The sequence below is a fragment of the Ictalurus furcatus genome, chromosome 2 (assembly GCF_023375685.1).
Source record: "Ictalurus furcatus strain D&B chromosome 2, Billie_1.0, whole genome shotgun sequence".
Classification (NCBI taxonomy): Eukaryota; Metazoa; Chordata; class Actinopteri; order Siluriformes; family Ictaluridae; genus Ictalurus; species Ictalurus furcatus.
In genome coordinates, this window is record NC_071256.1 from 758,057 (window position 1) to 902,235 (window position 144,179).

A 144,179-nucleotide genomic window follows, 5' to 3' on the forward strand; every position below is an offset into this window, starting at 1 on the left:
AGAGTTCAGTCTCGGTATGGTGTTCCTTACTACCTTGGCATGATGTCTTCTCCATCTTCCTGCTGCATCCATGTTTGGGTGTAGTATTCTGTGACGTATTCCACACTGTAGGTGGAATGTAGGTTGGCTTTTTAAGGGCACATGTCATTTAAGCCAACCTCAAAGCATTTGGGCCCATCGTAGAATCTAGCTATAGTTATAGATTAACTCTCACCATCACATTTTGAACCCTTGGAGGTTTTAACCCTCTGTCGTTAAAATAAATCTGTTCTGATACTCATCCTGACATCTATTAAGCAAGTGAGCAATCTTCATGTGTTATCTATGTACCCCTATTGTACATACTTTATCTTGGGTCACACCAAAATTACAATGCTGCCTAACCACACTTTCCTTCATCAAGCCAGAGACTCGTCTTACACATGCAATTGTAAATAATTCCATTATTCACTATAGAATTAAAATTGAAAAAAATCTATTCAGAAGCTATTTAAATCTTTTGTAATGGACTGTATCTAAATGAGTCCATACTGATGTTGAGTCTTTGGCTTTTTTTCTGCTTTTTTTCCTAATTCATAAATTTTTATCATTTTTTAAGTAATGATTTAAAAACATTTTTTTATAAGTAATATTTATTATTTAAATTAAGTCACAGGGGTTTTTCCCCCATTCATATGTCTCATGTCACATGCACAGTGTAATCATAATATGAAAGTTTTAAGGCTTAATAAAATGTAAACTGTATTTGTAATGCAGTGTCAGAAAATACGAGAATTCGCTCAGCACTCATCTGACTTTAAAATGGCTTAATATGCCTAAATATCTGTAGAACACTGTAGATTTGATTTACAAAGATCAGATGTCTTCACATGTGAATGGAGCAAATAAAATTATTCATTACCAATTAAAGAAAATGACAGGACACACAGTCCTCCAAGAGATTGTATTTATGTAGAGAAACGGGATTGAGAGTGTGAAATACTGACCCACAGCAATCAGAGTGTTTTTATAGATGGATAATATTGTGAAACAGTAAGCAACCGGAAAACCACAGAACTACCTCTCCCCAAATTTCCAGATCAACAATATATTAAATTATATATATATATATATATATATATATATATATATATATATATATATATATATATATACACATACACATATATAGCGATATTATAGATGGAGAGGCTCGGTAGAATATAAGAAATCATAAAAAAACTGATGCAGTACCGCTTATCAAAAATCCAACATGACTCAACGGCCCAGATTAACGTTGGCGGCATCGCTAAAGCACCAACAAGGAAATCCGACACTGCCAGAGAGAGCATGAGCATGTTTGTCGGTGTGTGAAGCTGCTTGAAGTGAAGAACAGAGATGATAATGAGAAGATTTCCACACACTGTTAGAAGAACCACAGCAGCTGAACACACGTACAGTAAGATATAAACTGCAGGAGATCCAGATCTCTCTGGACAGGAGAAATGCTCACAGAGATCAGACTGGTTAAACTCCGTCAGGTTCATGAGGTCATGCATTTTAAAAAAAAGTCTGTTACATTATGGTGAAATGAATTATAGTTCAGGCAACTCAGATGTTTTTATAAGTTAGAAATTAAGCGCGCCCCCCAAGTTTGATTGACAGCTCAATGAATATGATGTCATGCCTTGGGGAAACAAAAGGCCACAGAAGGCATTAAGCACAGAAAAAAACACCTAGTATTACGTGATTCTTCAGTTTACAAGGAAGAAAACATTAACGGAAACCAAGGAATAAAAAACACATGAAGACCACAAAAACTGCTTGAGCTTAGAAATGTTGCAGTGTGGATAAAGAGAAAATGTGATGAATGTTGTAAATGCCGTTTTGTAATAAATAATAACGTGCTGATGAATGTCTGATCTCAAACTGCATCAGAAACAGTATTTAATACACTATTGTTCTCATGATAATCATGATAATTTTATTCTACATATACAGTCATGTGAAAAAATAAGTACACCCCATGGAAATTGTTGGCTTTTTGTACATATTTGGACGAGCAAACATTTGATCCTCTTTGAAACAGTGCCTATTAATAAAGGTGATACGCTCTGCCAATATGACACATAAAATTTATATTTTGTAGTAATTTTCACAATTTAAATATTTAAATACCCCTCTCATATCTAGTGTCTTGTGTTCCCTTTGTTATTTCTGTAAGGCCTTCAGAAAAAAAGGTTGTGGCTGCCTATGAGTCTGGCAAGATCTCATAGGCAGCCACAAGATCTCCATCTGGCAAAAGATCTCCAAATTATTTGAAATATATCATTCCACTGTAAGGAACATCATCTACAAATGGTGCAGATTTCAGACGACTGTCAATAAGTCCAGGACTGACCGTCCCAGCAAATTCAGCCCAAGAGCAGACCGTCTGATGCAAGAAGAAGTCTCCAAGAACCCCAAAATATCATCACAGGATCTACTAGTAAGTCTTGCAACTGTTGGGGTTAAAGTGCATGCTTCTACAATCAGAAAGAGATTGCACAGATTTGACCTGCATGGGAGGCGTGTCAGGAAAAAACCTTTTGCAAGACTACAGTTTGTTAATAAGCATAGAGGCAAAGACCAGGCCTTTTGGAATAATGTGCTCTGGACAGACGAATCAAAGATAGAGTTGTTCGGCCACAGTAACAGCAGACATGTTTACTGCGACCAAAGACAGTTTTTCAGGAGAAGCACCTCATACCAACTGTGAAGCACGGTGGTGGAAATGTTATGGTTTAGGGTTGCTTCTCTGCCTCAGGGACTGGACAGCGTGCATTCATTGATTCAACTATAAATTCTGCATCATATCAAAGAGTGCCTGAAGATAATGTGAGGCCATCTGTCTGAAAGTTGAACCGAAAGTGGACCTTTCAACAGGATAATGATCCTAAACACATGAATAAATCCACCAAGGAACGGCTCAATAAGAAGAAATGGAGGGTTATGGAATGGCCTAGTTAAAGGCCGGATTTGAATCCCATTAAAATGTGAAAGGATGTGAAATGGGCAGAACATGCAAGAACACATTTAAACATCTTGCAACTGAAAGAATATTGCATGGAAGAGTGGTCAAAAATTCCAGCAAGCCTGGTGGACAATTATACAAAATGCCTACAAGACGTTATTTCTGCTAAAGGGGGCAATACTAGCTTCTGAGACTTACTTTTTCCATAGAATAATATCGCATCTATTGATATTTCTGTTAAATAAATGATTGATAAAGCTAATTTTCCTTTTGTTTTTGTTCAAGTATATCAACTTCATGAGTAGGCGCCGTTTAAAGATGATCAAATGTTTGCTTGTCCAAATGCATCAAAAAAGCCAACAATTTCCATGGGGTGTACTTATTTTTTCACATGACTGTAATTGTGCCAAGGCATCTGTGGTTACAGCCAGGCATCTATTGTTATGTCCAGGCATACAGAGTTATTCTAAAGGGTTGTGTCAAGGTATCTCTTGTTACACCAATGAATCTAGTGTTATGCCTTGTTTCTCTCATTTTCTTGTTTCAAAGGTTATTTGGAAATGCACCTGAAGGACAAAATGAACAAATGTAAATTACAGGGACAATAAAGAAAACAAAAAATGTAAAAATCATGGGATTTTGTTGGTAAAAATAAGCGACATCTCAAATTGATTGGAAAATTTGTCCTGTTTGTCAAAGTTTGCATACCTGCAATTGTATATTCCAAGTTTTCTGCTCTCCAAAGTTTTACATAGAACCATTTTTTGGGAAAAAATTCAATGTTAAGTGAATATTATGTGTGAGGGGGTTGGGGATGATACAACAGGATGTGCAGCCAATGTATATAAACCTATAGATGTGTATAAATATACAGATATAAACATTTCATGTTTACATAGTGTTTAATGTTGTAATGTGTATTAAAATGCCTAAACAATTTGTTTGTAAACAGCTTTTTAATTTTTTTTAAAATGAGGACCTATAATTTTGTACTCACAAGTACAAAACACATTCATGAAAGAATATTGATTAAAGCAGAGTCTGTCTGGAATATTCGCAGAGTTATAATTAATTTAATGCACCTCCTAAACCACGGGTAAAACAGAGCATAAATAACAGGATTAATGGTGGAATTAAGATAAAGCACTATCGCAAGTTTCTGAAATGTTTCTGTCTGTAGTTCAATAACGTCGCCTAATACACTGTAAATAAAATACGGAAGTAAACACATCAGAAACACAGACACTAAAATGCCCAGGACTTTAGCTGCTTTTCTCTCAGATTTCATCGAGTGTGAGGTGATTTTCTGTGTTTTAGGCCGTGTGTGATTATTAAGCTCTCTGATAGCAGTGGCATGTTTCTTAGCAATCACAAACACTAGAGTATACAATATGATTATGATGGAACATGGAAATATAAACGCAATTACAAGGTCAACTGCGAATAAAACTTCATTCAGAAAAAGATAACACTCTCCAGGACACATTACAAAACTCGTGAAGCTTCCATTGAAATAATAAAATGCTGTGTTATACACCAGACACACACACCAATTAGAAGAAACCACAATGCACATAGTCCTACTAGAGATTGTGTTTGTGTAGAGAAACGGGTTTGAGAGAGCCAGATACCGATCCACAGCGATCAGACCAACATTATAGATGGACAGGCTTGTTAGAAAATAAGAGGTCATCAAAAAACTGATACAGTAACCTCTAGCAAAAATCCAGCATGACTCAATCTTCCAGATTAACATTGGAAGCATTGCTAAAGCTCCAACAAGGAAATCCGACACAGCCAGAGAGAGCACGAGCATGTTTGTCGGTGTGTGAAGCTGCTTGAAGTGAAGAACAGAGATGATGATGAGAAGATTTCCACACACTGTTAGAAGAACCACAGCAGCTGAACACACATACAGTAAGATATAAACTGCAGGAGATCCAGATCTCTCTGGACAGGAGAAATGCTCACAGAGATCAGACTGGTTAAACTCCGTCAGGTTCATGAGGTCATGCATTTTAAAAAAAAGTCTCTGTTACATTATGGTGAAATGAATTATAGTTCAGGCAACTCAGATATTTTTATAGTTTAGAAATTAAGCACGCCCCCCCAAGTTTGATTGACAGCTTAATGAATATGATGTCATGCCTTGGGGAAACAAAAGACCACAGAAGGCATTAAGCACAGAAAAAACCTCACTGTTCAGTTCACTGCAACTCAACCTGTTCTATCTCCCAATGCAGCAATTAGTAAAGCATTGACAGAAGACTTTATTGTCACTGCATACACATTAACAGCACCTTTGGCTTCACTCTACTGACACACTCAGTAATCCTGGGGTTATCAATGAAAGCCCATTACCTTCTGCTGTCCAGTGCAAAAGGCAAACACAATTAATGGCTTTGTTGATGAAGCTGGTGCTTGTGATGTACAATGGATATAAAAAGTCTACACACCCCTATTAAAGCAGCAGGTTTTTTTTTTTTTAAACAGAGATAAATCATATCAGAACTTTTCCACCTTTAAGGTAAAAACTACAACCAGTACAATGCCACTGAACACCAAACTGACACATTTCAGAGAAAAAATATTTAAAAAATAAAATAAATTAGAGTAACCTAATTGTATAAGTTCACACGCCCCTGAACTAATAATTAGTTGAAGCACTCTTTGATTTTATCACACCACTCAGTCTGTTTGGATAAGAGTCTATCAGCTTGGCACGTCTTGACTTGGGAATGTTTTCCTATCAAATTGTGAGGGCATCTTGTGTGCCCAGCCCACTTCAGGTCACCAAACAGATTAGTTTAGTTGGATTCAGGTCTGGGCTCTGGCTAGATCATTCAAAATCACTCATCTTCTTTTGGTTAAACCGTTCCGTTGTTCATTCAGATGTGTGCTTTGGGTCGTTGTCGTGCTGAAAGGTGACACCTGAAGATTTTGCACTAAAATCAGCTGGTATAAGGAGCTATTCATGATTCCCTCCACCTTGATAAAACCTGCAGTTCTGGCTGAATAAAAGCAGCCCTAAAGCACGATACTGACACCACCATGCTTCACTACGAGTATGGTTCGTTTGTTGATGTGCTTTTTTGCACCAAACATAACTTTTGGAATTATGGAATTATTATACCTTTTGGAATTGATCTCATCAGATCTTAACACATTTTGCCACAAGTTTTGAGGTTAATTAGTTGGGGTTGGATGTTTTTTTTGTGAGAAAGGGCTCTCATCTAGCCATCCTACCCCACAGCCCATTCTTTTCTCAATTTTAGAGGACCATCCTGTTCTTGGTAAAGTCACTGTGGTGCTCCATTTTCCACACTTGCTGATGATGGCGTTCACTGTATTCCATGGTACATCTAATGTTTTGGAAATGTTTTCATACCCCTCTCCTGATCGATTCCATCTGACAGTGAGACCTTGTACAGGCTCCGTGAGCTCTTTGCAGACCAGGGCTTCAGTAGTCAGATGAAACCAAGATGTGAAGAAAAGCCTACAGAAACAGCTGGTCTTTATTTGGGGTTAATCAGAATAATTTTCCTTGATGACAGCTGTGTCACAATTACTTTTGAATATGAGATTGAATGTGATTGGTTCATTCTGAACACAACCACACCCCCAATTAGAAAAGGACGTGCAAACTTATGCAACAAGGTTAATTTACATTTTTATTTTTTCCTATTTTTCATTAAAATGTTTCTGATTGTTTTACACTTAATTTTTACACGTTGTATTTTCACACTGAGGGTGGAATAAATTCTGACATGATTGATCTTGGTTTAAAAAATAAAAGTAAAACTTGCCATTTTATCAGGGGTGTGTAGACTTATATATTTCATATATCAGTTATATCCACTGTAAAAACCAATCAGTTCATAATAAAGGATTTTTTTTTGTTCTTCTGGTACTTTAGTGCTAGATCTGCATAGAGTTATGGTATTTTAACTTTGATATTTATAAGTAGGTAATGGCTGATTACTTGACCTTTGACATCTCCTCAAGTCATTTATTTGTTTTAGTGCTTGATCATGTTGGCTGATCAAAACACTTCCCCAAGTTATGTGTCTCCTATAGCTAAGTTAAATTCTGTGACTGTCCTATATTTTCAAGCGATTGTACAAGAAACCATGCATATTAGCTCACTGTCTGTACAGGCAATATCTCAGGAAACCTATATAGAGAGATCCAGTCAGAGCTGATCAAGAGAAAGTAGGCCAATCAGATTACTTGCTGGATAGGCCAAGCCCATAGCATAAACATACACTTGTACACATATAATCAATCAATTAATGTGTTAATTAATTAATTAACTAATGAATGAATTAATCATGTGATTAATTAATTATATGTGTACACATGTATGTTTATGCTGTGGGTTTTTGTTGATGTGTATGTTTATGCTGTGCCTATTTAGATGACATTATTATTTATAGTAATGATTGGCAGCAGCATATTCAGCACCTGAGGGCTTGTCCTGAGATGGCTGAGATGGACAGGACTCAAAGCAAACCCAAAGCAAAAAGTGTGCGATTGGGCTGGTGGAAGCACTGTACGGTATCTGGGCTTTCACTTGGGCCATGGGCAGGTGTGTCCCCAAATTAATAAGACAGCAGTGATTGCGGCCTGCCTGGGACCAAGACCAAAAAGGAGGTGAGACAGTTCCTGGGTCTGACTGGCTATTATCATAGGTTTGTGTCTAATTATTTGAATGTCACCATCCCACTGACTGATCTTACTAAAAAGGGATGGAGCCATGCCAATAGGCACAGACTGGCATTGCACCTGATCACCACCCTTTGTTTTGCAGGTGGGAAGTCTACAAGATGTGTCTACCGCACTATTTTGGGTTGAACCCGACCAGGTTATACGAGTGGCCCAATTATCCATTGTTGCGTGTAGATACAGCTTGTGTAACTGTGTACCCAGCAGGAAAAACTTAGCCTTCTTGTACCTTTTGCAGGTTGTTTAGGATCACACTTTGTCTCACCTTAGATCTGTTCACTAAGGGTGTCCTTACTGGGATGATTAAGCTCCAGGTGACATGGCCTGAGGTTCATGAAAGTAATCCAGCCCATTTTCCATGACATGGTCTCTGTCATCAAAAAGCATGAGGGATGTCTGTAGAATGCACACATGAATTTAGTTTAGCTGTTAGAAGTTAGGATTAGAACTTAGATATTGTTAGAAGTTAGGTTAGCTAACCTTAGAGGTTATCACTTTTTGCTATTTCTAATAAACATATTATTGTTTCATCACAGAGGAATAAATTCCCTTCAGTTTGAACATGAGTGTTAACTCATGACGTGACCTACATCACATAAGACAGTCTGAATGGCTGTTGTGTCACTTCTTATTCACTTATCATTTTCATAAAGGTTATAATTCTTGACCCATGACAGATTAAATCTCAATACAATGGATTTCCCACCCAGTGATGTGTGATTGTTTTCATCCTGACTTCTACCACTTCAGGAAGCTTTGAGCATTACCAGTGTACCCCTTCTGTACACACTTTATCTTGGTTAATATCAAGGTTATATTGCTGCCTAGCCATGCTTTCATTGCTTAAGTTAGTGATTTATCTTACACTTTCACTGTTTTGGAGTTGAGAGCTTTTCCTCACCCTTCTTTCCCTGAGATACTGTTCATGCAAACCTGTGTGTTTTGAGTGTTTACACAAATGGAATGAAATCTTTCAAGAACAGCAGTTCGCTTTTGGAGTCGTAGGCTGTTTCTCACATGAAGATAATATAGTTTAAAATCAAATGCTTGTTACAGTTTTTATAAGTTGCTCTAACACACTCCCTGGTGAAAAATTCCCTAATAAAATGTTTACTATAGCAATAGTGAACACTTTATCAATAATATACTTCATGTAAAAAGTACCCAAGGTTATCTGTGATTATGCTACTTAGAAGCCTGTATATGAATTTAATCTGTACACAACTGTAGAGTTTCCTGTGAAGATCTCATGGCAGTTTACAATGCTGAGTACTGCTGATGATGTATGTTTTTGTACAGTGCATGACCTAAAAATATTACTATATACCTAGCCTGGCCTAGCACCCTCATTTTATCAGTGTGCCGGACTAGCTTACCTTTTCCAAAACATTCTGATGGTGATGCAATGGCTAGTTTTACCCCATTCATACCTCCTCATTGTATTGTAAGGTCATGCTCATATTACAGCCATTGTATGAAAGTCTTAATACCATGCAAACTGCATTAACTGTTGAGTCATTCACTCAACATCCTCATCTGCACTTTAAAATGCCTCGATATACCTCGAAATCTGGACAAGACTGTACAGTAGATGTGCCAATTTACAGAGATTAGATGTGTCTGTGTATCTGAATGCATGTTGTACAATAAATATATATTCGTATTGAAAATAAATATATTTCTACTATCACTTCTTTATTATCTTATGAAGGTGTCATACAGCAGAAGATACATGTTAAGGGAGGAAAAAAAGTAAATTACAAAACTGTAATTTAGAATAGAGGTGCACATTTTTAACAACAAATGTTTAAAAAACAACCAACATAAAAGCACAACTTTTTTTTTGCAACCTGTTTGTATTTGGCACTGGTTGGTTTGTAGTATTACTGACGTTTTTCTCATAGTGTGTATTTGTATTTTTAATGTTTTAATTCTTATTTTTTATTGCTACAGAAGTTTAAAATGTGTATCGTATAATAGGAATATTTGGGCATATATTATTTGGGATCATCAGAAGGCTATTTATGAAAGAACATTGATTAATGAAGAGTCTGTCTGGAATATTCGCAGAGTTATAATTGATTTAATGCACCTCCTAAACCACGAGTAAAACAGAGCATAAATAAACGGATTAACGGTGGAGTTAAGACAAAACATTATCAGGAGAATCAGAGAGGTTTCAATACATACTTCAATAAAATCACCTAATAAATTGTAAACAAAATATGGAAGTAAAAACACCATAAACACAAACACTAAAATGGCGAGGACTTTAGCCGCTTTTCTCTCAGATTTCATCGAGTGATTATTAAGCTCTCTGATAGCAGTGGCATGTTTCTTAGCAATCACAAACACTCGAGTATACAATATGATTATGATAGAACATGGAAATATAAAAACTACTACAATGTCAGTTATGAACCATATTTCACTGACAGAGAAAAAACACTCTCCAGGACACATTATAAGATTCATGAAGGTTCCACTGAAATAACAGAATGCTATCACATATGCCAGACACACACACCAGTTTGTAAAAATCAGAATGCACGTAGTCCTCCAAGTGATTTTGTTTGCGTAGAAAAACGGGTTTGAGAGAGCCAAATACCGATCCACAGAGATCAGAGCGATAGTATAGAAGGATAAGGTCCAGAGAAAACCATTAAGCAACCAGAAACTGATGCAGAAACCTCTTCCCAAAATCCAGCATGACTCGATCGTCCAGATCAACACTGCTGGCATCGACAAAGCACCGGTTAGGAAATCCAACACAGCCAGAGAGAGCACGTGCAGGTTGGTCGGAGTGTGAAGCTTCTTGAAGTGAAGAACAGAGATGATGACGAGAAGATTTCCACACACTGTCAGAAGAACCACAACAGCTGAACACACGTACAGTAAGATATAATCTGCAGGAGAGCCAGATCTCTCCGGACAGGAGAAATTCTCACAGCGATCAGACTGGTTAAAATCCATCAGGTTCACGAAAACAGAATTCTCTAAAATCTACAGAGTTTAAAGAAATACATCATATATTGGATGCTACTACTGTAAAACAGTAACTGAAAAAAAAAAGGTCATAATCAAATGACTTATAGCTCAGACAGCTCTTGTATGGTGCTTTTATAGTATAGAAATTGATTACGCCCCACTAATTTGAATGATAAATATGATGTCATGCCTACTAGTTACTGGTTAGAGAATTAAACATTTTAATATGCAAATCTGTGTGTAGCAACGCCTAAAGTAAGTGAGACGACGGGCCTGCGACCCGCACACAAAGGGGACAAAAGGTCTCAAAATAGTCTCAATTGTTTGTGCTGGTTTGTGCTGTAAAAAATTTCGATTGTGCTGCATCGGTTTTGTGTTCTCCTCGTTGTGAACACACTTTTAGTGGTGCAAGCCTGGATTTGTTACGGTTGAATATCACCCTCAAGTCAGATAATAAAGATCTACCTGTATTCAGAGGGGATGGTTCAGATAAATGTGACATTCAGGAGTGGGTTGGTATGATGAGTGTATATTTGAGGAAAAGACATTTCCAGGTCACTGAACAGTCAGATTAGCCGTCTCATGGGCAGGGCTAGAGATGTTGTAAAAGTGTCTGTACGCAGTAACCCTACTCTAGACCATGCTAACCACCCTGAAATTGTCTTTAGCATACGCAAGCAGCATTTCAGTGAGATATCTTGTTCTTGTATGCCGCTCGCAGATTTATTGTTCTCGCACCAGTTCTCCAGGCTCTTAATCTCCTCTAGGTAGGCCTTCTTGTCATTGTCAGAGATCAGGCCCACCACAACACTGCCGTCAGCAATGGTGTTAGAGTTGGAAATGGCCACACAGTAATAATTGTATAACGAGTACAGTTGGGGGCTCAGGACACAACTTTGGGGGGCTCCAATGCTGAGGGTGAGGGTGGGTGAGACATGTCTTCCCACCCGTACTGCTTGTGGTCTGTCTGTCAGGAAGTTGGAGATCCACTGACACTGGGACGGGCTAAGTCCCAGGTCCTTCAACTTGGTGGTGAGTTTGGAGGAAATTATAGTGTTAAATAATGAACAAACAGCATTTTAATATAATTTCCCTTCCTGATGTCCAGATGGTTCAGGGCTGTGTGTAGGAGGTGCGTGATGGCATCCTTGGTAGAGTAATTGGGAAGGTATTCGAAGTGTAATGGGTCCAGGGTGTCGGGTAATGAAGAGGTGTTAACTCTCTTGAAACCTTCCTCAAGTACTGTCACAGGTGAAGTAGTTATTACCAATTCATAGTTTCACAGTCTTCATTATGGAGTCTGTAAATGTTTATTGTTTTATTTAGGACAGTATTTCCCAATCCTGGTCCTGGAGTCCCCCAACACTATATTTTGGATTTTTTTCTTGCCTAGTGCAACAAACTGGTTTTATAGAGTCTTTACTAATTATCTAGCATTTTAATCAGGTATGATTGAAATATGAATTATTGGGGTACACCATTACCATGATAGACAATTTTTTTCTTATTTATTGCTGTACTGATGAGTGTAGTCATTGAAGAATAAGCTTCTGAAGCTGGATGTTTAAACTAGCCAATTGTTAAAATAAAGGTGGCTGTTCTCTATGCACGTCAAACTGCACTGTTATGAACACAATTTGGACTCCAGTGTTGCCATAGTTCTGTTATCGCTGCTTGATTTGTTTAGACTAAAAACTGTTCAAACTGCAGCTTTATGGCCATAGCATGTACTTTTACTGCCATGGCAGTGAGCCTGACAGTTTTTCCCCCTTTCCCAATATTTTATGTCATTATTTTAGAACTGGAGTTATAGATTTGTTTGAACTCAAGCTACACTATTTTAGTCTGACAAATTCTTTCCCAATTTTGTTGAATTGTTATTGATTTAAGATGGAAGAGAGTGAATTTGTTTGTAAAATGTGTAATCCATGTAATGGCAAAAATGTGTGAGACTTTCATCTTCAATGGTTGTGTCAATTTCTGCCTTGGCCGTGATATGACAGAGGCCCCAACCCACAAAGACACCCCCCCCCCCCCCCTGCACGCCATGAGTTTAGGATATTTTGGATGAGGTAGGCGGGTTGCCCATCGATCTCAAGTGGAACAGGAGGGGTTCTGAAGGGCACATCCGTGACTAGAGGTCTCGTGATGACGGGCTTGAGTCGTGACACGTGCGGCGACGGTCAGCCTTGAGCTTGTAGGTGCGTGCAGTTTGTTCCAGCCACTGATGTGTGCTGGCCAAAACCTGTTTGCTCCTCTGGAACCACTGGTCAACTGCTGGTGATTCAGTGGGGTTTGCATTCCAGGGGAACGGGGGAGGCTGATAGCCTAGCACACATTTTAACAGTGTGAGCCCCGTGGCTGAGTGAAGTGGCAAAGTCTGTGCGTATTCGGCCCAGGGGAGGAATCTGCTCCAGTCCTCGGGGCTTGAGGCACAGAATGTCCTGAGGAACCAGCAAATCTCCTGGTTCACTCGTTCCACTTGGTCATTAGTTTTTTGGGTGGTAGCCAGAGGTGAGATTGACAGTGATCCCCATCTTCTCCATGAAGCAGTACCACACCCTGGCCGTGAATTGAGGTCACCAATCAGTGACTATTTCCTCTTGGATGCCGAAGTACCTGAACACATGCTGAAAGAGTACTTTGGCTGTTGTGAAGGCGGTGGGGAGGACGTGTAGTGGAATGAGCCTTACAGACTTAGAAAATCAGTCCACCGTCACCAGAATGGTCATGTTTCCCTGGGATTCTGGTAGGTCTGTGACAAAGTCAATGGAGATGTGGGACCAGGGGCATTCCGGTACGGGCAGAGGATTGAGCTTGCCGGCCGGTAGTGTCCGTGGAACTTTACATTGGGTGCACGATGAGCATGAAGACACTACTCGGTGTACCTCCCTTGCCATATTAGGCCACCAGTACTTATCCCACAACAGAGGATAGGTGCAGTGTGCACCTGGGTGACCCATGGCAACAGCTGTGTGGGCTCAGACAATGAGTTCCTGTCGGTACCGCATGGGGGCATGCTGCTGGAACCTGTGACCTGGGGATGCTTGCTAAGGTTTGATCCAACTCCCACACCAGGGCACTGACAATACAAGTTGGGGGAATAATGAATTCTTCGTGGTTCCGCCGAACCTCAGTGCTGTCCAGACAAGAGCGGGTGTCCGCTTTAGTGTTCTTGGACCCGGGTCTGTACGACAGGGTGAATTGGAGCCTTGCGAAGAATAGTGACCAGCGGGCTTGAGGAGGTGATAAAACCTTGGTGGTACATAGGTACCCTAGGTTCTTGTGATCTGTGAATATGATGAGAGGACGTGTTTCTCCCTCCAGCCAATGTCACCATTCCTCGAGGGCTAGCTTTACGGCCAAGAGTTCTCTATACATCATAATTTCGCTCTGCTGGTGACAGTTTCTGGGAAAAGCAGGACACAGGATGAAGCTTGGGCCTCTCTCCGAAGCATTGTGAGAGGACGGCTCCTACGTCAGTCTCGGACGCATCGACCTCCACCACAAAAGGCTTGTACGGGTCTGGGTGTTTGATGATTTGAGCGGTTATGAATGCATCCTTGAGTTGCTCTAGTAATGCTTGGGCAGCTGGATTCCAGGACAAGCATTTGGGCTTTCCTCTCAGCAGTGACGTCAACAGGTGCACTATGGAGCTGAAACCCCTGATGAAAAGCCAGTAAAAATTTGCAAAGCTCAGGAATCTCTGTAGCTCCTTCACAGTTACTGGAGTGAGCCATTCTACCACTGCCTGCACTTTACCTTGGTCCTTAGTGACCCCCTCAGGGCTGATGATGTACCCTAAAAACGATATGATGTCTTTGTGGAATTCACACTTTTCCGCTTTGACGTAAACGTGGTGCTTGAGTAATCTTTGCAGTACTTGCTGGACATGGTGGACATGTTCCTCCTGAGAACTGGAATAGATCAGGATGTCATCAATGTAAGTGATAATGGTACGTCTCACCATGTCCGTTAGAACTTAATTTATCAGGCACTGAAAGACTGAGGGGGCACTAGAGAGCCCATATTGCATTACCAGATATTCACAGTGGCCTGAGGTGGTACTGAACCCCGTGTTCTACTCATCTCCCTCTCTGATCCGGACCAGGTTGTATGCACTGCAGAGATCCAGATTAGTGAAGATGGTGGCAGCTCTGAGTTGTTCGAGGGCGACTGGAACTAATGGAAGAGGGTAGAGATACTTGATACACTGATCGATTCATGGCCTGAGCCCTCCTCCTTTGCTGTCCACAAAGAAAATTCCTGCTGAAACAGGGGATGTAGATGGTCTTATGCAGCCTTGCTGCAATGCCTCCTGAATATACTCATCCATAGCTCTCTGCTCAGTCTGTGAAAATGGATACACCCTTCCTCGGGGTGGCATAGATTCTGGAAGCAGATCTATGGCACAGTCGTAGGGTCGATGAGGAGGTAATCCGCTAGCCTTTTCCTTGCATGACCCTGAGGTCATGATATTCGGGTGGAATGTGAACTGCTTTTGATGGAGGTGGCTGCTAGTGAGATCACTGGTGTCTGGAGGCAATGTGCTAAGCAATGGGTGGACCAGTGCGTGATCTCCTTACTGGTCCATGAAATACCTGGGTTGTGTTGTTCCAGCCAGGGGAGGCCTAGAATCACCGGATGTCTGGCGGGCACTGTGACATAAAACACTATGATCTCCTGATGGAGCACGCTGGTCTGGAGGGTGAGTGGCTCTGTACAGTGGGAGATGAACCTCTTCCCAACAGGGGCTCCATCAATGGCCTGGATCTTACGTGGTTGAATTAGTGGATGAACAGGGATGTTGTACTTCTGTACTCCTGAGTCAATCAGCACTTCTAAAATACAAGACGACCCTGAGTATTCAACTACGACAGGTAGCACAAATGCAGGTTGAGATACAATCTGGGTTGACGGACCCAAATTCACCCCTGGCTGATGTGGTTTAGCTGTCCCGCTATCTCCTAGGTCGCGACGCTGCTTGAGAGGGCACTGTCTGATGAGGTGCCTCTCCTCACCGCAGTAGAAGCAACACAACTCGGGACACCGCCTCTCTCTCTCCTCCTCGTTGAGTCACGCACGCCCCAGCTGCATCGGCTCAGTGGGGGTGCCTTGCACAACAACAGCAGCTTTGCTGCGTACTGTGAGGCAGCTCTGTAGCAGGTGATCTAGGCGGATAGCCAGGTCAATGAGTGAGTCGAGGGTGAGTTGGTCATCGTGGCAGGCCAGCTCTGCAGGCCAGATCTCTGGCATACTTCTCCGGTGTCGGTATGGGAGGAAACTGTGCAGGCGTCTGTGTAGCGACCGGCGTGGTCTGAATCAGCCTATTTACCTGCGCAGTCAGGTAGGCTAGCTGCTGGTTCTGGTCCCTTATCATTCTCCTGTGGCCATCAATGGCTTGACGCCACTCCGGGTTACCCGTGGCTTCCATAGGAAGGCGAAGTAATCTGTGGTGTACCGCAGGTGGAAATGGAAGCAGTTGCAGGTAACAGACTCGAAGCAATACATTTCAAAGGAGAAGGCAAAGTTCATGGTCATGAAAACAGGAAGGGGTTAGGTGGTCAGGCAAACAAACAAAACAAGGCAAGGCAGAAATCGAGGTCGGGGACGAAAATATCGTCAAAAGTCACTTTGTCAAAACACGAAAATAAAGCTTGGATAATGGCAGAGAGCAAGTCTACTGAACATTTACTTCGCAAAGTCTGTTTGCTTCCAAAGTCTCCTTTATGCTGTGGTGGCATTGTGTGTGTGATTTGATGCAGGTGTGTGTGGTTAGAACTCTGGGGAAGGTGAGCGCATGTGTGTGTGGGAAGTGTAGTCCTCAGCGGCCATGTCTGTAGTTAGTGTTGCCTCCTGGGAAACCGAGTCGTGGTTTGGCCATGATATGACAGATACCCCCCCACCAAAGGGCTCACTCCAGGAGCAGAGTCCTTTCTGGGTCTCCCCCAGGGTCGGGGTCCTGGAAGTTCAGGGTGTGATGCGTGAAAAGTCTTTACATTGCTGCGGGTCCAGGATGTCTTGTGCCAGCACCCAGCACTGTTCCTCTGGCCCATATCCCTCCCACTCAATCAAATACTCCAGCTTACCCCTCCTGCGTAGTGAGTTTAGGATATTTTTGATGAGGTGTGAGAAATGTGTGAGACTTTCATCATTAACGGTTGTGACCATTTGGTTCGTCTTACTGAAGATTTATTGAGATTCAATGTCTTGATTTTACTCAGTGGTATTCAATCAATTATAGCATTCACTCAGGTTGGATTGATGCACATCCATGGTATTTAGTGGAAAAGGTCCGCCTTACAAAGAATATCATGTTCTGGACACTTGCATTTTTGCACTAAGAAAACATTATATTTTTAGTCAGATAAACTTAAAAATGAAACCTTGTTGTACATGGATAGACATGTAGAAACAATATTTTTTGTGAGTTTGTTTAACTTAACATATAATGTTCATTGTACATACACTTCAACTTTAATTGTTAAGTTTGTACAACTAATTGCCCTAAAATTTGAGGACACTCAAAAAAGCCCTGAAGTGGGTTGCCTTAATTTATTAAAGTTTTCTCAACTATTAATTAATTAATTAATTAATTTTTTTTTTATTATTATTTTTTTACAGTGTATTCATTGTATAAGAATAGTGCTTCATGACATTGTAATGATTGGAAAATGTTCTATCATTTTAATTTAAGGGCATCAAAATCATTCATAACATCGGCATATATGCTTCTTAAGTTCATAAAAGTTTTATAAATGGGAAGGACCTGCAGAGGCATCGTATTCCTACAGAAATTAAATAAACAGTTAATAATAAAAAGGTAAGCTGACATATATTTATTTCAACACATCCCAAAGCTCATATGTGCTCATATGTTATCTAACTGTCTATCAGTCATGAGAGGCCTTTTGTCCTAATCTGTGATATTGCATAAAACCATAATCTCACCTGACAAGATTTGACAAAGATATTTTTTATAAATTGTTTAATGCTGCTTAATAATAGATTTGTGTAATTTTTGTCAGTGTTTTATGAACTGGAGCCCTTTTCTCTCCCCTCATATATAGCATAAAACCTGCAGTGTCACCTGACGAGTTTTGACATAAGCCTTTCACAAAGCCTCTAACATTGTTTGATAAAAGCTTAATATAATGCTTATGAATGTGTTCATATGTTCACGTGTAGGTATCCTTAATAACATAAAGTGTTACCAAACAATTATTAATGCAGAGTTCAGTGGGAATATTTATAACAGCAAAATAATATATAATATAACAGCAATATAATATATAATATAACAGCAATATTTAGGCAAATTATGAGGGAGTATGAAAAGGGGCTTTTCATGAAAGCACATTGATTATTGCATTGTTATTATAGATGAATAATATTGTGAAAAATAAACAGTACACACACAAAAAAACACACAGAAACTTCTCCCCAAATCTTCAGAATATTGTGCATTGTGTTTTTTTTAATATATATATATACACACACACACACACACACAAAATTATGTCCTTATATTACATAATATAATAGAGTACAGTACATATTTACACTTAACTTCACTTAACTAACCCCTATATGTTTTATTATATTGATCTTGGAAATTGGATTCGTTATAGAAGCTTAAATTATATCGAATATAAATGCCATATTCAGGCACATCATCAAAAGGAGTAAAAAAAAATGCTATTTATGAAAGAGTACTGATGAATGAGGAGTCAGTTTGGAATATTCGCAGAGTTATAATTAATTTAATGCACCTCCTAAACCACGGGTAAAACAGAGCATAAATAACAGGATTAATGTTGGAGTTCCTTTCAGTTTGAACATGAGTGTTAACTCATGACGTGACCTACATCACATAAGACAGTCTGAATGGCTGTTGTGTCACTTCTTATTCACTTATCATTTTCATAAAGGTTATAATTCTTGACCCATGACAGATTAAATCTCAATACAATGGATTTCCCACCCAGTGATGTGTGATTGTTTTCATCCTGACTTCTACCACTTCAGGAAGCTTTGAGCATTACCAGTGTACCCCTTCTGTACACACTTTATCTTGGTTAATATCAAGGTTATATTGCTGCCTAACCATGTTTTCATTGCTTAAGTTAGTGATTTATCTTACACTTTCACTGTTTTGGAGTTGAGAGCTTTTCCTCACCCTTCTTTCCCTGAGATACTGTTCATGCAAACCTATGTGTTTTGAGTGTTTACACAAATGGAATGAAATCTTTCAAGAACAGCAGTTCGCTTTTGGAGTCGTAGGCTGTTTCTCACATGAAGATAATATAGTTTAAAATCAAATGCTTGTTACAGTTTTTATAAGTTGCTCTAACACACTCCCTGGTGAAAAATTCCCTAATAAAATGTTTACTATAGCAATAGTGAACACTTTATCAATAATATACTTCATGTAAAAAGTACCCAAGGTTATCTGTGATTATGCTACTTAGAAGCCTGTATATGAATTTAATCTGTACACAACTGTAGAGTTTCCTGTGAAGATTTCATGGCAGTTTACAATGCTGAGTACTGCTGATGATGTATGTTTTTGCACAGTGCATGACCTAAAAATATTACTATATACCTAGCCTGGCCTAGCACCCTCACTTTATCAGTGTGCCGGACTAGCTTACCTTTTCCAAAACATTCTGATGGTGATGCAATGGCTAGTTTTACCCCATTCATACCTCCTCATTGTATTGTAAGGTCATGCTCATATTACAGCCATTGTATGAAAGCCTTAATACCATGCAAACTGCATTAACTGTTGAGTCATTCACTCAACATCCTCATCTGCACTTTAAAATGCCTCGATATACCTCGAAATCTGGACAAGACTGTACAGTAGATGTGCCAATTTACAGAGATTAGATGTGTCTGTGTATCTGAATGCATATTGTACAATAAATATATATTCGTATTGAAAATAAATATATTTCTACTATCACTTCTTTATTATCTTATGGAGGTGTCATACAGCAGAAGATACATATTAAGGGAGGAAAAAAAAAGTAAATTACAAAACTGTAATTTAGAATAGAGGTGCACATTTTTAACAACAAATGTTTAAAAAACAACCAACATAAAAGCACAAATTTTTTTTTTTTGTGCAACCTGTTTGTATTTGGCACTGGTTGGTTTGTAGTATTACTAACGTTTTTCTCATAGTGTGTATTTATATTTTTAATGTTTTAATTCTTATTTTTTATTGCTACAGAAGTTTAAAATGTGTATCGTATAATAGGAATATTTGGGCATATATTATTTGGGATCATCAGAAGGCTATTTATGAAAGAACATTGATTAATGAAGAGTCTGTCTGGAATATTCGCAGAGATATAATTGATTTAATGCACCTCCTAAACCACGAGTAAAACAGAGCATAAATAAACGGGTTAACGGTGGAGTTAAGACAAAACAGTATCATGAGAATCAGAGAGGTTTCAATACATACTTCAATAAAATCACTTAATAAATTGTAAACAAAATATGGAAGTAAAAACACCATAAACACAAACACTAAAATGGCGAGGACTTTAGCCGCTTTTCTCTCAGATTTCATCGAGTGATTATTAAGCTCTCTGATAGCAGTGGCATGTTTCTTAGCAATCACAAACACTCGAGTATACAATATGATTATGATAGAACATGGAAATATAAAAACTACTACAATGTCAGTTATGAACCATATTTCACTGATAGAGAGAAAACACTCTCCAGGACACATTACAAGATTCATCAAGGTTCCACTGAAATAACAGAATGCTATCACATATGCCAAACACACACACCAGTTAGTATAAACCAGAATGCACGTAGTCCTCCAAGTGATTTTGTTTGCGTAGAAAAACGGGTTTGAGAGAGCCAAATACCGATCCACAGAGATCAGAGCGATAGTATAGAAGGATAAGATACAGAAGAAACCATTAAGCAACCAGAAACTGATGCAGAAACCTCTTCCCAAAATCCAGCATGACTCGATCGTCCAGATCAACACTGCTGGCATCGCCAAAGCACCGGTGAGGAAATCCAATACAGCCAGAGAGAGCACGTGCAGGTTGGTCGGAGTGTGAAGCTTCTTGAAGTGAAGAACAGAGATGATGACGAGAAGATTTCCACACACTGTCAGAAGAACCACAACAGCTGAACACACGTACAATAAGATATAAACTGCAGGAGAGCCAGATCTCTCCGGACAGGAGAAATTCTCACAGCGATCAGACTGGTTAAAATCCATCAGGTTCACGAAAACAGAATTTTCTAAAATCTACAGAGTTTAAAGAAATACATCATATATTGGATGCTACTACTGTAAAACAGTAACTGGAAAAAAAAAAGGTCATAACCAAATGACTTATGGCTCAAACAGCTCTTGTATGGTGCTTTTATAGTATAGAAATTGATTACGCCCCATTAATTTGAATGATAAATATGATGTCATGCCTACTAGTTACTGGTTAGAGAATTAAACGTTTTAATATGCAAATCTGTGTGTAGCAACGCCTAAAGTAAGTGAGACGACGGGCCTGCGACCCGCACACAAAGGGGACAAAAGGTCTCAAAATAGTCTCAATTGTTTGTGCTGGTTTGTGCTGTAAAAAATTTCGATTGTGCTGCATCGGTTTTGTGTTCTCCTCGTTGTGAACACACTTTTAGTGGTGCAAGCCTGGATTTGTCACAGTTGAATATCACCCTCAAGTCAGATAATAAAGATCTACCTGTATTCAGAGGGGGTGGTTCAGATAAATGTGACATTCAGGAGTGGGTTGGTATGATGAGTGTATATTTGAGGAAAAGACATTTCCAGGTCACTGAACTGACAGATTAGCCGTCTCGTGGGCAGGGCTAGAGATGTTGTAAAAGTGTCTGTACGCAGTAACCCTACTCTAGACCATGCTAACCATCCCAAAATTGTCTTTAGCATACACAAGCAGCATTTCAGTGAGATATCTTGGTCTTGTATGCCGCTCGCAGATTTTTGTTCTCGCACCAGTTCTCCAGGCTCTTAATCTCCTCTAGGTAGGCCTTCTTGTCGTTGTCAGAGATCAGGCCCACCACAACACTGCCGTCAGCAATGGTGTTAGAGTTGGAAATGGCCACACAGTAATAACTATATAACGAGTACAGTTGGGGGCTCAGGACACAACTTTGGGGGGCTCCAGTGCTGAGGGTGAGGGTGGGTGAGACATGTCTGCCCACCCGTACTGCTTGTGGTCTGTCTGTCAGGAAGTTGGAGATCCACTGACACTGGGACGGGCTAAGTCCCAGGTCCTTCAACTTGGTGGTGAGTTTGGAGTAAATTATAGTGTTAAATAATGAACAAACAGCATTTTAATATAATTTCCCTTCCTGATGTCCAGATGGTTCAGGGCTGTGTGTAGGAGGTGCGTGATGGCATCCTTGGTAGAGTAATTGGGAAGGTATTCGAAGTGTAATGGGTCCAGGGTGTCGGGTAATGAAGAGGTGTTAACTCTCTTGAAACCTTCCTCAAGTACTGTCATAGGTGAAGTAGTTATTACCAATTCATAGTTTCACAGTCTTCATTATGGAGTCTGTAAATGTTTATTGTTTTATTTAGGACAGTATTTCCCAATCCTGGTCCTGGAGTCCCCCAACACTATATTTTGGATTTTTTTCTTGCCTAGTGCAACAAACTGGTTTTATAGAGTCTTTACTAATTATCTAGCATTTTAATCAGGTATGATTGAAATGCGAATTATTGGGGTACACCATTACCATGATAGACAATTTTTTTTCTTATTTATTGCTGTACTGATGAGTGTAGTCATTGAAGAATAAACTTCTGAAGCTGGATGTTTAAACTAGCCAATTGTTAAAATAAAGGTGGCTGTTCTCTATGCACGTCAAACTGCACTGTTATGAACACAATTTGGACTCCAGTGTTGCCATAGTTCTGTTATCGCTGCTTGATTTGTTTAGACTAAAAACTGTTCAAACTGCAGCTTTATGGCCATAGCATGTACTTTTACTGCCATGGCAGTGAGCCTGACAGTTTTTCCCCCTTTCCCAATATTTTATGCCATTATTTTAGAACTGGAGTTATAGATTTGTTTGAACTCAAGCTACACTTTTTTAGTCTGACAAATTCTTTCCCAATTTTGTTGAATTGTTATTGATTTAAGATGGAAGAGAATGAATTTGTTTGTAAAATGTGTAATCCATGTCATGGCAAAAATGTGTGAGACTTTCATCTTCAATGGTTGTGTCAATTTCTGCCTTGGCCGTGATATGACAGAGGCCCCAACCCACAAAGACCCCCCCCCCGCCCCCCGCACGCCATGAGTTTAGGATATTTTAGATGAGGTAGGCGGGTTGCCCATCGATCTCAAGTGGGACAGGAGGGGTTCTGAAGGGCACATCCGTGACTAGAGGTCTCGTGATGACGGGCTTGAGTCGTGACACTTGGAAGGACGGAGCTATGCGACTGTTGAGGTAATTCCAAACGGTAGGTGACCGATGTGTGCTGGCCCAACCCTGTTTGCTCCTCTGGAACCACTGGTCAACTGCTGGTGATTCAGTGGGGTTTGCATTCCAGGGGAACGGGGGAGGCTGATAGCCTAGCACACATTTTAACAGTGTGAGCCCCGTGGCTGAGTGAAGTGGCAAAGTCTGTGCGTATTCGGCCCAGGGGAGGAATCTGCTCCAGTCCTCGGGGCTTGAGGCACAGAATGTCCTGAGGAACCAGCCAATCTCCTGGTTCACTCGTTCCACTTGGTCATTAGTTTTTTGGGTGGTAGCTAGAGGTGAGATTGACAGTGATCCCCATCTTCTCCATGAAGCAGTACCACACCCTGGCTGTGAATTGAGGTCACCAATCAGTGACTATTTCCTCTTGGATGCCGAAGTACCTGAACACATGCTGAAAGAGTACTTTGGCTGTTGTGAAGGCGGTGGGGAGGACGTGTAGTGGAATGAGCCTTATAGACTTAGAAAATCAGTCCACAGATACAGCACTGATTAAGACCGCTGTAATCGATTCATGGCCTGAGCCCTCCTCCTTTGCTGTCCACAAAGAAAATTCCTGCTGAAGCAGGGGATGTAGATGGTCTTATGCAGCCTTGCTGCAATGCCTCCTGAATATACTCATCCATAGCTCTCTGCTCAGTCTGTGAAAATGGATACACCCTTCCTCGGGGTGGCATAGTTTCTGGAAGCAGATCTATGGCACAGTCGTAGGGTCGATGAGGTGGTAATCCGCTAGCCTTTTCCTTGCATGACCCTGAGGTCATGATATTCGGGTGGAATGTGAATTGCTTTTGATGGAGGTGGCTGCTAGTGAGATCACTGGTGTCTGGAGGCAATGTGCTAAGCAATGGGTGGACCAGTGCGTGATCTCCTTACTGGTCCATGAAATACCTGGGTTGTGTTGTTCCAGCCAGGGGAGGCCTAGAATCACCGGATGTCTGGCGGGCACTGTGACATAAAACACTATGATCTCCTGATGGAGCACGCTGGTCTGGAGGGTGAGTGGCTCTGTACAGTGGGAGATGAACCCCTTCCCAATAGGGGCTCCATCAATGGCCCGGATCTTATTTCTGTACTCTTGAGTCAATCAGCACTTCTAAAATACAAGACGACCCTGAGTGTTCAACTACGACAGGTAGCACAAATGCAGGTTGAGATACAATCTGGGTTGACGGACCCAAATTCACCCCTGGCTGATGTGGTTTAGCTGTCCCGCTATCTCCTAGGTCGCGACGCTGCTTGAGAGGGCACTGTCTGATGAGGTGCCTCTCCTCGCCGCAGTAGAAGCAACGCAACTCGGGACACCGCCTCTCTCTCTCCTCCTCGTTGAGTCACGCACGCCACAGCTGCATCGGCTCAGTGGGGGTGCCTTGCACAACAACAGCAGCTTTGCTGCGTACTGTGAGGCAGCTCTGTAGCAGGTGATCTAGGTGGATAGCCAGGTCAATGAGTGAGTCGAGGGTGAGTTGGTCATCGTGGCAGGCCAGCTCTGCAGGCCAGATCTCTGGCATACTTCTCCGGTGTCGGTATCGGAGGAAACTGTGCAGGCGTCTATGTGTAGCGACCGGCGTGGTCTGAATCAGCCTATTTACCTGCGCAGTCAGGTAGGCTAGCTGCTGGTTCTGGTCCCTTATCATTCTCCCGTGGCCATCAATGGCTTGACGCCACTCCGGGTTACCCGTGGCTTCCATAGGAAGGCGAAGTAATCTGTGGTGTACCGCAGGTGGAAATGGAAGCAGTTGCAGGTAACAGACTCGAAGCAATACATTTCAAAGGAGAAGGCAAAGTTCATGGTCATGAAAACAGGAAGGGGTTAGGTGGTCAGGCAAACAAACAAAACAAGGCAAGGCAGAAATCGAGGTCGGGGACGAAAATATCGTCAAAAGTCACTTTGTCAAAACACGAAAATAAAGCTTGGATAATGGCAGAGAGCAAGTCTACTGAACATTTACTTCGCAAAGTCTGTTTGCTTCCAAAGTCTCCTTTATGCTGTGGTGGCATTGTGTGTGTGATTTGATGCAGGTGTGTGTGGTTAGAACTCTGGGGAAGGTGAGCGCATGTGTGTGTGGGAAGTGTAGTCCTCAGCGGCCATGTCTGTAGTTAGTGTTGCCTCCTGGGAAACCGAGTCGTGGTTTGGCCATGATATGACAGATACCCCCCCACCAAAGGGCTCACTCCAGGAGCAGAGTCCTTTCTGGGTCTCCCCCAGGGTCGGGGTCCTGGAAGTTCAGGGTGTGATGCGTGAAAAGTCTTTACATTGCTGCGGGTCCAGGATGTCTTGTGCCAGCACCCAGCGCTGTTCCTCTGGCCCATATCCCTCCCACTCAATCAAATACTCCAGCTTACCCCTCCTGCGTAGTGAGTTTAGGATATTTTTGATGAGGTGTGAGAAATGTGTGAGACTTTCATCATTAACGGTTGTGACCATTTGGTTCGTCTTACTGAAGATTTATTGAGATTCAATGTCTTGATTTTACTCAGTGGTATTCAATCAATTATAGCATTCACTCAGGTTGGATTGATGCACATCCATGGTATTTAGTGGAAAAGGTCCGCCTTACAAAGAATATCATGTTCTGGACACTTGCATTTTTGCACCAAGAAAACATTATATTTTTAGTCAGATAAACTTACAAATGAAACCTTGTTGTACATGGATAGACATGTAGAAACAATATTTTTTGTGAGTTTGTTTAACTTAACATATAATGTTCATTGTACATACACTTCAACTTTAATTGTTAAGTTTGTACAACTAATTGCCCTAAAATTTGAGGACACTCAAAAAAGCCCTGAAGTGGGTTGCCTTAATTTATTAAAGTTTTCTCAACTATTAATTAATTAATTTATTTATTATTATTATTATTTTTTTTTTTTACAGTGTATTCATTGTATAAGAATAGTGCTTCATGACATTGTAATGATTGGAAAATGTTCTATCATTTTAATTTAAGAGCATCAAAATCATTCATAACATCGGCATATATGCTTCTTAAGTTCATAAAAGTTTTATAAATGGGAAGGACCTGCAGAGGCATCGTATTCCTACAGAAATTAAATAAACAGTTAATAATAAAAAGGTAAGCTGACATATATTTATTTCAACACATCCCAAAGCTCATATGTGCTCATATGTTATCTAACTGTCTATCAGTCATGGGAGGCCTTTTGTCCTAATCTGTGATATTGCATAAAACCATAATCTCACCTGACAAGATTTGACAAAGATATTTTTTATAAATTGTTTAATGCTGCTTAATAATAGATTTGTGTAATTTTTGTCAGTGTTTTATGAACTGGAGCCCTTTTCTCTCCCCTTATATATAGCATAAAACCTGCAGTGTCACCTGACGAGTTTTGACATAAGCCTTTCACGAAGCCTCTAACATTGTTTGATAAAAGCTTAATATAATGCTTATGAATGTGTTCATATGTTCACGTGTAGGTATCCTTAATAACATAAAGTGTTACCAAACAATTATTAATGCAGAGTTCAGTGGGAATATTTATAACAGCAATATAATATATAATATAACAGCAATATTTAGGCAAATTATGAGGGAGTATGAAAAGGGGCTTTTCATGAAAGGACATTGATTATTGCATTGTTATTATAGATGAATAATATTGTGAAAAATAAACAGTACACAAAAAAAAAAAACACAGAAACTTCTCCCCAAATATTCAGAATATTGTGCACTGTGTTTATATATATATATATATATATATATATATATATATATATATATATATACACACACAAAATTATGTCCTTATATTATATAATATAATAGAGTACAGTACATATTTACACTTAACTTCACTCAACTAACCCCTATATATTTTATTATATTGATCTTGGAAATTGGATTCATTATAGAAGCTTAAATTATATCGAATATAAATGCCATATTCAGGCACATCATCAAAAGGAGTAAAAAAAAAAGCTATTTATGAAAGAATATTGATTAATGCAGAGTCTGTTTGAAATATTCGCAGAGTTATAATTAATTTAACGCACCTCCTAAACCACGGGTAAAACAGAGCATAAATAACAGGATTAATGTTGGAGTTAAGACAAAACAAGACTGAGACTTCTTGAAATGTTTCTGTCTGTAGTTCAATGACGTTACTTAATAAATTGTAAATGAAATATGGAAGTAAACACATCAGAAACACAGACACTAAAATGCCCAGGACTTTAGCTGCTTTTCTCTCAGATTTCATCGAGTGTGAGGTGATTTTCTGTGTTTTAGGCCGTGTGTGATTATTAAGCTCTCTGATAGCAGTGGCATGTTTCTTAGCAATCACAAACACTCGAGTATACAATATGATTATGATAGAAAGTGGAAATATAAATGTTATTACAAGGTCGATTACAGTCCAAACATCAGTCAGATAGAGATAACACTCCCCGGGACACATTACAAATACTGTAAAGTTTCCATTGAAATATAAGAGTGCTGAGCTATAGGCCAGCACCACACACCAGACACATACAATTACTATACCAGTGATCCTCACAGACACTCTGTTCATGTAGAGAAAGGGGTTTGAGAGAGCCAAATACCGATCCACAGCGATCAGAGCGATATTATAGATTGACACGTTTGTGAGGAAACCACAAATCAACCCAAAGATGGTGCAGAAAACTTTCCCAAAAATCCAGCATGACTCAATCGTCCAGATTAACATCGGCGGCATTACTAAAGCACCAACGAGGAAATCCGACACAGCCAGAGAGAGCACGAGCATGTTTGTTGCTGTGTGAAGCTGCTTGAAGTGAAGAACAGAGATGATGATGAGCATATTTCCACACACTGTTAGAAGAACCACAGCAGCTGAACACACATACTGTAAGATATAAACTGCAGGAGATCCAGATCTCTCTGGACAGGAGAAATGCTCACAGAGATCAGACTGGTTAAACTCCGTCAGGTTCATAAACACAGCATATCTCTAATGTCTACAGAGTTTAAAGTAAAACACTGTCATAATCAAATGACTTATGACTCAAGCAGCTCTAGTGCTTTTATAGCATAGAAATTGATCACACCCCCTCTACTTTGAGTGACAGCATGATAGATATGATGTCATGCTGTGTTGAAACAAAAGGCCTAAATTAAATATCAACAGAATGTTTCCTCCATTTCATGTGCATTTGACTGGACTGATGGGACTTGTGGGATGTCTTTGCTTTCTGTAAAGTTAAATGGAGAATGTTTTGAGTTCATTAATGAAAAATCAAATCCTTCAATGTAAGTTCAATGTAGTGAACATTTGACAAGTATATAGCAAACATCAGTTTATTATATTATTATTAGTACTGCCACAATGGAAAGGGAAAGAAGGATGAACATTTTCACCTAAAAAGGTTAAACAGGTCTACAATGTAGTGCCAATTCTAACAAGTAGTATTAATGGTGATGATAATTAGAAGATGAATAAACATGCATTTGTCCCCCTGCGCTGGTCAGTTGTCACAAGTGTTTAAACACTTCGTTTAACAGAACAGTAAAAATGTTGGCCATGTGGACCCTAGACATTGGCTTATTAAAAGATTATACAGAAAGTGCATGAAGTAACAACAATTTTTGTGAATTTTTAGATCACTTTAGTGGTTTTACTCATTTATTTATTTATTTATTTTTACAGAGCCTACTGCCAAATGTAGCTGTTAGTGACTGTTCTGCACTCAATAAGGACAGTCAGATTACACATTATCTTACACCACGGGTAAAACAGTGCATAAATAAATGGAAATAAATAAATAACTAGTTGAATTAGTGTCACGTAATTACCATAATGAAGGTTAGGACGGATGCAAGTGCAGATAAGAGCTTTTAATAAAGAGAGGCAGGCAGACAAATCCAAATCATGAGACAATAGCGAGGTCAAGAAACAGGCACTGGGTCAGGCGATCAGCAAACAGGCATAAATGAGGCAAGGCAAGAATTGAGAACGAGAAACAAGAAGCAAGATCAACGAACATGAAACAAAACGAGGAACAGGGTACAAACACTTGGTATGGTGATAACACTCAATACTTCGCAAAGTCATTGTGTTCAAACAGTCTCTTTATACTGTGGTTGTGAGTGCTGTGAATTTGCTGCAGGTGGAACTCTGCAGGTGAGACTACCTCGTGGGACTCAGGTTGGAGCTCTGGGGAGGAGGTCGTCACGTTGACCTCCGGCTCGATCTCTTGAGGTGAGACCACCTCATGGGTTTCAGGTTGGAGCTCTGGGGAGGAGGTCACCACGTTGACCTCTGGTTGGAGATCAGCAGGTGAGACCACTTTTCAGGTCTCAGGCTGGAGCTTTGGGAAGGAGGTCACCCTGTCTGCCTGCTCATAATAAGTGATGAATGGCAGGGCAAGTTTATCTGCGAGGCTGACCCCCCCAAAAGATGTTCCAGGACAGCCTTGTATTCTGCACTCCCGAACACCATCACGAATAGTTCCACAAACTGAGTTACATTCTCAAGTCCCCTGGATCCCATGGCCACAAGATGCTGTGCCCACTGTCGGGCTGGGCCAAAATGCCGGGACAACATGAACCTTAGCCATAGCTTCTCGTCGGGCTTTGGGTCTGCTAGGCTTACAAAACAGAACTGGCAGTCAACAAGAAAATATTCAGGGTAGCCAAAAAACCCATCATACAGATCTGGGAGTCCTCTAACAGTCCACTGGGGTAACTGGATTGAATCCAAAGCTGGGACACAATGAACCCGAGCCACTGCCCTTTGTACGGTTTGGGGTTCGCCAGTGTGGCGTCTTCCATCTTCCTGCTGCATCCATGGTGAGGCAAAGTATTCTGTCACGTAATTAATGTAATGAAGGTTAGAACGGATGCAAGTGCAAATAAGAGCTTTTAATAAAGAGAGGTAGGCAGACAAATCCAAAACATGGGACAATAGCACGGTCAAGAAACAGGCAATGGGTCAGGCGATCTGCAAAGAGACATAAACTAGGCAAGGCAAGAATCAAGAATGAGAAACAAGAAGCAAGATCAATGAACACGAAACAAAACTAGGAACAGGGTACAAATGCTTGGTATGGTTATAACACTCAATTCTTCACAAAGTCATTTGTTCAAACAGTATGGGTATAAAAAGAGTATCTTAGAGAAGCAGAGTCTCTCAGAAGTAAAGATGGGATGGAATCTGGATGGAAGCAGATGTTGCTTGAAAACCTGTACATGCCTTTCAGCACTGATGATGCCTTTCCAGATGTGCAAGCTGCCCATTCCATAGACACTAATGCACCCCATACCATCAGAAATGTAGGCTTTTGAATGGAGCGCTGATAAAAAGCCAGATGGTCCCTCGCGATGTCCATGGTTTCCAAAAAGACTTTCAAATTTGGATTCGTCTGACCACAGAACAGTTTTCCACTTTGCCTCAGTCCATTTTAAATTTGCTTTGGCCCAGAGAAGATGGCGGTGTTTCTGGATCATGTTCAAATATGGCTTCTTCTTTGCATGATAGAGCTTTAACCAGCGTTTGTGGATGGCACGGCAAACCATGTTCACAGACAGTGGGTTCTGGAGGTGTTTCTGAGCCCATGCAATGATTTCCATTACAGAATCATGCCTGTTTTTAATGCAGTGCCGCCTGAGTGCCCAAAAATCACGGGCATGCAATACTGATTTTCACCCTTGTCCCTTGCGCACAGAGATTTCTCCAGATTCTCAGGATCTTTTGATGATATTATGTACTGTAGATGATGAGATGTTCATAGTCTTCAAAATTTTACGTTGAGGAACATTATTCTAAAATTGTTCCACAATTTGTAGACGCAGTTTTTCTCAGATTGGTGAACCTCTACCCATTTTTACTTCTGAGAGACTCTGCTTCTCTAAGATCCTCTTTTTATGCCCAATCATCTTACTGACCTGTTCCCAAGTAACCTCTAGCTGTTTCTTTTTACTAACACTTACTTTGCCAGCCTTTTGTTGTCCACGTCCCAACTTTTTTGAGACGTTTTATTATAGATGAATAATATTGAGAAAAATAAACAGTAAACAAAGAAGTCCCACAGAAACCTCTCCCCAAATATTCAGAACATTTTATGTACACTAATGGTCAAAAGGTTTGTGGACACTCAACTGAAACATTTCTCATGGTCTCAAAAACCTTTTGATCTGAAGGTGTGTGATTAAATGTTTGGAATTGGTGTTGTAGACAAAATATAATTGTGCCTACGTATTCATTTCTTTAATTTATAAAACTAATATTTTATTTACAAAAAATATTTTTGTAAACGGATGACTTGAAACGAAATATTCCGAAAAGCAGTCGATAAGTTTCCGGCATAGGTGGAAACTCCTTTAATACTGTTTAAAAAGCATCACATAGAAATTTCTCAAGAAATCGGTTGAGAAAATGCCAAGAATACATTTATGGAAATGGGGTCTACTTTGAAGATGCTAAAATATAAAATTATTTTGATTTATTTTGGATTTTTTTATCACAACATAATTCCCATAGTTCCATTTGTGTTACTCCAGAGTTTTGAAGACTTTATATATATATATATATATAAACAACGGCAACAAAGGTGAGTACACCCTTAAGTGAAAATGTCCACATTGGGCCCAATTAGCCATTTTCCCTCCCTGGTGTCATGTGACTTGTTAGTGTTACAAGGTCTCAGGTGTGAACGGGGAGCAGGTGTGTTAAATTTGGTGTCATCGTTCTCACACTCCCTCATACTGGTCACTGGACGTTCAACATGGCACCTCATGGCAAAGAACTCTCTGAGGATCTGAAAAAAAGAAATGTTGCTCTACATAAAGATGGCCTAGGCTATAAGAAGATTGCCAAGAGCCTGACACTGAGCTGCAGCATGGTGGCCAAGACCATACAGCGGTTTAACAGGACAGATTCCACTCAGAACAGGTCTCGCCATGGTCCACCAAAGAAGTCGAGTGCACATGCTCAGCGTCATATCCAGAGGCTGTCTTTGGGAAATAGACGTATGAGTGCTGCTAGCATTGCTGCAGAGGTTGAAGGGGTGGGGGGTCAGCCTGTCAGTGCTCAGACCATACACCGCACACTGCATCAAATTGGTCTGCATGACTGTCGTCCCAGAAGGGAGCCTCTTCTAAAGATGATGCACAAGAAAGCCCGCAAACAGTTTGCTGAAGAAAAGCAGACTAAGGACATGGATTACTGGAACCATGTCCTGTGGTCTGATGAGACCAAGATAAACTTATTTGGTTCAGATGGTGTCAAGCGTGTGTGGTGGCAACCAGGTGAGGAGTACAAAGACAAGTGTGTCTTGCCTACAGTCAAGCACGATGGTGGGAGTGTCATGGTCTGGGGCTGCATGAGTGCTACCGGCACTGGGGAGCTACAGTTCATTGAGGGAACCATGAATGCCAACATGTCCTGTGACATACTGAAGCAGAGCATGATCCCCTCCCTTCAGAGACTGGGCCGCAGGGCAGTATTCCAGCATGATAACGACCCCAAACACACCTCCAAGATGACCACTGCCTTGCTAAAGAAGCTGAGGGTGAAGGTGATGGACTGGCCAAGCATGTCTCCAGACCTAAACCCTATTGAACATCTGTGGGGCATCCTCAAACGGAAGGTGGAGGAGCACAAGGTCTCTAACATCCACCAGCTCTGTGATGTCATCATGGAGGAGTGGAAGAGGACTCCAGTGGCAACCTGTGACGCTCTGGTGAACTCCATGCCCAAGAGGGTTAAGGCAGTGCTGGAAAATAATGGTGGCCACATAAAATATTGACACTTTGGGCCCAGTTTGGACATTTTCACTTAGGGGTGTACTCACTTTTGTTGCCAGCGGTTTAGACATTAATGGCTGTGTGTTGAGTTATTTTGAGGGGACAGCAAATTTACACTGTTACACAAGCTGTACACTCACTACTTTACATTGTAGCAAAGTGTCATTTCTTCAGTGTTGTCACATTAAAAGATATAATCAAATATTTACAAAAACGTGATGGGTGTACTCACTTTTGTGAGATACTGTATATATATATATATATATATATATATATATATATATATATATATATATATAATTAAATAATATAATAGAGTACAGTACATATTTACACTTAACTTCACTTAACGAACCCCTACATATTTTTTATATTGATGGTGGGAATTAGATTTGTTATAGAAGCATAATTATATCTAATATAAATGCCATATTCTGGCACATCATCAAAAAGAGTTAAAACAAATGCCATTTATGAAAGAACATTTATTAATGCAGAGTCTGTTTGAAATATTCGTAGAGTTATAATTAATTTAATGCACCTCCTAAACCACGGGTAAAACAGAGCATAAATAACAGGATTAATGGTGGAATTAAGATAAAGCACAATCACAAGTTTCTGAAATGTTTCTGTCTGTATTTCAATAACATCACCTAATAAACTGTAAATAACATATGGAAGTAAACACATCAGAAACACAGACACTAAAATGCCCAGGACTTTAGCTGCTTTTCTCTCAGATTTCATCGAGTGTGAGGTGATTTTCTGTGTTTTAGGCCGTGTGTGATTATTAAGCTCTCTGATAGCAGTGGCATGTTTCTTAGCAATCACAAACACTCGAGTATACAATATGATTATGACAGAGAGTGGAAATATAAATGAATATATAAGGTCAATTACAGTCCAAACATCATTGAAAAGGATAAAACACTCTCCAGGACACATTACAAAATTCAGAAAGTTTCCATTGTAATATAAGAGTGCTGAGCTATAGGCCAGCACCACACACCAGACACATACAATTACAATACCAGTGATCCTCACAGACACTCTGTTCATGTAGAGAAAGGGGTTTGAGAGAGCCAAATACCGATCCACAGCGATCAGAGTGATATTATAAATGGACGAGATTGTGAGGAAACAACAAATTAACCAAAAACTGATGCAGAAATCTCTCCCAAAAATCCAGCATGACTCGATCGTCCACATTAACGTTGGCGGCATTACAAAAGCACCAACAAGGAAATCCGACACCGCCAGAGAGAACACGAGCATGTTTGTCGGTGTGTGAAGCTGCTTGAAGTGAAGAACAGAGATGATGACGAGCATATTTCCACACAGTGTTAGAAGAACCACAGCAGCTGAACACACGTACAGTAAGATATAAACTGCAGGAGATCCAGATCTCTCTGGACAGGAGAAATGCTCACAGAGATCAGACTGGTTAAACTCCGTCAGGTTCATTCTGTCATACTGCCACAGAAATACATCCTATATTAGATGCTAACATTGTAAATCTGTACCTGCAACAAGTCACAATCAAATGACTTATGGCTCAAACGGGTCTGGTGTTTTTATAGTTCATAAATTACTCACACCCCCTGAGTTTGAGTGGCAGCATGTGAATACATATGATGTCATGCTGTGTTGGAACAAAAGGCCTAATACTGACTAGTGAGTAGTTAACAAAACATTTCACAGTAAACCATAATACCTTATTCGCTGTGTGTTCCTGTCTCTACATGGCTTTGTCCCAAATAAAGTTCTCCAGCTACAGTAAAGAAACGTGATATTTAGACACACTATATGACACGGTATGATTATCATAAATATGAACAGTTGACAGGATATAGTCTCAACACTATTTAGTATAGTAGAATAGTTATTTGCGCATCACAGGCCGTCTGTAATGATAAAGAAATTCTAACACTGCTTGTGTACTAAATGGATACAGTGGTAGCTCAGTGGTTAAGATGCTGGATGACTGATCAGAAGTTTGTTAGTTCAACTACCAGCACTGCCAATCTACCACTGCTAGGCCTTTCAGAGAGACACTTAACCCTCAACTGCTCAGTTGTATTAATGAGATAAATGTAAGTCAGTCTGAATGAGGGCATCTGCTGTAAATGTAGTCAAGCTTAATTCTTCTTTTCGTTGCTTACCCTAGCACGGACAAAGTGCAAGTAGGGGTGTGTCATTCAAAATCTGCAAGGACACATGGCCATCCAGGTAACAATCTGTTTCAGAAGGTATCAACAGGCAGGCACTTCCAAACACAAGTCCCCAAGAAAACTCGCCACAACAACAGCTTCTTCCTGCGTGCTATCAACATCATCAAACAAGGCCAATGATGTTTTCTGGATTCTCGAATCATACTTATTTAAGCCGTGCAGTTCATCACCTAATTTATTAATCCTAGATTTAATAGATACAACAATAATAGCTGGACTACAGTAACTAGAGCAATACCAACGCCTGCACTGAATGCACAATACATACTATTTGAACACTACCTCAAAGAATGTACCTACATATTGTTTTGCACTCATAAAATCTGATCGGTCTCCACAGCTGTATGATCACTTGTGGCACTGTTCAGTGTGTAAATGTCCATTTGTTGTATTTTAGATGTCTACAGCACCAATCACAAGAGAAGAGTTCTGTGATCTGAATGTTTTTGCATGTCTGATCAGATAATGTATTTGGGGAAAAGAAGTGTGTTCTCATACTGATTGTTATAAATGGTGTGAGCAGAGCAGGACTGTTTTTGTCATGTCGTTGGGTTAATTCAACTTTACCTGTTCGCCACTAGACGGCGCCCCAGTCTGAGATGTTTTTGAGCTGCCGAGATTAAATGAAGAAACTGTGTTGTGCCAGCCATCCTGGCATTGTGTGTGTTCCTAAACTGAGAATAGACATAAATCAGTGTTATAAAAAGGATACAAAATCCAGCTAATAATCGTTAGCATATCTGCGCAAAAATAACAGTTTTGTCCCAGTGCTCTGTTTATTTTTTAATTTTTGGTTGGATAAGGACAAAGCCTTTTCCACTATAAATGAGAGGCTGTCATTTCTGCATGCCTTAAAACACCTTCTGACATTCATCACTTTTGTGTGGAGACTTTTTAAGGGAACAGAGGCCTGTTCCATGAAGCTAGTTGAACAAACGCAGGGTTATGGGATTAGTTTCGAGTTGACAAAACCAAACCAATCCAATCAGACTTTACTGCTACCATGACACTGGTTATCAACATACTCTGTCAACTCAGGCTTTGATCCTTAAGCTCTGATTAGTCCACGAGCGCGTGCACATAAATGCGTGACGTTGGCACAGAACAGCCAATAGCGTTCAACATGGGAAAAGAGCATGTGTGCGTACTTCGGGTTGAAAACGTTTACTTTTATAGGCTCACGGTGAGAATAAACGGATTGAAAATTTATAACCCCGACATCTTTCATGTAATTTCATTTAATATAAATGTAAATTGTTTTAAGTAAATGTTTCTCTGTGACGTTCTCTTCTTACAGTTTGCGCTGGGGAGTTGAATTCGTTGCATCACTTATATGTCACTTTGCTCACAGCTGATTGGTCCAAGTTGGGTTTAAGTTCTCTTACCCAGAACAAAACCTGCCCTGGAGCAGGTCAGCCGTGGAGTGTTAGTTACTGTGGTGATGAACACCAGTAAAAGCAGAGCCACTTACATGATACCTAATACCCAGGGTTGGCAAAATCTATACTGAAACTTACCTGCCTAGCCACCCAAACCAGCTTCCTGGTACAGGCCCCAGGTCATTTAAGCCAGCTTCAAAACATATGGTCCCATTGTACGATCTAGCCATAGTTCTAGATTTGCTCTCAGCATCACCCTTTGAACCCTTGGATGTTTTAACCCTTTGTCCGTAAAATAAATCTGTTCTGATACTCATCCTGACATCTACTAAGGAAGTGAACAAGCTTCAAGTATTATTGCTGTACCTCTTCTGCACACATTTTTCCTTTGGTCACACCAAGGGTACATTGTCGCCAAACCACGCTTTCCTTCCTAAAGCCAGGGACTCATCTTACAGTTTCATTATTTTGGAGTTGAAGAAGATAATACAGTTTAAAATCATGTAATTTATCACGTATTCTAAGTAATGAAGGTAAGGACAGATGCAAATGCAGATAAGAGTTTATTTAGAGACAGGCAGGCAGATAAATCCAAATTGTGAGACAATAGCATGGTCAAAATAACAGGCAATGGGTCAGGCGATCAACAAACAGGCATAAGTGAGGCAAGGCAAGAATTGAGAACATGTAACAAGAAACTAGATCAAAAAACATGAATCAATACAAGGAACAAGGTACAACCGCTTGGTATGGTGATAACACTCCATACTACACCAAGTCATGGTGTTCAAAAAGTCTCTTTTATAGCTTGGAGCTAGTGAGTGAGAGATTGGCAACAGGTGTGTGTGTGATTAGAATTCCAGAGGAGGTAAATGTGTGTGTGTGGGAAGTAGTCCATGGCAGCCATGTTTGTAGGCCACAGTGCAGGATGAGAAATGTAGTCACTAGTTTGCTGTGATATGACAGACCCCCCAGCCCCCCAAGGGTGCCTAAATACACTCCCTCCCCCAGCGGTCCTGGCCCTCTGGGCAAAATGTCTCCACAGCCCCCCAGGTTCAAATGCAGGCATTGCCTGACAAGTAACAGGTTCCTTGAGGAGCCGAGGAGCAGACATGACTTGGAGTGTCTCGAGTGTGAGCATAACCTGGTTGGACATTTCAGCAGTTTCGGTGTGAGCAGAACTTGGTTGGCCATGTCAGCAGACCCGGGCATGAACAGAACATGGTTGGCCGTGTCAGCAGACTTGGGCGTAAGCAGAACTTGATTGGCCTTGTCAGCAGACTTGGGTGTGGGCAGAACATGGTTGGTTGTGTCAGGAGAATCTGGCGTGAGCCTAAATTGGTTGGTCGTGATGTCGGTTTCAGGCATGAGAACTTGGTTGTCCATGCCAGCAGACTCGGGCGTGGTCAGAACTTGGTTGTTTGTGATGTTGGCTTCAGGTGTGAGCTGAACCTGGTTGGTCGTGACATCCGCTTCAGGTGTGAGCAGAACTTGGTTGGCCATGTCAGCAGACTTGGGCGTGAGCAGAACTTGGTTGGCCGTGTCATCGGACTTGGGCAAGAGCAGAACTTGGTTGCCTGTGTCACCGGACTCGGGCGTGAGCAGAACTTGGTTGACCGTGTCATCAGACTCGGGTGTAAGCAGAACTTGGTTGGCCGAGTCAGCAGACTCGGGCGTGAGCAGAACTTGGTTGGCCATGTCAGCAGACTTGGGTGTGAACAGAACTTGGTTGGCCTTGTCAGCAGACTCGGGCGTGAGCAGAACTTGGTTGGTCGGGAGGTCGGTTTCAGCCGTGAGTAGACCCTGGTTGGTCGTGACATCAGTTTCAGGCAGAGGACTTGGTTGTCCATGTCAGCAGACCCGGGCATGAGTATAACTTGGTCGTGATGTCATCTTCAGGCATGAGCAGAACTTGGTTGGGTGTGATGTTGGCTTCAAGCGTGAGCAGAACCTGGTTGGTCATGACGTCGGTTTCAGGCATGAGGAGATATTGGTTGGTCATGTCGACACACTCTGGCATGAGCATAACTTGGTTGGTCGTGATGTCGGTTTCAGGCATAAGGAGAACTTGGTTGGTCATGTCATCAGACTTGGGCATGAGCAGAACTTGGTTGGCCGTGTCAGCAGACTTGGGCATGAACAGAACTTGGTTGGCCATGTCAGCAGACTCTGGTGTGAGCAGAACTTGGTTGGCCGTGTCAGCAGACTTGGGTGTGAACAGAACTTGGTTGGCCTTGTCAGCAGACTCGGGCGTGAGCAGAACTTGGTTGGTCGGGAGGTCGGTTTCAGCCATGAGTAGACCCTGGTTGGTCGTGACATCAGTTTCAGGCAGAGGACTTGGTTGTCCATGTCAGCAGACCCGGGCATGAGTATAACTTGGTCGTGATGTCATCTTCAGGCATGAGCAGAACTTGGTTGGGTGTGATGTTGGCTTCAAGTGTGAGCAGAACCTGGTTGGTCATGACGTCGGTTTCAGGCATGAGGAGATATTGGTTGGTCATGTCGACACACTCTGGCATGAGCATAACTTGGTTGGTCGTGATGTCGGTTTCAGGCATAAGGAGAACTTGGTTGGTCATGTCATCAGACTTGGGCATGAGCAGAACTTGGTTGGCCGTGTCAGCAGACTTGGGCATGAACAGAACTTGGTTGGCCATGTCAGCAGACTCTGGTGTGAGCAGAACTTGGTTGGTCGTGATGTTGGCTTCAGGCATGAGCAGAACATGCTTGGTCGTGACATTGGCTTCAGGCGTGAGCAGAACCTGGTTGGTTGTCGGTTTCAGGCATAAGCAGAACTTGGTTGGTCGTGTCAACAGACTCAGGTGCAAGCAGAACGTGGTTGGTTGTGTCAGGGGAATCAGGCGTGAGCAGAACCTGGTTGGTCATGACGTCGGTTTCAGGCATGAGGAGATCTTGGTTGGTCATGTCGACACACTCTGGCGTGAGCATAACTTGGTTGGTCGTGATGTCGGTTTCAGGCATAAGGAGAACTTGGTTGGTCATGTCATCAGGCTTGGTGACATGGCTAGCCATTCCCAAGCCATTCCCACCATGGCTTGGGAAATCACCTCATTGACCTCTAGCAGGAGCTTGACTTTATGCTGGAGCTGTGGAGATGAGACAACTTCGTGAGTCTCAGGCTGGAACTCAGGGGGTGAGCCCGCCTCGTGGGTCTCCTGCTGGTGCTCTGGGGAGGGGCCGCCACATTGACCTCAGACTGGAGCTCGGCAGGTGAGACCACTTTCTGGGCCTTAGGTTAGAGCTCTGGGGAAGAGGTCACCACGTTGACCTTTGGCTGGAGCTCAGCTGCTGAGACCACATAGTGGGTCTTAGGCAGGAGGTCACCCAGTTTGCCTGCTCATAATAGGTGGTGAACGGCAAGTCAGGTTTATCTATGACACAGGCCTTCCCCAAACACTCATCCGGGTTGGGGTATACTCTGGACTCCTTAATTAATAGTCCCACAAACTGAGTTACACTGTGCAGACCCTTGGAATCTGTACCAGTCAGACGCTCCGCCCACTGGCGGGCGGAGAGTACGAACCCTAGCCACTGCCTCTGGTTAGGTTTGGGGTGCGTCAGGCTCAAAAAATGCAATTGGCACTCAAAGAGAAAATACTCAGGGTAGCCAAGAAATCCATCGTATGGCTCTGGGCGATCCGTGGCTATCCATTGAGGAAGCTTAAAAGAGTTCAGTCTCGGTATGGTGTTCCTCACTACCTTGGCATGACGTCTTCTCCGTCTTCCTGCTGCATCCATGTTTAGGCGTAGTATTCTGTCACGTATTCAAAGTAATGAAGGTTAGGACTTCTGTCAGTCAGCACAACCTGAAGGTTTGCTTTTTAAGGGCACACGTCATTTAAGCCAACCTCAAAGCATTTGGCCCCGTCGTAGAATCTAGCTATAGTTATAGATTCACTCTCACCATTACCTTTTGAACGCTTGTTGGTTTTAACTCTCTGTCGTTAAAATAAATCTGTTCTGATACTCATCCTGACATCTATTAAGCAAGTGAGCAAGCTTCAGGTGTTATCTATGTACCCCTATTGAACACACTTTATCTTTGGTCACACCAAAATTACAATGCTGCCTAACCACGCTTTCCTTCATAAATCCATCATGCAAATATTCACTATAGAAGTACTCAAAAATCTATCCAGAAGGTATTTAAATCTTTTGAAAACTAATTGACTTTATCTATATTATTCAGTACTAATTTTGAAGCAATGGTTCTTTTTTCTACTTTTTCCTAATTCATATTTTATCTTTTTATTTTACTGTCACATGCACATTAGTCATATTTATGATGTACCTTAGGCCAAATGGTTTTTCTCCCTCCACATTCATACTTTTAAGGTCACATGCACATTGCAGTCATAATATGAAAGTTTCAAGACTTAATAACATGCAAAAACTGTATTTGTAATGCAAAATCATATTTACTGAGGGTGCCAATATTAGTGGAGGGCACTGTATCTGTATAAGACTGTAGATTTGATTTACAAGGATGAGATGTGTCTTCACATGTGAATGCTGTAGAGATGATTATTCATTAGCATTGAAAAATAAATATAATTTTGTATTGCGTCTTTATTATCTCATAACTGTGTCTACAGGAGAGATTACATGTTAACTGATAAATAAAATAGCAAGTTACAAAACACTAAATTAGAATAGTGATCCATTTTAGCATCAAGTGTTTAAAAAAATCCCAATAATTTAATCTTTTTCTTTTGAAAACCTGTTTGTTTTTGGCCCACGTGTTAATCTGTACAATTGTTTACATGCACTGTATGCTATTATGTAAAATAATACAGTACAATATAAATTATATTGGGGAGGTGGGTTGATTTGTTACAGAAGTTTAGATTATATATAAAATAATAGCAATATTTGGCCATTGAATCAGAAGAACTAAAAATATTACTAAAAATATTTAATAATGCAAGAGTTCAGTTGGAATATTTGCAGAGTCATAACCCGCAGTAAAACAGAGAATAAATAAATTAATAGATTAATGGAGGAATTAAGACAAAACCTGTTTATAAATTCTGTAATGTTTCTGTCTGTAGTGTGATGACATCACTTAATAAACTGTAAATAAAATACAGAATAAACACACCAAAAACCCAGACCCAGAACATGTTACAAAACTCATGACGTTTCCCTTGGAATAAAGAATGCTATGTTTATACACTAGACACACACCGATTAAAGAACATGATACTATGCATAGTCCTTCTAGAGAGTGTGTTTGTATAGAGAGTGAAATACTGACCCACAGCGATCAGAGTGTTATTATAGATGGATAATATTGTGAAAAATAAACAGTAAGCAAAAAAAAAAAACAACAACAATGCAGAAACCTCTCCCCAAATATCCAGATCAACACCGTATTGTATTATATATAATATCAAACAGAGTAAAGCTCTTATATACTATAATACAGTACTGTAAATATTTATTATATTGATGGTGGGAATTAGATTTGTTATAGAAACTTAAATTAAATCTAATATAGAAGCAACATTTAAGCACATCATCAAAAAGAGGCTATTTATGAAAGAATATTTATTAAAGAAGAGTCTGTCTGGAATATTCGCAGAGTTATAATTAATTTAATGCACCTCCTAAACCACGGGTAAAACAGAGCATAAATAACAGGATTAATGGTGGAATTAAGACAAGACAAAATCACAAGTTTCTGAAATGTTTCTGTCTGTAGTTCAATAACGTTACCTAATAAACTGTAAATAAAATATGGAAGTAAACACATCAGAAACACAGACACTAAAATGCCCAGGACTTTAGCTGCTTTTCTCTCAGATTTCATCGAGTGTGAGGTGATTTTCTGTGTTTTAGGCCGTGTGTGATTATTAAGCTCTCTGATAGCAGTGGCATGTTTCTTAGCAATCACAAACACTCGAGTATACAATATGATTATGATAGAAAGTGGAAATATAAATGAAAATATAAGGTCAATTACAGACCAAACATCATTCAGAAAGATAAAACACTCTCCAGGACACATTACAGTATTTGTAACGTTTCCATTGTAAGATAAGAGTGCTGAGCTATAGGCCAGCACCACACACCAGACACATACAATTACAATACCAATGATCCTCACAGACACTCTGTTCATGTAAAGAAAGGGGTTTGAGAGAGCCAAATACCGATCCACAGCGATCAGAGCGATATTATAGATGGACGAGATTGCGATTAAACCACTAATTAACCAAAAACTGATGCAGAAATCTCTCCCAAAAATCCAGCATGACTCGATCGTCCAGATTAACATCGGCGGCATTAATAAAGCACCAACGAGGAAATCCGACACAGCCAGAGAGAGCACGAGCATGTTTGTCGGTGTGTGAAGCTGCTTGAAGTGAAGAACAGAGATGATGACGAGCATATTTCCACACACTGTTAGAAGAACCACAGCAGCTGAACACACGTACAGTAAGATATAAACTGCAGGAGATCCAGATCTCTCTGGACAGGAGAAATGCTCACAGAGATCAGACTGGTTAAACGCCGTCAGATTCATTCTGTCATACTGCCACAGAAATACATCCTATATTAGATGCTAACATTGTAAATCTGTACCTGCAACAAGTCACAAACAAATGACTTATGGCTCAAATGGGTCTGGTGTTTTTATAGTTCATAAATTACTCACACCCCCTGAGTTTGAGTGGCAGCATGTGAATACATATGATGTCATGCTGTGTTGGAACAAAAGGCCTAATACTGTCTAGTGAGTAGTTAACAAAACATTTCACAGTAAACCATAATGCCTTATTCGCTGTGTGTCCCTGTCTCTTCATGGCTTTGTCCCAAATAAAGTTCTCCAGCTACAGTAAAGAAACATGTGATATTTAGACACACTATATGACACGGTATGATTATCATAAATATGATCAGCTGACAGGATATAATCTCAACACTATTTAGTATAGTAGAATAGTTATTTGAGCATCACAGGCCGTCTGTAATGATAAAGAATTTCTAATACTGCTTGTGTACTAAATGGATACAGTGGCAGTTCAGTGGTTAAGATGCTGGACTACAGATCAGAAGTTTGTTAGTTCAACTACCAGCACTGCCAATTTACCACTGCTAGGCCTTTCAGAGAGACACTTAACCCTCAACTGCTCAGTTGTATGAATGAGGTAAATGTAAGTCAGTCTGGATGAGGGCATCTGCTGTAAATGTAGTCAAGATTAATTCTTCTTTTCGTTGCTTACCCTAGCACGGACAAAGTGCAAGTAGGGGTGTGTCATTCAAAATCTGCAAGGACACATGGCCATCCAGGTAACCGTCTGTTTCAGAAGAAATCAACAGGCAGGCTTCCAAACCCAAGTCCCCAAGAAAATGTCGGGGTTACGCATGTAACCCTGTTCCCTGTGAAGGGAACGAGACGTTGCATTTAGCATAACAGTATGGGAAGCACCTTGCGTGCGTGACTGGTATCTGAAGCTTGTGTAAAATCATGCCTCTACTTATAGGCCTGCCTTGCAATTAAGAGCGTCGCATGATATATATATATATATATATATATATATATATATATATATATATATATATATATATATATATATATATATGGCACCTGTGAACCACGCCATCAGCCTCTATTATCTGAACCGAAGACGCAATTCACAGGCCTGCCCTCGTATGACAGAGCTATGCAATGTCTCGTTCCCTTCTCAGGGAACAGGGTTACATGCGTAACCCCGACGTTCCCTTTCAAAGGGAACTTCGACGTTGCATTTAGCATAACACCATGGGAACGGGAATACCCGCTCAGTCATACCGAGGGTACGGCCTGTTCAAAAAGACCCAAGCCCGAGGGTCACTGCAAGACACTCGAGCCCGGGGTGTAATGAATATTCAGGCTGTAATAATGAATGAATGTGTGTGGTGTAGACCATCCTGCAGCAGCACACACATACTGCAATGGTACCCCTTTGGACAAAGCCTTCGAGGAGGCGACCACCCTAGTGGAATGAGCTCTTATGCCCAGAGGCGTGGCGAGACCACGCGGCTCATTAGCCATAGAGATTGCTTCCACTATCCAATTAGAGATGCGCTGCTTTGACACAGCATCACCTTTACTGTCGCCACCAAAGCAGACCAGCAGCTGCTCCGACTTACGCCACTGGCCGGAGCGGTGGACGTAAGTACAGAGAGTCCCTTACTGGACACAGCAGGTGCATCCTCTCTTGTTCCGGTGTGAGGAACGGAGGAGGGCAGGAAGCCTGCAACACCACAGGGTGGGCAGCCGATGTAGGCACTTTAGGAATATAATCCGGCCTAGGATACAGGGAGGCCTTGGCTAATCCAGGGGCAAAGTCAAGGCAGGAACGGGCAACAGAGCGAGCTGTAGACTTCCCACTCGCTTGAGAGATGTCAGGGCCAGAAGTGCTACCTTTAGAGTCAGATGCTTCTCAGAGACTGACTCTAAGGGCTCAAATGTGGCCCCTGACAGACCCTCCAAGACCACAGAAAGGTCCCAGGAAGGTATGCGCGGCCTGCAGATGGGCCTCAGCCGTCTGACACCACGCATGAACCTCGAACTTAGAGGATGTTGCCCCACAGAGGCTCCATCAACCGGGGCGTGGCTGGCCGAAACAGCGGCCATGTAACCCTGATTGTAGAAGGAGCCAACCCTGCTGAGAAACGTTCTTGTAAGAACTCCAGGACTGTAGCTATTGTGCAGTTCACTGGGTCTAGCTGACGTTCCTCACACCACAAGACAAAAAGCCGCCACTTGAGCGCATACAATTTCCTTGTGGATGGTGCTCTAGCATTTAACATGGTCTCTACAACCTCAGTTGTGAGACCAGAATCTATGAGCTGGTGCCCCTCAGGGGCCAGACCCACAGTTTTCATAGTTCTGGAACTATGGGTGATAAATCAGCCCTCCGGTTTGAGACAGTAGATCCCTGCGGATGGGAATCTCCCAAGGAGTACCGTCCAGCAGGGAAGTTATCTCTGAGAACCATACTTGAGCTGGCCAATAAGGTGCTACTAGCAGCAGATGTAGACGGTCTTGGCGAACTCTCGCTAAAACTTGTGGGAGCAGAGCGATCGGGGGAAAAGCATATAGATGTGACCTCGGCCACGTGTGCACCATGGCGTCCAGTCCCAGTGGTGAGAGAGGAGTGAGGGCGAACCACAGTGGGCAGTGTGTTGTCTCCTCAGAGGCGAACACATCCACTTCTGCTTGTCCGAACCTCCGCCATATGGACTCCACCACTTGTGGATGGAGCCTCCAACCCCCGGGCCTCAGCCCCTGCCTCGACAGGATGTCTGCCCCTACATTCCGGCTGCCCGGAATGTACATTGCACTCACTGACAAAATCTTTCCCTCTGCCCAGAGAACGACTAGTTGTGCCTGCCTGAACAGAGGGTGTGAACGTAACCCTCCCTGGTGGTTGATATATGAGACCACAACTAGCACATGGTGACCTCTCAACTGAGGAAGAAAGAATTTCAGTGCTAGGAATACAGTCCGCATCTCTAGGCGATTTATATGCCACTCCAGATGAGGGACGCTCCAAAGACCGTGAGCTGGACAGCCATTTAAGACTGCACCCCAGCCCGTGAGGGACGTGTCTGTCATTACTGTCTTGCGGTAAGGAGACGCCCCTAGAGTGTGACCCGAGGCTAGAAACTATGGCACCTCCAAATACTCACAGCACGTAAGCATTGCTGTGTGACACTGATTGCTCTCAGAGGTTTCATCCTCGGATGAAGCCCCCAACTTTTCAGCCACCACTGAAATGGTCTCATGTGCAATAGGCCCAACGGTATGACGTTGGCTGCTGCTGCCATAAGGCCCATCATTCTCTCGTAGAGACTGGAGGGGATGCCCAGACCTAGCTTTATCTTGCTCAAAGTTGATAGGATCGATCCTACGCGTGTTGGGGATAGAAACGCACTCATCGTAGTAGAATCCCATATAACCCCTCGAAAAGTTGTCCTCTGCACTGGAGAAAGCATACTTTTCTTGAGGTTCAACCTGAGCCCCAACTCTTCATGTGGGCGAGAACAACATGTCGATGTTGAACCGCCTGTTCCCTGGAACGTGCTAGAATTAAATAGTCATCCAGGTAGTTTAGTACATGGATGCCCTGGAGTCACAAGGGAGCCAGAGCAGCATCCATGCACTTTGTGAAGGTGCGAGGGAATAAAGCTAGCCTGAAGGGAAGAACCCGAAATTAGTATGTGTTGTCTCCAAACGCAAACCTCAGGAACTTCCTGTGGCTGGGCGATATTCCTATGTGGAAATATGCATCTTTCAGATCTATCATCACAAATCAGTCCTCGAACTGAATCTGTGGCCCAATAAGTTTGAGCGTCAGCATCTTGAAACCGTATGTCCGAAGAGTACGGTTCAGATGACGCAGATCTAAAATTGGCCGCATACTCCCACCTTTTTTGCGGACCAGGAAATAACGGCTGTAAAAACCTCCCTCCCTTAGGGAACAGGGTACATGTTCTATGGCTCCTTTGTCCAAAAGGGAACTTACTTCCTGCGCTATCGTCGGGCTCTGGTCTGTGCTGACTATTGTGGTGAGCACACCTCTGAACTGTGGGGGGGGGGTCGAGTTATAAACTGGACCCGGTAACCCTTTTCTATGGTAGACAGAACCCATGGAGACACATTTGGCAGTACTTTCCACGCTGCCCGATGGCCTTTTAGTTACGTTAACTATTCCGCATTCTATTGGAGGGAAAGCATCAGATTTTCGTTGCCCTGTGACAGCTCTCTGACCAGAGAATACTGAAAACATGAGGACCGCCTTGGCTAGGGGAGACCCTACAGTAGCACTGGGGGCTACCTGCCCTAACAACCTCATGTCCCCTGATACGTCCCTCCACGGCCCCTCAGGACCACTCTTCTTTGACTGCTTATCCTTTATGACCATTCTCAGATCAGGCCTAGTAGCAGACCGCGAATGTGGCCACCCGGTTCCCCTGGCTGTCTGCGGGGGTTGGCGGGCTGCCATACTCACCTTCTGGGTCTCCCTCGCACTAGTGCTGGCCCGGGCTGCACTCATGGATGCCCGGGTGAGCTTGAGACAACAGGGAAGGAACTGGCTTTTTTGAATGCCGCCATATGGCGAGCTCACTCAGCAGGTCTACTTGGTAGGCCTGCAACACTGTCATTGTCTGCAGTGACCCACAAGCAAGACTACTACTGCATAGGCTTGCCCACCCATGCCACGGTGGCCTTACACGGTGGTTTGGATGGCAAAGCCGGCACCCCTAATTACCTGCTGTCGATGGAGAGAGGTAGCTCACAAACGCCTCCTCCACCTTCAGCATAGCTAAATAGGCATGCCGTTCATTCCCGACATTGACCGAATAATCCAACATTGTGGGGTTATAAATATGGCTTATGCATGGTTTTCCGCCAGAAGCTTGATACTTTGTCATGCACTTCTGGAAGAAAGGGGAGTTTCTACAGCGTGATGGATTCACTTTCACTGGGGAGAAAAAGGTTCATTCAGCCTTAGTAATCACTTCAAGCAGCTTGCTTGTAGTGCTCTCAGCTTATATGCTGTAGTGCTCTCAGCTTACATGCTGCTCTCAGTTTTTTGCACATCTTTCTGGCTCCTCGGAGTCAGAGAGGAATAACGTATTACTATTATTTTTGTGTGTGTGTTTTTTCCTTCCCCTTTTGGCTTTCCATAGCGGAAAATCCAGCGGAGAGCCAAACCCGGAAGACAGAGCAAAAGATAGAGCAGCCGTCGTCTCAGGCTCCTCTTCCAGATCCATAAGACATCCCCCGAACCTGAGATGGCTAGCTGCCTCGGCAGCGGCCGGCCCAGATCCGCGAGGCTCTGAAACCCAACTCGCTTCGGCTTCTGAGAAGAGCGCGAGTTGCGAGCCGAGCTGCTTAATGTAGGCATTACCATCCGCAGCCTCTCGAGGCTGCCATCACATGCTACACTCCTAAACACTTCACCCAGAAAATGTGCACTATTCCCCGTGATGAAACGGGAGCAAGCCGTAACACACTTCCTGAATTCTTTCTCGCTCATTACTTCCCTCTCTTTTCTTTTCTTTTTTTCTAAAAAAAAAGGGATAGAAAAGTTTAGAGATTTTGAGAAAATATAGAGTAGAAATGGAGCGTTTCTGTCACACAAACAACAGACATGCAGTCTCGCTGAAGATAATAAGGCTGGCGGCGTGGTTCACAGGTGCCATATATATATATCATGCGACGCGCTTAATTGCCCCGTCACCTGATCATGGCAGGCCTATAAGTAGAGGCATGATTTTACACAAGCTTCAGATACCGGTCACACGCGCAAGGCACTTCCCATACTGTTATGCTCAATGCAACGTATAAGTTCCCTTTGAAAGGGAACTCGCCACAACAGCTTTTTCCTGTGTGCTATCAACCTCATCAAACAAGGCCAAGGATGTTTTCTGGATTCTCAAATCATACTAATTTAAGCCGTGCGGTTCATAACCTAATTTATTAATCCTAGATTTAATAGATACAACAATAATAGCTGGACTACAGTAACTAGAGCAATACCAACGCCTGCACTGAATGCACAATACATACTATTTGAACACTACCTCAAAGAATGTACCTACATATTGTTTTTCACTCATAAAATCTGATCGGTCTCCACAGCTGTATGATCACTTGTGGCACTGTTCAATGTGTAAATGTCCATTTATTGTATTTTAGATGCCTACAGTAACAATCACAAGAGAAGAGTTCTGTGATCTGGATGTTTTTGCATGTCTGATCAGATAATGTATTTGGGGAAAAGAAGTGTGTTCTCATACTAATTGTTATAAATGGTGTGAGCAGAGCAGGACTGTTTTTTTCATGTCTTTGGGTTAATTCAACTTTACCTGTTCGGCACCCCAGTCTGAGATGTTTTTGAGCTGCCGAGATTAAATGAAGAAACTTTGTTGTGTCAGCCATCCTGGCATTGTGTGTGTTCCTAAACTGAGAATAGACATAAATCAGTGTTATAAAAAGGATACAAAATCCAGCTAATAATCGTTAGCATATCTGCGCAAAAATAACAGTTTTGTCCCAGTGCTCTGTTTATTCTTTATTTTTTGGTTGGATAAGGTCAAAGCCTTTTCCACTATAAATGAGAGGCTGTCATTTCTGCATGCCTTAAAATACCTTCTGTCATTCATCACTATAGTGTGGTGACTTTTTAAGGGAACAGAGGCCTGTTCCATGAAGCTAGTTGAACAAACACAGGGTTATGGGATTAGTTTCGAGTGGACAAAACGAAACCAATCCAGTCAGGCTTTACTGCTACCATGACACTGGTTATCAACATACTCTGTCAACTCAGGCTTTGATCCTTAAGCTCTGATTAGTCCACGAGCGTGTGCACGTAAACTTTTATAGGCTCACGATGAGAATAAACGGATTGAAAATTTATAACCCCGACATCTTTCATGTAATTTCATTTAATATAAATGTAAATTGTTTTAAGTAAATGTTTCTCTGTGACGTTCTCTTCTTCTTACAGTTTGTGCTGGGGAGTTGAATTCGTTGCGTCACTTATATGTCACTTTGCTCACAGCTGATTGGTCCAAGTTGGGTTTGAGTTCTCTTACCCAGAACAAAACCTGCCCTGGAGCAGGTCAGCCGTGGAGTGTAAGTTACTATGGTGATGAACACCAGTAAAAGCAGAGCCACTTACATGATACCTAATACCCAGTGATGGCAAAAACTAAACTGAAACTTACCTGCCTAGCCACCTAAACCAGCTTCCTGGTACAGGCCCCAGGTCATTTAAGCCGGCTTCAATGCATATGGTCCCATTGCGGGATAAAGCCATAGTTCTAGATTCACTCTCAGCATCACCCTTTGAACCCTTGGAGCTTTTAACCCTCTGTCCTTAAAATAAATCTGTTCTGATACTCATCCTGACATCTACTAAGGAAGTGAACAAGCTTCAAGTATTATTGCTGTACCTCTTCTGCACACACTTTTTCTTGGGTCACACCAAGGGTACATTGCTGCCTAACAACGTTTTCCTTCCTAAAGCCAGTGACTCGTCTTACAGTTTCATTGTTTTGGAGTTGAACAAGATAAAACCGTCTAAAAGCATGTAAATTTGTCACGTATTCCACGTAATAAAGGTTAGGATGGATGCAAATACAGATAAGAGTTTATTTAGAGAGAGTCAGGCAGATAAATCCAAATTTATCAATAATATGATATGAGACAATAGCATGGTTGAAGTAACAGGCAATGGGCTACGCAATCAACAAACAGGCATAAACGAGGCAAGGCGTGAGCAGAACCTGGCTGGTCATGTCAACAGACTCAGGCGTGAGCATAACTCAGTTGGTCGTGACGTCGGTTTCAGGCATAAGGAGAACTTGGTTGGTCGTGTCAACAGACTCAGGCGTGAGCAGAACGTGGTTGGTTGTGTCAGGTGAATCTGGCGTGAGCATAACTTGATTGGTTGTGACATTGGTTTCAAACGTGAGCAGAACCTGGTTGGTTGTGACGTCCACTTCAGGCATGAGCAGAACCTGGTTGGTCATGACGTCAGTTTCAGGCGTGAGCAGATACAGGTTGGCCGTGTCATCACACTCGGGCGTGAGTAGAACTTCGTGGGCCGTGTGAACAGACTCTGGCATGAGCAGAACTTGGTGGGCCGAGTCAGCAGACTCGGGTGTGAGGAGAACTTGGTTGGCTGAGTCAGCAGATTTGGGCGTGAGCAGAACTTGGTTGGCCGTGTCAGCAGACTAGGGCGTGAGCAGAACTTGGTTGGCCCTGTCTAGTGAGTAGTTAACAAAACATTTTCACAGTAAACCATAATGCCTTATTCGCTGTGTGTCCCTGTCTCTTCATGGCTTTGTCCCAAATAAAGTTCTCCAGCTACAGTAAAGAAACATGTGATATTTAGACACACTATATGACACGGTATGATTATCATAAATATGAACAGTTGACAGGATATAATCTCAACACTATTTAGTATAGTAGAATAGTTATTTGAGCATCACAGGCCGTCTGTAATGATAAAGAAATTCTAACACTGCTTGTGTACTAAATGGATACAGTGGTAGCTCAGTGGTTAAGATGCTGGATGACTGATCGGAAGTTTGTTAGTTCAACTACCAGCACTGCCAATCTACCACTGCTAGGCCTTTCAGAGAGACACTTAACCCTCAACTGCTCAGTTGTATGAATGAGATAAATGTAAGTCAGTCTGGATGAGGGCATCTGCTGTAAATGTAGTCAAGCTTAATTCTTCTTTTCATTGCTTACCCTAGCACGGACAAAGTGCAAGTAGGGGTGTGTCATTCAAAATCTGCAAGGACACATGGCCATCCAGGTAACAGTCTGTTTCAGAAGGTATCAACAGGCAGGCACTTCCAAACCCAAGGCCCCAAGAAAACTTGCCACAACAACAGCTTCTTCCTGCGTGCTATCAACCTCATCAAACAAGGCCAATGATGTTTTCTGGATTCTCGAATCATACTTATTTAAGCCGTGCGGTTCATCACCTAATTTATTAATCCTAGATTTAACAGCTACAACAATAATAGCTGGACTACAGTAACTAGAGCAATACCAACGCCTGCACTGAATGCACAATACATACTATTTGAACACTACCTCAAAGAATGTACCTACATATTGTTTTGCACTCATAAAATCTGATCGGTCTCCACAGCTGTATGATCACTTGTGGCACTGTTCAGTGTGTAAATGTCCATTGGTTGTATTTTAGATGTCTACAGCACCAATCACAAGAGAAGAGTTCTGTGATCTGAATGTTTTTGCATGTCTGATCAGATAATGTATTTGGGGAAAAGAAGTGTGTTCTCATGCTGATTGTTATAAATGGTGTGAGCAGAGCAGGACTGTTTTTGTCATGTCGTTGGGTTAATTCAACTTTACCTGTTCGCCACTAGACGGCGCCCCAGTCTGAGATGTTTTTGAGCTGCCGAGATTAAATGAAGAAACTGTGTTGTGCCAGCCATCCTGGCATTGTGTGTGTTCCTAAACTGAGAATAGACATAAATCAGTGTTATAAAAACGATACAACGATACTGTGAAGTTCTCTTCTTCTTACAGTTTGCGCTGGGGAGTTGAATTCGTTGTGTCACTTATATGTCACTTTGCTCACAGCTGATTGGTCCAAGTTGGGTTTGAGTTCTCTTACCCAGAACAAAACTTGCCCTGGAGCAGGTCAGCCATGGAGTGTTAGTTACTGTGGTGATGAACACCAGTAAAAGCAGAGCCACTTACATGATACCTAATACCCAGTGATGGCAAAAACTAAACTGAAACTTTCCTGCCTAGCCACCTAAACCAGCTTCCTGGTACAGGCCCCAGGTCATTTAAGCCAGCTTCAAAACATATGGTCCCATTGTACGATCTAGCCATAGTTCTAGATTTGCTCTAAGCATCACCCTTTGAACCCTTGGATGTTTTAACCCTTTGTCCTTAAAATAAATCTGTTCCGATACTCTTCCTGACATCTACTAAGGAAGTGAACAAGCTTCAAGCATTATTGCTGTACCTCTTCTGCACACACTTTTTCTTGGGTCACACCAAGGGTACATTGCTGCCTAACCACGTTTTCCTTCCTAAAGCCAGTGACTCGTCTTACAGTTTCATTGTTTTGGAGTTGAACAAGATAAAACAGTCTAAAATCATGTAAATTTGTCATGTATTCCACGTAATGAAGGTTAGGACAGATGCATATACAGATAAGAGTTTATTTAGAGAGAGTCAGGCAGATAAATCCAAATTTATCAATAATATGATATGAGACAATAGCATGGTTGAAGTAACAGGCAATGGGCTACGCGATCAACAAACAGGCATAAACGAGGCAAGGCGTGAGCAGAACCTGGCTGGTCGTGTCAACAGACTCAGGCGTGAGCATAACTCAGTTGGTCGTGACGTCGGTGTCAGGCATAAGGAGAACTTGGTTGGTCGTGTCAACAGACTCAGGTGTAAGCAGAACGTGGTTGGTTGTGTCAGGTGAATCTGGCGTGAGCATAACTTGATTGGTTGTGACATCGGTTTCAAACGTGAGCAGAACCTGGTTGGTTGTGACGTCCACTTCAGGCATGAGCAGAACCTGGTTGGTCATGACGTCAGTTTCAGGCGTGAGCAGATACTGGTTGGCCGTGTCATCACACTCGGGCGTGAGTAGAACTTCGTGGGCCGTGTGAACAGACTCTGGCATGAGCAGAACTTGGTGGGCTGAGTCAGCAGACTCGGGTGTGAGGAGAACTTGGTTGGCTGAGTCAGCAGATTTGGGCGTGAGCAGAACTTGGTTGGCCGTGTCAGCAGATTTGGGTGTGAGCAGAACTTGGTTGGCCGTGTCAGCAGATTCGGGTGTGAGCAGAACTTGGTTGGCCCTGTCTAGTGAATAGTTAACAAAACATTTTCACAGTAAACCATAATGCCTTATTCGCTGTGTGTCCCTGTCTCTTCATGGCTTTGTCCCAAATAAAGTTCTCCAGCTACAGTAAAGAAGCGTGTGATATTTAGACACACTATATGACACGGTATGATTATCATAAATATGAACAGCTGACAGGATATAATCTCAACACTATTTAGTATAGTAGAATAGTTATTTGAGCATCACAGGCCATCTGTAATGATAAAGAAATTCTAACACTGCTTGTGTACTAAATGGATACAGTGGTAGCTCAGTGGTTAAGATGCTGGACGACTGATCAGAAGTTTGTTAGTTCAACTACCAGCACTGCCAATCTACCACTGCTAGGCCTTTCAGAGAGACACTTAACCCTTAACTGCTCAGTTGTATTAATGAGATAAATGTAAGTCAGTCTGGATAAGGGTATCTGCTGTAAATGTAGTCAAGCTTAATTCTTCTTTTCGTTGCTTACCCTAGCACGGACAAAGTGCAAGTAGGGGTGTGTCATTCAAAATCTGCAAGGACACATGGCCATCCAGGTAACTGTCTGTTTCAGAAGAAATCAACAGGCAGGCACTTCCAAACCGAAGGCCCTATGTTCTTTTATGTTTAACACATCTATATAAATACAAAGAAATAAAAACTGAAATTCTCATAATACTCTTTTGATCTCAAACCCAAACTTCTTCAGTCTACAGCTAAATAAATAAATAAATAAATAAATTGACCTTTCCATGCGAATAGTTTTGGAGGTGACTTCATTTAATCCATGCAGTTTATCACCTATTTTATGTATACAGCATAACAGATAGAGCATTAATGTCTGGACTATAATAACTACTGCAATAACAATGCCTGCACTGAATGCACAAGACATGCTATTTGGACACTACTCCAAAGAATGTATTGTGACGACAGGCCGGCAGCTGGCGCACAAAAGAGAAAGAGCGCTCCTCCCGCGATCTAAAAACTAAAAAATAAACTCTCCACGTTTGCCACATAAACAGCCTCTTGTGTGTCTGTGCTCAGCTCACCGTTGTCTAAGCTCGCTACAGTATCTACTACACTTGTAAAGTCTGATCTGTCTCCATATCTATAAGTTCACTTGTGGCACTATTTTATGTAAATATAGTCTTATTTATTAGGCTAAAGCCCCCCCGCCCCCCAATTCAAACTTGTAATGCTGTAATAATATGAAAGCTTTAAGATTTAATACCATGCAAACTGTATTTGTAATGAAGTGACAGAAAACACAGACATTCACTCAGCACTCATCTGCATTTAAAATGATTCAATATGCCTAAATATCTGTATAACACTGTAGATTGATCATTTACCTTAATAACACCAACTTTATAAATATCACAATAAAAGCACAAGTTAATATTTTCTTATGAAAACTTATTTGCCCTTGGACCATACATGTTAATGCACAAAATTAACAGATGGTGTGTGTGGGTGCGGGGGCGGGGGTGTATTGGGAGATTTGATTTATTTCATTAAAGTTAAAATTATTTACAATAGCAATATTTAGCCATATCATCAGAAGAACTAAAGAGAAAAAAAGATTATTAATGAAAGAATATTTATTAATGCAGAGCTCGGTTGGAATATATGCAGAGTTATAATTAATTTAATGCACCTCCTAAACCCACAGAGTATAAATAAATTAATAGATTAATGGAGGAATTAAGACAAAACCTGTTTATTAATTCTGTAATGTTTCTGTCTGTAGTGTGATGACATCACCTAATAAACTGTAAATAAAATACAGAATAAACACACCAAAAACCCAGACCCAGAACACGTCACAAAACTCATGACATTTCCCTTGGAATAAAGAATGCTATGTTTATACACCAGACACACACCGATTAAAGAACATGATACTACACTTAGTCCTCCTAGAGAGTGTGTTTGTATAGAGAGTGAAATACTGACCCACAGAGATCAGAGTGTTATTATAGATGGATAATATTGTGAAAAATAAACAGTAAACAAAACAAAACAAAAAAAAAAACCTGCAGGAACCTCTCCCCAAATATCCAGATCAACACCGTATTGAATAATATATAATATCAAACAGAATAAAGCTCTTATATTATATAATACAGTACTGTAAATATTTATTACATTGATGGTGGGAATTAGATTTGTTATAGAAACTTAAATTAAATCTAATGTAAAAGCAACATTTAGGCACATCATCAAAAAGAGGCTATTTATGAAAGAATATTGATTAATGCAGAGTCTGTCTGGAATATTCGCAGAGTTATAATTAATTTAATGCACCTCCTAAACCACGGGTAAAACAGAGCATAAATAACAGGATTAATGGTGGAATTAAGATAAAGCACATTCACAAGTTTCAAAAATGTTTCTGTCTGTATTTCAATAACATCACCTAATAAACTGTAAATAAAATACGGAAGTAAACACATCAGAAACACAGACACTAAAATGCCCAGGACTTTAGCTGCTTTTCTCTCAGATTTCATCGAGTGTGAGGTGATTTTCTGTGTTTTAGGCCGTGTGTGATTATTAAGCTCTCTGATAGCAGTGGCATGTTTCTTAGCAATCACAAACACTCGAGTATACAATATGATTATGACAGAGAGTGGAAATATAAATGAATATATAAGGTCAATTACAGACCAAACATCATTCAGAAAGATAAAACACTCTCCAGGACACATTACAGTATTTGTAAAGTTTCCATTGTGATATAAGAGTAATGAGCTATAGGCCAGCACCACACACCAGACACATACAATTACAATACCAGTGATCCTCACAGACACTCTGTTCATGTAGAGAAAGGGGTTTGAGAGAGCCAAATACCGATCCACAGCGATCAGAGCGATATTATAGATGGACGAGATTGTGAGGAAACAACAAATCAACCAAAAACTGATGCAGAAATCTCTCCCAAAAATCCAGCATGACTCGATCGTCCAGATTAACATCGGCGGCATTACTAAAGCACCAACGAGGAAATCCGACACAGCCAGAGAGAACATGAGCATGTTTGTCGGTGTGTGAAGCTGCTTGAAGTGAAGAACAGAGATGATGACGAGCATATTTCCACACACTGTTAGAAGAACCACAGCAGCTGAACACACGTACAGTAAGATATAAACTGCAGGAGATCCAGATCTCTCTGGACAGGAGAAATGCTCACAGCGATCAGACTGGTTAAACTCCGTCAGGTTCATTCTGTCATACTGCCACAGAAATACATCCTATATTAGATGCTAACATTGTAAATCTGTACCTGCAACAAGTCACAATCAAATGACTTATGGCTCAAACGGGTCTGGTGTTTTTATAGTTCATAAATTACTCACACCCCCTGAGTTTGAGTGGCAGCATGTGAATCCATATGATGTCATGCTGTGTTGGAACAAAAGGCCTAATACTGACTAGTGAGTAGTTAACAAAACATTTCACAGTAAACCATAATGCCTTATTCGCTGTGTGTTCCTGTCTCTACATGGCTTTGTCCCAAATAAAGTTCTCCAGCTACAGTAAAGAAACGTGATATTTAGACACACTATATGACACGGTATGATTATCATAAATATGAACAGTTGACAGGATATAATCTCAACACTATTTAGTATAGTAGAATAGTTATTTGAGCATCACAGGCCGTCTGTAATGATAAAGAAATTCTAATACTGCTTGTGTACTAAATGGATACAGTGGTAGCTCAGTGGTTAAGATGCTGGACGACTGATCAGAAGTTTGTTAGTTCAACTACCAGCACTGCCAATCTACCACTGCTAGGCCTTTCAGAGAGACACTTAACCCTCAACTGCTCAGTTGTATTAATGAGATAAATGTAAGTCAGTCTGGATGAGGGCATCTGCTGTAAATGTAGTCAAGCTTAATTCTACTTTTCGTTGCTTACCCTAGCACGGACAAAGTGCAAGTAGGGGTGTGTCATTCAAAATCTGCAAGGACACATGGCCATCCAGGTAACAGTCTGTTTCAGAAGAAATCAACAGGCAGGTACTTCCAAACCCAAGGCCCCAAGAAAACGCCACAACAACAGCTTCTTCCTGTGTGCTATCAGCATCATCAAACAAGGCCAATGATGTTTTCTGGATTCTCAAATCATACTTATTTAAGCCATGCGGTTCATCACCTAATTTATTAATCCTAGATTTAATAGATACAACAATAATAGCTGGACTACAGTAACTAGAGCAATACCAACGCCTGCACTGAATGCACAATACATACTATTTGAACACTACCTCAAAGAATGTACCTACATATTGATTTTCACTCATAAAATCTGATCGGTCTCCACAGCTGTATGATCACTTGTGGCACTGTTCAGTGTGTAAATGTCCATTGGTTGTATTTTAGATGTCTACAGCACCAATCACAAGAGAAGAGTTCTGTGATCTGAATGTTTTTGCATGTCTGATCAGATAATGTATTTGGGGAAAAGAAGTGTGTTCTCATACTGATTGTTATAAATGGTGTGAGCAGAGCAGGACTGATTTTGGTTGGATAAGGTCAAAGCCTTTTCCACTATAAATGAGAGGCTGTCATTTCTGCATGCCTTAAAACACCTTCTGTCATTCATCACTATAGTGTGGTGACTTTTTAAGGGAACTGAGGCCTGTTCCATGAAGCTAGTTGAAAAACGCAGGGTTATGGGATTAGTTTCGAGTTGACAAAACCAAACCAATCCAGTCAGGCTTTACTGCTACCATGACACTGGTTATCAACATACTCTGTCAACTCAGGCTTTGATCCTTAAGCTATGATTAGTCCACGAGCGCGTGCACGTAATCGAGTGACGTCGACACAGAACAGGCAATAGCTTTCAACATGGGAAAAGAGCATGTGTGTGTACTTCGGGTTGAAAACCTTTACTTTTATTGGCTCACGGTGAGAATAAATGGATTGAAAATTTATAACCCCGACATCTTTCATGTAATTTCATTTAATATAAATGTAAATTGTTTTAAGTAAATGTTTCTCTGTGAAGTTCTCTTCTTCTTACAGTTTGCGCTGGGGAGTTGAATTCGTTGTGTCACTTATATGTCACTTTGCTCACAACTGATTGGTCCAAGTTGGGTTTGAGTTCTCTTACCCAGAACAAAACCTGCCCTGGAGCAGGTCAGCCGTGGAGTGTTAGTTACTATGGCGATGAACACCAGTAAAGGCAGAGCCAGTTACATGATAACCAATACCCAGGGTTGGCAAAAACTAAACTGAATCTTACCTGCTTAGCCACCCAAACCAGCTTCCTGGTACAGATTTGTTATAGAAGCTTAAATTAAATCTAATATAAAATCAAAATTTAGGCACATCATCAAAAAGAGGCATTGATTAATGTTCTTTGATAATTCTTTGACTGATTAATTAATTAAAGCCCCCAACACGCCCTCTGCAACCCTACAGACGACACCAACGCATGAGCACTTCACCCCACTGCACCTCCTTTGCACCCTCACACCCACAGAACTAAAAAATAAACTCTCCACGTTTGCCACATAAACAGCCTCTTGTGTGTCTGTGCTCAGCTCACCGTTGTCTAAGCTCGCTACAGTATCTACTACACTTGTAAAGTCTGATCTGTCTCCATATCTATATGTTCATTTGTGGCACTATTTTATGTAAATATAGTCTTATTTATTAGGCCAAAGCCCCCCCCATATTCCAACTTTCAATGCTGTAATAACATGAAAGCTTTAAGATTAAATATCATGCAAACTGTATTTGTAATGCAGTGACAGAAAACACAGACATTCACTCAGCACTCATCTGCATTTAAAATGATTCAATATGCCTAAATATCTGTATAACACTGTAGATTGATCATTTACCTTAATAACACCAACTTTATAAATATCACAATAAAAGCACAAGTTAATATTTTTCTTATGAAAACTTGTTTTCCCTTGGACCATACATGTTTAATGCACACAATTAACAGATGGGGTGTGTGGGGGGGGGTGTATTGGGAGATTTGATTTATTTCATTACAGTTAAAATTATTTACAATAGCAATATTTAGCCATATCATCAGAAGAACTAAACAGAAAAAAAGATTATTAATGAAAGAATATTTATTAATGCAGAGCTCGGTTGGAATATATGCAGAGTTATAATTAATTTAATGCACCTCCTAAACCCACAGAGAATAAATAAATTAATAGATTAATGGAGGAATTAAGACAAAACCTGTTTATAAATTCTGTAATGTTTCTGTCTGTAGTGTGATGACATCACCTAATAAACTGTAAATAAAATACAGAATAAACACCAAAAACCCAGACCTAGAACACGTTACAAAACTCATGACATTTCCCTTGGAATAAAGAATGCTATGTTTATACACCAGACACACACCGATTAAAGAACATGATACTATGCATAGTCCTCCTAGAGACTGTGTTTGTATAGAGAGTGAAATACTGACCCACAGAGATCAGAGTGTTATTATAGATGGATAATATCGTGAAAAATTAACAGTAAACAAAACAAAAACAAAACAAAAAAAACTGCAGGAACCTCTCCCCAAATATCCAGATCAACACCGTATTGAATAATATATAATATCAAACAGAATAAAGCTCTTATATTATATAATACAGTACTGTAAATATTTATTATATTGATGGTGGGAATTAGATTTGTTATAGAAGCTTAAATTAAATCTAATATAAAAGCAACATTTAGGCACATCATCAAAAAGAGGCTATTTATGAAAGAATATTGATTAATGCAGAGTCTGTCTGGAATATTCGCAGAGTTATAATTAATTTAATGCACCTCCTAAACCACGGGTAAAACAGAGCATAAATAACAGGATTAATGGTGGAATTAAGACAAGACAAAATCACAAGTTTCTGAAATGTTTCTGTCTGTACTTCAATAACATCACCTAATAAACTGTAAATAAAATACGGAAGTAAACACATCAGAAACACAGACACTAAAATGCCCAGGACTTTAGCTGCTTTTCTCTCAGATTTCATCGAGTGTGAGGTGATTTTCTGTGTTTTAGGCCGTGTGTGATTATTAAGCTCTCTGATAGCAGTGGCATGTTTCTTAGCAATCACAAACACTAGAGTATACAATATGATTATGACAGAGAGTGGAAATATAAATGAAAATATAAGGTCAATTACAGACGAAACCTCATTCAGAAAGAGATAACACTCTCCAGGACACATTACAGTATTTGTAAAGTTTCCGTTGTAATATAAGAGTAATGAGCTATAGGCCAGCACCACACACCAGACACATACAATTACAATACCAGTGATCCTCACAGACACTCTGTTCATGTAGAGAAAGGGGTTTGAGAGAGCCAAATACCGATCCACAGCGATCAGAGCGATATTATAGATGGACGAGATTGCGATGAAACCACTAATTAACCAAAAACTGATGCAGAAATCTCTCCCAAAAATCCAGCATGACTCGATCGTCCACATTAACATCGATGGCATTACTAAAGCACCAACGAGGAAATCCGACACAGCCAGAGAGAACACGAGCATGTTTGTCGGTGTGTGAAGCTGCTTGAAGTGAAGAACAGAGATGATGACGAGCATATTTCCACACACTGTTAGAAGAACCACAGCAGCTGAACACACGTACAGTAAGATATAAACTGCAGGAGATCCAGATCTCTCTGGACAGGAGAAATGCTCACAGAGATCAGACTGGTTAAACTCCGTCAGGTTCATTCTGTCATACTGCCACAGAAATACATCCTATATTAGATGCTAACATTGTAAATCTGTACCTGCAACAAGTCACAATCAAATGACTTATGGCTCAAACGGGTCTGGTGTTTTTATAATTAATAAATTACTCACACCCCCTGAGTTTGAGTGGCAGCATGTGAATACATATGATGTCATGCTGTGTTGGAACAAAAGGCCTAATACTGACTAGTGAGTAGTTAACAAAACATTTCACAATAAACCATAATGCCTTATTCGCTGTGTGTCCCTGTCTCTTCATGGCTTTGTCCCAAATAAAGTTCTCCTGCTACAGTAAAGAAACGTGATATTTAGACACACTATATGACACGGTATGATTATCATAAATATGAACAGTTGACAGGATATAATCTCAACACTATTTAGTATAGTAGAATAGTTATTTGAGCATCACAGGCCGTCTGTAATGATAAAGAAATTCTAACACTGCTTGTGTACTAAATGGATACAGTGGTAGCTCAGTGGTTAAGATGCTGGACGACTGATCAGAAGTTTGTTAGTTCAACTACCAGCACTGCCAATCTACCACTGCTAGGCCTTTCAGAGAGACACTTAACCCTCAACTGCTCAGTTGTATGAATGAGATAAATGTAAGTCAGTCTGGATGAGGGCATCTGCTGTAAATGTAGTCAAGCTTAATTCTTCTTTTCATTGCTTAACCTAGCACGGACAAAGTGCAAGTAGGGGTGTGTCATTGAAAATCTGCAAGGACACATGGCCATCCAGGTAACAGTCTGTTTCAGAAGGTATCAACAGGCAGGTACTTCCAAACCCAAGTCCCCAAGAAAACTCGCCACAACAACCGCTTCTTCCTGCGTGCTATCAACATCATCAAACAAGGCCAATGATGTTTTCTGGATTCTCAAATCATACTTATTTAAGCCATGCGGTTCATCACCTAATTTATTAATCCTAGATTTAATAGCTACAACAATAATAGCTGGACTACAGTAACTAGAGCAATACCAACGTCTGCACTGAATGCACAATACATACTATTTGAACACTACCTCAAAGAATGTACCTACATATTGTTTTTCACTCATAAAATCTGATCGGTCTCCACAGCTGTATGATTACTTGTGGCACTGTTCAATGTGTAAATGTCGATTTATTGTATTTTAGATGTCTACAGCACCAATCACAAGAGAAGAGTTCTGTGATCTGAATGTTTTTGCATGTCTGATCAGATAATGTATTTGGGGAAAAGAAGTGTGTTCTCATACTGATTGTTATAAATGGTGTGAGCAGAGCAGGACTGTTTTTGTCATGTCGTTGGGTTAATTCAACTTTACCTGTTCGCCACTAGACGGCGCCCCAGTCTGAGATGTTTTTGAGCTGCCGAGATTAAATGAAGAAATTGTGTTGTGCCAGCCATCCTGGGATTGTGTGTGTTCCTAAACTGAGAATAGACATAAATCAGTGTTATAAAAAGGATACAAAATCCAGCTAATAATCGTTAGCATATCTGCGCAAAAATAACAGTTTTGTCCCAGTGCTCTGTTTATTTTTTATTTTTTGGTTGGATAAGGACAAAGCCTTTTCCACTATAAATGAGAGGCTGTCATTTCTGCATGCCTTAAAATACCTTCTGACATTCATCACTTTTGTGTGGAGACTTTTTAAGGGAACAGAGGCCTGTTCCATGAAGCTAGTTGAACAAACACAGGGTTATGGGATTAGTTTCGAGTTGACAAAACCAAACCAATCCAATCAGACTTTACTGCTACCATGACACTGGTTATCAACATACTCTGTCAACTCAGGCTTTGATCCTTAAGCTCTGATTAGTCCACGAGCGCGTGCACATAAACGCGTGACGTCGGCACAGAACAGCCAATAGCGTTCAACATGGGAAAAGAGCATGTGTGCGTACTTCGGGTTGAAAACGTTTACTTTTATAGGCTCACAGTGAGAATAAACGGATTGAAAATTTATAACCCCGACATATTTCATGTAATTTCATTTAATATAAATGTAAATTGTTTTAAGTAAATGTTTCTCTGTGACGTTCTCTTCTTCTTACAGTTTGTGCTGGGGAGTTGAATTCGTTGCGTCACTTATATGTCACTTTGCTCACAACTGATTGGTCCAAGTTGGGTTTGAGTTCTCTTACCCAGAACAAAACCTGCCCTGGAGCAGGTCAGCCGTGGAGTGTTAGTTACTGTGGTGATGAACACCAGTAAAAGCAGAGCCACTTACATGATACCTAATACCCAGGGTTGGCAAAATCTAAACTGAAACTTACCTGCCTAGCCACCCAAACCAGCTTCCTGGTACAGGCCCCAGGTCATTTAAGCCAGCTTCAAAACATATGGTCCCATTGTACGATCTAGCCATAGTTCTAGATTTGCTCTCAGCATCACCCTTTGAACCCTTGGATGTTTTAACCCTTTGTCCGTAAAATAAATCTGTTCTGATACTCATCCTGACATCTACTAAGGAAGTGAACAAGCTTCAAGTATTATTGCTGTACCTCTTCTGTACACATTTTTCCTTTGGTCACACCAAGGGTACATTGTCGCCAAACCATGCTTTCCTCCCTAAAGCCAGGGACTCATCTTACAGTTTCATTATTTTGGAGTTGAAGAAGATAATACAGTTTAAAGTCATGTAATTTATCACGTATTCTAAGTAATGAAGGTAAGGACAGATGCAAATGCAGATAAGAGTTTATTTAGAGACAGGCAGGCAGATAAATCCAAATTGTGAGACAATAGCATGGTCAAAATAACAGGCAATGGGTCAGGCGATCAACAAACAGGCATAAGTGAGGCAAGGCAAGAATTGAGAACATGTAACAAGAAACTAGATCAAAAAACATGAATCAATACAAGGAACAAGGTACAACCGCTTGGTATGGTGATAACACTCCATACTACACCAAGTCATGGTGTTCAAAAAGTCTCTTTTATAGCTTGGAGCTAGTGAGTGAGAGATTGGCAACAGGTGTGTGTGTGATTAGAATTCCAGAGGAGGTAAACGTGTGTGTGTGGGAAGTGTAGTCCATGGCAGCCATGTTTGTAGGCCACAGTGCAGGATGAGAAATGTAGTCACTAGTTTGCTGTGATATGACAGACCCCCCAGCCCCCCAAGGGTGCCTAAATACACTCCCTCCCCCAGCGGTCCTGTCCCTCTGGGCAAAATGTCTCCACAGCCCCCCAGGTTCAAATGCAGGCATTGCCTGACAAGTAACAGGTTCCTTGAGGAGCCGAGGAGCAGACATGACTTGGAGTGTCTCGAGTGTGAGCATAACCTGGTTGGACGTTTCAGCAGTTTCGGTGTGAGCAGAACTTGGTTGGCCATGTCAGCAGACCCGGGCATGAACAGAACATGGTTGGCCGTGTCAGCAGACTTGGGCGTAAGCAGAACTTGATTGGCCTTGTCAGCAGACTTGGGTGTGAGCAGAACATGGTTGGTTGTGTCAGGAGAATCTGGCGTGAGCCTAAATTGGTTGGTCGTGATGTCGGTTTCAGGCATGAGAACTTGGTTGTCCATGCCAGCAGACTCGGGCGTGGTCAGAACTTGGTTGTTTGTGATGTTGGCTTCAGGTGTGAGCTGAACCTGGTTGGTCGTGACATCCGCTTCAGGTGTGAGCAGAACTTGGTTGCCTGTGTCATCAGACTCGGGTGTAAGCAGAACTTGGTTGGCCGAGTCAGCAGACTCGGGCGTGAGCAGAACTTGGTTGGCCATGTCAGCAGACTTGGGTGTGAACAGAACTTGGTTGGCCTTGTCAGCAGACTCGGGCGTGAGCAGAACTTGGTTGGTCGGGAGGTCGGTTTCAGCCGTGAGTAGACCCTGGTTGGTCGTGACATCAGTTTCAGGCAGAGGACTTGGTTGTCCGTGTCAGCAGACCCGGGCATGAGTATAACTTGGTCGTGATGTCATCTTCAGGCATGAGCAGAACTTGGTTGGGTGTGATGTTGGCTTCAAGCGTGAGCAGAACCTGGTTGGTCATGACGTCGGTTTCAGGCATGAGGAGATATTGGTTGGTCATGTCGACACACTCTGGCATGAGCATAACTTGGTTGGTCGTGATGTCGGTTTCAGGCATAAGGAGAACTTGGTTGGTCATGTCATCAGACTTGGGCATGAGCAGAACTTGGTTGGCCGTGTCAGCAGACTTGGGCATGAACAGAACTTGGTTGGCCATGTCAGCAGACTCTGGTGTGAGCAGAACTTGGTTGGTCGTGATGTTGGCTTCAGGCATGAGCAGAACATGCTTGGTCGTGACATTGGCTTCAGGCGTGAGCAGAACCTGGTTGGTTGTCGGTTTCAGGCATAAGCAGAACTTGGTTGGTCGTGTCAACAGACTCAGGTGCAAGCAGAACGTGGTTGGTTGTGTCAGGGGAATCAGGCGTGAGCAGAACCTGGTTGGTCATGACGTCGGTTTCAGGCATGAGGAGATCTTGGTTGGTCATGTCGACACACTCTGGCGTGAGCATAACTTGGTTGGTCGTGATGTCGGTTTCAGGCATAAGGAGAACTTGGTTGGTCATGTCATCAGGCTTGGTGACATGGCTAGCCATTCCCAAGCCATTCCCACCATGGCTTGGGAAATCACCTCATTGACCTCTAGCAGGAGCTTGACTTTATGCTGGAGCTGTGGAGATGAGACAACTTCGTGAGTCTCAGGCTGGAACTCAGGGGGTGAGCCCGCCTCGTGGGTCTCCTGCTGGTGCTCTGGGGAGGGGCCGCCACATTGACCTCAGACTGGAGCTCGGCAGGTGAGACCACTTTCTGGGCCTTAGGTTAGAGCTCTGGGGAAGAGGTCACCACGTTGACCTTTGGCTGGAGCTCAGCTGCTGAGACCACATAGTGGGTCTTAGGCAGGAGGTCACCCAGTTTGCCTGCTCATAATAGGTGGTGAACGGCAAGTCAGGTTTATCTATGACACAGGCCTTCCCCAAACACTCATCCGGGTTGGGGTATACTCTGGACTCCTTAATTAATAGTCCCACAAACTGAGTTACACTGTGCAGACCCTTGGAATCTGTACCAGTCAGACGCTCCGCCCACTGGCGGGCGGAGAGTACGAACCCTAGCCACTGCCTCTGGTTAGGTTTGGGGTGCGTCAGGCTCAAAAAATGCAATTGGCACTCAAAGAGAAAATACTCAGGGTAGCCAAGAAATCCATCGTATGGCTCTGGGCGATCCGTGGCTATCCATTGAGGAAGCTTAAAAGAGTTCAGTCTCGGTATGGTGTTCCTCACTACCTTGGCATGACGTCTTCTCCGTCTTCCTGCTGCATCCATGTTTAGGCGTAGTATTCTGTCACGTATTCAAAGTAATGAAGGTTAGGACTTCTGTCAGTCAGCACAACCTGAAGGTTTGCTTTTTAAGGGCACACGTCATTTAAGCCAACCTCAAAGCATTTGGCCCCGTCGTAGAATCTAGCTATAGTTATAGATTCACTCTCACCATTACCTTTTGAACGCTTGTTGGTTTTAACTCTCTGTCGTTAAAATAAATCTGTTCTGATACTCATCCTGACATCTATTAAGCAAGTGAGCAAGCTTCAGGTGTTATCTATGTACCCCTATTGTACACACTTTATCTTTGGTCACACCAAAATTACAATGCTGCCTAACCACGCTTTCCTTCATAAATCCATCATGCAAATATTCACTATAGAAGTACTCAAAAATCTATCCAGAAGGTATTTAAATCTTTTGAAAACTAATTGACTTTATCTATATTATTCAGTACTAATTTTGAAGCAATGGTTCTTTTTTCTACTTTTTCCTAATTCATATTTTATCTTTTTATTTTACTGTCACATGCACATTAGTCATATTTATGATGTACCTTAGGCCAAATGGTTTTTCTCCCTCCACATTCATACTTTTAAGGTCACATGCACATTGCAGTCATAATATGAAAGTTTCAAGACTTAATAACATGCAAAAACTGTATTTGTAATGCAAAATCATATTTACCGAGGGTGCCAATATTAGTGGAGGGCACTGTATCTGTATAAGACTGTAGATTTGATTTACAAGGATGAGATGTGTCTTCACATGTGAATGCTGTAGAGATGATTATTCATTAGCATTGAAAAATAAATATAATTTTGTATTGTGTCTTTATTATCTCATAACTGTGTCTACAGGAGAGATTACTTGTTAACTGAGAAATAAAATAGCAAGTTACAAAACACTAAATTAGAATAGTGATCCATTTTAGCATCAAGTGTTTTTAAAAATCCCAATAATTTAATCTTTTTCTTTTGAAAACCTGTCTGTTTTTGGCCCACGTGTTAATCTGTACAATTGTTTACATGCACTGTATGCTATTATGTAATATAATACAGTACAATATAAATTATATTGGGGAGGTGGGTTGATTTGTTACAGAAGTTTAGATTATATATAAAATAATAGCAATATTTGGCCATTGAATCAGAAGAACTAAAAATATTACTAAAAATATTTAATAATGCAAGAGTTCAGTTGGAATATTTGCAGAGTCATAACCCGCAGTAAAACAGAGAATAAATAAATTAATAGATTAATGGAGGAATTAAGACAAAACCTGTTTATAAATTCTGTAATGTTTCTGTCTGTAGTGTGATGACATCACTTAATAAACTGTAAATAAAATACAGAATAAACACACCAAAAACCCAGACCCAGAACACGTTACAAAACTCATGACGTTTCCCTTGGAATAAAGAATGCTATGTTTATACACCAGACACACACCGATTAAAGAACATGATACTATGCATAGTCCTTCTAGAGACTGTGTTTGTATAGAGAGTGAAATACTGACCCACAGCGATCAGAGTGTTATTATAGATGGATAATATTGTGAAAAATAAACAGTAAACAAAACAAAAACAAACAAAAAAAACCCTGCAGGAACCTCTCCTCAAATATCCAGATCAACACCATATTGAATAATATATAATATCAAACAGAATAAAGCTCTTATATTATATAATACAGTACTGTAAATATTTATTATATTGATGGTGGGAATTGGATTTGTTATAGAAACTTAAATTACATCTAATATACAATCAACATTTAGGCACATCATCAAAAAGAGGCTATTTATGAAAGAATATTGATTAAAGCAGAGTCTGTCTGGAATATTCGCAGAGTTATAATTAATTTAATGCACCTCCTAAACCACGGGTAAAACAGAGCATAAATAACAGGATTAATGGTGGAATTAAGATAAAGCACTATCGCAAGTTTCTGAAATGTTTCTGACTGTACTTCAATAACATCACCTAATAAACTGTAAATAAAATACGGAAGTAAACACATCAGAAACACAGACACTAAAATGCCCAGGACTTTAGCTGCTTTTCTCTCAGATTTCATCGAGTGTGAGGTGATTTTCTGTGTTTTAGGCCGTGTGTGATTATTAAGCTCTCTGATAGCAGTGGCATGTTTCTTAGCAATCACAAACAGTCGAGTATACAATATGATTATGACAGAGAGTGGAAATATAAATGAAAATATAAGGTCAATTACAGACGAAACCTCATTTAGATAGAGTAAACACTCTCCAGGACACATTACAGTATTTGTAAAGTTTCCATTGCAATATAAGAGTGCTGAGATATAGGCCAGCACCACACACCAGACACATACAATTACAATACCAGTGATCCTCACAGACACTCTGTTCATGTAGAGAAAGGGGTTTGAGAGAGCCAAATACCGATCCACAGCGATCAGAGCGATATTATAGATGGACAAGATTGTGAGGAAACCACCAATCAACCAAAAACTGATGCAGAAATCTCTCCCAAAAATCCAGCATGACTCAATTGTCCACATTAACATCGATGGCATTAATAAAGCACCAATGAGGAAATCCGACACAGCCAGAGAGAACACGAGCATGTTTGTCGGTGTGTGAAGCTGCTTGAAGTGAAGAACAGAGATGATGACAAGCATATTTCCACACACTGTTAGAAGAACCACAGCAGCTGAACACACGTACAGTAAGATATAAACTGCAGGAGATCCAGATCTCTCTGGACAGGAGAAATGCTCACAGCGATCAGACTGGTTAAACTCCGTCAGGTTCATTCTGTCATACTGCCACAGAAATACATCCTGTATTAGATGCTAACATTGTAAATCTGTACCTGCAACAAGTCACAATCAAATGACTTATGGCTCAAACGGGTCTGGTGTTTTTATAGTTTATAAATTACTCACACCCCCTGAGTTTGAGTGGCAGCATGTGAATCCATATGATGTCATGCTGTGTTGGAACAAAAGGCCTAATACTGACTAGTGAGAAATTTAAACCTGTCATTATGCAGCGTTATGTGTAACAACGTCTCAATTAAACACATAGTTCTTAAATTGAGAACCTGCCTTATGGATTAAGAATAACTGTAAAAATAGCTAACAAATCATTTTCAGAATAAATCATAATCCCATAATTCGGTGTGTGTCCCTGTCTCTTCATGGCTTTGTTCCCAAAAAAGTTCTCCAGCTACAGTAAAGAAACATGTGATATTTAGACACACTATATGACACGGTATGATTATCATGAATATGAACAGTTGAAGGGATATAATCTCAACACTATTTACTGTAACACAGTAGCATAGCAATTTGAGCATCAAAGTCTCTGTTGGACTACTAATCCGAAAGTTAATTCAAATCCTAGCGCTGCCACTGCTGAGCCCTTAACCTCAACTGCTCAGTTGTATAAATTAAATAAATGTAAGTCACTCTGGATAACGGCGTCTGCTTAATGCTGTAAATGTCGTGTTTAATTTTATCACACTAAATTCTTCTTATAGTCCCTTGCCCTAGCATGGACAACGTGCAAGTAGGAGTGTGTCATACAAAAATCTGGCAACACAGTGGTATTGTCTGGTTTTAGGGAAACTTAAAAAGTCCTGTCCTATTTCTTCTGACTTGTGCAGGTATTATGAACTATCTGATATTAACAGACACTTCCTGAAAGTCCTGCCCCTTCCCCTAGCTTACATTTCCTCGACTGGACTTGTGGAGTACCCTCGCTTTCTGTCAAGTTACGTGGGAAATGTTTCGAGTTCATTAATATTAAATAAAATCTATCAATATATGTTCAACCTACAGTAGCTTACGTTAGATAAGTACATAGATAAAATTATACAGCATTCCAAGAGTATTGATATAACAACACTGGTATATTTCCTATGCACACACATATATAATAAAATATAAACTGCAGGAGATACGGATCTTTTTGGAGAGGAGAAATGCACACAGTGATCAGACTGGCTTAACTCCATCAGGTTCATGAATACAGTGTTGAAGTCTACAGTTTAATGAAACAACTCATTCATGGTCCAAGTAGTTCATGGTGGAATTTCTCTGATGTTTTTGTAGTTAAGAAATTGATCACACCCCCAATTTTGATTGATGCCTTAATGCACGATGTCGTTCCTTGTTGGAAGAAAATGGAAAAACTACTAAAATTTCCATATATTAACCTAGAGACATAGAAACATAAACGTCCCAAAACATGTTAAATGTTTGTTGCAGTAGCATCATTACAAAGACCACTAACAGACTCATTAGCATTGTCTAGAGCACGGGATTCTCATCATTGTTTTGCAAAGAGCCACCAGTACTGGGACCTTGAACTTTACAGCAGTGTTGAATAAATACATCAGCCAAATGGGTAAGTGTAAATGTAATGCAAGAACACAGGCCAAACCTCAACCAATCCCACCCATTGTGCAGAGAAGAGAACACCGAGCAACAAGTTTTAGTCAAGCACAACATTAGCTCATTCACCTGAACTTGGATACTTGCACTGCTCTGTCACCCCCCCCCCCCCCCACACACACACACATGAATAGTCACATACACTGTCACTGAACTTGATTTTCCTTCATTACAGTAAAGTTACTGACTTATGATGAGACCTGCATACAGTATATGATTTGTTATAGATTAAACATAAAATCCAGACGTGATCACTTCTAATTTTCATAAGGGGAAGAATTGTGCGACTCTTTACATGTTAAATTTGAATGCAGTTAACCATCCGCCCAACATGACCACCACTATAGAGTAAATGATAGCAAACAGCGTGCATTCAATAAACAATTACTCTAAAGCTGTCTGCTCCTCATTCTGCTCCATTACCTGCTACAAAAATGTTAGAACCAGCCATGTTCAACCCTTACAACCCACATACTTTCTAATGACCTAAACAGATTCTACTGTTGATTTGAACAACAACATCCAATACCCAAATAACAACCCTTTGTCCCACTTTTCCTTTCTTGGGCATGTTCCCTGCATCTTCAGGTGCCCTATATCTCTCTTAGTTCCCCAGATTCAAAACCCAGCACCTCTGTGAGGAACCATGTCACCTCTCATCACTGAGGACCAGGTCTACAAAATAAAATAAATTAATAAATAATAAAATGTTGAGAAAGCTGCAAGACCAGACAGAGTATCACCAGGAACTCTGCCACCCAACTGGCCCCTGTTTTTACCACCATATTTAACTTTATATGTACCATTCCTAACTGCATTTTTATATATATTTTAATCATTGTTCCAGTTTCCAAAAAAGATAACATGTATTTAAATGTCAAGAAACTATTACAACGAGTAATCTGTACTGCTGAGAAGACCATCAGATACTCGCTCAGTCCCATCAACTACCAGAGTCCTAGTAGAAAACTTCTAATCACCACACTCATCCAGGTAACAGTCTGTTTCAGAAGGTATCAACAGGCAGGTACTTCCAAACCCAAGGCCCCAAGAAAACTTGCCACAACAACAGCTTCTTCCTGCGTGCTATCAACCTCATAACAAGGCCAATGATGTTTTCTGGATCCCCTAATCATACTTATTTAAGCCGTGTGGTTCATCACCTTATTTATTAATCCTAGATTTAATAGCTACAACAATAATAGCTGGACTACAGTAACTAGAGCAATACCAACGTCTGCACTGAATGCACAATACATACTATTTGAACACTACCTCAAAGAATGTACCTACATATTGTTTTTCACTCATAAAATCTGATCGGTCTCCACAGCTGTATGATCACTTGTGGCACTGTTCAGTGTGTAAATGTCCATTTGTTGTATCTTAGATGTCTACAGCACCAATCACAAGAGAAGAGTTCTGTTATACGTCTTTGCAATCTATCCAGAATCTATTAAAATCTTTTGAAAACTAATTGACCGTATATAAATTAGGCCATACTGATTCATAGTATATATTTATATTTTAATGACACATGTACATTAGCCATATTTATGTATTGTATTATATATAGTAATAGAATAGAATAGAATAGAATACAGTACAGTAGAGTATATATTCCTTTATATTTGTGGTGGGAATTAGATTTGTTATGGAAGCTTAAATTATATCTAATATAAAATCAACATGTAGGCACATCATCAAAAGGAGTGAAAAAAAGGCTTTTTATGAAAGAACATTTATTAATGAAGAGTCTGTCTGGAATATTTTCAGTGTTAACGTTAATTTAATGCACCTCCTAAACCACGGGTAAAACAGAGCATAAATAACAGGATTAATGGTGGAATTAAGATAAAGCAAGACCACGAATTTATGAAAAGATTCTGTCTGTATTTCAATAACATCACCTAATACACTGTAAATAAAATATGGAAGTAAACACATCAGAAACACAGACACTAAAATGCCCAGGACTTTAGCTGCTTTTCTCTCAGATTTCATCGAGTGTGAGGTGATTTTCTGTGTTTTAGGCCGTGTGTGATTATTAAGCTCTCTGATAGCAGTGGCATGTTTCTTAGCAATCACAAACACTCGAGTATACAATATGATTATGACAGAGAGTGGAAATATAAACGACACTGCAAGGTCAATTGCAAACAAAAACTCATTCAGAATGACCAGACATTCTCCAGGACACATTACAGAACTCGCAAAGCTTCCATTGAAATAATAGAGTGATGTGTTATACACCAGACACACACACCAGTTACAATAAATCACAATGCACATAGTCCTTCTAGAGATTGTGTTTGTGTAGAGAAACGGGTTTGAGAGAGCCGAATACCGATCCACAGCGATCAGAGCGATATTATAGATGGACAGGTTTACGAGAATAAAAGACGTGATCATGAAACAGAGGCAGTACCCCGTATCAAAAATCCAGCATGACTCAATCATCCAAATGAACATTGGCGGCATTACTAAAGCACCAACGAGGAAATCCGACACCGCCAGAGAGAGCACGAGCAGGTTTGTCGGTGTGTGAAGCTGCTTGAAGTGAAGAACAGAGATGATGACGAGAAGATTTCCACACACTGTTAGAAGAACCACAGCAGCTGAACACACGTACAGTAAGATATAAACTGCAGGAGATCCAAATCTCTCTGGACAGGAGAAATGCTCACAGCGATCAGACTGGTTAAACTCCGTCAGGTTCATGAAGACAGTGTTTATGTCTACAGTTTAATGAAACAACTAAATACAAATTCGTTCAGGTCTTAATGGGGGAGTTTCTTGGAGGTTTTTATAGTTTAGAAAATGATCCCACCCCCCATTTTGATTGACACCATAATACATATGATGCTGCCTTATTGGAGCAAAAAGCATAGCAGTGTGTTTCCACCTATTATTATACAAATGTAAATTTCCACGCACTTTGCTCTGTGTTTTGCTCAAAGACAGAAATGTGCCATTTGGTGCGGACACACTAGCTCACCTGTGGAGAAACATCTTTATTGACCTTCTGCCCAACATAATCATCACGATTCAGACCAGTGTACGATAGCAAACAGTGTGCATTCAATAAATAGTGTGAGCAGAGGGGGAGAGAGTCTCTTTTTTTTTTTTGAATAAGAACAAATTTTTACTATTAAGGTGAAGCTATCATTTCTGCATGCCAGGCGGGATTCTTTCTAATGAACTTCTCTCAGTCTGCACTTCATATATTTGAAGGACAAATTACATTTACGCCAACTTCAAAGCATTTTGTCCAATCACAGGATCTATTCATGGCCTTAGACACAATTTTGACATCATGAGTTGAACCCTTAGAGAACCAAATACCGATCCACAGTAATCAGAGTGATATTACAGACGGATAGGAACGTGAGGAAACCACCGATCAGCAAAAAACAAACGCAGAAACCTCGATCATCCATATTAACATTGGAAATGTTAGTTAAATTAACATAGGAAATGAAGGTGCTTTGGACCACAACTTATATGAACAGTTATCTTATGATGGCTTAGGACTGCAATTGCCACTAACAGTTTTGCACTCAAGTCTCCGTCAATGAACAGTCGATATGTTCAAGAAGACAGACTTCTTGTGAAAACTGTAATGAATTTCCCAGTTACACAACTGCACTTTTTGACTATATCGCACACAGTTATACAAATAGCTCACCTGTAGATAAAGATCTTGCGCTACATTGATTTCAGCATGAGACTTGATCATGGGTGTTGACTCTTGATCACCCAGAGCTGTCTATGGACTCTATCTGTGCTTCTGAATGCACTCTGAACATCACAATTTGACTCATTGGAGAATGTCACTAATTTCGCTACTCGTTCTGACATCTACTAAGCTAGGGAGCAAGCTTCAACAGTTACTGTTGTACCCCTTCTCACTGTTTCACTCTGTTTTACATTACAAAACTGTATCATAGAATAGTGGTCCATTTTACAATTAATAAATGTTTAAATAAAATCACGAGAAAAGCAACATTATTGGTTTTACCAAAATACGCAGGTCTTTGGCATATATATATATATATATCTGTGTGTGTGTGTGTGTGTATGCGTGTGTGTTAATTTGTAATATTTTTGACAATTTTTAGCATTTTAATTTGAGCTTCAGTGAAAAATTTAATCTCCACTATCAGTATAGTATACAGTATATGGTACTGTATTAAATTGCATTATATACAACAGCTAATTAAAAATATCATTTAAATAACATAGTACAATACTGCATCTATTATAATTTGTTGCAGAAGCTTAAATTATATATAAAGAAATATAATAATTTGGTTATATTGTTAGAAGGAGTGAAAAAAAAGCCCATTTATGAAAGAATATTGATTAATGCAGAGTCTGTCTGGAATATTTGCAGAGTTATAATTAATTTAATGCACCTCCTAAACCACGGGTAAAACAGAGCATAAATAACAGGATTAATGGTGGAATTAAGACAAAATACAAGCAAGACTTTCTGAAATGTTTCTGTCTGTAGTTCTATAACGTCGCCTAATAAACTGTAAATAAAATACGGAAGTAAACACATCAGAAACACAGACACTAAAATGCCCAGGACTTTAGCTGCTTTTCTCTCAGATTTCATCGAGTGTGAGGTGATTTTCTGTGTTTTAGGCCGTGTGTGATTATTAAGCTCTCTGATAGCAGTGGCATGTTTCTTAGCAATCACAAACACTCGAGTATACAATATGATTATGATAGAACATGGAAATATAAACGAGTATACAAGGTCAATTACTGACGGAATATCTTTCACAAGATAAAAACACTCTCCAGGACACATTAAATAACTCATGAAGGTTCCGTTGAAATAACAGAATGCTGTGTTATACACCAGACACACACACCAGTTAGAAAAAACCACAATGTACATAGTCCACTTAGAGATTGTGTTCGTGTAGAGAAAGGGGTTTGAGAGAGCCAGATACCGATCCACAGCGATCAGAGCGATATTATAGATGGAGAGGCTTGTGAGGAAACCACCAATCAACAAAAAACTGGTGCAGAAAACGCTCCCAAAAATCCAACATGACTCGATTGTCCAGATTAACATTGGCGGCATCACTAAAGCACCAACGAGGAAATCCGACACCGCCAGAGAGAGCACGAGCATGTTTGTTGGTGTGTGAAGCTGCTTGAAGTGAAGAACAGAGATGATGACGAGCATATTTCCACACAGTGTTAGAAGAACCACAGCAGCTGAACACACGTACAGTAAGATATAAACTGCAGGAGATCCAGATCTCTCTGGACAGGAGAAATGCTCACAGAGATCAGACTGGTTAAACTCCGTCAGGTTCATGAATGCAGCATTTCTCTAATGTCTACAGAGTTTAAACAGATAACTCATACATCAAATGACTTATGGCTCAAACAGCTCTGGTTCTTTTATAGTGTAGAAATTGAGCACACCCCTGAGTTTGAGTGACAGCATGATACAAATTATGTCATGCCACTTAAAAATACGGGGTGTTTCTCAGACGGAAGACTGCATCCTTCCTAGAACAGTCCTTCTGAGGCTTCTAGACTAGACTCCTCCTGTAATATGTTCTTTATTTTTCCAGTACCGAAGCCATAACAGTAATGCTATAATATTTTTATAAGTACTATTGACTTTTTTTGTAGTTGTAGTATTGTAGTACTATTTAAAAATAATTTAGGAAAAAGACTTTTTAAAAATCTTTATATTATCTGACTTTATATAATGCAGTACAGCAAATGCTAGTCATATGACTGTGGTTTATAACATGGGCAGCGTTTAATTGACAACAAAACAAAACAAAAGAAAGCATGAACGACTTCATCTCTGAACACATTTTTGGTCTTACGTTTCATAACAAACTCGGGGTGAGCTAAGCGCCGACTTGTGTCCCGATATTTTTTAGGGAGCGAATGTTCCACTGCACTGGAAGGATTTTGCGATTGAGACAGCCCTTAAAATGGCCGATTCCCTGATCAGTGCATTGACTACTGAACTAGGGAGATGAAGGAGACACACCCTTTATTATTGCTAGTACCTGTCAAACATCTAGGTCTTCTCTATGATGAACAAATATACAGTATTTAACATTTTATCAATTTGTTAGGAGTGTTTCTACTAATCCTGACATCTAGGAAAGAAAGTGAGCAAGCTTAAAGCATTATATGTGTAGCCCACTTTATCTTGGGTCATACCACTGTTGCCTAACCATGTTTTCACTCCTAAAGTCAGTGAGATTTACTGCATTTGGCAGATGCCCTTATCCAGAGCGACTTACATTTATCTCATTTATACAACTGAGCACTTGAGGGTTAAGGGCCTTGCTCAAGGGCCCAACAGTGGCAGCTTGGCAGTGTTGGGGCTTGAACTCCTGACCTTCTGATCAGTAACCCAGAGCCTTTAACCACCAGGCCACCACTGCAAAACTGTCATCATACAGTTTCACTCTTTTGGAGTTGTTTTTTATTTTTTATTTTTAAATTCAATTCACGTTCCCTTTGACACATTCAAACCTGTGCTCAGTTTGAGTGTTACACATTTACACAAATGGAATGAAAGCTTTGAAGAAAAGCAATGTGCTTTTCATGTGATTGTTACAATGTTCATGGGTTGATCTAACACACTGTCTGGTGAATAATTCTCCCATGTAAACTTTTACTATAGAAAGTTTTAATGAAATAAAATAATAGTGTTAACTTACAAAACAACAGCAGTTGATGACAGAAACATTGTGAGAGCTGCGAAGGAAAACCCAAAAACAACAGTCAGTGACATCACCAACAACCTCCACAGGGCAGGGGTGAAGGTATCACAATCCAGCTATCGAAGAAGACTTTGAAAGCAGAAATATAGAGGAAACACCACAAAATGCGAACCACTCATCAGCAGTAAAAATCTAAAGGCCAGATGGGAATTTATAAATAAATACAGAGATGAGCCACAAATGTTATGCAACCAAGATTAACCTCTACTAAAGTGATGGAAAGGCCAAAGTGTCATGGCTTGGGCAAGTATGATTAGTATGTAAGTTTATTTAGGTTTCACAGACCAAGTAGAATAGCATGTAATTTTATTGAGAGTTCACAGGACTGGTGGGATAATAATCCTGGGGGGAACGGTAGGGAGAAAACGGGTGATAAAATGGGGTGCGTCCTGGGGACGTGGGATAGCCAGCCGAGGTGTACTGAGGAGAGTACTCGGGACTGGCAGGTGAGAAAAGGGGAGAATGGTCACAGCCCGGTGTCAGAGAAGGTCACATCATCCTCAGTCTGATAGCTGGAGGGAGGGTCAGGCAGAGGGTCTGTCTGCGTAGAGGCATCAATGCACACATTCGCGGGGCGGATTCTGTATCTGGGGGGGACCCCGCATTTCCAGAGGGGGTGCACAGAACGTCGAGTAGCACAGTGATGTCAGCAGTGAGATGCGCGAGCTGATAGCGAGTGTTCAGATCCAAATCCAGCCCCTCCAGTAAAGGAGATAAGGAAAAGTGACAGGCACCTAGGACACACAGAAGCGAATAAGCGGTATTAGGCGGATATTGGTGAAATGGATTCACATTTCAGGATTAACATTATGATTTATTATTCACAGAGAAATATAGGAGCTGAGGAGTGCAGGCTGAGAAACACACACACACAGAGGCACACACACTCACACAGTCAAGGTCAGGCATGCAGACATACACACACACACACACACACACACACAAACACACACACACACACACAGAGGCCTAGGCCGCCACGCACACACATACAGAAGAAAAGCAGAACATTATAAAGATAATAAAAGGAGTATTAGGATATTATAAGGATAAAATAAGGATTATAAGGATATTATAAGGATATTATGAAGTATGGAGTACAGAAAAGGGGGTAAAATACTTGCAAGCAGTATAACCAGATATAAAACAGAAATGTAGAGCAAATATGAAAGGAAAAAGCATTATAAAACAGAAATACAGAAAAACAGAAAAACGAGAAAGAAACTTACTCATAATGTACTTGAAGGTGTGGAGGATCCTTTTCTCACGAGAAAAAGTCAGGAGTGACACAGACAAAGGCTTTTATTTTTAAGAGAGAACCAAGACGGGCCGTTTATAAGGGTAGTTGAGCCATGTTGCACCTGTGTGATAACCGTCTATGGGAATTGCGAGGGCTGCGGGATAACAGTCTATGGGAACAGCGGACCCCGTGAGACCAAGGTCTCTCCGAAATGTTGAGTTGTGTACATATTGGTATTATGGGAAGGCTCTTTCTGAACACAATGGTGTTATGGGAAAGCTCGTTCTAAACATATTGGTATTATGGGAAAGCTCTTTTGGTTTGGGTGTAGAAAACTGTATAAATAAGGGAGCTTCAGCTCCGGGTGTCAGATCACTTCTGAGAATTCTCATCGGTGTGGATCACGTGTGTGGTGGAACCAATACACCTGGAACCTTGCTTCTTCTCACTCACGGCTGGTGTCTGATTTTTCTATCTCCAACTGGTTTTGAATATGTGAGTATTGGCTTCTATGTTAAATTTTTAAGTGTCTTCGGGTAATAGGCTAAATTTGAGCCAGCAGGCTTGCATGGCTGCTTCTGGAACGGGCTCACTAATCTTTCTTGATGATGGAACTCATGATGGTAGCAGAAGAATGAATTCAGAAGTCTACAGAAACTTGTCTGTTGATTTACAGAGAAATGCATCGTCTAATTTGGAGAAACTTCACACAATGCCAATCCAACAAAGGACTTCATCAGGCTGGGGAAAGTAGAATGTTTTAGACTGGCCAAGTCAACCACCAGACCTTAACCCAATTGAGCAGCATTTCACCTCCTGAAGAGGAGACTGAAGGACAAAACAGGCAACGACTGAAAGAAGCTGCACGACAAGTCTGGAAAAGCATCATTAAAGTATATTACAACAGCTTGTGATGTTAGTGGGTCGCCAGCTTGATGCAGTTATTGCAAGCAAGAGATATGCAACCAACAATTAACTGTTATATACTTTCATTTACTTTAAGACTACCTGTTCCAATACTTTTGCTCACCTAAAATTGGGTGGTCTGCCACCAACTATGTTCTTAGTTGTTTAACACATCTAGATGTGAATATCAGGAAATCAAACCCTTCAGTGTATAGAAAAAGTAAAAGAAATGGCCTTTCTATTTCAATGTATTGGAATTCCAATTGCTACTATCTTATATATAAGATAAATTGCTATTATGTTATATATAAGATAATAGCAATATTTGGGAAATCATCTGATGGAGTGAAAAAAAAACCCTTTTCATGAAAGAACGTTTATTAATTCAGAGTCTGTTTGGAATATTTGCAGAGTTATAATTAATTTAATACACCTCCTAAACCACGGGTAAAACAGAGCATAAATAAATGGATTAATGGTGGAATTAAGATAAAGCACAATCACAAGTTTCTGAAATGTTTCTGACTGTACTTCAATAACATCACCTAATAAACTGTAAATAAAATACGGAAGTAAACACATCAGAAACACAGACACTAAAATGCCCAAGACTTTAGCTGCTTTTCTCTCAGATTTCATCGAGTGTGAGGTGATTTTCTGTGTTTTAGGTCGTGTGTGATTATTAAGCTCTCTGATAGCAGTGACATGTTTCTTAGCAATCACAAACACTCGAGTATACAATATGATTATGACAGAGAGTGGAAATATAAATGATACAACAAGATCAAGTACAGACCAAATCTCATTTAGAAAGTAAATACACTCACCAGGACACATTACAGAACCCATGAAGCTTCCATTGAAATAATAGACTGCTGTGATATACGTCAGAGACACACAGCAGTTAGAATAAACCACAATGCACATAGTCCTTCTAGTGATTCTGTTCATGTAGAGAAAGGGGTTTGAGAGAGCCAAATACCTATCCACAGCGATCAGAGCGATATTATAGATGGAACAAATCATGAGGAAACCACTGAACAATAAAAAACAAATGCAGAAAACTCTCCCAAAAATCCAGCATGACTCGATTATCCAGATTAACATTGGTGGCATTACTAAAGCACCAACGAGGAAATCCGACACCGCCAGAGAGAACACGAGCAGGTTTGTTGATGTGTGAAGCTGCTTGAAGTGAAGAACAGAGATGATGACGAGCATATTTCCACACACTGTTAGAAGAACCACAGCAGCTGAACACACGTACAGTAAGATATAAACTGCAGGAGATCCAGATCTCTCTGGACAGGAGAAATGCCCACAGAGATCAGACTGGTTAAACTCTGTCAGATTCATGAATACAGCATTTCTCTAATGTATCTAAAAGTTTAAAGAAACACCTCGTATATGGCATGCTACCAATATAAACCATTAACTGTAAAAGGTCACATATGAATGACTTATGGCTCAAGCAGCTCTGGTTCTTTTATAATACAGAAATTGATCACACCCCCAGAATTTGAGCGGCAGCATATTAGATATGATGTCATACCTTGGTTGAAAAAAAGGCATAGGCGGTTCTGTTTAAAGAATTATACGTGCTATTGTGTAAATTTGTGTGTAAAAAATTCTCAAATAAAAATCAGCTGGTTTTTGGATAGAGTGGATATTTTTGTAGAAAAGCATACAGTGACGTCAAGTGCTTTTGTACCTCTCGCCCTATCAACTCAAAACAATTTTGTTGAAAGTTTTTGGCAACCCCTTTAGCGAGTTTATTACAAGACAGGCCCTAGGGCCAAATCTACAACTACAATGACAGTAAACAAGACAAATGCAGAGCAAATGGAGATAAACATTTTTATGATGTATTGTCAGTTCCAGGAATCCACCTGCCATGTGAGTTTTAGAGAGAGAGAGAGAGAGAGAGAGACTCACTCATCACACTATAACTACCTAGGACTAAAAATCTGTTCCACAGGCAACTTCACTCTGCAATGAATGAACTGAGAGATGAAGGCCGCAGACCATTTTATGCCGTCAAATGACAATTTCTTATATTTCCTTAACCGCCAAGCCACCACACTGAGGTGTGGCGTCCACTAACAAATCAAGAATTTGACAAATGGGAAAAACATTAAGTTGAAACCCTGCATGCAGAATTCTGTAAAAATATCCTACAGGTACATCGGCACACAGCAAACTATGCATGCACTGCACAATTAGGCAAATATCCGCTAATTACAAAAGAATTTCACTGTGCATATGTGACCAATAAAGACTCATTATCATTATCATGAAGCTGAACAGGATTGTATGAACTATAGCTACTTGTACAAACTAGTTAATCTGGGCAAACTGAAAAAAGCTGACTCCCTGGAAAGTCAGTGTATAATTCGCACACAGGGTCACACCAAGGCTACATTGCTGCCTCATCTTCTTTCATTCCTAAAGTCAGTGAGTCGTCACCACCTTTCACCATCCCAGACAGCACAGGTTGGTGGGTTTTTGCCCCTATCCAGTCACACAGTCCTCATTGAGCGCCACATTGAGATGCCTCCAGGCACGGTTGTATGCAGCCGGCCCTACTTGTTACCTGAACACAAAAAAGTGGTTCAGGATGAACTCAAGGTTATGTTCGACATGGGAGTAATCAAGGAGTCCCACAGTGATTTATGCAGCTTCATGGTCTTGGTGTCCAAGGCCAACGGATCTGTCCATTTTTGTGTGGAGTGAGCCAACACAACACCCACAACACACTTGCCTTACACGTGAACGTCAACTTGAATATGAACATAACAAGCTGTGTGCAGCATAGAGTTTGGATTTGTTTGTGTTTATTTATTAATATTGGAAAATAAATAGGACACACAAAGCTCTGTAAAAAGTCACCTGTCTCCCAAGTCCTCACACACACACACACACACACACACACACACACTCACACACACACACACTGGGTTCTCCACAATGGTTTAATAACAGCTAATTTAACAGCTTTAGGTACACAAGGGAAGACTTTATTATTTTTTAACAGAGGTTTGATTGTTGTTGGTAGTATTTGTTTAAGTAAATGTACTGGAATACAAGAAAAAGCTTTTTGCACAGTGCCACAGTTATGCTGCAGCAGGTTTGGGCTAGGCCCCTTAATTCCAGTGAAGGGAAATTTTAATGTATGCTACAGGATCCAAAAACATTCTATAATATTGTGTGCTTCCAACTCTGTAGGAACAGTTTGGGGAAGGCCCACATATGGTGTGATGTGATGATCAGGTGTCCACATACTTTTGGCCATATAGTGTATTATTTAGACTGGACAGCAGTGATTCAATCATCAGTTACATTTTTTTGTATGTCATGGGGAAAGACACAGAGAGTCCCACTGTCTTGGCCTATTGGCAGACCAGATGCCAGCCCTTTCTGTGAAATTACACTCTACATGAAGTGTCTGCTGCTCATGGGCATTAATTATAGGCATGCTGTTCCAGGAAACCTGTGCTCTTCCTACCTGGGTGTCACCATGCAGCTATTCCATGTCCTACAAAGTTAACATAGTCCCTTCCAGTAGCGTGAGTGAGTGCGGTGGACATCTCTGTACACCTTTCCATTCAGTCCTGAGGGTCGGTCCCTCATGACATTGTGACATAGGTTAAGTGATAGTGAAATAAAATGCTTGTTATGCATGTAACTGTGGTTCTATGAACACTGGATAAGCACCAGTGTTCCCTGTACCTCAGAAGCAGCAGGAACCCGGCAGGAACTCGGCTAGAAGGTTGCACGGACCAAGGAATGTTGACCACAGAATTGATGTCAAATACAAAAGTGGCACACTATCTTGATATTATTTAGTACAATAGTTTGCCGGTTTGGGACAAAACCATGGCAGAACACATGCACTGCATCATTATTTATTTTTAAGCACATTATTTTGAAGCTAAATCTCAGCTAAGGCTTCTGTTTGAACAACCTATGACATCATATGTCTGAAACTGTCACTCAAACTTGGGAGGTGTGGTCAAATTACAAGCTATAAAAATATCAGAGCTGGCTTGCTCTATCATGTATTAGATTACTGTTAATGTTTTTCAAAGGCAACACCTAATATACTGTTATTTTTAAATATGTTGAAGACTTTTTAATATGCTGTACTTATGAACCTGACGGAGTTTAACCAGTCTGATCGCTGTGAGCATTTCTCCTGTCCAGAGAGATCTGGATCTCCTGCAGTTTATATCTTACTGTACGTGTGTTCAGCTGCTGTGGTTCTTCTAACACTGTGTGGAAATATGCTCGTCATCATCTCTGTTCTTCACTTCAAGCAGCTTCATACACCAACAAACCTGCTCGTGCTCTCTCTAGCGGTGTCGGATTTCCTCATCGGTGCTTTATTAATGCCACCAACATTAATCTGGATAATCAAGTCATGCTGGATTTTTGGGAGAGCTTTCTGCATCACGTTTTGCATGATTGCCAGTTTCATCGTGGGTTTATCCATCTACAATGTCGCTCTGATCGCTCTGGATCGATATCTGGCTCTCTCAAAACCCTTTCTCTATGCAAACAAAATCTCTAAGTGGACTATGTGCATTGTGGTTTATTCTAACTGGTGTGTGTGTCTAGCATATAGCATAATATTCTATTATTTCAATGTAAACTTAATGGATTTTGTAATTTGTCCTGGAGAGTGTTTTCTCATTATGAATGAGGTTTGGACTGTAATTGATCTTATATTTTCATTTATATTTCCACTCTCTGTCATAATCATATTGTATACTCGAGTGTTTGTGATTGCTAAGAAACATGTCACTGCTATCAGAGAGCTTAATAATCACACACGGCCTAAAACACAGAAAATCACCTCACACTCGATGAAATCTGAGAGAAAAGCAGCTAAAGTCCTGGGCATTTTAGTGTCTGTGTTTCTGATGTGTTTACTTCCGTATTTTATTTACAGTTTATTAGGTGGTGTTATTGAACTACAGACAAAAACTATTCATAAACTTGCGATTGTGCTTTATCTTAATTCCACCATTAATCCGTTTATTTATGGTCTGTTTTACCCATGGTTTAGGAGGTGCATTAAATTAATTATAACTCTGCGAATATTCCAGACAGACTCTGCTTTAATCAATATTCTTTCATGAAAAGGGTTTTTCATGCCTTCTGATAGTGTGCCCAAATATTGCTATTATATTATTATATTATATATCGCTAAAACATCTGTAACAAATAAAATTTGCTCCATTAATATAATGTATATTATAAATTATTACATTACATAATAAGAGTATTTGGTTTGGTGTTATTTATATGGATAGTGGTAATTTGATTTGTTACAGATAAACATTAGCAAAACACAGACCCACTATATAAGAGGGATTGTCTGTAATAGTACAAGTGAATGTATATTGATGAATTCAAGCATGTTTATAAAAACAAGACACATTTGTGCTTTCTTTGTTATTTGTTTTTTAACCCTTGGTGTTAAAATTGTAATGTAGACCACTATTTTGGCAGCTTAAAACTTTATTTCTCTCTTAACATGTACTCTCTGCTGTACTGTAGACACACCATGACATAATAAAGAAGCAAAAGTAAAATCATATTTATTTTTCACTGCTAATGATATTTTTTTCTGTAAAATGAACAGCGTTGGGATGCAAAGCCACATATATCATCTTTACAAATCCACAAGTCTACAGTGTTGTACAGGTATAATGAGGCACTTTAAAGGGAAGATGAGGATGCTGAGTGAATGACACACTCTATTTGTCTGTAGTGATAATATAGTCTGATGAATAAATGAATGCATAAGTCAAGTTTATTTAGCAAAGATTTCACAGAGGAATCTTCCTTTAACATCTGGAACCTGAGGAAAGTATAGACTCTGACCAGTTAAGAGATTTGGCAGGTGGAATTTAAGTGGAAGTGTTAAAGAGAAGCTGGAGGACAGTTGGCAGAGGAGAGGAGAGGAGATGAGAGGAGAAGAGAAGAGAGGAGAAGAGAAGAGAGGAGAAGAGAGGAGAGGGAATCTGTGGTTTCCTCATTTCCCAGCCTGCACACACTACACACACTAAACACACAGTACACACACTACACACACACTACACACACACTGTACACACGCTGTTCCAGGTCAACAATGGGCTTCATATATTTATGAAGAACTCTAATAAGCAGCTGTAGAACAGAGAAGATGGACCCTGGGATGGAGACGGAGGAATCTGAGACACTACGTCTCTGTAGATTATACATGAGATTATACAGAGATTATATCATACTGTAGATAAGGAGTTATATATGAAGTTATTAACGTAGACGCAGTGTCATCGTGTGAGTTTTTAACACAGAGTGTGTACAGTGAAAGACTTTTTAAATGGGGAAAGTATCTGTTGCATGGTTTCAGGAAGTTGTTTTTAGAAATGCGTCCAGCGTCCCGTAACAGTGACCTTGACCTGTGACCTGTCACGGAAACTTAACCCCGACTTCCTGGTGGCTGTAATTCCTCTCTGAAATGTAACGTTAAACAGCAAAGTGAAATTCTTTTCTTTTCCAGCATGTTAGGCTGGCCTTCACACAAGGAAAGCCATTCACGCTTTGAAGTGAACACTCCACATGAAGAAACTAGAAACAACCAAAACACACCAGGTTTCTCACGCAGCATCCACTGCACAGTTCCAGGTCATCAGAGTGAGGAGAAAAGGATGGAGGATGTACAGTGCTCCAAACGTAGTCACAAGCTGACAGGTGCATAGCTCTATATGATGTATTTGAGGCCCGACGTGTGTAGGATGGGAGAGGAAAAAAGATGGGTGAAGATGGGTGCATTACAGTAGTCATGGGTCAAACGAGACTTTGTTAAATGTCTAGGCACCACTCAGGGGCTACAGCAGAACCTGGACCTGTTTCAGCAGTAATATCAGACTTGGGCCCTGACAGTCAACTTGAAAAGCTCTCATATTACAGAAAAGAGTCCGATCTCAGGGACATTCACCTCCACAACATTAGATCAGACAAAACAGCAATGTGTAAAGAATATAATTATTCAGGACTAAACATGACCTCATAATGAACACTCACTCCCACGGTCACGCAGAGTTCTGTAAAGTACTGAGAAACGTGACACATGATGCGTGCCGAGACAAATCCAGGCTGATTCTCATTATTGCCAAAAATACACCATTAAATACTGGTTCCATTTTAAAGAACATTTAAAGGACAATGAGCCGCACTTGTAACACTGAAAAGCCCTGCAATGCCAAGAGCTTATCACAGCATAGATTCCTCTCACTGACCTCAGCACACTAACACACACCAAGTGTACACTAACACACACCAAGTGTACACTAACACACACCAACATTACACTAACACACACCAACTCTACAGTGTGGGGAGCACAACTGCCCTGTACACTTTCAGCTTGGTCTGGTCGGTGATGCCTCTTCGGTTCCAAACCTTGGCATACAGTCTCCCGAAAGCTGAGCTGGCTCTCGCAATGCAGACGTTAACTTCGTCATCTATTGTGACATTTTGTGACAATGTGCTGCTGAGGTAGGTGAACTTGGTCACTGTTTTCAGTCTCTGACCATTGACAGTGATGTTGGGCTCTGTATAGGGCTTCCCTGGGGTTGGCTGATGCATGACCTCAGTCTTCTTGGTGCTGATGGTGAGACCGAAGTTTGTGCAGGCACTGGAGAACCTGTTAATGCTGCGTTGCATGTACGTTTCTGTGCTAGCGTTAAGGGCACAGTCACCAGCAAAGAGGAAGTCTCTGATAATGTCTGTCGAAACCTTGTTTTTCGCTTGGAGCCTCCTGAGACTGAACAGATTACCATCTGTGCGGTACTTGATGCCTATCCCAACATCACCGTCTCTAATGGCGTCAGTCAGCATTGCAGAGAACATGAGAGAGAGGCTGAACAGGGTCGGCGCCAGGACACAACCCTGCTTGACGCCACTGGAAACTGGGAATGGTTGAGACGCTTCTCTGTTGTCTAGGACTCTTGCCTGCATGCCGTCATGGAACTGCTGCACCATGGCTATGAACTTCCTTGGGCATCCGTACTTGGCCTTAATTTTCCAAAGAACTTCTCTGCTGACAGTGTCAAAGGCCCTGGTCAGGTTGACGTAGGTAGAGAAGAGGTCGGCGTTCTGGTCCATACATTTCTCTTGTAGCTGCCATGCTGCAAACACCATGTCGATGGTACCGCGCTCTTTCCGAAATCCACACTGGCTCCCTGGTAGAAGCCTTTGGTTGAGGTGAGCGTTCAGGCGGTTCAGCAGAACCTGGGCAAGAATCTTGCCTGCGATGGATAGCAAGGATATGCCACGGTGGTTGTCGCAGGACTGGTGGTTCCCTTTGCTCTTGTACAAATGAATGATGGAGGCATCTTTGAAATCCTGTGGTGTCGTCTCTTGTTGCCACATCAGTAGGAAGAGCTGATGAAGTCTCTGTGTTAAAGCTGTGCCTCCTTCCTTGTAGACCTCTGCTGGGATGGAGTCTGAGCCAGGAGCTTTGCCACTGGAGAGGAGACATATCGCTTTCTGAATCTCAAGCAAGGTTGGAGGATCATACAGTGCTTCGTTGATGGGTATTTGGGGGAGACATCTGATGGCTTCATCATTGATGGCTGAAGGTCGGTTCAGGACGTTGTCAAAGTGTTCGGCCCAACATTCGAGAATCTTCTTCTTGTCAGTGATCAATGTATTCCCATCTGAGCTGAGGAGAGGACATGAGCCTGATGACGTGGGTCCGTGCACTTCTTTCAAAGAGTCATAGCAGAGGATGAACATGAATCTCTTCATGTCATGCCTGTCTGCATAGCCTTGGATCCCATCAGCTTTGTTGCTCAGCCATGTGTCTTGTATCTGGCAGAGTCTCTGCTGTACCAATCTGCGTACGTTTTTGTACGCATCCTTCTTGGAGGTGGATGTAGGGTTGTTGAGGTAGGTTTGATGGAGGCGGTGTTTCTTGTTCAGCAACTGCTTAATGTCTTCGCTGTTCTCATCAAACCAATCTTTGTGCTTTCTGACTCAGAATTTCAGTAGCTGTGTTGTAGACCAGTTCTCCTAGAGCCGCCCAGTCAGCTTCCACATTCTGACTGTCCAGAGAGGTGGATTCCAGACAATCATCCAGGGCATCCATAAAAGACTGCTTGGTTCTACCACACTTCAGCTTTGTAATGTTTAGACGTTTAGGGGCCTTTTTCCCCTGTGGGCGTCTCTTTGGCTGGATGCGGATGTTGAGCTTGGTGATGATGAGACGGTGGTCTGTCCAGCATTCGGCTCAACACATAGACTTGGTCACGCGTACATCCTGCCTGTCCCTCTTCCTGACGATGATGTAGTCGATGAGGTGCCAGTGCTCTGAGCAAGGGTGCATCCATGACGTCCGATTATGGGTTGGGAGGCCGAATACTGTGTTGGTGATCAGCAGTTCATGTTCGGCGCAAGTCTGAAGCAAAAGGAGACCGTTGCTGTTGCAGTGACCCACTCCATGCTTTCCTAGCACTCTATCCCAGGCAGAGCTGTCATTTCTGACTCTCACGTTAAAGTCGCCTAGAATGGCGAGCTTGTCTGTTCTAGGAACATCAGCAATGACAGAGTGGAGGTCCTCGTAGAACTTGGCCTTCACTTTATCTGGGTTGGTCATGGTTGGAGCATAGCAGCTGATGATTGTAAGGTGGTTTCTTCCAGACAGGAGGGGGAGTTTCATGGTCATGAGCCTGTCGTTGACTCCCTTGGTAAGGCCTGCCAACTTGCCAGTCAGTGCTGATTTTACTGCAAAGCCGACACCAGCTTCTCGGTGCTCGTTGTTGTCTCGACCACACCAGAAAAAGGTGTATCCAGAGCCCCTTTCTTAAAGTTCACCTTTGCCTGCGAGCTGGGTCTCGCTCAGGGCCGCAATGTCGATGTTGTATCTGAATAATTCATTTTATCAGAGCGGGTCTCCTCTGGGGTCTGTCCGTGTCATGCCTGTCCATGAGAGTGCGCACATTCCATGCACCTAAGGTGAGAGGAACGATCCTCGTTTTCTTCTTTGTGTTTTTGTGCTTGATTAGGGCCCCCACCAGCCGCGTTAAGCTGGTTAGGGAAGTTTTGGAGCAGGCATTGTTTAGGGCACCTTTTCTAGCCCCTTCCTCATGCCTGGAGGTGAGCAGTGCTAAATAGGGCTGCTCAGTCGCTCAGGGGGCTGCCGGACTTCACTGCTGCTCCATTTCGTGAAGAACGACCATATAGCCTGGGCCGCCTGTGTGCAGGGTTGCGGCTACTGCTGCCAGTGTATCCACACCTGCCGCTTTGTCGCTTGCCTGTCGCCACAGGACTTGGAGGTTGGGATGGATAGTAGATGACAAAATGACTTGCGCGGTGACTTGGTTTAAAGTGAGGAAGAGTTGCGCATTTCGTCGACCTCACTCTCTCGCCCAAAACCAACTGGGTCAAACAGCAAGACAAAGTCAAGATGGCTGGAGTCGGAGTTGAGTGCAGTGGATGACCTTGACGACCTTTGTGACTCGCCATGCTCTTGAAGCGCTCCACAGCGCTTTGCTGGGAATCGCCTTTCTGCCCGTTGGCCTGTTCTTCCGCACAGATTGCCAAATCCATCCATCTATCCATCCATCTTCTACCGCTTACTCCTTCTTCAGGTTCACGGGGAACCTGGAGTCTATCCCAGGAAGCATCGGGCACAAGGCGGGGTACACCCTGGAGAGGGTGCCAGTCCATCGCAGTTGCCAAATCCAGTCTTTACTATTTACACATAGCTGGGAGGCTCGTGGAGGACGGGAGTGTCTATCTTCCCAAGTCCTTGTGACTTGCCCACTGTCCACACAATAACACTACACTAACACACACCAACAATGGACTAACATACACCAGCACTACTCTAACACACTAATTCTACATCAACACAGACCAACACTAACCAACACTACACTGACCCACATCCACAACACACGTCAATACTACACTAACACATAAACACATCGGACTAACACACACCAACCCTAGACCCTCTGACGGCACCTCACAACTATACAACTTTATTTTAAAAAGTATTTTGATTTCAATGAAGATTCCTGTGAACTTACATTCACGATTCTGCTTATGTGTGTTTTTGCACAGTGCATGACTTAAAAATATTGCCACATGCCTGGTCTATCCCAGCACCCCCAGTTCATCAGTGTGCTCGGTGAGCTTTTCCAATCATACTGATGTTGGCACAATTATTATTTTATTCCCATTCATACTTTATCATTAGCCATGTTTCTATCCACCTATTTTTATGTGCATTTCGGAATATCACATTAAAAAATGCTAGATGCAAACACCAAGATGCGCATAAATTCTAAAAATGCACATTAAAAACTTACACGCTCAATTGAGTCTGATAAATTCTTTATCCGATTATAGGACGTGCACAAAAATTACGATGGAAACACATTTACTGAATAAATTTCTCGATGCACATCATCAACGAGGGCCTGTAGTATGATTGAGGGCCAACCCTTTCTGTTCACATAATCCCTGTAACTCTTAGTGGGGGCCAAAATAGGGATTATGGGTTCCATCCAGAGCTCCATGTACTAGTGGTACATGGTGGGTGGTGTAGTTGCGTTCAGCTACCTCGCGCGCCTCAGCCAGGTCAGGTCATTTTATTTAGTTGCTCATCATGTGTGCACGAATATGAAAAAAGTCCCACAAAGCGATGCTTTATTCGCAAATGTTTTGTGCGATATTCCAGTGTCGCGCATAATTTACATTCACAACTTTGGACGGAAACATACAGTATCTCACAAAAGTGAGTACATGCTGCACATTTTTGTAAATATTTGATTATAACTTTTCATGTGACAACACTGAAGAAATGACACTTTGCTACAATGTAAAGTAGTGAGTGTACAGCTTGTATAACAGTGTAAATTTGCTGCCCCCTCAAAATAACTCAACACACAGCCATTAATGTCTAAACCGCTGGCAACAAAAGTGAGTACACCCCTAAGTGAAAATGTCCAAATTAGGCCCAAAGTGTCAATATTTTGTGTGGCCACCATTATTTTCCAGCACTGCCTTAACTCTCTTGGGCATGGAGTTCACCAGAGCTTCACAGGTTGCCACTGGAGTCCTCTTCCACTCCTCCATGACGACATCACAGAGCTGGTGGATGTTAGAGACCTTGTGCTCCTCCACCTTCCATTTGAGAATGCCCCACAGATGCTCAATAGGGTTTAGGTCTGGAGACATGCTTGGCCAGTCCATCACCTTCACCCTCAGCTTCTTTAGCAAGGCAGTGGTCGTCTTGGAGGTGTGTTTGGGGTCATTATCATGCTGGAATACTGCCCTGCGGCCCAGTCTCCGAAGGGAGGGGATCATGCTCTGCTTCAGTATGTCACAGGACATGTTGGTATTCATGGTTCCCTCAATGAACTGTAGCTCCCCACTGCCGGCAGCACTCATGCAGCCCCAGACCATGACACTCCCACCACCATGCTTTACTGTAGGCAAGACACACTTGTCTTTGTACTCCTCACCTGGTTGCCACCACACACGCTTGACACCATCTGAACCAAATAAGTTTATCTTGGTCTCATCAGACCACAGGACATGGTTCCAGTAAACCATGTCCTGAGTCTGCTTGCCTTCAACAAACTGTTTGCGGGCTTTCTTGTGCATCATCTTTAGAAGAGGCTTCCTTCTGGGACGACAGCCATGCAGACCAATTTGATGCAGTGTGCAGCGTATGGTCTGAGCACTGACAGGCTGACCCCCCGCCCCTTCAACCTCTGCAGCAATGCTGGCAGCACTCATACGTCTATTTCCCAAAGACAACCTTTGGATATGATGCTGAGCATGTGCACTCAACTTCTTTGGTCGACCATGCCGAGGCCTGTTCTGAGTGGAACCTGTCCTGTTAAACCACTGTATGGTCTTGGTCACCGTGCTGCAGCTCAGTGTCAGGGTTTTGGCAATCTTCTTATAGCCTAGGCCATCTTTATGTAGAGCAACATTTCTTTTTTTCATAAAGTTCTTTGCCATGAGGTGCCATGTTGATCTTCCAGTGACCAGTATGAGGGAGTGTGAGAGCAATGACACCAAATTTAACACACTTGCTCCCCATTCACACCTGAGACCTTGTAACACTAACAAGTCACATGACACCGGGGAGGGAAAATGGCTAATTGGGCCCACTTTGGACATTTTCACTTAGGGGTGTACTCACTTTTGTTGCCAGCGGTTTAGACATTAATGGCTGTGTGTTGAGTTATTTTGAGGGAACAGCAAATTTACACTGTTACACAAGCTGTACACTCACTACTTTACATTATAGCAAAGTGTCATTTCTTCAGTGTTGTCACATGAAAAGTTATAATCAAATATTTACAAAAATGTGAGGGGTGTACTCACTTTTCTGAGATACTGTATCTATTGAATTTGAAGGTTATTTTTACATTACATTCAAAATATGAATGTTTTAACATATAATGACATGATGATAATTGTATTAAACGGACAGAGAAATGGAGTAGGTTATTCACTCAGCATCCTCATATGGCACGACAGTGACATGACTAAGAACAAAACGTCCCTCTCAAATTGATGAGAAGATCAGGAGAAACCTGGGTAGGGAGGCTGCCGAGAGGCCTACAGCAACATTAAAAGAATTGCTGCGATTTCTGGCAAATACTGGTTGCTCCCTACATGTGATAACAATCTCCCGAATTCTTCATATCTCCAGGCTTTGGGGTGGGGGGGCAACAAAAAACAAACAAACAAACAATAAATAAATACATCCAAAACCATGTGGAATAATGTGTTATGGTCTGATGAGACCAAAGTTGAACTTTTTGGCCATAATACCAAAAGATATGTTTGGCAGAAAAACACAGCACATCACCAGAAGAACCTGATCCCGACAGGGAAGCATGATGGTGGCAGCATCAGACTTTGGGGTTGTTTTTCTTCAGCTGGAACTGGGGCTTTAATCAGGGTGGAGGGAATAATGAACAGCTCCAAAAATGATGGAGTCAGTTTTTGTGCAAAACCTTAAGGCTTCTGCTAAAACACTGAAAATGAAGAGGAATTTAAATTTTCAGCGCGACAACGACCCAAAGCAAACCAATCTTATCCTGAAAGGACCGGTGTGGGAGCAGGTTTTCATTCCAACCAAGCAGAAGCCACACCTGCGACTATTGAAAGCCAAGATCAACTGATTAAAGAGGTGGAATTAGGTGTGCCTCCTGCTTGGTTGGAATGAAAACCTGCACTCACACCGGCCCTTTGCGGATAAGATTGGACACCCTGCTCCAGATCAACAAAGGAACAGCTTCACCAAAACAAGTTCAAGATTTTTGTATGGTCCAGCCAGAGTCCAGACCTAAATCACAATCAAAGATCTGTGCGGTGACCTGAAGAGGGCTGTGTACAGGAGATGCCCAGCTGATCAGACAGAGTTAGAATGCTTTTACAAGCAAGAATGGCAAATTATTGCTAAGTGAAGACGCTCCAAACTGATCGATTCTTACCCAAAAATACTGAAAGCTGCAATAAAATCTTAAGGTGCTTCAGCTAAGTATTAGTTTAGGGGTGAGCAAACTTATACATTCACGTTATTGTACTTTTTTTCTGCCTAAAAGGATTCATATTGTTTTTCACTTTAATTAATAGGTTAAAATTTCACAATAAAAGGTAGAAAAGGTTCTGACATGATTTATCATGGTTTAATTTTCTTACATCACAAAAACCTGCCATTCTAACAGGGGTGCATAAACTTTTTATATCCACAGTAGATTTGCGGTTTTCTGTATATTGTGTTAGTTCAGTTTCTACATTCTCACTTTTTACTTTATCATACTTATTTTAAGATGCTGGTACCTTTTACTATTAATGTTAAAAAAAATTACAGTTCTTATCCCATGACAAACTTCTTACTCACTTAATCACAAGTTATTTCTGTACAATGCATTTGTCATTGTAAAGACAGTTCAACAAATATTTTGCATACTTATTATTAACGTAACAAATGAATTTCATGAGAGAACATTTATTAATTCAGAGTCAGTTTGGAATATGTGCAGAGTTATAATTAATTTAATGCACCTCCTAAACCACGGGTAAAACAGAGCATAAATAACAGGATTAATGGTGGAATTAAGACAAAACACAATTGAAACTTTCTGAAATGTTTCTGTCTGTAGTTCAATAACATCACCTAATAAACTGTAAATAAAATACGGAAGTAAACACATCAGAAACACAGACACTAAAATGCCCAGGACTTTAGCTGCTTTTCTCTCAGATTTCATCGAGTGTGAGGTGATTTTCTGTGTTTTAGGCCGTGTGTGATTATTAAGCTCTCTGATAGCAGTGGCATGTTTCTTAGCAATCACAAACACTCGAGTATACAATATGATTATGACAGAGAGTGGAAATATAAATGAAAATATAAGGTCAATTACATACGAAACCTCATTCAGAAAGAGAGAACACTCTCCAGGACACATTACGGTATTTGTAAAGTTTCCATTGAAATATAAGAGTGCTGAGCTATAGGCCAGCACCACACACCAGACAAATACAATTACAATACCAGTGATCCTCACAGACACTCTGTTCATGTAGAGAAAGGGGTTTGAGAGAGCCAAATACCGATCCACAGCGACCAGAGCGATATTATAGATGGACGAGATTGTGAGGAAACCACAAATCAACAAAAAACAAATGCAGAAAGCTCTCCCAAAAATCCAGCATGACTCGATTATGGAGATTAACATCGGCGGCATTAATAAAGCACCAACAAGGAAATCCGACACCGCTAGAGAGAACACGAGCATGTTTGTCGGTGTGTGAAGCTGCTTGAAGTGAAGAACAGAGATGATAATGAGAAGATTTCCACACACTGTTAGAAGAACCACAGCAGCTGAACACACGTACAGTAAGATATAAACTGCAGGAGATCCAGATCTCTCTGGACAGGAGAAATGCCCACAGAGATCAGACTGGTTAAACTCTGTCAGATTCATGAATACAGCATTTCTCTAATGTATCTAAAAGTTTAAAGAAACACCTCGTATATGGCATGCTACCAATATAAACCATTAACTGTAAAAGGTCACATATGAATGACTTATGGCTCAAGCAGCTCTGGTTCTTTTATAATACAGAAATTGATCACACCCCCAGAATTTGAGCGGCAGCATATTAGATATGATGTCATACCTTGGTTGAAAAAAAGGCATAGGCGGTTCTGTTTAAAGAATTATACGTGCTATTGTATAAATTTGTGTGTAACAAAATCTCAAATAAAAATCAGCTGGTTTTTGGATAGAGTGGATATTTTTGTAGAAAAGCATACAGTGACGTCAAGTGCTTTTGTACCTCTCGCCCTATCAAGTCAAAACAATTTTGTTAAAAGTTTTTGGCAACCCCTTTAGCGAGTTTATTACAAGACAGGCCCTAGGGCCAAATTACAATTTACAAATTTACAAATTTTGCCCTAGGGCAAAACTACAATGACAGTAAACAAGACAAATACAGAGCAAATGGAGATAAACATTTTTATGATGTATTGTCAGTTCCAGGAATCCACCTGCCATGTGAGTTTTAGACAGAGACAGAGGGGGAGAGAGAGAGAGAGAGAGAGAGAGAGACTCACTCATCACACTATAACTATCAAGGACTAAAAATCAGTTCCACAGGCAACTTCACTCTGCAATGAATGAACTGAGAGATGAAGGCCGCAGACCATTTTATGCCGTCAAATGACAATTTCTCGTAGAGATTCCTGTTAGAATTTGGCTGAAAATACTAGAATCAGTAATGGGGCTGATTCACCTCTGTGATAATGATAACGAGTCTTTATTAGTCATTACATTACAGCACAGTGAAATTCTTTTTTTTTTTTACAGCATGTTAGGAACTTGGGGTCAGAGCACAGGGTCAGCCATGATACAGCGCCCCTGGAGCAGTGAGGGTTAAGGGCAAATTCTCAAATTCTCAAGGGCCCAACAGTGGCAGCTTGGCAGTGCTGGGGCTTGAACCCCCCGACTTTCCAATCAGTAACCCAGAGCCTTATCCACCAAGCCACCACACTGAGGTGTGGCGTCCACTAACAAATCAAGAATTTGACAAATGGGAAAAACATTAAGTTGAAACCCTGCATGCAGAATTCTGTAAAAATATCCTACAGGTACATCGGCACACAGCAAACTATGCATGCACTGCACAATTAGGCAAATATCCGCTAATTACAAAAGAATTTCACTGTGCATATGTGACCAATAAAGACTCATTATCATTATCATGAAGCTGAACAGGATTGTATGAACTATAGCTACTTGTACAAACTAGTTAATCTGGGCAAACTGAAAAAAGCTGACTCCCTGGAAAGTCAGTGTATAATTCGCACACAGGGTCACACCAAGGCTACATTGCTGCCTAATCATCTTTCATTCCTAAAGTCAGTGAGTCGTCACCACCTTTCACCATCCCAGACAGCACAGGTTGGTGGGTTTTTTCCCCTATCCAGTCACACAGTCCTCATTGAGCGCCACATTGAGATGCCTCCAGGCACGGTTGTATGCAGCCGGCCCTACTTGTTACCTGAACACAAAAAAGTGGTTCAGGATGAACTCAAGGTTATGTTCGACATGGGAGTAATCAAGGAGTCCCACAGTGATTTATGCAGCTTCATGGTCTTGGTGTCCAAGGCCAACGGATCTGTCCATTTTTGTGTGGAGTGAGCCAACACAACACCCACAACACACTTGCCTTACACGTGAACGTCAACTTGAATGTGAACATAACAAGCTGTGTGCAGCATAGAGTTTGGATTTGTTTGTGTTTATTTATTAATATTGGAAAATAAATAGAAAGCTCTGTAAAAAGTCACCTGTCTCCCAAGTCCTCACACACACACACACACACACACACACACACACACACACACTGGGTTCTCCACAATGGTTTAATAACAGCTAATTTAACAGCCTTAGGTACACAAGGGAAACTTTATTATTTTTTAACAGAGGTTTGATTGTTGTTGGTAGTATTTGTTTAAGTAAATGTACTGGAATACAAGAAAAAGCTTTTTGCACAGTGCCACAGTTATGCTGCAGCGGGTTTGGGCTAGGCCCCTTAATTCCAGTGAAGGGAAATTTTAATGTATGCTACAGGATCCAAAAACATTCTATAATATTGTGTGCTTCCAACTCTTTAGGAACAGTTTGGGGAAGGCCCACATATGGTGTGATGTGATGATCAGGTGTCCACATACTTTTGGCCATATAGTGTATTATTTAGACTGGACAGCAGTGATTCAATCATCAGTTACATTTTTTGTATGTCATGGGGAAAGACACAGAGAGTCCCACTGTCTTGGCCTATTGGCAGACCAGATGCCAGCCCTTTCTGTGAAATTACACTCTACATGATGTGTCTGCTGCTCATGGGCATTAATTATAGGCATGCTGTTCCAGGAAACCTGTGCTCTTCCTACCTGGGTGTCACCATGCAGCTATTCCATGTCCTACAAAGTTAACATAGTCCCTTCCAGTAGCGTGAGTGAGTGCGGTGGACATCTCTGTACACCTTTCCATTCAGTCCTGAGGGTCGGTCCCTCATGACATTGTGACATAGGTTAAGTGATAGTGAAATAAAATGCTTGTTATGCATGTAACTGTGGTTCTATGAACACTGGATAAGCACCAGCGTTCCCTGTACCTCAGAAGCAGCAGGAACCCGGCAGGAAGGTTGCACGGACCAAGGAATGTTGACCACAGAATTGATGTCAAATACAAAAGTGGCACACTATCTTGATATTATTTAGTACAATAGTTTGCCGGTTTGGGACAAAACCATGGCAGAACACATGCACTGCATCATTATTTATTTTTAAGCACATTATTTTGAAGCTAAATCTCAGCTAAGGCTTCTGTTTGAACAACCTATGACATCATATGTCTGAAACTGTCACTCAAACTTGGGAGGTGTGGTCAAATTACAAGCTATAAAAATATCAGAGCTGGCTTGCTCTATCATGTATTAGATTACTGTTAATGTTTTTCAAAGGCAACACCTAATATACTGTTATTTTTAAATATGTTGAAGACTTTTTAATATGCTGTACTTATGAACCTGACGGAGTTTAACCAGTCTGATCGCTGTGAGCATTTCTCCTGTCCAGAGAGATCCTTATCTCCTGCAGTTTATATCTTACTGTACGTGTGTTCAGCTGCTGTGGTTCTTCTAACAGTGTGTGGAAATCTTCTCGTCATCATCTCTGTTCTTCACTTCAAGCAGCTTCATACACCAACAAACCTGCTCGTTCTCTCTCTGGCATTGTCGGATTTCCTCATCGGTACTTTAGTAATGCTTCCAGTGTTAATCTGGACGATCGAGTCATGCTGGATTTTTGGGAGAGCTTTCTGCATCACGTTTTGCATGATTGCCAGTTTCATCGTGGGTTTATCCATCTACAATGTCGCTCTGATCGCTCTGGATCGATATTTGGCTCTCTCAAAACCCTTTCTCTATGCAAACAAAATCTCTAAGTGGACTATGTGCATTGTGGTTTATTCTAACTGGTGTGTGTGTCTAGCATATAGCATAATATTCTATTATTTCAATGTAAACTTAATGGATTTTGAATTTTGTCCTGGTGAGTGTGTTATCTTTTTCAATGATGTTTGGTCTGCAATTGATCTTGTATTTTCATTTATATTTCCACTCTCTGTCATAATCATATTGTATACTCGAGTGTTTGTGATTGCTAAGAAACATGTCACTGCTATCAGAGAGCTTAATAATCACACACGGCCTAAAACACAGAAAATCACCTCACACTCGATGAAATCTGAGAGAAAAGCAGCTAAAGTCCTGGGCATTTTAGTGTCTGTGTTTCTGATGTGTTTACTTCCGTATTTTATTTACACTTTATTAAGTGACATTATTGAAATACAGACAAAAACTATTCATAAACTCTTGATTGTGGGTTATCTTAATTCCACCATTAATCCGTTTATTTATGCTCTGTTTTACCCGTGGTTTAGGAGGTGCATTAAATTAATTATAACTCTGCGAATATTCCAGACAGACTCTGCTTTAATCAATATTCTTTCATGAAAAGGGTTTTTCATGCCTCCTGATAGTGTGCCCAAATATTGCTATTATATTATTATATTATATATCGCTAAAACATCTGTAACAAATAAAATTTGCTCCATTAATATAATGTATATTATAAAATATTACATTTCATAATAAGAGTATTTGGTTTGGTGTTATTTATATGGATAGTGGTAATTTGATTTGTTACAGATAAACATTAGCAAAACACAGACCCACTATGTAAGAGGGATTGTCTGTAATAGTACAAGTGAATGTATATTGATGAATTCAAGCATGTTTATAAAAACAAGACACATTTGTGCTTTCTTTGTTATTTGTTTTTTAACCCTTGGTGTTAAAATTGTAATGTAGACCACTATTTTGGCAGCTTAAAACTTTATTTCTCTCTTAACATGTACTCTCTGCTGTACTGTAGACACACCATGACATAATAAAGAAGCAAAAGTAAAATCATATTTATTTTTCACTGCTAATGATATTTTTTTCTGTAAAATGAACAGCGTTGGGATGCAAAGCCACATATATCATCTTTACAAATCCACAAATCTACAGTGTTGTACAGGTATAATGAGGCATTTTAAAGGGAAGATGAGGATGCTGAGCGAATGACACACTCTACTTGTCTGTAGTGATAATATAGTCTGATGAATAAATGAATGCATAAGTCAAGTTTATTTAGCAAAGATTTCACAGAGGAATCTTCCTTTAACATCTGGAACCTGAGGAAAGTATAGACTCTGACCAGTTAAGAAATTTGGCAGGTGGAATTTAAGTGGAAGTGTTAAAGAGAAGCTGGAGGACAGTTGGCAGAGGAGAGGAGAGGAGATGAGAGGAGAAGAGAAGAGAGGAGAAGAGAAGAGAGGAGAAGAGAGGAGAGGGAATCTGTGGTTTCCTCATTTCCCAGCCTGCACACACTACACACACTAAACACACAGTACACACACTACACACACACTACACACACACTGTACACACGCTGTTCCAGGTCAACAATGGGCTTCATATATTTATGAAGAACTCTAATAAGCAGCTGTAGAACAGAGAAGATGGACCCTGGGATGGAGATGGAGGAAACTGAGACCCTACGTCTCTGTAGATTATACATGAGATTATACAGAGATTATATCATACTGTAGATAAGGAGTTATATATGAAGTTATTAACGTAGACGCAGTGTCATCGTGTGAGTTTTTAACACAGAGTGTGTACAGTGAAAGACTTTTTAAATGGGGAAAGTATCTGTTGCGTGGTTTCAGGAAGTTGTTTTTAGAAATGCGTCCAGCGTCCCGTAAGAGTGACCTTGACCTGTGACCTGTCACGGAAACTTAACCCCTACTTCCTGGTGGCTGTAATTCCTCTCTAAAATGTAATGTTAAACAGCAAAGTGAAATTCTTTTCTTTTCCAGCATGTTAGGCTGGCCTTCACACAAGGAAAGCCATTCACGCTTTGAAGTGAACACTCCACATGAAGAAACTAGAAACAACCAAAACACACCAGGTTTCTCACGCAGCATCCACTGCACAGTTCCAGGTCATCAGAGTGAGGAGAAAAGGATGGAGGATGTACAGTGCTCCAAACGTAGTCACAAGCTGACAGGTGCATAGCTCCATATGATGTATTTGAGGCCCGACGTGTGTAGGATGGGAGAGGAAAAAAGATGGGTGACGATGGGTGCATTACAGTAGTCATGGGTCAAACGAGACTTTGTTAAATGTCTAGGCACCACTCAGGGGCTACAGCAGAACCTGGACCTGTTTCAGCAGTAATATCAGGCTTGGGCCCTGACAGTCAACTTGAAAAGCTCTCATATTACAGAAAAGAGTCCGATCTCAGGGACATTCACCTCCACAACATTAGATCAGACAAAACAGCAATGTGTAAAGGATATAATTATTCAGGACTAAACATGACCTCATAATGAACACTCACTCCCACGGTCACGCAGAGTTCTGTAAAGTACTGAGAAACGTGACACATGATGCGTGCCGAGACAAATCCAGGCTGATTCTCATTATTACCAAAAACACACCATTAAATACTGGTTCCATTTTAAAGAACATTTAAAGGACAATGAGCCGCACTCGTAACACTGAAAAGCCCTGCAATGCCAAGAGCTTATCACAGCATAGATTCCTCTCACTGACCTCAGCACACTAACACACACCAAGTGTACACTAACACACACCAACTCTACACTAACACACACCAACATTACACTAACACACACCAACTCTACACTAACACACACCAAGTGTACACTAACACACACTAACACACACCAAGTGTACACTAACACACACCAACATTACACTAACACACACCAACTCTACACTAACACACACCAACATTACACTAACACACACCAACTGTACACAAACACACACTAACACACACCAACTCTACACTAACACACACCAAGTGTACACTAACACACACTAACACACACCAACTCTACACTAACACACACCAAGTGTACACTAACACACACCAACTCTACACTAACACACACCAACATTACACTAACACACACCAACTCTACACTAACACACACCAAGTGTACACTAACACACACTAACACACACCAACTCTACACTAACACACACCAAGTGTACACTAACACACACCAACATTACACTAACACACACCAACTCTACACTAACACACACACCAAGTGTAAACTAATACTGTACGGAATTTAGCCAGCGGTGGGCAGAGTGTGCAGAAGTGGGATCGGGAGGTGTAGTGCTCAGTCGTCCGTGGGGCTGCCGGGGTCATGCTGGGGTTTTCCAGAGTGGCGGGGATACCATTCTGCCATCAGGTGACGCTCTGGGTGCAGCCAGGGGAAAAGACACAACACAGATTAGTGCACATGCACTAAAAGCGTTCTCTCCTCTTGCGAGCGGAGGATCGCCCTTTTATACTCTCCCCTCGGCTGCTGGGTGGTGGAATTTTGCCATGCCGCACACCATTCACCAGTCGTGTGTGTGTCTGCGGCCCCACCTGGCAGCCACGCGCTCTCCGGCTGTCCAAAACATTGGTTCTGCTGAAGCAGAGCTATCTCTTCAGCACCACAGCGGCAGTCACGGGAGGAGCGATCTTTGTTTCTTGTGCCTTGGCCGCCGGCCTGTTGCCACAGTACCCTCCCCCCAGCTCCGAGCCTACTGCTGTCGTGTGTCGGGCCCACAGTGCATCACATCGTGAGAGGCCATCTGCATTCCCATGTTGGGTCCCCGCCCGGTGCTGGACCTGGAAAGAGAAATCCTGCAACGAGAGGAACCATCGGGTTACCCTGGCGTTAGTGTCCTTGGCCTTGGCCATCCACTGCAGTGGGGCGTGGTCTGTCACCAGGACAAAGTGCTGACCGGCCAGGTAATATCGCAGCTCCTTGATGGCCCATTTTATCACCAGGGCCTCTCTTTGCACGGCCGCATACCTCCTCTAAGCTGGGGACAACTTTCGGCTGATGTAGTGGACCGGGTGTTCCTCTCCGCCGAAGGTCTGCGAGAGAACAGCGCCCAGCCCGGTCTCGGATGCATCTGTGTGCACAGTGAATGGAAGGGCGAAGTCCGGATTGCGTAGCACTGGGGCACTAGTGAGGGTTTCTTTCAGGGCTTGGAAAGCCCACTCCGCTACTGTAGACCATTTCACCCGATCCGGCTGGCCCTTCTTCGTGAGATCTGAGAGGAGAAGTTAGGCACGAACGAGAAGTTAGGCACATACCCCGCCAACCCCAAGAAGGCACGTACCTGTTTTTTCGATGTAGGTCGGGGATAGTCTTTCACTGCCACAATTTTCTTCATTTGGGTCTTCAGTAAGCCCTGGCCAATACGGTACCCTAGGTACTGTGCCTCAGTCAGCCCCAGGTGGCATTTTTTGGGGCTGGCTATCAGCCCGGCCTTCCGGAGCTCCTTCAGGACCTCCCCAAGGTGGAAAAGGTGATCCGACAAGTGGAAGACTGGATGACCACATCGTCCCGATAGGCGGCTGCGAATGCACGATGGGGTCACAGGACAATGTCCATCAGCCGTTGGAACGTTGCGGGCGCTCCGTGGAGGCCGAAGGGGAGAACCTGGTATTGCCAGTGGTCGTTTGCCGTGCTGAAGGCTGTCTTCGGTCTCTCCTCTGGGGCCAGCACCACTTCCCAGTAGCCTTTGGTCAGGTCCAGGGTGGATATGAACCGGGCCCTCCCCAATCGCTCCACTAGGTCATCCACTTGGAGGAGGGGATAGCTGTCAAACTCCAAGACCTGGTTCAGCTTCTGGAAGTCATTGCAGAGGTGCATACTTCCGTCGGGCTTTGGCACGACTACGATGGGGCTGCACCAGAGGCTGTTGGATTCCTCTATGATGTTGTCCCGCAGCATTCAGCCGACTTCCTCCTCAATAGCCTTGCGGCAAGCCTCCAGGACACAATAGGGCTGCTGCCGCACCACCACTCCTGGCCGGGTCTTGATCTCATGGTGGACCAGCAGCGTCATTCCTGGGGAGGTAGAGAAAACATCAGTGAATTGACCCACCAACTCTGACAGCTCCTGTCTTTGTGTGGGGGTGAGGTCTTCACCGAGCTGGACCAAGGTACCCTCGTTCTGACCCGTGTCCAGGACCGCGAACGCAGACACTACTTGCGCCGGCTCTACCCATTTTTTCAGCAGGTTCACATGGTACATTTGTGAACCTGATTACATGCATCTCCTGCATGTAATCGATGTCCGAGCAGAACGGGGAGGGCTGTTCCTCCCAGGCTTCCCGGGCCACATCCAGCAGTCCTCAAGGTCGCCATCCGAAGAGGACTTCGAAGGGGTTGAAGCCCGTGGAGGCTTGGGGGCACTCCCAGATGGCAAAGAGGACATAAGGTAGGGTGAGGTCTCAATTTCTCCCTTCCTCATCTACCACCCACTGTAGCATCTGCTTCAAGGTTTGGTTGAACCTCTTGACGATCCCATCGGTCTGTGGGTGGTAGACGGACACCTTCAGGTGTTTTACCTGCAACAGCTGACACAGATCAGACATTAGTTTCAAGACGAAAGGCGTACCTTGGTCTGTAAAAATGTCCTTCGGACACCACTGCCTTGGGGTGTCGGGTGGTGTAATCCATGATGACGAGTATGTATTCGTGGCCCCGGGCGGATTTGGGGAGCGGCCATGCCGACCCTCTCAAAGGGGACGCCTATGATAGGAAGAGGGATAAGGGGAGCCGGCGGGGGCCTCCTTGGGGTGGTGCGCTGGTACTGGGGACACTGTTGGCAGAAGCCCTGGACCTCTGCATCCATCCCCGGCCAGATAAAGTGGTCCTTTAGCTCTTCCAGGGTGTTTCACACCCCCAGGTGGCCCCCGAGCGGATGGGCGTGGGCCAGGTGCATCAGCGATTGCGTCTTTCTCTTGGGGACCACCAAGAGGTCCACGATTTTACCCGTGGGCCGGCTGGCCCGTTGACAAAGGAGGCTTTCCCTGATGAGGAAGTAGGAGAAAGGGAGTCTCTGGTCCGGACTCTGGTCGACCCCTTCTATCAGATGCACCTGGGCCCAGCAATGTTTCAGGTGGTCTTCCTCCTTCTCCTCCTGCCCGGAGTTCCCCTGCTGGTTCACCTGTTGGAAAACAGACGAGATTGGGTTAGCGTGTGTGTGCAACTCACCTTCTGCTGTGGCATCCCCCTCATCTTGCACCAAGCTGGCCTGTCAGACTTGTGCCTCCTTTGCTTGCTTGGGTGCCCTCCTGGATTTGGGAGCTGGGCTGGCCGGGAACCCTGGCCAGTCTCTTCCCATAAGCAGCGGCACTGGGAGGTCGGGGATGACGCTGACGCTCGAGTGGCCAAGTGCCTGCTTTACCCTGTATTTGGACCTCGGTAGTGGGTACTTCCCGGGCATCCCCATGGATGTAAGTTACTGTGATGGTTCCTTTCCTGCTGATTTTTTGGCAGGATTGTCGGTCATGCCAGGGTCACCATGCTCACTGAGTCCAGCAGGGCGGTAACTGGGCTCCCTTCGACCCTCACAGTCAGGGTAGGTGCTCTTGGCGGGTTGGGCGTGTGGAGGGCGCACCCTGCCAGCCAGGGATTCTAGGCCTCCTTCGGCATCCCCGGGTCTGGCTTCGTCGGCATGAGCTCATCCCTGGGTGTCGCACAGACGTGCTGGCTTCGGTGGTTCCTCCCCTCCCCGGAGTAGCGCTGGCATTTGGGCCGGCGTGGTGGGAATATTCTGGGAAGGCTGCAGGATCGCCATCCTTCCCGGCCAATTTCCAGGGTGGCCAAGGCGCGTTCCAGGGCAGTTAGGAGTTCCTTGGGCATCCCGGGCGCCTGCATCCCCATGGCCTGGCATTCTGTGTGTGGCAGAGGCCTCAGGAATCGATCCATGGCCACCTTCTCTGCCACCTCGGTGGTGGTATACAGGTCTGGTTGGAGCCATCTCTTGGTTATGCGCACAAGGGTGTCCATCTGCTTGTGTGGCTTGACCCCAGGCTGGTAGCTCTACTGGTGGAACTCTGCCACCGCCTGGTTGGGGGTTCACCCACACCATGCCAGGATCTCCTTCTTCACTTCTCTATAGTCTGCTATGAGCAGCGGGCCGAGGATACATGGCCACTCGTCGATGCCCCAGTCTTCCCGGTGGGCGATCCGTTCGAAGGCCTATAGGTAGGCCTCGATGTCATCCTCTGGGGTCAGTGAGGGGAAGCAGGTGCTGGACCTCGCGGCTGGGATCAGGGAGACGCATGGCAGCTGTGGGGGGCATTGCCTTCAGGGCCAGAAGTTCCCGGGTTGCGACCTGCAGGCTTTGGGTGAGCTGCTGCGTCACGGCCTGCTGCTGGAGATTCGTCTCCTGGAGATGCTGCAGCGTGGAATCCATTTTGTTTTTTTGTGTTTTTTTATTTATTTTATTTTTTTTGAAGTGGGTCTGTGCTCATGCCCACATCCTCCACCAGTGTAGGGAATTTAGCCATGGGCTGCGCACAGACACACAGGAGGCTGTTACAGTGTGACATTTGGAGGAATTTTTATTTAAACAGTCCGTTAGGGTGTATGGGTGCGCGTGTGTGCTTGTGTGCAGAAGTGGGATCGGGAGGTGAAGTGATCAGTCATCCGCGGAGCTGCCGGGGTCATGCTGGGGTTTTCCCGAGTGGTGGGGATCCCTTTCTGCCATCAGGCAACGCCGTGGGTGCAGCCAGGGGGCGGAGTCTTCGCTCGCGTCAGAATCATCTGCAAAAGACACAACACAGATTAGCGCACGTGCACTGAGAGCATTCTCTACTTTTGCGAGCGGAGGATCGCCCTTTTATCCGCTCCCCTCAGCTGCTGGATGGTGGAATTTTGCCATGCCGCACACCATTCACCAGCCATGTGTGTGTCAGCGGCCCTGCCTCGCAACCACGTGCTGTCCGGCTGTCCAAAACATTGGTGGTGCTGAAGCGGAACTGTCTCTTCGGCACCACAGCGGCAGTCGCGGGAGGAGCGATCTTTGTTTCTTGTCAGGCCGCCGGCCTGTCGCCACAATACACACCAACACAAACCAACTCTACAATATGACACACGAACTCTATACTAACACACACCAACTCTGCAATAGCACACAACACTACAATAACACTACACTAACACACACCAACAATGGACCCTGTGATGGCACCTCACAACTTTGGCTTCACCAAAACAAGTTCAAGATTTTTGTATGGTCCAGCCAGAGTCCAGACCTAAATCACAATCAAAGATCTGTGTGGTGACCTGAAGAGGGCTGTGTACAGGAGACGCCCAGCCGATCAGACAGAGTTAGAATGCTTTTACAAGGAAGAATGGCAAATTATTGCTAAGTGAAGACGCTCCAAACTGATCGACTCTTACCCAAAAATACTGAAAGCTGCGATAAAATCGAAAGGTGCTTCAGCTAAGTTTTAGTTTAGGGGTGAACAAACGTATACATCCACGTTATTGTACTTTTTTTCTAGGTTAATATTTCACAATAAAAGGTAGAAAAGGTTCTGACATGATTTATCTTGGTTTAATTTTCTTACATCACAAAAACCTGCCATTCTAACAGGGGTGTGTAAACTTTTTATATCCACAGTAGATTTGCGGTTTTCTATATATTTTATTTGTTCAGTTTCTACATTCTCACTTTTTACTTTATCATACTTATTTTAAGATGCTGGAACCTTTTACTATTAATGTTAAAAAAAATTACAGTTCTTATCCCATGACAAACTTCTTACTCACTTAATCACAAGTTATTTCTGTACAATGCATTTGTCATTGTAAAGACAGTTCAACAAATATTTTGCATACTTATTATTAACGTAACAAATTAATTTCATGAGAGAACATTTATTAATTCAGAGTCAGTTTGGAATATTTGCAGATTTACAATTAATTTAATGCACCTCCTAAACCACGGGTAAAACAGAGCATAAATAACAGGATTAATGGTGGAATTAAGACAAAACACGATTGAAACTTTCTGAAATGTTTCTGTCTGTAGTTCAATAACATCACCTAATAAACTGAATAAAATAAAAATAAAATAAAATACGGAAGTAAACACATCAGAAACACAGACACTAAAATGCCCAGGACTTTAGCTGCTTTTCTCTCAGATTTCATCGAGTGTGAGGTGATTTTCTGTGTTTTAGGCCGTGTGTGATTATTAAGCTCTCTGATAGCAGTGGCATGTTTCTTAGCAATCACAAACACTCGAGTATACAATGTGATTATGACAGAAAGTGGAAATATAAACATTACTACAAGGTCAATTGTGGACAAAACCTCATCCAGAACGAGAAAACTCTCCCCAGGACACATCTCAGGTCTGATTAAGTTTCCATTGAAATATATGAGTGCCAAGTCATATACCAGCACCATACACCAATTACAAAATATTACAACACACATTTTTCTCACAGAGACTTTGTTCAGGTAAATAAATGGGTTCAAGGCGCTAAACACCGATCAACAGCGATCAGAACAACATTATATATGGATAAAGCCATGAGAAACCCGGCAGTCGACCAAACATACACGCAGAAACTCGATCCTAAAATCCAGCATGACTCAATCGTCCAAATGAACACTAGCGGCATTACTAAAGCACCGATGAGGAAATCTGATCCACCCAGCCAGAGAGAGCACAAGCATGTTTGTTGGTGTATGAAGCTGCTTGAAGTGAAGAACAGAGATGATGACGAGCATATTTCCACACACTGTTAGAAGAACCACAGCAGCTGAACACACGTGCAGTAAGATATAAACTCCAGGAGATAAGGATCTGTCTGGACAGGAGAAATGCTCACAGAGATCAGACTGGTTCATGCATTTAAAAAAGTGTACACAATTTAAAGGAATAACCCGTTTATTTGATGTGCAACGGTATAAATAATTTCATATGTCAATGAGTTATGGCTCAGGCAGGTCTGGCACTTTTATAGCGTAGAAAACGGTCATGCCCCAAAGGTCTATAGACAGCTTTGTGCATGTGATGTCCTGCTCCTGAAGCGTACCTGTTGTTTATGCAAACAACAATTTTAAAACACCTCAATATCCTAAAAAAGTGAATATTCATAAAGAACTTGGTTGACGTATCAAACAGAAAATATAACAACAGGATTTTTTTGGAGTACATGATTATGTTATAAAACTAAAAGTTGTAAAGGCCAACTAGGCATGTTTTAGACCATTTACAATTTGATGCTAGGGGATCAAATTGAATATCTCTGAATACTTTTCTGTCCATTCATCTGTTCATCAACTCACTAATCAGACCAGAGAAGATGAATTAGGCGAAACACCAAGGTAGATCTGTGGATACCCTTCCCTACCTGATCTGCTGTCTCTAGCCGAGTAGCCAGCCTCTGGTTAGATAAGATGTCTTCAGTTAAATAAATTGCATAAATGTGACTTAAAATATAAGAAATCCAGTCACTGAAATATGGCCACATGTTTATCGGGTCTGCTGCAGTATTTTTTCAAGTACTGGTCTGCTGAATACTTTGCTGAGTATGTATCTGGTCTGCGGTTCACCAGTTGACGACCAAGAGGGCAAGCCCATGTGAGCACACCAAGGTCGGCCATGGTGGCCAGGCTCCCGTGTTCCAGACTTTTTGTCCAAAAAGATTCATTGATTGATTATACAACGTGTATTACCTGGGGACTTTGAGAATGAATCATTTAAACATAATTAAGCTCCGTGGCAGCACCTGAGGTGTCATTTTATCCAAAAATAGAGCTCCAAAGTTGGCTAAAATGCCCAATTCTGTGGCCTCTTTCTCTGACACCATAGATCGCAGAGGCAGCAGAAATGGTATCATTTGAAAGCTACTAAAGAGCTCCTTTTATCAGTTTATGAGTTTATGAGTGTCAGTCATTGCGATCTCCAGAGCTATCAGGGACTTCAGTGCAGAGGATTCCAGTTCGTTCTCTCTATAGTTTAATTCTATGATTGTTCAAACACAAGGCTGCTCATACCACAGCACCTTGGGTCAAAGGTCAATTGATTGATCAATTTTGTGATTGTATCATCAGCCATACGTTTTCATCCCATAAACAGTCTCACCCTACTGTCGGCTGAATACTGTACATTTGTACTCGAGCTGCTGCTGTAATGATAAAGGCTGTTTTGTGCTCATCCCAGGACTCACAATCACACACGACCTGCTCAAACTGTCTTTACTCTTCTACACCTGTAAAACATAATGATTTAGAATCCCACAGTCCGGTGTCACACAGAGTCTGCTTCCTCTCACAGTGTCTTCCTCATGTTGTCTCAGGGACTTTTTCCTCACCACTGGCACCTCTGGAATGTTCACTAGGTTATTTATTGTTAACAAAATCTATATCTGGATCCATGTAAAGTGGCTTTGTGACAGTGTGTTGTTAAAAGTGCTATAATAATAAAAACTGGCTAGAATGAACAAAATAGGTATAAAAGTATCGAACATTATAAAACTTAATCATGAACCCAAATTCTAGCATTTCCAAACCTTGGCCAACTCTAACGTGGAATGTATACGTGCAATAAATAACAAAAAGTGGTTTCCATTATTAAGGCATTGGATCAACAATGAACGATGATAACATTACAAAATAATTGATTAGACTGCTTTTCTTTAATTAATGCAATTTGTAGAAATTCAAAATGCAGAAAGACTGATTGATTATAATAATTATTAAGGTAATTATTTACATTAAGGTTCCCTTAATTGGTCAAATTTATACACATTTTTATATTTAACATCTTTAATGAACCATTAATGATCCATCAGTAACATTAACAAAATAACTACCAATTGTATTAATTAAATAAACCAATTAAATACACCATTTTTATCCCATTAATGAGTAAAATTAACAATCAGGGCTTAATTATAATTTATTATAATTTAGAAGTGAGGTTGTGTACACACGGAGCAGAGAGCTCAAGAAGGTACCAACATTCAGTCTTTTTTTGCTACAATTTTTTGAACGTTTTCTTAAGAATCTATTACCGTTATTTATAGTTTATTAATACTGAAGTAAATAACAGTGGTTTAGGGGAACCTTAATATTAAGCATTACCACAATTATTGGCAAGAAATAAAGCATTTGTTTTCCCATTTGCATTAGTAGAATGATGCCATAACCAGGTTACGTAAACCAGGCTGGGTTTTGTTCTTCATTCAGCTGTTTATTCAGAGCACATTTACAAAAGAACAATCCATGTGCAGTATTTTGCAAGTTAAAATCATTTTTGTGCACTTCTGGAACCAGGAATAAAACAGGGCATAGATTACAGGATTAATGGATGAATTCAGATAAAAAACAATTAAAATATTATTGATCATGAAGTGCGATGGTGCTGTGCTCATTAAAGCGAAGACGTAATACGGCACCAAACATGCCAGAAACACAAAAACCAGAATTCCCAGAACTTTAGCAGCTTTTCGTTCAGATTTCGTTGCATCCGAGACATTTTTGGAGATGTTTTTCATGTTTTGATGAAGTTCTCGTATAGCGTTTGCATGCCTCTTCGCAATTACAAAGACCTGGAAGTACAAAACGAGCATTAAAGCACAAGGAACGACAACGACGAACATGAGATCGATTAACGAGCCGACTTCATCAAAAGCATTGACCAGACATTCGCCGGGACACAGCGATAAATCTGTGAAATTTCTGTTCACGTAAAAAAACACAAAGTTGTACAGAAATGAAAACACCCACGACAAACAGATCAGAGTGTGAACAATTGCAGATGTGACATCCTTCAGGTACAGAAACGGATTGCTTAAAGCCACGTAACGATCGAGAGCGATCAGAACCACGTTTCCTACAGACACACTCGTGAGCTGAAAACTCATAAAATTAAATAGGATGCAAAAAATGTGTCCAAACATCCAACATGACTCGATCAGCCACGTGAAGTGGAACGGCATCACGAAAAGTCCGACCAAAAAATCCGACGTGGCCAGAGAGAGCACGAGCATGTTTGTTGGTGTGTGAAGCTGCCTGAAGTAACACACAGAGATGATGACGAGAAGATTTCCACACACTGTTAGAAGAACCACAGCAGCTGAACACATGTACAGTAAGATATAAACTGCAGGAGATAAGGATCTCTCTGGACAGGAGAAATGCTCACATCGACTGGACTGATTCAATTCCGTCAGATTCATTGATCTAAATCACAGGCGTAAACAAGCCAAAAAAAAAAAATCTCCCCACCAAATAGTGTGACACTTTCATTAGCATCTGTATACACCTGATGTCTTGCATTTATACGCTCTGTGCGTGTAATGTTGACATTACCTGGGGATTCATTTAGAGGTGTGAGGAAACTTACGTCATTGTTTTTCCTCCAGAATCTCTATCTGGAGATAAGTAGCTATCGATGTTATTTTCTATAAAATATTTAATAATGACATATAATAAAATAATAATAATGAGCGAGCACTAGATCCTCCATCACTTGAGGCGTTTGTTTACGGCTTACAGCTCTATGCAGAGAGACAGAGAGACAGGCAGACAGACCCGTCCACCATTTATATGCCACCATTTCTTTTATCATAATTGAATGATTCATTTTATTAGACTTAAATTAAGAGTTTGTGTCAGCTCGCTTTCTTTTTTTTATTTTCTTTAATTAATGCCTATAAAATAAAGTGACTGGTTTTCACTAAATGTTCCCGATGGTACTCTTAGTCCGTGACCTAGTGAACTAGCATGACGACGTGTTTTTGATCGAGACTCCAGAGCTCTTCTATACATGGCTCTGGATAAGGGCGTCGGCTAAAAGCTGTAAACGTAATAAAAATAAGCAGTTTAAATTCCACAGTATGTTCCAGATATAAAAGTGCATTAATCCATGCAGAGTATATGATTTGAAGTCGATCAGGTCGAGGTTTACATTAGTTAGTCTTCTTATGCATAACATCACACACACTCAGGAGCACAAGTAGGACAGAAACGATTGTCCGAATTTATGGTATTTGAATGTACTCATTTACTCATAAATCCGTTCATATCAAGCTTGATCAATGAGGCCCGTCACTCGTATCTCTGTATTTCACAAATCACATGCAAGACTTCGCTTTAAACCAATTTATTGTACAAATCATGTAAAGCAATGAATTGTTTTTAATAAAACTGCAAATATGCAAAAACTTATTATTTATTCATGTTAATTTTTGAGAAATTGCAACTACATATATATGATGTTAAAATAATTAGAAATAATGTTTAAGGCTGTGTTTTAAATTGAATATACTAAACAAGTAACATGAATGAAATGTCTTCATAAAACTATTACAGTAAGTCAAATGTTTACAATATGTGCAAATGATTAAGTTGCAGAAATCAATTTCAAATTACATCCAACATTTCTCTCTCTCTCTCTTTTTTTTGTTAAACGATTATTTTTACAATAAGCATCATTAAATGGATCTCTTATGATTTAACAGACATTTTTGGCATTAGAATATTAACCTCAATAAGAAATTATTGACTTTTTGGCTAGTATATATTTATTCAATGTCTGACAAATAATTTCGAATGTCTTTGAACTAAATAAATAATGGATATTGCGTGAAATTATGTTTAAAATGGCACATGTTGTTTGCCTCTTAAAAAGCTGCATATTTACATTTTCCTAAATGGAATGCATATGAGTGTGAATTTCCTTCTAAATCAGAAGGAAAAAAAAAGTTCAGATAAACAGACAGAATTTGTCACAAAGCTAAATTATACCCATTTAATTGTATAGTAAAGTATCAAAAGGCTGAAGGGCCTACCTAAATAAAATACATGGCAGAAGGGTGATTTAAAAAAGAAAAATTATTTTTAAAAATGGTGGAAGTCATGTATGTGTGTAGGTAATTTTATGTATTTATTTATACTACTACTTATAATTAGCATTAGCCATAGTGTTGCAAGGGGTTATTTAATACAGATAAACTGTTATTAATTATTAAATAACATAACGGTCATTAATTATGATTATATTTCACATTCCAGACAAGGCACAGACTAGCACTTTCCTACTGAATGAAACGCAAAAACCTGCAGCATAAACACAAGCACAGAGAAAGTTTTACAACGTTGTATCGGTCATATGGACCTACTCGTATAGAAGTGTTCTTTTCTAATTCAGTCTCTAAAACTCTGTTCCAGACCAAATTCTTTTCGGCTCAAAACTTCATATCTTAATATGTATCTGCTTAAATTTCAACAAAGAACATTTGGAAATATATATTTTTTTTAAAATCAACATTGCTTCAACTGATATCAAAGTTCCAATTTCTTTTTTATATAAAAGGTGCCCATTGTTTTAACTTTAATTAGCAATTAAAAGTTAATGCTAGAATCCATCACCTCACAACAGCAGCACTAGATTTCTTTAGTGAGATTAGCATGAAGCACAAGGTAAGTTTCAATTAAAGCAAGATGGTAGAATCAATTTTAATTCAGCAATTAGCATGAACCAACCTAAGTTTCTGGCATTTAAATTAGGTATCCTAGCCCGAATCTCCTTGCGAATGCTAGTCATTAGAAGTGCCGTTTAATAATATTTATAATTCTTATAATTATAAGAAGGTAAACTAATCACTTGGATAGTGTTAATTGTAAATAGCATCTCATGATATTATGACAAGAAATGTGTGAAGTTAATATTCAAGCAGAAAAGCTAGCACAATATGTTTTATGTGGAAAAATGCTAGCGCTCGTTTTTTTTATTTTTTAGTAACACCACCACAAAGTAAATCCTTTAAGTTATTAAAATTAACTGTACTTGCATTTGTCTGTTAAAATGTGCTAAAGTTTAAGCTAGTATCCACCAAGTAGCATGACACAGTGTGACTAGCGCTACCTGCTAGCTTTCATTCAGTGTTCGTTCATTATGATTACCATGTAGCAGAGCATCAGATGGAATTTTTTTTTTTTTTTTTTAAATACTTGGCATTCCAGAAGGATAGGAATGAGATTTACTTATGATTATTATTTATGCTGAATAGATCAAAATTGTCAAGATCTGGAGGTTCAAACATCAAATAATGACTAATCATTGTTTAGAAAATGTTTTTGTTTCTATATAGTGCGTGATGTCACCATGACATCATAAACTAGTTTTTCATGCTTATAAAGATGATTTTTACTCACACCAACCTTTTACATCACAGGAATAACAGCAAAAAAAAAAATTACCAGGAAAGAAATTTTGTTTGGTTTTTCAGGTGTTCACCACAATTCAGGTGAATTTAGTTGTTTTTATACGTGCCCCAGATGATGAGAGAAATGATCACAACCAACAAAGCCAGAACTCCAATCAGGATGCACATCTTCTTACGAGACTTTTGCTGTGGAAAAACATAAGTAATGATTAATACACCGAAGTAAACGTATTGCTTCGGTAACCAAATTTAAGACTTGTATTATGCTGTATCATGCTAATTGGTGGATCCTACCTTCAATCGTAATTTATCTTAATTAGTTATGTTAGTATTACCCAGGGATGGAAAAAGAACTGAGAAATTATGCTCAAGTGAAAGTATACATAAAAGTTGCTTTTAAATAAAAGTAATGAGTTAAGTTAATGTCATGTTTTAATGAGAAAAGCAGATTTTATTACTATCTAAAATGGTTAGAAGATTATTTTCATTGTTGCCGCTTTGCCTGAAAACATCATTCAATCCCTCAAAGTTTTCTGCTCGTAAGTATGAATAATGCTGCGTGGTTTTCTACCGAATTAATCAGAAGTAAAATATACTGTAAATAACCAATTTTTGCCAGTAGCTAGAATAGTCAATTTAGGTTTGCTACAGGAAAAGAAATGCTAGTTTAATCTGGCATTAGCAAGGAAAACAGGCTAACCTGAATTGATATATTTCTGTAAAGCTGCTTTGTGAATGTCCATTGTTAAAAGCGCGAGACAAATAAATTTGAATTAAATTGAATTAACTTTGTTAAATACAGCCGGACAATTTAAGCAAATTAGTGAAACATACCAAAATAATACTTACATAAGTATAGTAAGAAAGTACATTGTTAACAAAGCACTCAAGTATTTTCCACCCCTGGCATTGCCATATTTGAATTATATGTCTGTCTACAACACAAGGCCCTCCACATTGAAATTAGCTTGTAGCTAATTCATCTTCTCATTTGAGATGAATGTTTTTGTTGTACAGTGCCCCTGATGAATAAACATAAAATGACTTACTAAATATGTTTTAGGATTTGTATTTGTGAAGGATGCAGCCTTGATTGAGAGATTATGAAGTCTTACTACCAGTGGTGAGTTACCTGGTAATTCGCGGCACTGGAGAGTTGCTGCGTTGCAGACTGAACGTTCACCTCAGCACTTTCTACATTGGCCTCTATGCTGTCTGCGAAGAAATAACACAGTGGCATAAGTATTGACACCCCCTCTTGAACTTTTCCCATATTTTGTAGCGTTATGAACTGAAATTGGGATTACATCTCATGAACCTACACACAATTACCCATAACATTGAATTGGTGGGACTAGAAAAATTATTTACAAATTACAACCATGAAGGTAATCCACTCACTAATTTTTGGTGGACGGCCTCATCTAGGAGTTACAGATAATGCATTTAATGTCACTATGTTCATAGTTTACTTTTTGCTTTTTTTAAAGTAATTGATACTCTTCTAGAACCTGGACTTGTTTTGATCGCTCCTTGGTCTCCACGCCTCTTTGTTTAGGCATGTTCTCTAGCATGTTCTGGGTTCTTACAGGACCAGGTGTAATTACATTACAGTAGCATTTAGCAGATGCCCTTATCCAGAATGACTTACAATTATCTCATTTACACAAGTGAGCAGTTCAGGGTTAAGGGCCTTGCTCAAGGGCCCAGCAGTGTCAGGACCTTCCGATCAGAAGTCCAACGTCTTAACCACTGTGCTACCACTTTTATATTCAGAACACAACACTAATTGCACACGTCATCTCCTTCCAAATAATTATGTACCTTCTTATAGTGACTAATTTAGGCATTTCAGATCGGGGAAAACATTGCCTGGACTTTTTCCCTTCATCGGTCCGATTTCTACGATAATTGCATGAAAGAACAGTTGTACAGCTATTCCTATTAAAGAGGACAGACGGTATATGTACAACCCGTTTGTTCAGAACGCAACCTTTCATTTAACTGCAGATAAATGAACACATTTATGATGACTTGTTAATGCGTCTTTTGGTCACTAAACTGATTTGTGGAACATCACCTAAAACGAGCTCGACACCCCTGATTTAAATGATGTATATATGAAGATATGTGCAGAAACTTTATGAAAATTGATTCACCTCGAACACACTTCATAAGAGTTTCACTAGGTCTCCAGCTCGCACATCCCAGTGATCAAAAGAGAACTTATTTACTTATAGAACTTTACTGCTCTCTTGTGGCACATTTATATATTTCCAGCTTAGCACACATTTCATTTACGATGATATTTTTCATTGCAATATGTCAAAGGTCAGGATGTTGGACAAACAGCACAGTAACTGCAGAAGTGTCCCCAACCCCCCCATCCCCCCCCCCAACCCCTCTAACCCCTCTAACCCCCTCCAACCCCTCCCACACAAACTCAATCTCTCTCGTTCTCTCGCTCTCTCTGTCAAAGATTAGATGAAACTGAAAGTGTCTCTTGCGTTTACATCAGGTGTTCTCAGAGGACTTCATTAAATAAAAAATAATAACAATAATAAAAAGAATAATAATAGAGAGTGTGTTTTGATATTTTAACACCTTTAATTGTTGTTGTGTGTCAGCTCAGTCCTAAACACACACACAGTAGGGATTTCATCTTTCATTAGTGAAACTCCTCTGTGCTTTAAGTGTGATGTTTCTACCTGACGAGTGTTAATAGGTGTTTGTGTGTGTGTGTATGTGTGCTGTAATACACCTGTACTGTTGCTTGTAATGCCTCCTGTATTGCATCTAAGGCCTTAGATTGGCACAGTTTTAACTGAACTTACATTATAATGACCAGAGGCTGCACAACATGAAAGAAAGAGTATTTCATGATTTTTTTTGGTGAATCCAATGCATTAACCCCTTCCCCCACACCACCTTATACCAGGAACACAATTCTGGCTTGTTTGAGAGCTCATTTGCATATTGATGGCTCCTGCATTTAAAATATAGCCGTATTGAGAAATTATATACATCATGCTGTTACACATAACTTTCAGCTCATGAAAAACTTAAAAGCTACTCCACTGCATTTCATTAAACATAAATAAGATGAAAAGCAAACACCTGCTTATCGTTGGACTTTGACACTATAATCACACTTGTATTCGTGTGTATGCGTGTCCATGAGTATTGTGTGAGCTTCTGGGCCTCACACAATACTACGATATACACTGGAGCTACATTTGATCAGATTAACCCACCGTGCAAGGCACTCTGAAATCTGAAGCCATTTTTTTTTTTTTTTAAATTTGGGATTTACACATTAGGACCTCCTCAGACCTCAGCGTCAGTTATCAGCCATATGGTAAAATGGCATCACGCCTCAGACTAAAAGGCTTCAGGACTCAAGAAAAACTGTCAGGTCTCGTACAGTTAGGCCTCGGGCAAAACGGCGCCAGACTGAACGGCTTCCGGTGTAAGGTTTGCATTGCGAGTGGAGGCGATTTACAGCCTGTCCATTAGTATGTGCATGAAAGGGTTTTAAAAAAAAAAAAAAAAAAAAAAAAAAAAAAAAAAAAAAAAAAGTGTCAAATGTTTAAACCTCATGTTTTGGAGAGAGTTTGTTGATGTAGACGATTTGCAGGCTACAGCAGTAAGTCAAATTCACTCATACCCAATACACCGCAGCTTTTCTTCCAAGCACTGTACTTGATTAAATTCTTATTATCTGCTCAGTGGTGTGGCTATGGGGGTGCCAAAACTTTGCAAACGGACCCAATTAAAAAAGGGTTACTAAGCTGAAGTGTACGGACAGTGCATCTGTGCCTGATATACTCGCTCTATAACCAAACAGAATAAGATTTGTGATATATTGGCAAATTTTAAATAAATGCTACAGGTGTATTAATATAAAATCTATTATTAATAACATGAACACAACAGGAGGCTTCTTCAAGCTTGTACTCGGTGTCTATGCTAGAAGTTCTTACCGATCATATCTCCCTGTTCGTGCACCATGACGGCCAGATCTTTGAAGATTTCATTGATGTCCGTGATGTCGGACTGAAAACAACGTCGTATAGGCAAGTCATTAATCAAAACACACACAAACCATCACTAAATATCAGACACAAGTGACTCGTTTTTACACGATTCATAATCCAGTTTCATTTAAATCAAACTATTTCACAGCATCGAGATGTAGACTGTGTGAATCAGGTGTGAATCACAGTACATTTTTATGAGTGTAGAACACCAGAATTTGGTGAAAGCCATTAATTCTATGATATTTGGGGGAAAAAAAAAAAATCAGTACACAAAAAAAGGAAAAATTTTAGAATAAATGAATACAGGTGCTCTGAACGAGGCCTCCTACAAAATTCAACAGATACACACACCGTGCTAAATTAGCTACTTAAGACTAGCAAATGTTAGGTAGCTACGGTTACAGGGCCTGTATACCCAAGAGAGTCATTCAAGACCATTCTGGGTGTGTGTAGGAACGGACACTGTTGCTGCTAGTGGGCGTGGCCTGTCTGGATTTTTAAAGTTCTTCCTATGACTTTCTAGTAGCCAAAATGTACTGGAATGTGTACATGCCAACACTCTCATGTGTACATGCCAAGAAAATGAACGTGAACTATGAGTGTATGAACAGTATTTACTGCAAACACTACATTATGTTCACTTGCGTCTCCAACACGTAATTGAAGCTTATAACTACACAGCGCTCTCCACAAATATTGGCACCCTCGGTAAATATGAGCAAAGGCGGCTGTGGAAAATTCTCTTTATTGTTTAAGCTTTTGATCTTTTGTTAAAATAAATTCACAAAAATACTCTGCACTCATGGATATCAAACAATTACAAACACAATACAGGTTTATCCAAAAAAAAACAAAAAACCCTAAATCTAAATTATATCGGCTTAGTTTCTGGTCACATTACTGCTTTAGTATAATAATAAAAATGCATTAAGTAAAAAATATAAATGATTATTTTATCGTACCTCCAGCTGTCTGATGGACGTTTCTCGCTCCTGAATGAGATGCAGATCCTCCTCAGTGATGCCGTCATCATAGCTTTGTGTCTGAGCCTGGGTCTCACTACATTATCACATTATTATCATTATTATTAATAATAATTTATTAACATATGTAAATGTGTGAATTGAAATGGATAAAAAAAAAAAATTTGTGCTTTGATTTTAAATGTGTAATATATTTTATAGTAAATGAATACAATTTCTCATGCAGTACGACAATATTGTAAAGTTTGATTCATCATTTTTAATTACTTTGAAATTATGTATATGTTTTGCTTTAATAACTCTGGAAACAAACAGAAAAAGCTTTTTTGTTTGTTTGTTTTTAGGGGGGGGATGTTTTTTTGCGCTATATCCTGAGTCTCTGACCTCTCAAAAGGTGAAGCATTTCCTCCAAACGGATCATCAGCAAAACCACTCTGCGAAGAAAAGTAGGTCACATGATCATTACTACTTTGCAAGCAAAATGTGATGTGTACTATACTAAGTGAATATTGAAACCAGCAGTTTTACCAAATATAATAAATTCACAATATGTTAATTGTAATGAACCTAACATAGCAGATATTGAATACTGATGTAAGCAGAAGGAAGCTGACGGTGCATAGTACAGAAACTTTATACATTATTGCATGTTTGGGGTTATCGGAACGTAATAGTCACGTGACCACAGTAATACCACAGGAAATTTCTATGATGTTAACTATTCGAGGTTCTGCGCTTGCTAGAATAATGAAAACTCGCATAGCTAAATAACTAGCTAGTGGTAAAACCGTTTCAGTAGCATTTTGCAACCTACAGAACCATCAATACTGAGGCTAAAACACTGGCTCGATATCAGATCAGACTTCATGTTGTGAATTTTGGGATGCTGAGGAAACCGAGAACCAGTTCTATAGACTCATCTTACCGAAACTCTTGAACTCGCACGAACTCTGGCCACAAACTCTTTCTCTTTCTGAGCAGCTTGCCTCTGGGTTTTCTGTAAAAGCGCCAACGCGTTGGAGAAATCGTTGACGAGCCGCTCTCGCTGAATCTTCCTCTGTCGCTATTTTTTAGTAAAAATAAATAATGAGAAAAATAACAGGTCATTATATAACTGGTGCAGTGCTAATCCGAGCCCAAAATACCATATAATCAGATAAATCTCATGCAGAATTTTATTAAAAGTGTTAAACCTAACAATAGAGGACCATGAAGTGCTGAAAAATGAGCTAACAACATTTAAGTCACTGACAACCGATCATATTTATTTGCATATAAAGAAAAATATAATTACTTTTTTAAATTAAATACAATTCAAGAATTTATATAAGTGCCAATTAGACGTGAATTTGAGGTGAAGGACCAAATTTTTTTAAAAATAGCAAAGTTAAGATAAATAAAAACTTTTTTTTTTATTTAAAAAAAAAGCAAAAAGTAAAAATATTTATTTACTATGCATTTTTTAATTTGGATTTTTCCTTCATTTTTTGTCTTTTACACAAATAGAAATAAAATCTTTTACAAAGAGTAAAGTTACAAACAATTTTTAAATGTATATATGTGATTATTATATATATATATATATATATATATATATATATATCTGTTTGTTTGTTTTATTAAGAAATAAAACCAAAAATAAAATTATAGGATGTACTGAAGTAAGCAAAAATAAAAACCATTTAGTTTACCTGATCATGACTGACTGGTAATGAGCTGAACTCCTTCAGGCATTTATCCGTTTCTTTAGCCAGCTGGTTAGCATACTGCTGTTTCTGCTGCCTGTGTGTGCATGTGTGTGAATAAGAACAGACAGATTAACATATAATGTATAATATTGCGTGTTTGTGTGTGTTTTATGCATGCGGAGTGTGTATATAGTCACTCACAGTCGCTGTCGGAGATCCGGCGTGTCTCTATCTGTTCCGAGTTGGTTCACCGTCCTCTGGATTTCGGATGCTGGTGGAAATAAATCAGTAAGCGTACATGCATAAAAGCCACATTTAATTTAGATGTTCGTGTACGCTACCTAGAATTAATTAAGTAGCAAGCTAGCTCTTTGCTACGATCATAAACCATGAGACTTACTCTGCTGTGTTATGGTCTGGATGTTTGAGCCAATCGTCTGAGCGAGTAAATTTGGGTCCCTTGATCCGGACATGGTGAAGACCGTCTACACCTTTAAACAGAGATGTTAAAATCAGACCGAGCAGCCGCATTAACGATAATCTAATCTGAAAAAGCATAAGGAAGGTTTGTTAGCGTTAACTGGCTAAATTATTAACTAGGTTAACCTGTTTTCTTTACTAATGCCAGGTTAGACTAGTATCAATTCCAGTAGCTAATATCATTTGGCTAGGCAGCAAGTCAAATTCTAGCTAAAGGTAAATATTTGTTATTTAACTTCAAATCTTTAACGTCGATTTACATTGACGCACATGTGCAACAAACTTAGCACGTAGGACCTAGGAGTTTTAGATAAGTAATAAAACTTTTTTTTTTAAAGACATAAATACAATTGTTGTTTATTCTAATACCCGAGTGGATTTTTTAACTCTCATTTGAGTATTTTATTTATTTATTTATTTATTTATTTTAAAACAGAGTGACCCAAAATTCCCCATATGTAGGAGAAATTAAATCCTTTTAGCTAAAAGTCTTCCAAAATTTTTCATAATGAGTTACTTACGAACACATTCAAAAAAACGTGCTGGCGTACGTTTGTAGTTGGATTTGTCCGCTTTTAATGATGATTTTGACACATTATCTGTGCTTTTACTTAAGTATAATTTCACAGTACTTTTTCCCCCACAACTGATGATGGAGCATGAAGATATGACAGACTCACTCTGATCCACCAATCAGGAACAAGTATTATAAGAACCACAATAACGATTCTGTACTACTAGTAGTACTGCTACAATAATAATAATAATAATAATAATAATAATAATAATAATAATAATAATAATGAAAGGCTTGTCTCTAGCAATGTCACAATCACAGTGTGATATTATTTCCAAACCAGAGGTCAAGGTGGAGCAGCAATGACGAAATATTAATACTTCTTCCCCTTAATAAATAAATAAACAAATAAAGTCTGGATATTAACTAAAGGTGTGGTGTATTCTCTCTCTCTCTCTCTCTCTCTCTCTCTCTCTCTCTCTCCTGACTATTAAAGCCAATAAAATGACAAACTACAATGTCGCTATTAAGATATGCGGAAACACACACACACACACACACACACACACACACACACACACACACACACATCCTCATATTAATGTGTCATCCATATTATAGGGTATAATCTTTATTCGCCTGAAAAATCAAAGCTCGAGTAATATTTAGATTTATTAATAAATGTTATGAAGGCGTCCACGAGCCGAATGTCTGAAGTGTCAGCACTTTTGGTATTGACATTCCGTCTTTGTCTTTGTTTTTTAACACTTATCCATAATAAACACCTGTAATCGCGATGGAATAACGCGCTGAAACAAATGTCTTTTGTGTAATTTACCTTGTCTTTTGTTGTTGTTGTGTTTTTTTTTCTCTCTCTCCACTCCCGAACAGATTTCCTGACATCTAAAGTCGCGGCCCTTTCTCGTCACATGATGTTCCAGGCTGAACGCTGATTGGTGGGTTTGCTCCAAGCCAAAGAGCTTTTTAAAACACATAGAACGCCCAGTCGCTTAACACTTCCGGGTTGTGAACCGCGTCAGATGATGCGCGTCAGATCTGGGTGGCTAGATTCAGTGGTTTTTTTTCCCTTCCACACTTGGGCCATATTTGGTACAAGGCACAATGTTAAGTTAATTTTCCGCTTACAACATGTGAAACCCACCGAAAACTCCCCCCTCAACTTGCAATTTCGACTCGTCCTCCACCAGTTCCTTCCCAGTTTACACAGTGACGTCATATCAACATGGCCACTCACACTGTATAGAGTGTAATGATCCACTTCTCTACTCTTAAACGAGTTTAGAGCAGTATTGGCTTTAGATCAGTTAATATCCTGCTGAGCAAAAACCCTATAGGAATCCCCATATAAAGTGTAATGGTTTTAATGGTTATAATGGGAATTGTATTGATTTTAATGGAAACTGTAATGGTCCCTGTGGGTCTCTACTGGTAATTTGTTGCCTTCTACTGGTGGCATGATAACATTATGTCTAGTGGATACCATTAAGGACCAATAATGGTAACTGATAATGTGAAGGATAGTGGGGTTGTAACATTTCAGCCACGTTCCACATTCCAGCACTCACCACTGTCCCAAGTTGCAGGAAATGCTACTCGTAACTGAGGGTTGGCACAGATATTTCCATCTCACCTACATCTCCAGAATGAAACCTTCATGAAATGTTAGATTGCAATAACTGGTTTCTTCAGGATGTTGGACTTTATAAAAGCTACACATTTATAAAGATCAAATAAAAGAAATGTCATCCAGAAGATCTCTGAGAGGCCCTGCTAAGCCTGGAAGTCGGTAGCTAAATAAACTGCAATGGAAGATTGAAATAGCAATTATGACCACTGTTTGCTAAAATGCCTAGCTATTATTCTATTAAATCTACCTTTTACATCTATTATTGTCTATTCTTATAAAACTTTATTCTATTCTATTTCTATTACTTATTTCTTCCTTCTTCGTGTACCTTAATTTGTAATTTGATATGCCAGTGATCATGTTGAAGAAATGCATGCGCCAATTAGTGTATGACGTCATCTAGCATACTTCTTGCGACTCATAAGATCCTGCAGTTCCTCGGCCAAACACTAGATGGCGCGTCACGACCAAGACGAGCAAATGAGTGAGCGTCAGTTAAACAAACAAACAAACAAACACACAAATAAATAAATAAATAGCGTTTTCTTTTGTGTGGCTGTGACGTGTAGTTGGAGAGCCGCGCTGCTCAAAGTCAGTTATCTGTCTGCACTCGACGAGGTAAGGTGTTCTCAGATCCCTTATCCAGTTAGCAAGCTTTGGCAACGGGCTAACGTTAGTAGTGAAGGCTATGAACGTCCACAACAAATAGGATTTTGTCTCTTATCATATTTAATTTGAGTTAGCTGTCAAGATTTGGGAATACGAGCAAAAAAAAAAATCTCTCAGAAATCCTGCCAAGTTAGCTTAGCTAGAGTTAGCATTAAATATTATGTATATTTATAAGCAGGAAATCTCAGAAATCCTGCCAGAAATCCTGTCAAGTTAGCTTAGCTAGAGTTAGTATTAAATATTATGTATATTTATAAGTAGGAAATCTTCTCAGAAATCCTGCCAAGTTAGCTTAGCTAGAGTTAGCATTAAATATTATGTATATTTATAAGCAGGAAATCTCAGAAATCCTGCCAGAAATCCTGTCAAGTTAGCTTAGCTAGAGTTAGTATTAAATATTATGTATATTTATAAGTAGGAAATCTTCTCAGAAATCCTGTCAGGTTAGCTTAGCTAGAGTTAGCAGTGTATATTATGTATATGTATAAATAGGAAATCCTGTCAGAAATCCTGTCAGGTTAGCTTAGTTAGAGTTAGCATTGTATATTATGTATATGTATAAATAGGAAATCCTGTCAGAAATCCTGTCAGGTTAGCTTAGCTAGAGTTAGCAGTGTATATTATGTATATGTATAAATAGGAAATCCTGTCAGAAATCCTGTCAGGTTAGCTTAGCTAGAGTTAGCAGTGTATATTATGTATATGTATAAATAGGAAATCCTGTCAGGTTAGCTTAGCTAGAGTTAGCAGTGTATATTATGTATATGTATAAATAGGAAATCCTGTCAGGTTAGCTTAGCTAGAGTTAGTATTACATATTATGTATATTTATGAGTAGGAAATCCTGTCAGGATAGCTTAGCTAGAGTTAGCATTAAATATTTTGTATATTTATAAGCAGGAAATCTCAGAAATCCTGCCAGAAATCCGGTCAGGTTAGCTTAGCTAGAGTTAGCAGTGTATATTATGTATATGTATAAATAGGAAATCCTGTCAGAAATCCTGTCAGGTTAGCTTAGCTAGAGTTAGTATTACATATTATGTATATTTATGAGTAGGAAATCCTGTCAAGTTAGCTTAGCTAGAGTTAGTATTAAATATTATGTATATTTATAAGTAGGAAATCTTCTCAGAAATCCTGTCAGGTTAGTTTAGCTACTGTAGAGTTATCATTAAATATTATGTATATGTATAAATAGGAAATCCTGTCAGGTTAGCTTAGCTAGAATTAGCAGTGTATATTATGTGTATCTATTTCTAGGAAATCCTGTCAGAAATCCTGTCAGGTTAGCTTAGCTAGAATTAGCATTAAATATTTTATATAAATAGGAAATCCTCTCAGAAATCCTGCCAGGTTAGCTTAGCGAATGTACAGTTAGCATTCAAAATTATTTATAAATAGGAAATCCTGTCAGGTTAGCTTAGCTACTGTAGAGTTAGCATTGCATATTATGTATATGTGTAAATAGGAAATCCTTATCAGAAATCCTGTCAGGTTAGCTTAGCTAGAGTTAGCAGTGTATATTATGTATATGTATAAATAGGATATCCTGCCAGAAATCCTGTCAAGTTAGCTTAGCTACTGTAGAGTTAGCATTAAATATTATGTATATGTGTAAATAGGAAATCCTTCTCAGAAAACCTGTCAGGTTAGCATAGCTAGAGTTAGTATTAAATATTATGGATAAATAGGAAATCCTCTCAGAAATCCTGTAAGGTTAACTTAGATAGAGTTAGCAGTGTATATTATGTAAATCTATTAATAGGAAATCCTGTCAGGTTAGCTTAGCTACTGTAGAGTTAGCATTAATTATTATGTATATGTATAAATACGAAATGCTGTCGAGTTAGCTTAGCGAGAGATAGCATTCAAAATTATGTATAAATAGGAAATCCTGTGAGGTTATCTTAGCTACTGTAGTGTTAGCATTAAATATTATGTATATGTATAAATAGGAAATCCTGTCAGAAAACCTGTCAGGTTAGCTTAGCTAGAGTTAGTATTAAATATCATGTATAAATTTCTAAATCCTCTCAGAAATCCTGTCAGGTTATCTTAGCTACTGTAGAGTTAGCATTAAATATTATGTATATGTATAAATAGGAAAGCCTCTCATAAATCCTGTCAGGTTAGCTTAACTAATGTAGAGTTAGCATTACATATTATGTATAAGGAAATCCTGTCAGGTTAGCTTAACTAGAGTTAGCAGTGTATATTATGTATATCTATTAATAGAAATCCAGTCAGGTTAGCTTGTGCTAGCTAAGGTCTTAAAATCCTGTTAGGTTAAAACAGTTTAACTTGCTAGCATTTGTGGTGAAAATGATGAGCACAGTGAACACTATTTATTACAAGCTCTTTTGATTGTGGGTGAGATGGTGAGTATCGAGAGCTACATACGGTTGGTGTGTGAATTTACTTTGTATTAAACAGATGTTTATTTTTTTTCTATGAAAGTCGCAAACATTGCAGCGTTTACTTATTGTAGTCTTGTTATTTCACAGTGACACGAAAGGGATGTTCACCCAGTGTCTTCTGGGTTCTTCAGGTTCCTGGTTCCAGGTTCTCCAGCTCCACCATCACACTCACTGGAATAAAGCGGTTACGGAAGACGAATGAAGGGAAATAGAGACAAAACGAGAAAAGTAAGTGGTTAACAAAAACGAGAAAGGTAAGTGCAGAACAAAAACGAGACAGGTAAGTGGAGAACAAAAACGAGTAAGGTAAGTGGAGAACAAAAACGAGAAGGGTAAGTGCAGAACAAAAATGAGACAGGTAAGTGGAGAATAAAAACGAGTAAGGTAAGTGGAGAAAGTTGAGCAGCACACACTACAAACACCCTTCTACCTCACTCACTCATAAGCAAATATAAATTAATACATTTCAAAAGCTTAAGTTTCTGACAAAAATGAATATTATTCAACTTTAACATTCTGTACAGTCAGCCCATACTTTTAGTAATGTATTACGTTGTTCTTTAAATAAAAAAGCAAACATTTCTAAAAGTGCACAGACTGAGCTTTAAATACCTCTCAACCCCAAACTAACTGCATTAGCATAAAAATAAATAACCATCTGAACAGATATATTGTACAAATTGATTCACAATTAAACAAAAAAAAAAAAACAAATCCTTGAGAGTATAGAGTCTTAACTACACTATAGTTGTTGTTTTTTTTAAAACCTTTTTTTATTGTTATGTAAAGTAATCTACCAGCTCCTTTAGAGTTAAATTTCATTTATATTTCAGTCAAAATACCATTTACAATGTTTTTCATCTAATGTAATTTTCTACACTAAACTATATCTACACTAATAGAAAGCATATAACAGTATTGCATTGGGGAACCTGCTAAAATAGTATATATATTTTTTCTATCAAACCTGCAGATTAGCAGTTAATTTAGATCATGCTGAAATACTGTTTTATTTCTGATTTTCACCCAAAAACATATTTGTCTGGATATAATATAAAAATTACAACAGTGATGTTAAAAGAGCATGAACTGTTGCTGATTTTTCTTCACTGTATGTTATAATACCAATATATCGCACATGGTTCCCTTTTGCATTTGTGTCCATGGCACAATCATACTTTAAAAATAAACTAAAATAAAATAACACACTACACACATTTACTTCACTTTTCAGCACTCTAATCTCTAAAGGATCTATTCTAACAGTGCCATTTCTGCTTTTTTACTTTCACTTCCTCTACTTGAATACTATTTACAGTGTTTCCTGTAAATGCTTTAAACCTGCACCTGACACTATATACAACAAATTATTTGTATATCGCATGTCCCTGAAATTCAAAATGATTTATGATTATAAAGAGCAATACAGAAACATTATCCAGGTTATGGTTATCAAAAATTTCATTTTATACCAGTAACAATTTCTGCCCAGTAGAATTACTGAAGCACTAAGTTGCTTGAGCTTTTCAGGTGAAAAAGGTATCTTACAATGATAATCTTAAATGCCTTCTGAAAACGTGGATAGAAAAACCCATAGATCAGAGGGTTAAACATGGAATTAAAGTAACCAAACCAGATTAGTGCATCAAAAACATCAAGAGGGGTTGAAAAGTTGAGAAATGGATCAATAACAGTGGTGAGAAAAAAAGGCAGCCAACACAAAAGGAAAACACCCATAACAATACCCAGAGTTTTAGCTGCTTTTCTCTCCCTCTGATCCGATACTTGTTTTTTTGTCTCACCAGATGTAAGCCCAGCAGTTCTATCAGAAATTAATCTTGCATGTTTTCTTGCAACGTGAAAAATTTTAAGGTACAAACAGGTCATTATAGCTCCTGGAATATAAAAGTTAAGAAGTGGAGCGATAATACCCCATTCCTTGTTAAAAATCAAAACGCAGTTTCCAACACAGGTGTTCAGCATTTGTTCATCCAGACCAGCAATGTTAATTTTGGAAAAGACAATTCCAAAGCTGAACACGCCAGAAAAAATCCAAACGACAGCGATACACACGGCTGTGTTTCCATTTGTCACCTTCAATTTATAACCCAGAGGGTCGGTAATGGCCATGTACCTGTCAATAGAAACCAAACACAGGTGCAGGATGGAGGAAATACTTAGTGTCATGTCTAAACTGGAATGGATTTGACAAAACAGATCTCCTAAGAACCAACAGCCTTCCACCCATCGCACCATACTGAAAGGCATGACCAGGCAGCCCAACATGAAGTCCACGAAGGCCAAGGATAGGATGATGAAGTTAGTTGGAGAATGCAGCTGTTTAAAATAAGAAATAGTGATAATGACCAACAGATTCCCAAAAACAGTCATAACAATAGCAGTTAGTGTTAAGAAGTACATGATCACTCTGATGACAAAGAAACGTGTCGTTTTGAGGCAGGAGTCAGGCTGGTGTGGGAAGCAGAGCAGCAAAATCTCCACATCGGTGTTATTCATGAACAGAGTGCCCATCCAAACAAATTCACAAGTGTCCTTTACGAGTAAAATTCTGCCAAATTATATGACAATCAATCAATCAATCAATAAAGTACAAATGAAACAAAACACATTAAATCTACTTTAGCTGACAGATCACATCAACATCTATCAGATATCCTTTGCATGCGCACAAAATACGAAGATTAAAACAAGATACTGCTCCATAGTTACTTACTTATATATATTTTGCTGTTTAATGATGCTGTTTAAAAAAACCAGTAGAAATGCTTCAGTGTGACATCATCATATTTGCATGAAGGTCCCCTTGTCCTTGGTGAAGGTTTGTTTGTAATTAGCTAGCAACACTCTTGTTGTTTTTACCAGCTTTCTTGTCTATCCTAATATTGCCTGTCCTTTGCTTTCTGCTAATTATGGGTTGATGAAACTTATTGTTATACAATACAGAATTGCAACATATAGAAGAAACAAAACCAGATTCAATACATTAATCTCACCAACACACAGATACTGTACATATGAATAATGATTTAAAGTTTACAGCTCAACGAATAACAATATTAAGTAGACTAAAAAAATGCAAATATGCATAAATAGAAAAGTGTTTTATGTAGTGTGACTGATTTTGAAATAAGTGTTGTGTTGTTGACTTACTGTGAGAATATGTACTTTATATTCTTACAAATATGAAACACTGGACTTTGACAGAACCATTTGCTTAATTAATCTTTCCTAAGCCATACAGAAGCAGCTATGCTTTCTGTGCAAGAGTGAAGTTTAGTGTCCAGTGTTAAATTGTCAGTGATGAAGAATTTGAAAATTGTCATATGCACTCCCTGACGCATAGATTGGATTTGTTCCATCCTATTTTAACTCCTGAAATTGGACAGAATTAGTTTGAAACAATCCGGTTATTTTCCTGCAATGTTAAGACTGTTTACCTGTACATTTCGAACAGTGGCCTACAATCAGGATTAATAGGAGGACAAATAATAAATTAATTAAAAACTAGTCCATAAATTAACTGGTCTAAAATGCAGTCCCTCCAGGATTTCGTAATTTCGTGATCATAGAAATTAATGCAAAATCAAGCAAACTCTGCATTATTCAGAGGAGCTTGCAATTTTTCCAAATTACAAATTACCAAGTCGTGTCATGTGATGTCATCATAACGCCCATTTAGCATTGCAAAGTCTGTTACGTTAGCATGCAATATTAACTGTAGAGTTTTAATCAGCAACATAGTTATTCAAAATTAAATGCTAACAATAAACCTTTACCAAGTGTCAAGTGGTGGAAATATAGATGGATGCAAATGCAGGTATGTGTGCTAAAGGCAGTGTTTATTAAATAATCCAGGCAGAACAACCAAAGGGCAACTCAGACTCGTAAACAATGAACAGGCAATGGTCAGGTGATGAACAATCAGGCTAAACTAGGCAAGGCACAAAGCCCAAGGCGGAGCATGAGGGCAGAGCGAAGTTAACCATGGAGCTAGAGGAGGGAGCGGCGCTCTCCACGATGGTCAGAGGGAGGAGCAGTGTTCTCCGTGAGGCCACGGGGGGAGTGACACTCTCCGTGAGGCCTCAGGGGGGAGCGACACTCTCCGCGAGGCCAGAGGGGGGGAAGCGACGCTCTCCGCGAGGCCAGAGGGGGGAAGCGATGCTCTCCGCGAGGCCAGAGGGGGGGAAGCGATGCTCTCCGCGAGGCCAAAGGGGGGAGCGTCACTCTCTGTGAGGCCATAGGGGGGAGAGACGTGCTCCGTGGGGCCAAAGGGGGGTGATGTTCTCTGTGGACCAAGAAGGGGGATCGACACACTGCACAACGTCCTCAGTGGAGCAGGAAGGCAGAGTGACATCCTCGGCCACGCAGGATGGGGGAGCAGGCAGGCAGAGTGACGTCCTCGGCTGAGCAGGTAGGCGGAACGACGTCCTCGGCTGAGCAGGCAGGCAGAGTGAAATCCTCGGCAAAGCAGGGAGGTAAAGCAGAACTCTTGGCTGAGCAGGGAGGCTGAGTGGCGTCCTCCGTTGAATCAGCAGGTTGAGCGAGATCCGTTATAGGGGAGGGGGGGGAAGATCTTATGCTTAGCTTGGAAGGCCATCATTTTGGCCTCAGGCTGGAGCTCTGGAGTTGAGGTCGCCATGTTGACCTCCGGCTGGAGCTCGGCAGGGGAGACCACCTTGCGGGTCTCGGGCTGGAGCTCTGGAGACGAGATCGCCCCGTTGACCTCCGGTTGGAGCTCGGCAGGGGAGACCACCTCGCGGGTCTCGGGCTGGAGCGCTGGAGGTGAGGTCGCCACGTTGACCTCCGGCTGGTGCTCGGCAGGGGAGACCACCTCGTGGGTCCCGGGCTGGAGCTCTGGAGATGAGGTCGCTACGTCGGCCTCTGGCTCCCTCTCATAGGATGTGCTAAACGTCTTTCTGGGTTTTGCCATCTTGCTGGTACTCCCCAAAATATTTTTTCTCAAAAATTTTTTTTGAATAAAAAGTCTTAGGCACCCTGTCATAAACAGTTAAATGTAAGCTCTTTGCTCATGGTCACTGTTAATTGAATTAAAATAATAGCAATGAGAAATACTATTGGTTAATTGATAAATAAACAAGCATAATATATTTATTTTTGAATATCTTAAACAATAAAGAGTCCTAATTAAAAGAAGATTAACACAAGCATGATCCATATTAGGAAAAAGGCTAATAGCTTTCTAAGGAAATAGCAAACTAAGCTCAATGTCAAATTGATATTAAATGCAACCCATAGTAAGTACACATTATTTCATTTCTCATTTTATTTATATTTTATTAAGTTATTATATCTATTTTTTATATTAAATGATTTATTTATAACTAAGCACATTTTTTGTCTTTACATTTTATCAGTTTTCTGTTTGTTTGTTTATCGTTGTTCATTTTAGATCGATTCCCCAGTACAGTGTTGCCATGTCTGCTGATAATATTGTGTTTTGGGGGATTAAATCAAAACATGGAAACTGGAGCTGACTTTTCTCTGTCATGAAAGTAGTGAAACCGCACAGTCACCACTCTGGGCCTTTAATTCTCTCGCTATGTATTTGAGTTAGTGAAGAGCGTGAAGGAGAGCAGCAGTGTACTCCTTCTGAACTGTTGCTACTCTTGTTTATGATTGGTGAGGAATTATTTAATAAAGAAGTTTGAATTAAACCCACCTTGTAGCGTTAGCATTATTATTAATTTACTCCGCGTGAAGCCGCTGTGTCTACACGAGCAGGTGAAAGTTCAGGTCATTTTGCGTGATCAACAAAAGATGGTGGTTTGTGAGATTGGGAAGTTGAGAGAAGCAGATGTTCAGTGTTACTCTTCATCATAAAGGCTTCTCTGCAGTATTTTCACACTTATTCGGTTGACTGAGGTGATGAAAAGCAGTGTGAAAGTAACTGTTGCGCGGTGTAGATGCATTTTGGACTTCCTGTAGTTTTTATTCCGATTGTATTATACACTCCGAACAGGTCACTTGCACCGGTGCGAAAAATATTTATTCACAGTCACACAAAATACTTTTCAGTCGCAAATGCGAGTGAAATGGTTGCACTGTAGAGCCCTGAGTTTATCTGCAAAGTTTTTTCCCGTTCGGCATAATGATGTTTAATGTCCCCGACAACCTCTGTAGTGTCATTTAGCATCGTGCTAGTGTCATGATTTCCCCTTGCGCAAGTGCTGGAGCTCACAGAGAAGCTCACAGCTCGAGCGTTAAAATGCTAATTCCATTTCCAGGTTTTGGCACTACAAAATGATGTCATCCCTGCACTGCTCTATGTGACTGGCTATAAGTGTAGGAAGCGTTTGATTCAATCTGCAGCAGAGTTTTCTAGGAGCGGAGGACGAACTTTAAAACGTTAATATTGTTGTCGATCACGTTCATTTAATCGTGGGCAGTCAATCTCGTAATCGCGATCAATATCCGATTAATTGTGCAGCCCTATCTGAGACTACATTTTTTTTAAGCAAAGGCTCACCATACCAAATATTGACATTTTCATTTATTACTGTTTATTGCTCTTTATAGCATTTAACTTTAAATATAGATACATTTCATTTCATTATTTTTGAAGGCATCTTTGCCCTACAGCATTTCTTTGTATGTACCCAAGACTTTTGCACAGTACTGTGTGTGTGTGTGTGTGTGTGTGTGTGTGTGTGTGGGTGTTTATAATGACAGCGGGACATTACCATCCAATATACTGGTCTATATATTATAATGACAATACATATTTTAAATTAAATATATAAATATTGCTGCTTATTGTACATTTACAGGATGAAAAAATGTATGCACACCCTATATATACATTCAAATATATATTTGATAATTTCGCCAAGGAGTAGGTATAAGTAAATCAGGAAATGCTAGAAATTACTTTATTTTTTGGAATAAGGTAGATCTAATGTAATTGAAAAAAAAATCTGTATCTCTCTAATTAGGCACTTTAGGTACACCACATGAATGTTTTAGAGTTAATACTAACTCTTTTATTTATAGGCTTAATGGCTTTAATCCCCAAGAGCACCTGCCTTTACGAAAGCAGTTGTTTAGAGTCACATTATGATCTGAGTGTGAACAGCTAATAAGGGCCACACAGTTTTAACTGTGTTATTTATTTATTTATTTATGATTGTGTATTATTTTGTTTGGCCCATGCCAATATTAATAGGTGCTTTAAAACATAATAAACTCCAGGTGTTCAAAAACTTAATTGGCATTGCCGAAGTGTCCTTGGGCAAGACACTGAACCCCAAGTTGCTCCCGATGACAGGCTGACCTTGCATGGTGTGTGTGTGTGTGTGTGTGTGTGTATGTGAATGGGTGAATGAGAAACAGTGTGAAGTGCTTTGTAGAACCGTTAAGGTTAAAAGGCGCTATATAAGTGGAGAACATTTCCAATCTCTCAATGTTTTCCTCATAAACACTATTGTTTTTAAGACTTTAATGTCTTAAGAACTCCTCAGCATGGCCGATTTATGGATTAAGAAGTGCTCAAGTAGTATTTGCATTAATAGGGGTTTCGAATACCGTCTGTACTATTCATAATTCGAATATATTTTTGCTTTCAAGCTGCATACACTTTTATGTCAGAAGAATCTGGAGCAAATATTTTTAGTGTAACCATGAGATACAGTGTTTTCCTGAACCATGGGTAGAAAAGGCCATATATGATGGGATTTAAAGTTGAATTAATGTAACCTAACCAGACAAAAATATCAAAAAGTACCAAAGGGGTAGAAAAGTTAATATAAGGATCAAGGATAGAGTTAATGTAAAACGGCATCCAGCATAAATTAAATGCACCTACAACAATACCAAGAGTTTTTGCTGCTTTGTTTTCATGTTTCACCTTTTGTGAGAACTTGGTTATATCACTTTTGCCCTGCTTTGCACAATCAACTTTTCTTGCATGTTTTTTTGAAATGAGAAATATTTTAGCATATAGACAAATCATAACAGAACAAGGCAACAGGAAACATACACATGTATCCAAAACAGACCACAGTGCATTGAACAAAATGTTGCAATATCCCAGACAATATGTAGATGCAATGTATTCATCTAAATTTTCCACATTTGCTTTTGAAAGGAGGAGACCAAATGAATACAATGCAGCTGCAGTCCAGCTTACAGTTACCATAAACCATGCAACAGGCATAGTTACTCTTGTTGGGTACTGAAGTGGATAGCTCACGGCTTCATATCGGTCTACAGCGATACAAACCAAGTGGAAGACTGATGCAGTTGTGAGGAAAACATCAAAACTAGAATGCCAAAGGCAGAATTCCTCACCAAAGTACCAGCAGCCGTCTACAGACCTGATCATGCTGAATGGCATGACAATGACTCCCACAATCAGATCTGCCAGTCCTAGAGACATCACCAAAATGTTTGTAGGTGTATGAAGTTGTTTGAAATGAGCGATGGAGATGATGACCACAGAATTCCCTAGAATGGTAATAGTTGTCGCTAACAGCAGGAGAAAATATATCGCAGTTTGCGCTGCCATGTGGTAAGAAGCCTTCAAACAAGAGACATTTGAATCAGGAAAACAGTACTCTTTCAAATGTGCTTCTTCTAATAAAGATGGATTCAGAACTTCTGGCATCTTTAACCTGAAGATATCAAAACAGTTACCAAAAAAAAAAAAAGAAGCAGAACTGCTGGCCCCAACAGCTCTGGTCAAAATGATTCTTACTATAACTAATGCCACAAGTTATATTCACTTTCTGGCTGAGAATAGACACCACCTGGGAGATAGTAGTCCAATAGAAAAAATCCATTTCACTGTACAATAGGGAACTAAAATTACATATTTGATGGCATGCAAATTTACGCCGTCTATTTATTTATTTTTTTAATGAACATTGCTGCAATCTACTTTATAGACACAAAATACATTCAAGTTAGCATCTTCCAGCCCCAGAATTGCATCACAACCTAACCTGAGCTCTGCTTAGTATGGAAGTTAGTAGGATTCAAAGCTATATCTGATTTTAAAATCAAGAAGCTGTAGTGAATATGAGAAGATAAAAGGTGGCCAATGAAACCAATAGAGAGCCAAAGGAATATTAGTTTATCTGTTCGAGTGTGCAAGAACTTAGCCAGCATTTGAGCATATTAATGAACTTTTGGAGTGTGAATTAATGTTTAGTATTTTTCATGTTTGCTAATGAATGAGAACAAGTAAAATTATGGATGTGTTTTTGTTATCATTATGTAGTAATGATAGAGGGGTCAAAGGTTACACTTCAGAATCTTCAGAACTGCAGTAATGTTAATAGCAAAGTTGGAGTAACAAAAAAAAAATAAGATTTGAAAATAATAAAAGATACAAACAGAAAAATCACAAGAAGAATATTTTTAGTATTTGTGTAGTATAAAAATAATAATTATATAAGGTATAATGATATATGGTGATATAGAGTGGCAAGAAACTCTTATACCAGTGAAAGTTAAGACCCTGGCATTGAATGATATGGCTATAGAGCAACGAAACTGAAAAGAAGAGGGACAAAAGCTCAGCGTAGTGCTTGCCAATTAAATAAAATACAGTAAAAGACTTGATGTGTACAGACAGAATTTTCTGTTTGCTATCAGTTTTTTCAGCAGCACTGGTATCTCTGGTATACCTGGAATCTTGTCAAACCCTGCAGTTCTTTCCAAGTATATGTATTTCTTCCACTCTCTTCATTTGTGATGTTTGTCTTTACATTTAAAAAATGGGGAATGGTGAAAGTGGCAAAACTACAGTGAACAACAGCTCACTCAAATTCACTCAAAGCACATTTTTACTTCCAGTGACATACATCTTTTACTTTATTGTTCTTGAAGAGCACCAGACTATGATTCATAAAGTATCTTCATTGTACCTTGTACTTACCAGCTGTTTTTCAGCTTTGTATCCTAACACATCCTTCCAGCTTAGTATTGTTTATTCTCCATTTGTAAATTCGTATAACCTAAGGCCATATTTCTTAAAGTTGGACCTCAGGGGGTCTGTGATGTACTGTATATCCAGTGGCTCCCTGACTGTACTGTTTTATTAAGTCACATGATGGTGGTGGAAATTATGATCAACTTGTATCAAGATCGTTACGGTTTTATTTAGTTACTATATTCTAATTGAACACTTGAATAACTAATAAACAATAACTAAAATACTAGTATAAATAATGCTAACTTTATTCTAAGTAATATAACACACCATTGGCCATTTACCAGAGTAAGGAGATGGGAAAACTAAATTGTTCAAAAGCCCTAAAGACAGTAAAAGTCATGTTTATTCCAATCACTAACACTTGCTGGTGCACTATTAATGCATTTTCCACCACTGTATCGTGTCAACTCTGATCGCGAAGTCCGTTTCCCAGAATGCACCTCGGCCTACAGACTTGTCCACCCTGGACTACACTTCCCAAAACTTATGAACTCTGACACGATCACAATAACCGGACATCTGATTGCACTCACCTGTTCTCAGTCACAGCACATAAGAGACTCGCACACTACATGAAGTAACGCTCAATTTGTACTCATCTGAACTTAGCAAGCTTTTGAATCTGTGGTTGTTATTCTGGTTGTGATCCCGGTTGTTTCCTGGTTTTTGTATTTTGTATTTGTCTTGTTTATGTTATTTGCTGATCGCCTGACCATTCCCTGTTTTCTGTTTTCGATTTTCTCTAACAATTTGATTTGTCTGCCAGTCTTTCAATAATTACCAATTACACTTGGATCCATCTCGGCCTACTCTCCCTGACACACTGCTGCAAGCTCTAGACACGTTTATGTCTTTTCCTTTCTGCAAACAAAATGGAGATATAACTTTAACTATTTTTGTTAATAACACTTAAAATGGCCAAGGCAAGGCAGTTGTTGATCTGAAAAAATTAAAGATCATGCAGTTAAACTGTAGGATCACAAAATGTTCATTGTTATGTGGGGCGCAATACAGACCTGCCTACTTGAATATAATGAACAATTAAAAGTAGCACAATATTAACATACTTAATTGAAAACTGAATTACATTCAGGCTGTGCATTATAGATAATCATATATATACACACTTAACCCCATACAATTTATTAATAAGGTGTTTGTCTTTGCAAGCTTTTAAGAAAACGCCTAAGAGACCACGAATTTAATAATGGAGAATCTGGCCTATTAATTAGAAGTGTCAAAAGCACAACAGAAGTGTTAAAAGCACAAGAACACAGCCTGTTGAGTTTACATCCAGTGTAATTTTGGTCATTTGTAAGCATAGACTATTTTGTCTGACATCTCCATAATTGTGAGGAATATGTTTATTTTTATCATTCAAAGGGAAGTGCAGCATAATCTGGCACTAATAATTGGATCAAAACATTCATTCTGTCTTATGTATTATTGTCTAATGTATTATTTATTCTATAAGATTTTTTTTTTGTTTGTTTTTGTATTTTTTTAAATACTCCTAGCAGTTTTTTAATGTTATGTGTATATATACAGTATGTAGGAGTTAACTAAGATGTTGTTTATATTTTATCAGCAAAAATCTTCACAGCATAGTTTTTTTTTCTAAATAATTAAAGAAAACTCTTACCACAAACCCTAACTTATGAAATGACCTAATCCAGTTAATCAGATAATTTACATAAATCAGGTATGCAGATTTTATTGTGCAAACATTCATGTGAACTACTGTGAAACAACAAAATGCCTACACAAATCGTATTGTTGGACAAGGTTTCCCCCAAATAGCACAGTTTATTCAAGGCTTTCATGGGTTAAGAAAATAAGAGAGGATTCATTAAAAGAACTGCATTATAAAACATATTGTTGGTTAATTTATATGCATTTTATGAATATGAATCAGTGAACAAATCCTGCTGCTTTTATGCTGCATAAACCTTTATATCAGATGAGTGAGGGGCAAATATTTTTAGTGTAACAATGAGATGCAGTGTTTTCCTGAACCATGGATAGAAAAGCCCATATATGATGGGGTTTAAAGCTGAATTAATATAACCCAACCAGACAAACACATCAAAAATAATTAGTGGAGTGGCAAAATTAATATAAGGATCAAGTAGCGAGGTGACAAAAAATGGCATCCAGCAACAAATGAAGGCTCCTACAACAATACCAAGAGTTTTTGCTGCTTTGTTCTCATGTTTCACTCTTTGTGAAAACTTGGTTAAGTTCATATAATTTCTGCCTGGCTTCACACCTTCAATTTTTCTTGCGTGTTTCTTGGAAATGAAAAATATTTGTGCATACAGACAAAACATAACAGAGCATGGTAAAAAGAAACATATACACGCATCCAATGCTGCCCATAGTGCATTGAACAAAAGGCCACAATATCCCAGGCAACTTATAGATGCAATGTATTCATCTAATTTTTCCACGTTTGCTTTTGAACACAGGAGACCATAAGAATACACTGCAGCTGCAGTCCAACTTAAAGCAACCATAAGCCATGCAACAGGTATAGTTACTCTTGAAGGGTACTGAAGTGGATGGCACACAGCTTCATATCGATCTGTAGCTATAGAAATCAGATGGAAGATTGATGCAGTTGTGAGGCACATGTCAAAACTAGAGTGTAAAAAACAGAATTCTTCACCGTAGTACCAACAGCCATCCACAGATCTAATCATGCTGAATGGCATGACTGTGAGTCCCAGAAGCAGATCCACCAGTGCTAAAGACATCACCAAAATGTTTGTAGGTGTGTGCAGTTGTTTAAAATGAGCTATAGAAATAATGACAACAGCGTTCCCTAGAATTGTAATAGTCATCGCAAACACCAGTATAAAATATAACACCGTTTTAGACGCTACGTTGTAAGAAGCTTTCGCACAAGAGACGTTTGAGTCAGGAAAACAGTATGTTTTCAAATCTACTTCTTCCAGTAAAGATGAATTTAGAGCTTCTGGCATCCTTTAACATGAATCTGTTGAAAGCATCTGGAAAAAAGTGGACCTGCAGCCTTAAACAGTCCTGAATGAAATGATCCTCACCTCCCCCCAAAAGTGGTGAAAGTTATATTAGCTACATAGACCAACTGGGAGATAGTCTAGTAGGAATAAAGTTGCTTCCACCTATGAACAAAGCAGAATTAAAATTGCTATGTGAACACATATTTTGCTTAAAATGTCAAATACCTCATTACTGGACAGTTGGTCATGTAAAACTAACTAGCAAAGGCCAATGCTACAGAGCATCATTTGTGAACAGTACATAGTTTATACAGCTAGTTGAGTAATTTTGACATGAAATTAATTGTTATAAAGGACCTGAAGCCATACTACAATGTACTGACATGCTGGAAATCATATACATTATTGTGTAGGGCTGGTTTCATGGAGGGCAGGATTTTGTGGAGGGTGTGCATGAGCGAGAGATGATTGCTAGTGTTTTGCACTGTAACAACACGTCCAGTGACCCCCTCCATTTTCCTGCAGCATTCTGGTCCTCTTCTGATTTGCACAAATAGCCCTGGTTTGTGTGGTACACCGCACTGTCCTCCCAGTGCTGATCCTGAGTTGGCAGTGCTCTGAATTCACTAATACTCAGTTGAGACGCCATTAGTCAATCTGACTCACCAGGACCAGTCTTTTTGTGATGGTGTATGGTCTCTACCAAGATGCCTGGAACGTTCAGGTTGTAGTGGTAATAACCATAACACGGTTATGTTGTGTTAGCCAGTTGTAGGCAACCTGCTGGGACAGAAGAGCACTGGTCCATAACTGGCCTCACCATCTACTGTTTGCCTTTCCTCGTCTACTGCTACCGACTTTGCAGTCAAGCTTCCCGTCCATTCGTGATTATAGTGACTCTTGTAACCAGAGAGAGAGAGACCCTGCTTGGCAGAGCTTGCGAGACACGAGCGCACACACATACACACAAAGAAACGCAAACTTGAACCTGGCGAAATGAAAGCTGTGACCCGTTTCCTGTCATTCTGCCTTTTTGTTTTTTTTTTTGTTTGTTTTTTTTTTTTTTTTTGAATTTTGAAAGTGTACAGAAAAGCGCAGACTGAATAAATGTGAGTAAAGCTCAGTTAAAATTTTGCCTGTCTCCTGAGTCTTCCTCCACGCCCTCACACTGGGGTTCTACACACAAATAAACTAAAATCACATATTTAATTATAATAAAACAATTTGCAATAAAAGTAATTTGTGCAAAAGGAGCCCTGACCAACTAAATTAACATACTTTTCAGAATGTCGAAATTTCAATATCATAAATTCTTTATTCTAATATTTTGAGATAGTGGATTTTTGATTTCCATGAGATGTAAGCCCTAATCATCACGATTAAAACAAAAAAAGGCTTAAAATATTTCACTTTATGTGTAATGAATCTAGTGTGTCAATCCACATAGACTATATCATGCAACATTTTTTTTTTCATCCCAGACATAAATAATTAAGGGATTTTGTTAGGGCATATATGTGCATTAATGGGTGATCTCTCTTTGTGTGTGTCAACTATATTTTAATCCATAAATAAATTTCTGTCATGATGCATACAGTTGCATATCAGATGAATGAGAACAAAATATTTTTAGAGTAACAATGAGATGCAGTGTTTTCCTGAACCATGGATAGAAAAGGCCATATATGATTGGGTTTAAAGTTGAGTTAATATAACCCAACCAGATGAAGACATCATAAAGAACTAAAGGGGTGGCAAAGTTAATAAAAGGATCAAGTAGCGAGCTGACAAAAAATGGCATCCAGCAACAAATGAAGGCACCTACAACAATACCAAGAGTTTTTGCTGCTTTGTTCTCATGTTTCACTCTTTGTGAAAACTTGGTTAAGTTCATATAATTTCTGCCTGGCTTCACACCTTCAATTTTTCTTGCGTGTTTCTTGGAAATGAAAAATATTTGTGCATACAGACAAAACATAACAGCGCATGGTAAAAAGAAACATATACACGCATCCAATGCTGCCCATAGTGCATTGAACAAAAGGCCACAATATCCCAGGCAACTTATAGATGCAATGTATTCATCTAATTTTTCCACGTTTGCTTTTGAACACAGGAGCGTGTAAGAGTACACTACAGATGCAGTCCAACTCGTAACTGCCATAAACCATGCAACAGGTATAGTTACTCTTGTAGGGTACTGAAGTGGATAGCACACAGCTTGATATCGATCAATTGCGATAGAAATTAGATGGAAAATAGATGCTCCAGTGAGGCACATGTCAAAACTAGAGTGTAAAAAACAGAATTCTTCACCGTAGTACCAACAGCCATCCACAGATCTAATCATGCTGAATGGCATGACTGTGAGTCCCAGAAGCAGATCCACCAGTGCTAGAGACATCACCAAAATGTTTGTAGGTGTGTGCAGTTGTTTAAAATGAGCTATAGAAATAATGACAACAGCGTTCCCTAGAATTGTAATAGTCATCGCAAACACCAGTATAAAATATAACACCGTTTTAGATGCTACGTTGTAAGAAGCTTTCGCACAAGAGACGTTTGAGTCAGGAAAACAGTATGTTTTCAAATCTACTTCTTCCAGTAAAGATGAATTTAGAGCTTCTGGCATCCTTTAACATGAATCTGTTG

At 40.4% G+C, this 144,179-nt stretch overlaps 15 protein-coding genes and 2 pseudogenes across 15 annotated transcripts in view; 3 read left to right on the forward strand and 14 right to left on the reverse strand.

The window, feature by feature from the left end:
• Positions 1–3,712: 3,712 nt before the first annotated feature.
• On the reverse strand, positions 3,713–5,553 carry LOC128617028 (trace amine-associated receptor 13c-like). The gene has a single exon (XM_053639982.1). The coding sequence runs from the start codon at positions 5,007–5,009 to the stop codon at positions 4,005–4,007; it is 1,005 nt and encodes a 334-aa protein (XP_053495957.1). The 5' UTR covers positions 5,010–5,553; the 3' UTR covers positions 3,713–4,004.
• Positions 5,554–27,163: 21,610 nt separating this feature from the next.
• On the reverse strand, positions 27,164–28,255 carry LOC128617034 (trace amine-associated receptor 13c-like). The gene has a single exon (XM_053639996.1). The coding sequence runs from the start codon at positions 28,154–28,156 to the stop codon at positions 27,164–27,166; it is 993 nt and encodes a 330-aa protein (XP_053495971.1). The 5' UTR covers positions 28,157–28,255.
• Positions 28,256–33,435: 5,180 nt separating this feature from the next.
• Positions 33,436–34,428, reverse strand: LOC128617040 (trace amine-associated receptor 13c-like). The gene has a single exon (XM_053640006.1). The coding sequence runs from the start codon at positions 34,426–34,428 to the stop codon at positions 33,436–33,438; it is 993 nt and encodes a 330-aa protein (XP_053495981.1).
• Positions 34,429–42,131: 7,703 nt separating this feature from the next.
• LOC128616539 (trace amine-associated receptor 13c-like) lies at positions 42,132–46,640 on the reverse strand (annotated as a pseudogene).
• Positions 46,641–56,132: 9,492 nt separating this feature from the next.
• On the reverse strand, positions 56,133–57,215 carry LOC128617049 (trace amine-associated receptor 13c-like). Its single transcript, XM_053640018.1, has one exon. The coding sequence runs from the start codon at positions 57,213–57,215 to the stop codon at positions 56,223–56,225; it is 993 nt and encodes a 330-aa protein (XP_053495993.1). The 3' UTR covers positions 56,133–56,222.
• Positions 57,216–60,728: 3,513 nt separating this feature from the next.
• Positions 60,729–61,721, reverse strand: LOC128617057 (trace amine-associated receptor 13c-like). The gene has a single exon (XM_053640030.1). It carries the CDS (start codon positions 61,719–61,721, stop codon positions 60,729–60,731), a length of 993 nt encoding a protein of 330 aa, XP_053496005.1.
• A 6,299-nt stretch (positions 61,722–68,020) lies between these two features.
• On the reverse strand, positions 68,021–69,811 carry LOC128618203 (trace amine-associated receptor 13c-like). Its single transcript, XM_053641714.1, has one exon. It carries the CDS (start codon positions 69,809–69,811, stop codon positions 68,819–68,821), a length of 993 nt encoding a protein of 330 aa, XP_053497689.1. The 3' UTR covers positions 68,021–68,818.
• Positions 69,812–73,183: 3,372 nt separating this feature from the next.
• Positions 73,184–74,176, reverse strand: LOC128618227 (trace amine-associated receptor 13c-like). Its single transcript, XM_053641752.1, has one exon. The coding sequence runs from the start codon at positions 74,174–74,176 to the stop codon at positions 73,184–73,186; it is 993 nt and encodes a 330-aa protein (XP_053497727.1).
• A 1,627-nt stretch (positions 74,177–75,803) lies between these two features.
• LOC128618220 (trace amine-associated receptor 13c-like) lies at positions 75,804–76,796 on the reverse strand. Its single transcript, XM_053641739.1, has one exon. The coding sequence runs from the start codon at positions 76,794–76,796 to the stop codon at positions 75,804–75,806; it is 993 nt and encodes a 330-aa protein (XP_053497714.1).
• Positions 76,797–80,746: 3,950 nt separating this feature from the next.
• LOC128618195 (trace amine-associated receptor 13c-like) lies at positions 80,747–82,353 on the reverse strand. Its single transcript, XM_053641701.1, has one exon. It carries the CDS (start codon positions 81,737–81,739, stop codon positions 80,747–80,749), a length of 993 nt encoding a protein of 330 aa, XP_053497676.1. The 5' UTR covers positions 81,740–82,353.
• A 1,278-nt stretch (positions 82,354–83,631) lies between these two features.
• LOC128618211 (trace amine-associated receptor 13c-like) lies at positions 83,632–85,561 on the forward strand. The gene has a single exon (XM_053641727.1). The coding sequence runs from the start codon at positions 84,532–84,534 to the stop codon at positions 85,522–85,524; it is 993 nt and encodes a 330-aa protein (XP_053497702.1). The 5' UTR covers positions 83,632–84,531; the 3' UTR covers positions 85,525–85,561.
• A 9,803-nt stretch (positions 85,562–95,364) lies between these two features.
• LOC128616548 (trace amine-associated receptor 13c-like) lies at positions 95,365–96,788 on the reverse strand (annotated as a pseudogene).
• Positions 96,789–99,508: 2,720 nt separating this feature from the next.
• Positions 99,509–100,501, forward strand: LOC128616556 (trace amine-associated receptor 13c-like). Its single transcript, XM_053639151.1, has one exon. The coding sequence runs from the start codon at positions 99,509–99,511 to the stop codon at positions 100,499–100,501; it is 993 nt and encodes a 330-aa protein (XP_053495126.1).
• A 9,350-nt stretch (positions 100,502–109,851) lies between these two features.
• Positions 109,852–114,024, reverse strand: LOC128618269 (trace amine-associated receptor 13c-like). Its single transcript, XM_053641810.1, has one exon. It carries the CDS (start codon positions 113,132–113,134, stop codon positions 112,151–112,153), a length of 984 nt encoding a protein of 327 aa, XP_053497785.1. The 5' UTR covers positions 113,135–114,024; the 3' UTR covers positions 109,852–112,150.
• Positions 114,025–114,347: 323 nt separating this feature from the next.
• stx7l (syntaxin 7-like) lies at positions 114,348–124,809 on the reverse strand. The gene is made up of 10 exons (XM_053641820.1): positions 124,672–124,809; positions 123,237–123,327; positions 123,038–123,107; positions 122,840–122,930; positions 122,074–122,211; positions 121,533–121,582; positions 121,128–121,224; positions 120,109–120,181; positions 117,258–117,340; positions 114,348–116,311 (listed from the first exon to the last, which is right to left on the reverse strand). Exons 2-10 carry the CDS (start codon positions 123,307–123,309, stop codon positions 116,213–116,215), a joined length of 774 nt encoding a protein of 257 aa, XP_053497795.1. The 5' UTR covers positions 123,310–123,327; positions 124,672–124,809; the 3' UTR covers positions 114,348–116,212.
• An 821-nt stretch (positions 124,810–125,630) lies between these two features.
• taar11 (trace amine-associated receptor 11) overlaps positions 125,631–144,179 on the forward strand; it is a 60,765-nt gene continuing 42,216 nt past the window's right edge. Inside the window, exons 1-2 of the mRNA XM_053641765.1 lie at positions 125,631–126,099; positions 128,655–128,795. Coding sequence (XP_053497740.1) covers positions 128,766–128,795 — 30 coding nt within the window. The 5' untranslated portion in view covers positions 125,631–126,099; positions 128,655–128,765. The remainder of the gene's footprint in view (positions 126,100–128,654; positions 128,796–144,179) is intronic.
• Positions 129,499–131,084, reverse strand: LOC128618261 (trace amine-associated receptor 4-like). The gene has a single exon (XM_053641798.1). It carries the CDS (start codon positions 131,082–131,084, stop codon positions 130,065–130,067), a length of 1,020 nt encoding a protein of 339 aa, XP_053497773.1. The 3' UTR covers positions 129,499–130,064.

Excerpts from the sequence above, each read along its gene's own strand:
- LOC128617028 (XM_053639982.1), bottom strand. The coding sequence starts at position 5,009 with ATGCATGACCTCATGAACCTGACGGAGTTTAACCAGTCTGATCTCTGT.
- LOC128618261 (XM_053641798.1), bottom strand. The coding sequence starts at position 131,084 with ATGAATAACACCGATGTGGAGATTTTGCTGCTCTGCTTCCCACACCAG.
- LOC128617057 (XM_053640030.1), bottom strand. The coding sequence starts at position 61,721 with ATGAACCTGACGGAGTTTAACCAGTCTGATCTCTGTGAGCATTTCTCC.
- LOC128618227 (XM_053641752.1), bottom strand. The coding sequence starts at position 74,176 with ATGAACCTGACGGAGTTTAACCAGTCTGATCGCTGTGAGCATTTCTCC.
- LOC128616556 (XM_053639151.1), top strand. The coding sequence starts at position 99,509 with ATGAACCTGACGGAGTTTAACCAGTCTGATCGCTGTGAGCATTTCTCC.
- LOC128617040 (XM_053640006.1), bottom strand. The coding sequence starts at position 34,428 with ATGAACCTGACGGAGTTTAACCAGTCTGATCTCTGTGAGCATTTCTCC.
- LOC128618195 (XM_053641701.1), bottom strand. The coding sequence starts at position 81,739 with ATGAATCTGACAGAGTTTAACCAGTCTGATCTCTGTGGGCATTTCTCC.
- LOC128617049 (XM_053640018.1), bottom strand. The coding sequence starts at position 57,215 with ATGAACCTGACGGAGTTTAACCAGTCTGATCGCTGTGAGCATTTCTCC.
- LOC128618211 (XM_053641727.1), top strand. The coding sequence starts at position 84,532 with ATGAACCTGACGGAGTTTAACCAGTCTGATCGCTGTGAGCATTTCTCC.
- LOC128618220 (XM_053641739.1), bottom strand. The coding sequence starts at position 76,796 with ATGAACCTGACGGAGTTTAACCAGTCTGATCTCTGTGAGCATTTCTCC.
- LOC128618203 (XM_053641714.1), bottom strand. The coding sequence starts at position 69,811 with ATGAACCTGACGGAGTTTAACCAGTCTGATCGCTGTGAGCATTTCTCC.
- stx7l (XM_053641820.1), bottom strand. The coding sequence starts at position 123,309 with ATGTCCGGATCAAGGGACCCAAATTTACTCGCTCAGACGATTGGCTCA. Across the intron at positions 121,583-122,073 it reads GTGCGAGTTCAAGAGTTTCG|AGTGGTTTTGCTGATGATCC; the intron begins GTAAGATGAGTC and ends TTTTCTTCGCAG. Across the intron at positions 117,341-120,108 it reads CGAACAGGGAGATATGATCG|ACAGCATAGAGGCCAATGTA; the intron begins GTAAGAACTTCT and ends ATTTCTTCGCAG.
- LOC128617034 (XM_053639996.1), bottom strand. The coding sequence starts at position 28,156 with ATGAACCTGACGGAGTTTAACCAGTCTGATCTCTGTGAGCATTTCTCC.
- LOC128618269 (XM_053641810.1), bottom strand. The coding sequence starts at position 113,134 with ATGAATCTGACGGAATTGAATCAGTCCAGTCGATGTGAGCATTTCTCC.